The sequence below is a fragment of the Pelophylax lessonae genome, assembly GCF_965119305.1.
Source record: "Pelophylax lessonae genome assembly, chromosome: 8".
Classification (NCBI taxonomy): Eukaryota; Metazoa; Chordata; class Amphibia; order Anura; family Ranidae; genus Pelophylax; species Pelophylax lessonae.
In genome coordinates, this window is record NC_138775.1 from 299,819,492 (window position 1) to 299,963,670 (window position 144,179).

Below are 144,179 nucleotides of genomic sequence, written 5' to 3' on the forward strand. Positions count from 1 at the left end.
ATGTGTGGGAGGGACATCATCTGAGCCTGGCCAATGAAAGCGGCTAGTGGTCAATACCTGGAAGCCGTTACTCCAAAGACGTCAGTGGCCAGCGGGGAGCTCCGGGACGCCGAATCGCTGGACTGAAGGTGAGCATAGTTTTGAATGGTGCTGTTCACACCTGAGCGTACTTTCATTTAAAGCTTGCTGGTCAAAATAGTACATGAGTATCTTCTGGGGCAGAGTTTCACTCCCCCCCCCCCCCCAAAGCCCTGGGTCACACCAGTACGGCTTTGAAATTGCACCACTTCAATGTGATTTCAAAGCAGCAGATCAGCGTGATTTGGATCTCCGATTTCATTGCAGCTGCATTCTGTAGATGGGGAGGGGGGGTGATCATACGTTCTGTAGATGGGGGGGGGGGGGGTGATCATACGGTCTGTAGATGGGGGGGTGATCATACATTCTGTAGGTGTGTGGGGGGGGGGTGATCATACATTCTGTAGATGGGGGGGGGTGATCATACATTCTGTAGGTGTGTGGGGGGGGGGGGGGGTGATCATACATTCTGTAGATGGGGGGGGGGTGATCATACATTCTGTAGATGGGGGGGGGTGATCATACATTCTGTAGATGGGGGGGGTGATTCTGTAGATTGGGGGAGGGTGATCATACATTCTGTAGGTGTGTGGGGGGGGGGGGTGATCATACATTCTGTAGATGGGGGGGTGATTATGCATTCTGTAGATTTGGGGGGGACGGTGATCATACATTCTGTAGATGGGGGGATGGTGATCATACATTCTGTAGATGGGGGGGGGGGGGGTGATCATACATTCTGTAGATGGGGGGGGGGTGATTATACATTCTGTATGTGGGGGGTGATCATACATTCTGTAGATGGGGGGGGGGGCTAATCATACATTCTGTAGATGGGGGGGGGGGGGTGATCATACATTCTGTAGATGGGGGGGGGGGTGATCATACATTCTGTAGATGGGGGGGGGGGGGGTGATCATACATTCTGTAGATGGGGGGGGGTGATTATACATTCTGTATGTGGGGGGTGATCATACATTCTGTAGATGGGGGGGGGGCTAATCATACATTCTGTAGATGGGGGGGGTGATCATACATTCTGTAGATGGGGGGGGGGTGATTATACATTCTGTATGTGGGGGGTGATCATACATTCTGTAGATGGGGGGGGGCTAATCATACATTCTGTAGATGGGGGGGGGGTGATCATACATTCTGTAGGTGGGGGGGGGGGGGCTGATCATACATTCTGTAGATTGGGGGGGGGGAAGTGGTCGTACATTCTGTAGATGGGGGGGGGGGTGATCATACATTCTGTAGATTGGGGGGGAAGTGGTCATACATTCTGTAGATGGGGGGGGGGGGGGGTGATCATACATTCTGTAGATGGGGGGGGGGACGATCATACATTTTGTAGATTGGGGGGGGGGTGGTCATACATTCTGTAGATGGGGGGGGGGACGATCATACATTTTGTAGATTGGGGGGGGGGGTGGTCATACATTCTGTAGATGGGGGGGGGGACGATCATACATTTTGTAGATTGGGGGGGGGTGGTCATACATTCTGTAGATGGGGGGGGTGATCATACATTCTGTAGATGGGGGGGGGACGATCATACATTCTGTAGATGGGGGGGGGAGTGATTATTAATTCTGTAGATGGGGGATCGTTCTTTATCTTCTACATTTCTGGACTTCCCTCCTCTGTGTGTTAATCAGGACCGCTCATACTGCAATACAAGGGGAGGCGTGGTGGAGAAGAGGTACCGCCCAATCCCCGCCCGCTCCCATGATTCCTCTCTCTGTGTTTCTTGTATTTGCATACAGATCGCTAATTTTCTATAGAGATTTAGCGGTCAGATGAAAATAATAATCGATATTCTTATCTTTCCTCGTGTTCTCTGTCCTGCTGTGTATGATGACAGTGATATGAAGGATTATATAATATATAATATAATGGGAGGGGCTCTCCATAAGGTGAACAGGGAGTGTCTCTCGGTGGGGGGTTCTCTTCGCCCTTCTCTTGGTATACTCTGGTTTCTCTTCAGATCGAATAAATCTTTCGCCTTTTACTAAAGATTTCCGTGGAGAGGAACAATTATGAGTTTTCAATAGTTTTTTGAGGCCTGGTCTCTGACCCGGCTACTGAGAATGGTGAATGATAGAAAATGTTGCAAATTGTCTAGCATTGTAGAAAGATGTAACAAGTGTTTTATGTTCTGTTCTGGTCTAGAAGAGGAATGAACTGATACAAAGTATTGAGTCCCATCACTCGTTAGGAGAATCTAATGAAGGTTTCATTAATCATATTCTGTCTAGGTGGATAAGGGGACAGGGGGTGAAGTTTTGTTTTGGGGGGTCTCGGAGATGGGGGAGTGTTTGGAGCTCTGGTCCCAGAGAAGGGGGGGCATGGGATGAGGTTTGGTGTTTTTTGGTGCCCTGATCTTGAAGGAAGGGGACTTGGGGTCCTGATCCTAAAAGAGAAGACATGAGGTAGAGTATGGTGGACTTGGGGTTCTGATCCCACAGAGGGGGGGACATGGGGTGGGTTTGGGTTGTTGTTTGCCAATAAGGGACATTGGGTCAAGTTTGGTGAGTTCAGGGTCCCATTACCAGAAGGATGGTGGATAGGGGGACATGAGGTGGAGTTGTATGTGTTTTGGGGTCCTCCTGATCCCAGAGAAGGGGGACATGGGATGAGGTTTGGTGTGTTTTAGTGCCATGATCTGGAAGAAAGGGGACTTGGGGTCCTGATCCTAAAAGGGGGGACATGGGGTAGAGTATGGTGGACTTGGGGTCCTGATTCCACAGAGGGGGGGACATGGGGTGGGTTTGGGGTGTTGTTTGCCAATAGGGGACATTGGGTCAAGTTTGGTGAGTTCAGGGTCCCATTACCAGAAGGATGGTGGGTAAGAGGACATGAGGTGTAGATTATAGTTTTGGGGGTGTTTAGAGTCCTGATCCCAGAGAAGGGGGACATGGGATGAGATTTGGTGTGTTTTGTTGCCCTGATCTTGAAGGAAGGGGACTTGGGGTCCTGATCCTAAAAGAGAAGACATGAGGTAGAGTATGGTGGACTTGGGGTTCTGATCCCACAGAGGGGGGGACATGGGGTGGGTTTGGGTTGTTGTTTGCCAATAAGGGACATTGGGTCAAGTTTGGTGAGTTCAAGGTCCCATTACCAGAAGGATGGTGGATAGGGGGACATGAGGTGGAGTTGTATGTGTTTTGGGGTCCTGATCCCAGAGAAGGGGGACATGGGATGAGATTTGGTGTGTTTTGGTGCCATGATCTGGAAGAAAGGGGACTTGGGGTCCTGATCCTAAAAGGGGTGACATGGGGTATAGTATGGTGGACTTGGGGTCCTGATTCCACAAAGGGGGGGACATGGGGTGGATTTGGGGTGTTGTTTGCCAATAGAGGACATTGGGTCAAGTTTACTGAATTCAGGGTCCCATTACCAGAAGTATAGTGGATAAGAGGACATGAGGTGTAGATTTTAGTTTCGGGGGTGTTTAGAGTCCTGATCCCAGAGAAGGGGGACATGGGATGAGGTTTGGTGTGTTTTGTTGCCCTGATCTTGAAGGAAGGGGATTTGGGGTCCTGATCCTAAAAGAGAAGACATGAGGTAGAGTATGGTGGACTTGGGGTTCTGATCCCACAGAGGGGGGGACATGGGGTGGGTTTGGGTTGTTGTTTGCCAATAAGGGACATTGGGTCAAGTTTGGTGAGTTCAAGGTCCCATTACCAGAAGGATGGTGGATAGGGGGACATGAGGTGGAGTTGTATGTGTTTTGGGGTCCTGATCCCAGAGAAGGGGGACATGGGATGAGATTTGGTGTGTTTTGGTGCCATGATCTGGAAGAAAGGGGACTTGGGGTCCTGATCCTAAAAGGGGTGACATGGGGTATAGTATGGTGGACTTGGAGTCCTGATTCCACAAAGGGGGGGGACATGGGGTGGATTTGGGGTGTTGTTTGCCAATAGAGGACATTGGGTCAAGTTTACTGAATTCAGGGTCCCATTACCAGAAGTATAGTGGATAAGAGGACATGAGGTGTAGATTTTAGTTTCAGGGGTGTTTAGAGTCCTGATCCCAGAGAAGGGGGACATGGGATGAGGTTTGGTGTGTTTTGTTGCCCTGATCTTGAAGGAAGGGGATTTGGGGTCCTGATCCTAAAAGAGAAGACATGAGGTAGAGTATGGTGGACTTGGGGTTCTGATCCCACAGAGGGGGGGACATGGGGTGGGTTTGGGTTGTTGTTTGCCAATAAGGGACATTGGGTCAAGTTTGGTGAGTTCAAGGTCCCATTACCAGAAGGATGGTGGATAGGGGGACATGAGGTGGAGTTGTATGTGTTTTGGGGTCCTGATCCCAGAGAAGGGGGACATGGGATGAGATTTGGTGTGTTTTGGTGCCCTGATCTGGAAAAAATCAGCAGCCACCTCTTAGCCCTTCACCCCACAACATACCCTGTCTACAGTAATGCAGCCACGAACCCAGGGACAGACTTGGTCCCAGGACAGTGCCCTCAGTTCAGGGACTGTCCCCGGAAACCGGGGACGTCTGGTCACCCTAGTATATAAGGTGACCACATGTCCCGGATTGCCCGGGATAGTTACGCAATTGACAGGTCTGTCCTGGGTTTCGTGCACATTAATTCCGGGACAATACAGTGTGCCGGAATCGCCCCCGCCTGGACCTGGGCCGAACTGATGCCCCCTAAAATAGCCCTTGCATCATTGCTGTCACTCATTGTCAGCCAGTGGCTGCAGGCTCACTGCCCAAACTGGTTCCAAGCCACGGCCCACCTAGCGTCTGGCAACCAGTGACGTCACGAGGAGGAGAGCGAGGCCCCAGATTTAACTTCCTCCTCCGCACCTACTGCTTAGCTCCTCCCACCTCCTCCCTGTATCTTCTCCAGCGGCATGCAGAAGAACCATCGTTAGGCACTGACAGTGAGAGATGATTTTAGGTAAAAAGGCAAAAAAAAATGCTGGTAGAAGAGGAAAGGACAGATGACATGACACCCTCAGAGGGATGGAAGGAGGACACATCCTTAGATATCAGGGAAGAGTTCATGCTGGGACTTGTAGTCCTTTGCTTTTGGGGAATATGACCCCCCCCCCAAAAGTGAAGGACTACAGGTCCCAGCATGAACCCCTCAGAGCTGAAGATGTTTCACCCCCGTCACCCTGTGTGGGAGGAGCCACATCAGTAGCCAGCGACGGAAAGCGGCGTTCACCTTCCCGGGGCTCCAGTGTGTCGGACTGGTGGCAGGCAACAGTGGCCAGTGGCACACTGCATCGGGTGGTAGGCTATAAGTGGCACACTGCATCTGGTGGTAGGCCATGATTGGCACACTGCATCTGGTGGGAGGCTATAAGTGGCACACTGCATCTGGTGGTAGGGTATAAGTGGCACACTGCATCTGGTGGTAGGGTATGAGTGGCGTACTGCATCTGGTGGTAGAGCTCCCGAACCCAGCGCTCTGTGAATTATGCAAATCTGCACCCAGGGCTCTGTGTATTATGCAGTCCTGTGCCCAGTGCTCTGTGTATTATGTAGTTCTGTGCCCAGCACTCTGTGTATAATGCAGTCCTCTGCCCAGCCCTCTGCGTATTATGTAGTCCTGTGCCCAGTGCTCTGTGTATAATGCAGTCCTCTGCCCAGCCCTCTGTGTATTATGCAGTCCTGTGCCCAGAGCTCTGTGTATTATGTAGTCCTGTGCCCAGCGCTTTGTGTTTTATGTAGTCCTGTGCCCAGTGCTCTGTGTATTATGTAGTCCTGTGCTCAGAGCTCTCTGTATTATGTAGTCCTGTGCCCAGTGCTCTGTGTATTATGTAGTCCTGTGCCCAGTGCTCTGTGTATTATGAAGTCCTGTGCCCAGAGCTCTGTGCACTTGATATCCCTCCACCTGTGAGCCGGTACTACGGAGGAAATAGCGGCTCCAATCTCACAGTCTTTACAGCTGAGCTTTGACACTGCCGCCCTCAGCCCTGCCGGGATATCCACTGCATACCACAGAGACCGGCACCACAGAGACCGGCACCACAGAGCCCAGCATACCACAGAGACCGGCACCACAGAGCCCAGCATACCACAGAGCCCGGCACCACAGAGACCGACACCACAGAGCCCAGCATACCACAGAGACCGACACCACAGAGCCCAGCATACCACAGAGACCGGTACCACAGAGCCCAGCATACCACAGAGACCGGCACCACAGAGCCCAGCATACCACAGAGCCCGGCACCACAGAGACCGACACCACAGAGCCCAGCATACCACAGAGACCGACACCACAGAGCCCAGCATACCACAGAGACCGGCACCACAGAGCCCAGCATACCACAGAGACCGACACCACAGAGACCGACACCACAGAGCCCAGCATACCACAGAGACCGACACCACAGAGCCCAGCATACCACAGAGACCGGTACCACAGAGCCCAGCATACCACAGAGACCGGCACCACAGAGACCGGCACCACAGAGCCCAGCATACCACAGAGACCGGCACCACAGAGCCCAGCATACCACAGAGACCGGCACCACAGAGACCGGCACCACAGAGCCCAGCATACCACAGAGCCCGGCACCACAGAGACCGACACCACAGAGCCCAGCATACCACAGAGACCGACACCACAGAGCCCAGCATACCACAGAGATCGGTACCACAGAGCCCAGCATACCACAGAGACCGACACCACAGAGCCCAGCATACCACAGAGACCGGTACCACAGAGCCCAGCATACCACAGAGACCGGCACCACAGAGACCGGCACCACAGAGCCCAGCATACCACAGAGACCGGCACCACAGAGCCCAGCATACCACAGAGACCGGCACCACAGAGACCGGCACCACAGAGCCCAGCATACCACAGAGCCCGGCACCACAGAGACCGGCACCACAGAGCCCAGCATACCACAGAGACCGGCACCACAGAGCCCAGCATACCACAGAGCCCGGCACCACAGAAACCGACACCACAGAGCCCAGCATACCACAGAGACCGACACCACAGAGCCCAGCATACCACAGAGACCGGTACCACAGAGCCCAGCATACCACAGAGCCCAGCACCACAGAGCCCAGCATACCACAGAGACCGGCACCACAGAGACTGGAACCACAGAGACCGGGACCACAGAGCCCAGCACCACAGAGCCCAGCACCACAGAGCCCAGCACCACAGAGACTGGCACCACAGAGCCCAGCACCACAGAGCCCAGCACCACAGAGCCCAGTATCACAGAGACCGACACCACAGAGCCCAGCACCACAGAGCCCAGTATCACAGAGACCGACACCACAGAGCCCAGCACCACAGAGCCCAGCACCACAGAAACCGGAACCACAGAGCCCAGCACCACAGAGCCTGGCACCACAGAGACCGGCACCACAGAGCCCAGCATACCACAGAGCTCAGCACCACAGAGCCTGGCACCACAGAGCCCAGCACCACAGAGCCTGGCACCACAGAGACCGGCACCACAGAGCCCAGCATACCACAGAGCTCAGCACCACAGAGACCGACACAACAGAACCCGGAACCAAAGAGCCCAGCACCACAGAGACCGACACCACAGAGACTGGCACCACAGAGACTGGCACCACAGAGCCCAGCATAGTCTGCAAAATAAGTAGAAAGGTCTGTGCATTAGTGTGTATAAATTGTTGCATTATGTTTTTTAATAGCCAGTTGTGTTGTGTCATAATAATCTGTCATGTCCTTGTGTATACATGTGTGAATAAGGACATGACATTTTCTGGCTGCCTAAGTCATATGTGCTAGGGGTGCAACGATCCCCCGACACATATCTCTAACTATGCCAACATGTGCCGTGTTCCTGACTTCTCCCACCATCACCACTTCAAATCACTGATCATGGTGGTTAGAGTGTTCCTTTAATATCTCTCAGAAGAAGTAATCCTTTGTATACTGATTCCTTTCATTTCATTATCTTCTGGTTTTGTTAAATTGGGAAGGGGGGGATGCGGCGGCCTTTCTTGGGGGGGGGGGGATGCGGCGGCCTTTCTTGGGGTTGGGGTATGCGGCGGCCTTTCTTGGGGGGGGGATGCGGCGGCCTTTCTTGGGGGGGGGGATGCGGCGGTCTTTCTTGGGGGGGGGGATGCGGCGGCCTTTCTTGGGGGGGGGGGGATGCGGCGGCCTTTCTTGGGGGGGGGGGGATGCGGCGGCCTTTCTTGGGGTTGGGGTATGCGGCGGCCTTTCTTGGGGGGGGGATGCGGCGGCCTTTCTTGGGGGGGGGGGATGCGGCGGTCTTTCTTGGGGGGGGGATGCGGCGGCCTTTCTTGGGGGGGGGGTATGCGGCGGCCTTTCTTGGGGGGGGGATGCGGCGGCCTTTCTTGGGGGGGGGGATGCGGCGGCCTTTATTGGGGGGGGGGCGGATTGCGGCGGCCTTTATTGGGGGGGGGGGGGATGCGGCCTTTCTTGGGGGGGGGGATTGCGGCGGCCTTTCTTGGGGGGGAAGCGGCCTTTCTTGGGGGGGGGGGTATGCGGCGGCCTTTCTTGGGGGGGGGATGCGGCGGCCTTTCTTGGGGGGGGGGATGCGGCGGCCTTTATTGGGGGGGGGCGGATTGCGGCGGCCTTTATTGGGGGGGGGGGATGCGGCCTTTCTTGGGGGGGGGGATTGCGGCGGCCTTTCTTGGGGGGGAAGCGGCCTTTCTTGGGGGGGGGGGGATTGCGGCGGTGCGGAGCGCCACCTCCCGGAAATGAGTTTTTGCAGGTTGGGATATCTGCACATTCAGAAGACCCGGAGTCTAACCAGCCATTTTTTTTTTCAAACAACTTTATTGAATTGCAAGTTTTAAGATTTTTGTTTCCTTCAATAAAGACCGAGCAAACTTGATAACAGGAAGTGCCTGAACAAGGAACCTCCATGGCGGGATCACCAGGATTGCTTTAATAAAATCTGATAACTTTTAAAATGACATCACCATGTTCTATGAGATTTTACTGATGAGGTTTGCATAAGTATTGACATCCTGTATATGACTGTATTATATATATATATTTGTATTTTTCATCTGAAGGTGAATTGTGGAAATCCAAGCCTTTTCGCACTGTCTACAGCTGGCGGCCATTTTGTCAAAGACAGATCCCATGTTAATATACGGCGGACTCAGGTAAAATGGCTCCTTATGAAAGATCCATGTATACGAAGAATAATTCGTCCTCTTATGATCAAAGATGGCCGGGGCATGCGCAGTGTGACTTTGGAGCCGTGCGTGCCGTGATGACGTAGGCGGGAGGCGTGCTTTGTTTAAAAAGTGGCGGCGGGTGATCGGGGCCGGTGGTGCGGAGCGTAGATCGCTGTTATCGGTACGGATTGGGGGCTGACAGAAGACGCGGAACGCTTCGTCTTCCTCCTCCTCGGTGTATAGAGAGACGTGCTGTGCGGGCGGATCTCCTCTCTCCCGGTGTACGGCGAGGTGTCAGGCTGAGGATGGAGCAGCTAATAGTGAGCAGGATGGTGACCGGGATGGTCATTAAGATATTGCGGAGTAATGGTGAGTACCGGGCCGGGCTCCGCTACACCTTCACAATTTCAAACACATTCCCCGCCCACTACGCCGGCCGCTGAGGTCTCTGATTGGACGGATGTGTGACAAGAGGAGCCGAGCTCCGAGGTGATTGGCTGTAGGGAGTGTCAATCACTTTGCTGTGTGCAGTACGCCTGTCCTACCGCCAGGGGCGCAGTGTGCAGAGACAATGTGCTGCCAACCGAGTTCTAATTGTAACCTCAAAATAACTCAACACACAGCCATTAATGTCTAAACCGCTGGCAACAAAAGTCAGTACACCCCTAAGTGACAATGTCCAAATTGGGCCCAATTAGCCATTTTCCCTCCCCGGTGTCATGTGACTCATTAGTGTTACAAGGTCTCAGGTGTGAATGGGGAGCAGGTGTGATACATTTGGTGTTATCGCTCTCACTCTCTCATACTGGTCACTGGAAGTTCAACATGGCACCTCATGGCAAAGAACTCTGAGGATCTGAAAAAAAGAATTGTTGCTCTACATAAAGATGGCCTAGGCTATAAGAAGATTGCCAAGACCCTGAAACTGAGCTGCAGCACGGTGGCCAAGACCATACAGCGGTTTAACAGGACAGGTTCCACTCAGAACAGGCCTCACCATGGTTCATCAAAGAAGTTGAGTGCCGTGCTCAGCGTCATATCCAGAGGTTGTCTTTGGGAAATAGACGTATGAGTGCTGCCAGCATTGCTGCAGAGGTTGAAGGGGTGGGGGAGGGGTCAGCCTGTCAGTGCTCAGACCATACGCCGCACACTGCATCAAATTGGTCTGCATGGCTGTCGTCCCAGAAGGAAGCCTCTTCTAAAGATGATGGACAAGAGAGCCCGCAAACAGTTTGCTGAAGACAAGCAGACTAAGGACATGGATTACTGGAACCATCTCCTGTGCTCTGATGAGACCAAGATAAACTTATTTGGTGTCAGATGGTGTCAGGCGTGTGTGGGGGCAACCAGGTGAGGAGTACAAAGACAAGTGTGTCTTCTTACAGTCAAGCATGGTGGTGGGAGTGTCATGGTCTGGGGCTGCATGAGTGCTGCCGGCACTGGGGAGCTACAGATCATTGAGGGAACCATGAATGCCAACATGTACTGTGACATACTGAAGCAGAGCATGATCCCCTCCCTTCAGAGACTGGGGGGCAGGGCAACATAACGACCCCAAACACCTCCAAGATGACCACTGCCTTGCTAAAGAAGCTGAGGGTAAAGGTGATGGACTGGCCAAGCATGTCTCCAGACCTAAACCCTATTGAGCATCTGTGGGGATCCTCAAACAGAAGGAGGAGCGCAAGGTCTCTAACATCCACCAGCTCTGTGATGTCATCATGGAGGAGGGGAAGAGGACTCCAGTGGCAACCTGTGGATATGACGCTTAGCATGTGCACTCAACTTCTTTGAACCATGGCAAGGCCTGTTACACCGCTGTATGGTCTTGGCCACCATGCTGCAGCTTAGTTTCAGGGTCTTGGCCATCTTTTAACATAGGCCAGGGATTTCCAAACTGCGGCCCTCCAGTTGTTGGGGAACTACACGTCCCATGAGGCATTGTAAAACTGTGACATTCCCAGACGTGACTGGGCATGATGGGAATTGTAGCTACTGAACAACTGGAGGGCCGTAGTTTAGAGACCCCTGGCCTAGGCCATCTTTATGTAGAACAATTCTTTTTTCAGATCCTCAGAGTTCTTTGCCATGAGGTGCCATGTTGAACTTCCAGTGACCAGTATGAGAGAGTGAGAGCGATAACACCAAATGTAACACACCTGCTCCCCATTCACACCTGAGACCTTGTAACACTAACGAGTCACATGACACCAGGGGAGGGAAAATGGCTAATTGGGCCCAATTTGGACATTTTCACTTAGGGGTGTACTCACTTTTGTTGGCAGCGGTTTAGACATTAAAGTGGAGTTCCACCCATTTTTGGAACTTTAGATCTATGTAATCCCCTCTAAAACGGCTTTTACCAACGGAAACTTTTTTTTTTTTTTTTTTGCTAGTAAATACCTTAATTTCTTCTTTATTCCTCCTCTCCTCACTTCCGGGTCCAATCAGCGATGACGTCATTCGGCGATTCGCAGTGTCTGCTGGGATGTATTCTATTCCAGAAATCTCGCAGTAGCTGAGCTGTACTGAGCCGTGCCTGCCCCGCCTCCTCTCTTCGAGTTGTATTGTATGAATGCATTAATGCCGTTCTCTGCCCCGCCTCCTCTCTTTGAGTTGTATTGTATGAATACAACTCAATGAGAGGAGGCGGGGCGGAGGCGGGGCAGAGAACGGCCTTAATGCATTCATACAATACAACTCGAAGAGAGGAGGCGGGGCAGGCACGGCTCAGTACAGATACAGCTACTGCGAGATTTCTGGAATGGAATACATCCCAGCAGACACTGCGAATCGCCGAATGACGTCATCGCCGATCGGACCCGGAAGTGAGGAGAGGAGGAATAAAGCAGAAATTAAGGTATTTACTAGCAAAAAAAAAAAAGTTTCCATTGGTAAAAGCCGTTTTAAAGGGGATTACATACATCTAAAGTTCCAAAAATGGGTGCAACTCCACTTTAATGGCTGTGTGGTGGGGGGTGGGGCTCCAGCCGCGTCACTCATTCATTCAGATTTCTGCAAATTAACCACTTCCCACCCAAAAAAAAACAATGTACCTGTATGTCACTGGAAGTGGTTGTAGCGGGTGATGTGCAGCTAGAGGTGTCACCCTGTTAATGTTTTTTAGAGCGGACGATCAGCTTTCAGGCGATTATAAGTGATGCGGCTAATCAGCTGCTTGGCTGATATCACAAGGAGCGCAAGGGGACGTGTCCCCTCCCACTAATATCTTTCACAATAAATTGGGCTAACTTTACTGTGTTTTTTTTATTTATTTATTTTTTCCAGTGAAGTATTTTTTCCCCCCAAAAAATTGAAAGACCGCTGTGCTATAGTGTGACATAAATGACCACTATTTTATTCTCGAGTCTTTGCCCCAAAAAAAAAAGTTTGGGGGTTCTAAAAGCTCTGAACAAACTGTTTTTTACCTTGTAAACAACAAATGTCAGTAATAGGTTTTGGTTCTTAAGTGGTTAAAGTACGAGATCCGGCGGCCTTTGCGGCTGTCTGCTTGTAGATCTCGGTGAACGGCCGCGGTGCTGATTATTTTTTAGTTGCACCCACAATCTGATCCCGGGTACTATGCAGGGCTCCTGCAGGCGGTCTCCCCCGTACAGCAAGATGCTTCCTGGTAATGTGTAACTGCTTGGCTGTACGGGGGAGACCGCCTGCAGGAGCCCTGCATAGTCCCCGGGATCAGATTGTGGGTGCAATGCTTTCCTGGCTCCCTACTAAAAAATGCGGCTTCTTCTTCTTTTTTTTCCCTTTTTTAAAGGGAAACGTAGCCTTTCAAACCCATTTTTATATTTTCACTCTTATTTGTGCCCTTTTGGATGAGAAAAAAAAGAACGGTCCAAATGACAGTTTTTGGAACAATTTTCTGGCTTGTGTATGGACAGCCTATGACTGGTGGAGGAGTCAGGAGGGGTAACCAATCAGGATGAACTCTTTAGAAATTCTTTAACTATTGGCAGTTAGATACATGGGAGTGCCGGAGGTCCTCATGGGAGTGTTTGGGAGGGATTGGTTGGCTATACTTTCCTGGGGATGAGCCGGCCCTAGAGGAGTTGGTGTGATCCGTCTGTCTTCATGATTGGTGTCCATGATGATGGGGGGGGGGGAGAGAGAGACCCCTTGTGTTGGTACCAATTTGTATGTTTTATATATATATATATATATATATATATAATCTCTTGACTGTCACTCTCATTACATCCATTGTGTGTTCCAGGGCTGATCCACAATGCCAGCGTGACCTCCATCAACCCGGACCGGGCCTCCGTCCATGTGGAGTGGAAGGAAGCGGATACAAGTAAGGGGAAGGAGGTGAGTGCTCCCTATATTATAGATGAAGAGGACCTGTCAGGGAGATAAAATGTAATACGAACCTGGGGGGGGGGGGGGGTGTAGAGGGGGCGCCTGGTGGTTCCCTTGGGGCAGTGCAGGCTATGAAGTTGTTATAATGGCTTGAAAAGTCACATGACAAGTTCATCACCTTTATTTTCCTGGGGGTCACCAGAGATCTTCTTCTGCTAGGAGCTCCCATTAACCCCCCCCCCCCCACTCTCTGCTGGGAGTTACCTGAGATTGAATTGCCTGTCATACTCACTGGGATTACCGCAGGGCTTCTATTGGCTGCTTTAACCATACTGGAGTCACAAGCGCACTTCCGCTGCCCAGCTTATACCCTCCTGGGGTCACCAGAGGTCTTCTATAGACCCCCCATGTGGTCACCTGAGAGCTTCTCCTGCCTGCTATACTCTTCTGGGGTGACCAGAGTCCAATGCCTGCTATAACTTGCAGCAGTCATTGGTTTCCATTGCCTGCAAAATCCGGTTGGGGGTCACCTGGGAGTTTCTAGCACCTCTGCTTCCTAATATTCCCTGCTGGGGTCACCAAAGCTGGCATTGCCTGATATACCTTCCTGGGGTCAGCAGGGAGCTTCCATTGTCTGCAATACTCTGCAGGGGGTCACAGGTGAGCTCCTATTGTCTGTAATACTCTGCTGGGGTCCCCAGATGGCTCCGGTTATCTGCAGTATATTTCTGGGGTCAGCAGGGAGCTTCCATTGCCTGCTATGTTCTGCTGGACTCACCTGTGTCTCCATTGCCTGCAACACCTTGCGGGGGGGGGGGGGGGGGGGTCACCAGGGGACTTGCATTGCGTACAACACCTTGCGGGGGGGGGGGGTCACCAGAGGACTTGCATTGTGTACAACCCCTTGCGGGGGGGGGGGGGTCACCAGAGGACTTGCATTGTGTACAACCCCTTGCGGGGGGGGGGGGTCACCAGAGGACTTGCATTGTGTACAACCCCTTGCGGGGGGGGGGGGTCACCAGAGGACTTGCATTGTGTACAACACCTTGCGGGGGGGTCACCAGAGGACTTGCATTGTGTACAACACCTTGCGGGGGGGGTCACCAGAGGACTTGCATTGCGTACAACACCTTGCGGCGGGGTCACCAGAGGACTTGCATTGCGTACAACACCTTGCGGCGGGGTCACCAGAGGACTTGCATTGCGTACAACACCTTGCGGGGGGTCACCAGAGAATGGTCAATTGTCTTTTCTTTATATGCTATATGTCCTGTGTACCTAAATGGCCGCCTGGGGTGCCAAATGGGAGGCTGTGCCCGGCAGGTAAAGGGGATTGACTGTTCACTTTATTCCCCTCCAGAGGGCGCTGTTTCACAGATGTTAAGATGATTGACCTCTCTATTTTAGATCTTACACATTTTTTTTTTTTTTTTCTCCCACCAATCCAGTTTGTTCATACTGATGCTGACTGCACATCTATCCATAAACTGTAAACAGGATTGCAGTCCCCCCCCCCCCCCCCATACACACTTCAGCCTGTTTAGAAGAGATTTTCCTGCTCACCAATCGCCATCTTATTGGACTTTTCCAGTTATGACTTGATTGCGTCTCGTGTCCACTTCACCCCAGGATGTTGGGAAGATTGGGGAGTTGCTGTGGGTGTCAGGGAACATGGGATGGTGTCAGGGAACACGGGGCGTGGGATGGTGTCAGGGAACGCTGGGTGTGGGATGGTGTCAGGGAACGCGGGGCGATGCTTTCCTGAAATAACTGGAGGTAATCCAACACCTTCCCAGCAGCCGTCATCCGATTAGAGATTTACTAAGATTAGCTGCTGGGATGTGAGGATGAACCGGCAGTGCGGGGGCTGTGCACACACCGGGGGTCAGGGGACCTGCTGAGACGGGCCGTCCTGAGGATTTACCTGTAACCAGAGTGACTGGACCCATTGCCCCTCTCCCACTGAGCTGGTGGGGGGGGTTTGTGTTTTTTTTTTTTTTTCGGGATGGGACGAAATATACGGTAAGTACACCTAAAATCTGCAATAAAAGTATCCAAAATGGCCCATCCACCAAAACCTGATATTTCAATGCTTAGTATTTACCCCTCTGCCTCCCCCTCTTCTTTTATCTCTATTGGGAAGTTCTTGAGTCTGTTCACCCACTGTGCCTATTTTGAGGGGTTCTCACCATCCCTGTGCTGAGTTCCCGGGTCTGTACACCCACTGTGCCCATTATGAGGGGTTCCCACCATCCCTGTGCTGAGTTCCTGGGTCTGTACACCCACTGTGCCCATTATGAGGGGTTCCCACCATCCCTGTGCTGAGTTCCCGGGTCTCTACACCCACTGTGCCCATTATGAGGAGTTCTCACCATCCCTGTGCTGAGTTCCCGGGTCTCTACACCCGCTGTGCCCATTATGAGGGGTTCCCACCATCCCTGTGCTGGGTTCCCAGGTCTGTACACCTGCTGTGCCCATTATGAGGGGTTCTCTCCATCCCTGTGCTGAGTTCCCGGGTCTGTACACCCGCTGTGCCCATTATGAGGGGTTCCCACCATCCCTGTGCTGGGTTGCAGAGATTGCCATGAAATATATTCTAATCTCCTATGATCTCGGGGCCACTGAGTGACCTAACCGCAGGGGGCGGGTCCTTCACAGGAAGTGGGGATGACTGATGCTGGGTGTCATACAGACCAGTGCTGGTCCATGAAGCATGGTGGATTGGGGGGGGGGGGGGGGTGATGGGGGGGTGGGGGGTGGTGCTGGTGGGAGGGGTCCAGCCTGAAATGTCCTCCATACGGAATATCTCCAGAGATGGGCTCTGTCTATTGGTCGAAGCTCTGATCTCTCCTCTGATTGCAGATTTTGTTCTCGGATGTTGTGGCGGTGAATCCAGAACTGCTTGAAGCTGCGTATGACCCCCCCAGTAAGGAGAATATGCCACCACAGAGGAACATGGCCGCACAGGTAAGGTGGGGGGGGGGGGGGTTACACCATCAGACTGCAGCTTTGTCCCTGATCACCTCATTGGGCTGTGGATATCCTCCATGCTGCTGAGCTCCTCCTGCAGGAAAACTAACTTAAAAATCGCCCACTTCTAGTCCCCAGGACCTGAAACATGTAAGATGGATAGCTGCTTCTTCAGGTGGCGATGTGTTGTGTGCCTGTCTGGGATTTTCTATAGACAGTAATGCAGTAATAACTTTTCCAAGTCTAGAGAAAATGAAAAGTCCTGGTGAGAGTCGGGCTTAAGTTCGGTTCAAGCTGGAATTCCGCTTTAGTCACTGCACCCCCCCCCCCCCCCCAATCCCTATGGTGGCTAACCTGTGTTAAAGACAGATGTGTATATATTTAACCTATTTTCAGCCTGCTCCGGTCCTGTCATTTTACCCCCCTACAGCAGCTGCAGGGAAGAGGGAGTGCGACAGTAGTTGAGCCGTTGAATCCTATGGGTAATGTCCCCAACCCGGGCATATGATCCAGCTCCCCTGTGTCAACTAGCAGTTGGCAGGGGAGAGGAGAGCGGTTGGGCCGTTGAAGCCTCTGGGTAATGTCCTCATTCCAGTCATATGATCCTGCTCCCCTGTGTCAGCAGCTGCAGGGGAGAGGAAAGAACGCTGACAACTGTTGGGCCATTGAAGCCTATAAGTGATGTCACCACTCCAGTCTTATGATCTGGCTCCCCTGTGTCGCAGCTGCTTCAGGGGAGAGGAGTGGGCACTGACAACGGTTGGGCCATTGAAGTCTGAGTAATGTCTTCGCTCCAGTTATATGATCCAACTCTTCTGTGTCAGGCAGCGACAGCTGCAGGTCAGAGGAAGAAGTGTTGAAAGCGGATTGGCTGTTGAAGCCTTTTGGTGCCGTCACTGTTCCAGGCTCTACCAGCAGCTGCCAGTGCTCTCTCCTCTCCCCTGCAGCTGACTGACACAGGAGATCACATGACCGGCTGGTAAGCCTGGAGCAGTGGTCACCCATGGGCTTCAATGGCTCAACTGTTAGCACTCTCTCTCTTCTCCCCTGCAGCTGCTTTAGGGGATCACATGTCTCTGGTCAGTTCCTGTGCTGGTGACACATCTTTCTTCTGTATTGGTTCCAGTGGTCACCAGGACAAAGTGGGTTGAATCCCCCTAACGGGGACACAGACAGCGATGCAAACCTGAAAAGACCACCTAAACCTTCTCCAAATTTCACATTATCACATCTCCAAAATCGCACAATTTCCAGTGTGACCTTGGAGCGAGTTTCCACTCAATGGATCCGTGTCATCAAAAGTTGAACCAAAGTGCAGAAACCTTTTCAAAGTTACTGCGACTTACAGATATCAAAATACCCCCTTATAGGAAATTGGGAGGGGGGGGGGGTGTCTGATAGCAATATTGTACTCTTTCCTATTATAAGCTGAAATAGGCAGAGAAGCATTGAAAGGAAGAGATAAATGTCCGGTATTGATCCCAGAAATGACAGATAAGAAATGGGAGGAGATGTATTCTTCACATTTGGTTGTATCGCCAATAGATAATAAAATAGGATGACACAATTGTTTATAACGCCCCAAATATCTTCGCCCTATTAGATGATATAAAATGGGTAGAAGGCCAACATCAGAACGTTTGCGATGTCGTCAAGATGAAGCGGATTTCTGCCACTTGGTTTGGTCATGTAGAGAGGCAATGGGAGATTTGGAGTAAAGTCATAAAAAACCAAAAACTATCTGAAAGGAATGAAGACCGGTACCTTGACCCCTGAAGTGTTTGCTGGGGGTGTTCAATGATGATTGGTCAGGATATGGAGAGATCTTTTTGCAAAAACACTTTTTCAGGCTTGAAAGCAAATCCTAAGATGGATGCAAGTTGTAACTCCTATCAGAGAATGGATGAATGCAATTAAAACACTTTTGGACCGGAAGATTTACCCCCTTAAAGCTGAGTTCCACCCTGAAATGAAACATTTTTTTTTTTTTTACCTTAAAAGTAATACCTCCGGGACAGTCAGGGCTGTGCATTTCAGCAATGATAGCCTCTGAACTGTCCCCGGGTTCACCTTTTAGAAGAAATACCTTGAAAATTTCTTGTCCAGAGCTGCCATCTCAGGTGTGGGCAGCTGAAGCCAGAGTGTCGTCTTTCTTGTCCGTCTTTCTTGTCCGTCTTTCTTGTCCGTCTTTCTTGTCCGTCTTTCTTGTCCGTCTTTCTTGTCCGTCTTTCTTGTCCGTCTTTCTTGTCCGTCTTTCTTGTCCGTCTTTCTTGTCCGTCTTTCTTGTCCGTCTTTCTTGTCCGTCTTTCTTGTCCGTCTTTCTTGTCCGTCTTTCTTGTCCGTCTTTCTTGTCCGTCTTTCTTGTCCGTCTTTCTTGTCCGTCTTTCTTGTCCGTCTTTCTTGTCCGTCTTTCTTGTCCGTCTTTCTTGTCCGTCTTTCTTGTCCGTCTTTCTTGTCCGTCTTTCTTGTCCGTCTTTCTTGTCCGTCTTTCTTGTCCGTCTTTCTTGTCCGTCTTTCTTGTCCGTCTTTCTCCCACAATGCACTGCCACTGTACTAATGGGCACTGGTAGGGAAGGAGTTAACCCCGGGGTGATCAAAAAGTTAAATGTGAGCCTAGGGGGTGTTTTCTAACTGGGGGGATGGGCTTGTGAAATCAATAGACCTGTGTTCCTAAATAGGAGCTCTGCATTCATTCCAGAGAGCGGTCTGCTGTGACCCCCGTGAAGAGACCCCCGTCACTTCCGGCGCAGGCGCGGCATCCCTGCGCAGCTTCTGGGCATGCCCAGAAGCTGTTTGGCAGGTAATGACGCGCCTGCACTGGTGTTCCGTGAAAATTCCCTTCCCTCGTCACTTCCTGTGCACGTACGTCATTCAACAGCTGAGCCGCTTCCCGCTGCACATGCTCACAGCTGCGGAGGGTAGGGAATTTTGACGGGGTAGTGTTTTTCACGTTACACCGCATCAGCTGTTGCCGCGCGTACATTAAATCCTCTCCAACACGTCAGACTTCCCCTGATCTCGGCTCCAAAATATAAAAGCAGCAGCAGGTCTATGAAAATATAAATCGGAGCCGAGATCATGCGGGACGCCGCACCTGCTGATGAATGACGGCCGCCCGCAGGGAAATCTCAGGGTTGGAGCGGAGATGATTTAATGTAGTGGCTGCCCATGCACAGTGGGATGCGCGGCAACAGCTGATGTATGACACGGTGTAACGTTAAAAAATACTACCCCATGCAAATTCTCTACCCTCCGCAGCTGAGCGCATGCGCAGTGGGAAGTTGTTCAATGACGTACGTGCACAGGAAGTGATGAGGGTAGGGAATTTTCACGGGGTAGGGTTTAACGTTACACCGGAAGTGACGTGCGTGGCCGGTGCAGGCTCATTGACTCCTGGGATCGATGACGTTCAGCTCCCAGGAGTCATCGCAAGCCGGAAGAGACGGTGCGGGCCGCAGAGAGAGGAAGGTGAGTATATTTTAAAAACGAGGTAAGTGGAAAAAAAAATTTTTAATTATCCAATTCTTTTTCAGGATATTTTCTTCTATTGGAAACTGCAAAGTGAAAAAATAGGGTGGCACTTTAACTGACAATTGCGCGGTCATGCGATGCTGTACCCAAATAAAATTGACTTCCTTTTTGTTTTTTTTGTTTTTTTGTTTTTTTTCCCCACAAATAGAGCTTTCTTGTGGTGGTATATGATCGATGGATATTTTTTACGCTATAAACAGTGTGACAATTCTGAAAACATTATTTCTTTCTGCTATGTAACATTCCCACCCAAAAAATTAAATATCTAAATTTTTTTTATCGTTTTAGGCCAATTTGTATTCTGCTACATATTTTGGTAAAGGAGAAAAAAAAACCCAATAAGCCTATTTTGATTGGTTTGCGCAAAAGTTATCGCGTCTACAAACTAAAGGTGTTTTTTTTTTTTTACTAGTAATGGCGGCGATCTGCGCTTTTTAGTGGGACTGCAACATTGCGGCGGACAGATCTGACCCCCTAACTGACATTACACTTTTGGGGGACCAGTGACATTACTACAGTATCAGTGCTAAAAATATGCACTGTTACTGTACTAATGACACTGGTAGGGGAGGAGTTAATCCAGGGGTGATCAAAGAGTTAAGTGTGAGCCTAGAGGGTGTCTTCTAACTGGGGGGGGGGGGGGGAGTGTGCTTGTGAAATCAATAGACCTGTGTTCCTAAATAGGAGGAACACAGGAGCTCTGCATTGATTCCAGAGAGCGGTCAGCTGTGACCCCCGTGAAGAGAACGGCAAGCGATCGCGGGTGCCCAGCGGCAATTGCCGGCCCCGTGGATTCGTTTCCCTGCTGGCAAGTGGGCATGCGCGCCCCCAGGGTCACTCCTGCGAACCGCCGTACAATTACGGCGATTTGCAGGAACCTACTGATGTATATAGGCGGCGGCTGGTCGGCAAGTGGTTAATCCTATCATAGCATATGAAGGTAAGGGAAACCCACAGAAATATCAGAAAATTTGCAGTAATTGGGGTAGTATGGAAGGGGGGATTGGTGAGAGTATGGAAGGGGGGGATTGGTGAGAGTATGGAAGGGGGGGGATTGGTGAGAGTATGGAAGGGGGGGGGGGATTGGTGAGAGTATGGAAGGGGGGGGATTGGTGAGAGTATGGAAGGGGGGGGGATTGGTGAGAGTATGGAAGGGGGGGGATTGGTGAGAGTATGGAAGGGGGGGGGATTGGTGAGAGTATGGAAGGGGGGGGGATTGGTGAGAGTATGGAAGGGGGGGGGATTGGTGAGAGTATGGAAGGGGGGGGGATTGGTGAGAGTATGGAAGGGGGGGGATTGGTGAGAGTATGGAAGGGGGGGGGATTGGTGAGAGTATGGAAGGGGGGGGATTGGTGAGAGTATGGAAGGGGGGGGATTGGTGAGAGTAGATGAATAGAATGATCAACTTGGAAAGCTGTAAATGTAATTTGTATAATATGTTTTTGATATGCAATAGAGTGGGGGGGGGGAATTGGCTGTAACTTTGTTGCACCGATTTGAACCAGTGCAATTGAATAAAAAAGGGCTGTGAATTGTCATGTGACTTTGATATCTAAAGTGGCATAACAAATCACACAAGTGTGAATGCAGAGATAAAGCGAAATTCCAGGAATATTTTCCTTGTCTGCCTCTTCCCACCCCCTGAAGCTCACATTATGGCATGTTGGTGGCGCTCAGTTTTTGTAGGGGGAGGGGGGGGTGGGGCTGCTATAGAGGGGTGTTTTCATAATACTAATAGAAATGCAAATTAAAAAAAAATATATATTTGTTGGTTTTATTTTTTTGTACAGATTTTAGGGGGTTCTACAAACAAATTGGGATAATTCTTTTTATTTTTTTTCCCACCAGCAAAGTCAAAGACGCAAAACCTCCTCCAGAATCCCCGCACCTCCTAAAGAAGGTGAGATCTGTGGCTCTCATGCCATTTCTGTGTTAATTCTTAGCGTTGGCCGATTGTTTGGGATGCCTCGGATTGATCTTCTGCTTTGGAGCCCAGGGGGATCTAATAGACCTCAGATCTCTCCATAAGGCCCCTTTCACACTTGTATGACCTGAAAGTCACGTGACATTGATGCGACTTGAAGCGATGCCTGTGTAATCCTGAGGTCTATGGACCTCAAGTCGCATCAAAGTTGGACTACTTTGAAGTTGCTGCGACTTGAAGTTGCACAGATATGAAAGGTACTTCTTGGAAATGAATGGGGTACTACGTGCCATGTGACTTTGCAAGTCGCACAAGCGTGAAAGGGTCAGGAGAGGACTGGTCACAGCTCATGCTGGTATGTTTTATCACTTGTGATGGCAATAAGTGATCAAAAAAAACAAACGCACCCACATGGTCCTGTGCACCTATGTAAATGAAGATCGCACCACACGGGGTGGTGGCTTACTTCTGTTGTCACCATGAATTGGGGGGTCAGTGAGGTGGTGGCCTTCGGTTGTCACTATGAATTGGGGGGGTCGAGGTGGTGGCCTTCGGTTGTCACCATGAATTGGGGGGGGGGGTCAGTGAGGTGGTGGCCTTCGGTTGTCACCATGAATTGGGGGGGGGGTCAGTGAGGTGGTGGCCTTTGGTTGTCACTATGAATTGGGGGGGTCGAGGTGGTGGCCTTCTTCGGTTGTCACTATGAATTGGGGGGGGGGGGGGTCAGTGAGGTGGTGGCCTTCTTTCGTTGTCAATATGGATGGGGGGGGGTGTCAGTGTCTGCTCTCTAACCCTAGATGTGATGTAATGAGGGATGTGGAGTCCTCGTGAGTCTGGAAGCATCTCGTCCTGTGAGGTTATAAATAGACTTTTGATTACCTTTCCATACAAGCCGCCTCCGCTGGGTTCTGTCTATTTTCGGGGTGTTTTACGGCTGAAATGTAATCTATTGAGGAAGTGTCACCGCGGGCTGAGTCCAGTCCTGGGGGTCAGATGACTCGTCCTGCTATAGATGTGCTGGGGGAGGGGGGGGGGTCACCCATAGCAAACCATCCTGCTGCTAGCTATTGAAAGCTGAGTCCTGTTTCTACGGAGAACGCCAACATTTCTTGGTTTGTTCCGGCTTCATCCTTCAGTCCAGTACTGCAGACTTGCGGTCCTTCACATCATACTGCTCATCCACTCCCCCTAGTGCATGGAAAACGCATGCGCATTTAATTTGCATTTTTATGTGCATTGCGTTATGCTGCGTTTTATACACATTGACAGCATCTCTCTTCTGTTAAGTGACCGGCCCCCCGAATGCTAACCGTTTATCTTTAGATCCTTTCACACTGAATAAGAATGAAGCATAGAAAATGGATCGGCAGCATCGTGTGATTTATGCAGATTACGTTGGGTTTTTGGCTCATTCTGTTGAGCATTCACAATTTTTTTTTTTTTATTTAATTTTTTTTTTTTTTCCATTTTGGCATGCGCTAATGTGCATTTGTTTTTGCATTTTATTGCACGACATGTGTGTACAACATTGTGGTGTACAACATTATGGTGTGCAGACACATTGAAAGCCATTGTATTCTATGCACCCCTGCAGTGACCTGGTTTGTCCAGAGCAGAAAAATGCATGAGGCCTCAAAGCAGGGGTGTGCAATCCATGCATGTATTAGGCATGCAGCCTGGGGATTGTCTGCAGGGATGCCGTGCAAGCATGGTAGCCGCAGCACCCGCTATGGACAAGCTGGGCCCATTCATGTCTGGAGGGATGCTGTGTTTGCAGTGCCAGGCACATCTGGAGGGATGCTGGGAATGCCCCATTTGCAATGGCATCAGCCACAATAAATGCAGGGACTGCAGCTAGCTCTAAGCAAGTAAATGCCGCATGGCTGAAGATGGCTGCCATGTTTTGTAATAACAGCGGCAGGCACTGACAACAAGCCGGGCCCATTCATGTCTGGAAGGATGCCTGGGGTTGCCCTGTTTGCAATAAATTCAGGGATTTCTAACTAGCGCCAGGCAAGTAAATGCGGCATGGCTGTAGGAGGGATGCTGTGTTTTTCAATAGCAGCGGTGGAGGGATGCCCGGGCTCCTCGGTTTGCAATATCGCTGACAGCAATAAATGTAGGGACTCCCGGCTAGCTCCAGCAAGTAAATGCCACATGGCTGAAAGAGGGATGCCGGGGATGCTGTATTTGTAATGTGACAGCAGACGGTGTTAACAAGCCAGGCACGTCTGGAGAGATGCAGAGGATGCCCAGTTTGCAATGGCACCGGCAGCAGTGAATGCAGGGACTCCAAGCAAGTAAATGCCACATTGGTGGGGAACCCCAATTTCAGTTGCACCCCCCCCCCCTTCCCCAATTCCCCACACAGCACATGGGCAGATCACAAGTTAAAGTTCGGATATCACCTGACTTTTTCTGCTCGCTCCCACCATGCTGGGGGTGAGGGGCAACATCAGAAGTGTCCTGCAAATAATACAGAACACAGATGGGTCAGTGGTGCAGTATTGGGGGGGGGGGGGGGGGGGCAGACAGCCTACTTGCATGGCATCAGCTTGTCCAACATCCTGCTGAAATCTCTTGTGCAGATACAAAGTTCCTCCTGGGTTTGCACTGGAGTAGTAGAACTGTAAAGCACAATCACCGTGTAGGGAAGTAGGAAGCAGAGCCGCATATGGAAGCAAATAAAAAAAAAAACACACAGGTTTTATTGCCAACTATACAAAGGAAGCGATGTTTATTAAAGTCCAGGGCTTCAGGGGTTAACCCAATGACTTGCTTGGAGCGCCCCCAGAGCTGCAGGCGGTAGTAGGTACTGCACCTGACATGGTCATCTCGCCTGTAATGTACGAAGTGAGTGTCGGCAGGGAGATCACATTACATGACAAAGACTTTGCTGCTGAATTGTGAATTTTTCATGACCGACAATGGAGCCTAATCTGCCCTCACTCTTTATATTCCTGAAGTGACAACACCGAACCCTGCCGTAGCAGAGAGCGCCCCTCAGACAGGTAACCGGGGGCCCCTGTGGGCGGCTGCTTCTCCCATTACCCTCTTCACCCCTGCTGCAGCTTATCCAGAGCCCCCCCCCCCCTCCCCCACCCTGTACATGGAACTATGGGCACTGAGCAAGCTCCTCTGTCATCGGGTTATCCGGTCGGTGTTCTCCATGGTGGAGGAAGCCATTGTCTGCTCAGCCCTGTATAGTACACACCGGGAACATGTATGAAAACTGGGAGCACCGGGGTCTCCCCCATAGTCAGTGTTCTCTGACAGCATAGCGGCTCAGTGGGGGTTTCCTCCCAGCGCTGGGGGTCCCTGGATCAGATCCAAACAGGACTCCACCTGCATTACGTTTTATTTATTTTTATATGCATGCAAGACGGAGTGTAAGCTCCTCTGGTACAGAGACTGATGTGACTGTGGGGGGGAGGGGACATTAGAGTGTAAGCTCCTCTGGTACAGAGACTGATGTGACTGTGGGGGAGGGGACATTAGAGTGTAAGCTCCTCTGGTACAGAGACTGATGTGACTGTGCGGGAGGGGACATTAGAGTGTAAGCTCCTCTGGTACAGAGACTGATGTGACTGTGCGGGAGGGGACATTAGAGTGTAAGCTCCTCTGGTACAGAGACTGATTGGCTCAGTGATCTCTGTACAGCACTGCAGTATATATTTTTAAACATTTATATCTCTGACATATACCGCAGTGCTGTACAGAGATCACTGAGCCAATCGCATCAATCTCTGTACCAGAGGAGCTTACACTCTAATGTCCCCTCCCCCACAGTCACATCAGTCTCTGTACCAGAGGAGCTTACACTCTAATGTCCCCTCCCCCACAGTCACATCAGTCTCTGTACCAGAGGAGCTTACACTCTAATGTCCCCTCCCCCCCCACAGTCACATCAGTCTCTGTACCAGAGGAGCTTACATTCTAATGTCCCCTCCCCCACAGTCACATCAGTCTCTGTACCAGAGGAGCTTACATTCTAACGTCCCCTCCCCCACAGTCACATCAGTCTCTGTACCAGAAGAGCTTACACTCTAATGTCCCCTCCCCCACAGTCACATCAGTCTCCTATACCAGAGGAGCTTACACTCTAATGTCCCATCCCCCCACAGTCACACACTATTATATATTTATATAGCTCTGACATATAGTGCAGTGCTGTACAAAGTAAAATGTGTGACTGAGCAATTAGAGTGTAAGCTCCTCTGGTACAGAGACTGATGCGACTGTGGGGGAGGGGACATTGGAGTGTAAGGACACTATAATCCATGCAGGTAATGGACCAGTGCCGGTGAAGTGATTGCTGTGAGTGAATCCTCATTCTGTCCAGTTTTCATACATGGGGCCCCTTTTTTTTTTTTTTTTTTTTTTTTTTTCTTCATAATTGATCTGCTCATGGAGTTCAGTGAGATTCTCCGCTCTATTATTGGCTGCCCCACCATCCATGCCCCCCCCCTTTCTGGTCACCTCTGTACAGGAAATGGGGTTCTGGATAATCAGCAATTCACAGGAAATCATAACAGTTTTCACTTTAAACCTTTTTTAATTTAAAGCAAATTTGATACACAGAGAGCTTTAATCCGGCCAATCAGATCTCGGTGTGCTGTATATTAGTGAAAAGGGGCTTTCTAATTGGTCAAGGCTAACTATTTTCACATTAAAGAAGAACTCTGCACCGGCCCAAAACTAGATTGTATGTGGACTGACCTGTAATGGGCACCTTCTATGAGTAGTCTGCATCCGATTCCTCCTCTCCGGGTCCTGGGATGACACACAGAGCAAAACTGATGCTGCATCATGGGGAGTTTATCATGAAGGATCAGACCAGAGGCGGCATAGGAGGAGGAGGCATAGGAGGAGGAGGGATCAGACCGGAGGAGGAGCACACAAGGAACAAACAATCCTTCCAAAGTGAATAATAAGCGGAGTTCTTCTTTACAGTGAATCTGAGGACAGGAATGGGGAGGTGGCCGGTTTGAAGAACTGTTGATCCTTGGCTCAATATCTGGTCATGTAGGCCCCATACGTATGGGCATTCAGCCCCGGTGCATGGGGCTCTGGAATTTCGATGCCGGTAGACCGTCCAGTCCCACTGCCGGCAGCCTGTAAAAATCTGAGGTGCGGCTGGACAGTGCATCTAGCTTCTCTAAGGTTTCGAGCGATATGCATGGAGTGCTAGAAGTCTGCTTTCTGAGCATCCATCCTTGGGCACAGAACTGTCCTAACCTTGGTACCGCTGGGTGTACTGTCCAGGCGCAGCAGCTCAGAGTATGACCGGCTACTGGCAGTGGGACTGGTTGGTGCACCGGAGTCTCATGCATTGGAGCTGAATGCTCAGTGTGTAGGGGAATGAGTACACCGGACTCTACCGGCTGCATGTTGGCTCCAGGTAATGGGCTCCCTACATAAGAGAAGGCGAGATGAAGGTGACGGCCCTGGAGCCTGAATCTTTTTAAAATCCACTCAGCAGTGACGGCCCTCCTATTCCTGTCCTTGGTTGGCCTTAAGGTGTGTCTCCACTTCTTCTGCATATAAATCTGTCACAATCACTGAAAAGGCTTATGGCTCAGTCACGCTGCACCGGGAGAGGGGCACTGCTGCACCGGGAGAGGGGCACTGCTGCACCGGGAGAGGGCACTGCTGCACCTTAATTCCTAAATAATGTGCTTTCTACATTAAGAATACTAATTATGACTTTAGATGCAGAGCAGCCTCAGCAGCACAACGGCCGGAGCATCCAGAGACCTCTATTGGTGGGGGCAGGAATGACGGCACTGCATGCATTGTGGGTAGATGACTGCCCCCATTTCCCCACAGAGGAAAACTTAAGGATGTAAAAAAAAATATGCGGTTTTATTGGCTTCCAGCGCTTGGAACCTGCAGCAGTTCTGGCCCATGGCATCCATCCCAATTGCCTCGAACAACTGGCCAATGATCCCACATAATCCCTTCCCTGCCATTTTATTATGGTCGCTTGTGTTGTAGAATGTCCATGCTGTCCTATAGCCAATAATAACATGGAGTTCTAAGAACCGCTACATTTATTCATTTTGTCCTTTGATGTGGATGGAGATTGGTGGAGTAAAGCGCCTCCTGTATATTTCTTCCTCTGTGGGGATTTGATGATGACCAGCTTTGTGTGTCCTCTCCCCCCCCCCCCCCCCCCCCCCAACCTGGACCCAAGCCCTTTCCGGAAATCCTTTTGAGCACAAATTTTATGAAAGTCTCAAACACCCACCGGGCTTCTTTTTCTTTTCTCGGTTTAGTAATTGCCCCGACATCTGGCGCTGGCTGTTCTGGTCGCTGTGCGGTTGTTGGCTCTGCAGAGCGCAGGATTATGGGTTGGGCTTGGACTGGACTTTTTTCTTGTAATTTGACACCACCTCTTTTCAGTCCTGCGAGGTCGTTCTATCAGGATGTCCGCCATTCCCGAAACCCGTCAAATCGACCTGGATATGGAAGTGGAGGCCATTCCGGAACCAGCTGTACAGCAGAGTATAAATAATTGTAAGTATCGTTAGTTAAGTGGGGTGTGGGTTTCTTTCTTCAGGTTTGTGCTGGTCGGGGGGGCCTCAGTGGGGTCTGGGCACCCCCAGGTCGGGGGGGGGGGGCCTCAGTGGGGTCTGGGCACCCCCTGGTCGGGGGGTCTCAGTGGGGTCCGGTTGGTTGGTAGTGAATAATGTTGCTTTTATTCTTCCTCAGCTTTGCGGACGAGACCCACAAAATATAGCAGTATCGGAGAGAGCCGGTTATTGCCACGTGTGAATGAAATAGTGGAGGAGTCGGCTTCTGCCATGAAGAGCAACGCAGGTGAGCCATCATGAAGGCTGATTGGCTGTCGCTGAGCAAATCGGCTCTGGTCAATGTGGGATGTGAAGAAAACTCCCATCGGGCTGTAGCTGTTGTAGCTCTCTCGGTGGGGGGGTTGGGCTCATTCAGAAGTCAGCAGGGTTCCCTATACATGTATGCATTGCCTCTGTGTGTTGGGATGGCAGTTAAAATGAATGGCACCACAGTGCATGTTTATACGTCACCCTAACATGGAATGGTTTAAAGTTTCCAGAACTGGGCGCAGATCACGCTGTCATTTGCTGGTATTTAATTGGGTAATGGTCACATGACCTTTTTATTGTTTACTCAGCCAGAAGAAAGTCCAACATAGTGAAAGAGATGGAGAAAATGAAGAATAAAAGGCAAGAACAGCGAGCGCAGAACTCCGAAATGAGGACCATAAGCGAACGCAGGTCTGTTTATGGACTTACATGGAAGGTCCACTTGTTTAACAGTCCTCAACCCCCCCCCCCCCCCCTTCTTTTGGAACAGTTTTCATCTCATTGGGTGCAGAGGATCACCATGCAGTAAGAGCAACAAATGTCCCACCGGAAGATTCCCCCCCATCAGCAATCCACAATTAGAAATGTTTTGGCTTTAGACACTTTCAGATGTATGGTCACCTTTTAGAAACTCTACGAAAAGCCTCCTATGTCCTTCCTGATCCCCTGAATAGTACATACCAGCGCCTCCTCACTTCAAATGTTATGCCTGCTTTCCAATACATATGCAGGGGGGGGTGGGGAGAGAAGAGTCCTATCAGAAGAAACTACTGGCCCATCATTCCCCCCTCTCTCCTACTGTCTGCAAGACTGACGTGATGCTACAAGTGTGCGGTTGCTGCAGCCCGTTCAAAGTGCGCGCATGCGCAGTGTTCTCTAGTTGCTGAGCTTGAGAAGGAGTGCACGCTTTGAACCTGCCGCTAGGGGGCGCACACTTGTGGCGTGTAGTCTGCCCTGCAGATGGCAGCACAGGGTGATTGAGGGGCCAGCAGTTTAGAGAGGCCCCCCCCCCCCCCCCCCAAACCTGGCTGCATGTGTAATGGAAAGCAGGAGCACTTGGTATGTACTATTCTCTATAACACTATTGTACTATACTATTCAGGGGATCTGGAATGCCATGGAGGGTGTTTGTGAAAGGTTGATAAAGGTGAACTTAACAGTTTAAGGTAGGGATGCAGCAATATCTGCCGCTGAAAATCTCAGTTTTGCCGATGGGGGGGATTGTCGGTTCCCAAAAAACAGCTGAGATTGTGATGTGATTTTACATGTTTATGGTGCGTTTTTCATAGGTCATGTGACTCAAACGCAACACTGGTACCTTTTTTTTTTTTTTTTTTTTTTTTTTTTTTTTTTTGGTTTATTTCTGGATATAATAAAGATTGGGGGGAGGAAAAAAGGTGCCGATTTTTTTTTTTAATGGCAGAAATTTCATATTCATTTTAGAGGTTCACCGAATGGAATTTTTGGTAACAAAAAATACAGGATGCAGTTGGCCAAAAACTGAAAATGACAGTCTTTAAAGTGATTCTTGTGTGTTTTTAAGAATAAATTAAAAATATCCCCCCCCCCCCCCCCCCCCCACACCTGCGTTTGGAAGACTGCCATTTTTTTTTTCAAGTCTGCTATAAAAAAAAAAGTATGTGTGTTAAGTAATTTTCTTTCTAAGTAATTTTCTACCAAAAAATACTGATTTTTAACTTTTACAACATGTCAGAAATGGGCTTGGTCCTTTAAGTGGTTAAACTACCCGTTTCAATTTTAAGCTATGTGCATCCTGAAGTTTCGGTCCAGAATTTTTCATTTTGGTGCACCACTAGTTTAAGGTATCTAAAGCTACACTACATTGTGGATGGGAGGGGGTGGAGTAGATTTTCCACCAGTTCCTTTCTTCATTTCCTCTCGCAGGAGGCTCAACATGAAGTCTCATTCCTATGGGATACAAATTTTTTTTCCTAATTTACGAAAAGGGTTTTTGGTATCGGATATACCGTACTTGTACTATTTATCTGGGATTGCACAGTGGGGCTTTTTGTTACGGAATATGTTGCTAAAGTTTGAACTTCAACTCTCCAGCGTTTACCCAACACTGAAATATTGGCTTTAGTTGGAGTGACATGACTTGGGAGATGATGCTCCTACATGCATCTGATATTTGATAGGTGGGTGTGAATGTTTAATGTGTGACGTCTGTATGCAGGATTGTGACACCAGCGCACCCAACTGGGAGTTTGGGAGGATGATCAAGGAATTCCGATCCACCCTGGACTGCCACCGGATCAGCATGACCGACACGGTAAGATGCCAAGACTGTTTTCTGGAGCATTACTTCTCACACTTTATACAAGGCCTTTGTCATACTGTGAGGACTGTTGGCAAGCATTGCACAGGTTTCATATTGCATGTTAAAGAGAACCAGTCATCGGCTTACAGTAAGCACACCCTATCAATCTATGGAAGCTCCTTGTTCTTTAAAGAAACGTTATCTTTGGTTACATTTGAGAGCCCAAAGCTGAGCACCTGCAACTACAGGTGTCCCCAAAGTCTCTCTCTCACACACGCGCACGCGCGCGCACACACACACCACATGGGCCGTGGAGCAGAGCATAAACTAGTCCTCAACACTAAGACTTCCATTTGTCAAAACTCTAAACTGGTTCACTACTGAAGATGTTATAATATGGCAAATAGATGTGCTGGTCATTCCATGCGATCCACCAAAATCTGGTTTGCAGCAGCATTTTTTCCCCTGCCACGCTTATCCCGTGTTACACGCCGAAAAACGATATTGGCACACCCCTAGTTCCTGGTATATCCGGATCCACCTTCACTTCTTGGCCAGCTCCAGATGAGGTGCCACTACATCCCACGCATGCAGAGTTCTAGTTCTGTGATTCATTGCCGTAGTATTGGTGGGACAAAATCTTGAGTTGAAACCTTAGGTGACTAATCTAGGGGCCTGCAGGCGTTGCAGCATACATTGTCCCCACCAGGCCAGAGAGGATAAGTGGGGGTGACTAAGAAATGTATTGGGGGGGGATTTGATGCATTTGGTAGTTCGGTAGGGGGGGGGAACTTGGTAGTGACTTAAGGTTCACTTTAAGTATAACTAAATGCCAAACTTTTTTTTTGGATGCTATAGAAGGGAGGATTAGAGCCCCTATCAGGTTTTTATTGCTGTCTGTTCCCTTGTTTTAAGGAGGTTCACCCTTTCTATTTGTCCTGAATACCATTATCATTGAAACTGAACAAAAATCTCAAATTTTGGTTTGTCCCCAAAAATAGAGGGGGGGGGGGGGGGGGGGAAGAGTGTCCTCCAATGGGGACACTAGTTCTGGTGACCTGGAGGTCCCGAAGAAATAAAGATGGGGCAGAGTTCCAGAAGGACAACCATCACTGCAGGCTTCCACCGAGTTGGAGTTTGCAACAAAAAAAAAAACACCCGAAGGACTCTGACTGTGAGGAGCAAGATTCTCTTGCCTGTTGAAACCAAGATTGAATGGTTTGGCCTTAATTCTAAACATTCATATCTGGAGGAAACCAGGAAACATCTCCTGACCAATACCATCCCAACAGTGAAGCATGGTGGTGGCAGCATCATACGTTGGGGTGTGTTTCAGCAAGGACTGGCAGACTGCTTTTGTTTTGTTTTTTTTGGCTTTCTCTCAACCCTGACCTCAATGAAAACCTATTCAACAGCCTAAGGACCTCAGACTGGGGCCAAAGGGTCACCTTCCAACATGACAACCATTCTAATCACACAACCAAGACCACGCAGGAGTGGCTTAGGGGCAACTCTGAATGTCCTAGATTTAATATTAATGATATTTAATCAACCAGTGTTAATTAAATTGTCATTCAAAGTGTGACAGCTCTGAAAATTGGCCTGGGCAGGAAGGGGGAAAGTGCCCGGTACTGAAGTAGTAAAAGGGGTGGTGAAGGCAGAAGATGCATTTAAGATAAAGCCTTCTGTGTGCAGCAAACGCCCCTCTAATACTTACCTGAGCCTCCTCTCTATCCTGCAATGTCCGCAAGTGCCTCAGCCATCCGGCACTCTCTCTCCTGATTTGGCTTAGACACAGCAGCGGTGCAATTGGCTCCAGCTGCTGTCAATCAAACTCAGCCAATCAGTAGAGAGGAGGCTGGGCTGAATCATCTGCCAAGTGGATGCCTTTCAGATGGAAAGTCATTAGGCCAAAGCTCAAGGAACCCCTAGCAACCTCTAGGGGAACACTTTTCTTTCACAGAACTCTGGCTGATCCAGAGGGGAGGGAGTACATTTGTAGAGGAGTTTTCTTGGTTGGGTTGGTGGTGGAGCTGACTCCATAGTGGCTTTGCTCGGAGATGGGATTGCGGGCAAGATGTATGTATATAGAATGCGCCTCAGTCCATAGGTACCCATCAACCAATGGGGACCTTGGGTGAGTATTTGTGGTAGAAAAAAAAATGGGGGGGACTTTTTACCATACCTGACCATTCAACCAAGTCATTCCTATGACACTTTGACTTCTTGTTCGATTCCCCCACTGGGTGCTGGCCCTCTCAGGAGCCCATCCCGCTCTGTTCTTCCACACCATATTACTCCAGGACCTCTGACTTTGACTTTTCTACCACAAGCTGTACATAAAATGATAGTGGGAGTCTTGTCCGAGGAGGAAGCAATGGTGGATCTGTGATCTGGTGTGTGGAGTGTTTCCTGACGACGTCTCCTTCTTTGCAGGCTGAGGAACATCGTATCTGTGTGTGCGTGCGGAAAAGGCCTCTCAACAAGCAAGGTAAGCTGAATCCCTCTTTAGGAATGGCCGTCTTGCTTTTCAAGATGACTTTGTTGTCTTCTGTTCCTCTGCAGAGATGACCAAGAAGGAGATTGATATCATATCTGTCCCTAGTAAAAGTCTGGTTCTTGTACATGAGCCCAAACTCAAAGTGGACCTCACAAAGTATCTAGAGAACCAGGCCTTCCGCTTTGACTATACTTTCGACGAGACGACCACCAACGACATGGTGTACAGGTACTCATCCAGCCTTGGATTTTTATATTAGATGTATCTCAGACTGACTTGTGCCCCAAAAGAGGGATATTCTTGTACAAATGATAAAATGGGTGCAGCGCTGATCAGTTTCAAAAGAACCCACATCCAAGAAGGGAGAACAAATGAAGTCTTCTGATAGTCTTCAAAACGCCCAATTCCACAGCCTCTTACAATTCGCATTGACCCTCACTACAAAGGTCTATGGAAGCCGTAGATCATTAATCTGTATTGTTAGCACTGGAATCCTGCCAACTTGTCACCACAGTATTCATCTCCATTATAACTCCATGCAAGGAGATCATCATGCGGGAATAAATGGAATAATCCTCAGTGTATACGGTCATAATATTCGTGTTTCTCAACTCAGTCTTCTTCAGGGGGTTCTTTTGAACAATACGATGGAAATGGTAGATTCTGCTCAGAAAACCTAATTGAATTGCAGAGAAATAAATGACTATTCTCTATATGAAAAATATAAATGCATCCAAATTATAGGCTAATCGGAAATCAAAATGTTTCACCAAAAATCCCCAAAAAAACATTGTAAGGGGGGAGGGGCAACGAGCAAAAAATTGGGATTCTTATGCTCCAACCCAAATTCCCTAAGAAATACTGGGAGACTAATGGTCTTATGGGAAGACCAAATACAGCGTTTGCTAATGATTGGTGGATAGCGTTATCTGTACCATCTCTATGGTATGTATGTATGTAGTATCAACCAAGTATTGTGTATCAAATAAATAATTATACATATAAATCATCAAAAACCTTAGTAGGTAATTAAATATGTGCAAAGTGCATATGTGACTGGTGGATAAAAACTATATATATATATATATATATATATATATATATATATATATATATATATATATATATATATATATATATATATATATATATATATATATATATATATATATATATATATATATATATACAGGGCTTGACAAATTTTCCTGAAATCTAGGAGCCAGCTAAAAAAGTTAGGAGCCAGTTTTTTTTTTTTTTTTTTAAACTAACAACCAAGCTTTATTTAATAAAACGGATACTAAATTTACACATAAATACGACTAGAACCCCACTCTCCTCTAGCGCAATTGGATGAAAACAGACTGTCTGTCTCTTTCCATCCGATGCCATCTGATCCGATCCACGGGATGGATAGAAAATAGAACCACCATCCGTCTGCTTTTGGCGGACAGGATCAGATGGCGGCAGATTACTGCTCCATAGAGGAGAATGAAGGGTCCGATCAGGTCTGCCTGAAAAACTGACAGGCGGACCTGATCAGACAGCCCGTGTGAAAGGGGCCTTCGGCTGTGGCATGGCGATGAGAAAAAAAAAAAAAAAAAAAAAAAGATTAATATAAAAATTTTTATATATATATATATATATATATATATATATATATATATATATATATATATATATATATATATATATATATATATATATATATATATATATATATATATATATATATATATATATATATATATATATATATATATAAAAAATTTTTTTATAATAATAATTGGAAAAAATATATATATTTTTTTAATAATTAAAAAAAAAAAGAAAAAAATATTTAGTTTTTACATTAAAAAAATAAATTTAAATTAATAATAAATAACCACACTCCCTGTCAAAGGTAACTAACTGGACAGGGAGATGGTAATGCATTGTGAACAAACAGTGGAAACAGTAATTACAACAGTCATTACTCCCGGCCACCACAAGAGGGTGCCAGTTCCCCATTGGAAGCCTCATCTCAAGTAGGCCGAAAAGCCGGGGCCTCAATTTTCGGACGGCCCGGAAGTCCGTGCACTCCGTGCGCGGAAGTCCATACAAAAATGACAGGACACCCTCTGCAGGGCACCCCCAGGCGCCAGGTCGCTAATTCTAGTCGCAAATGCGACCTGGCGCCCGGGTTTTGTCGAGGCCTGTGTATGTGTGTGTGTATGTGTGTGTATATATATATATATATATATATATATATATATATATATATATATATATATATATATATATATATATATATATATATATATATATATATATATATATATATATATATATATATCAAGATAATAAAAATATAGATATAAATAATAGTCCAGAATAAAAGGTGACTTTAGTGCTCAGGAATTTTGTTAGAGTCCTTAGTGAAGGTGAGTCTTCAAATTCGAAGGTGCAAAGTGCTCAGGCGTGAATGGGCCGTATCATCAATTTCCTCCCAGTGTAAGTAAGTAGATTGGATCACTTACCAGATCTAGTGGGTCCTATATGTCGTATGGCATTAGAACCATTTGTGCTTAGAAAGCCCCCTGGGCTCAGTAGGTTTCCCCCTTTGGTGGTCCTATTGGCTGCTGATGGCTCCTTTAGGCTCCAGGGTAATCGACCAATGTGTGGTATAAAAGGAGAAAGAAATAGTGTAGTATTAGGTATGAAAAAGTTTATTTCCCATAAAACGGGTAAATTTTGCATAGGAAACATCACTGGTGGTGTAGCGGTGTGGGCTGCTGGTCTTCCTCGCAGAGTGGCGGGCTGAGCTATCCCACTAGGAAGCTGTCACTGCATGCCGCCAATCAGAAGTTCCCCCAGAAATAGACTTTTTTTTTTTTTTTTTTGGTTTCTGTTTGCAATTATTAGTGAGGTCACGTTGTCTGATTTCTTAGGACCATGGGGTTGGTTTACTAAAGCCTCAAATCTGGTGCAGCTGTGCATGGTAGCAATCCGCTTCTACCTTCAGCTTGTTCTATTTTGGCTCCTTCAGGTGGTGCGTGCAATGGAGTCGGGTTTTTTTTTTTGCTCAGCGGGGGATCGATCTGCTGATCCCCCTCTGAGCAGGCGGATGATCGCTCTGTGCAGAGACGGAGCTGTCAGAGCCCCGCTCTCCTCTATGGGAGATCAGATGAGAACGGACCACCTGTCCGTTTTTTCATTTGATCCTCCAGACTGATAGAAAATGGGGTTTCCATGCGTCCGGATTTCATGGACAGGATCGGATAGCAGCGGGTGTCGGTAGATATGTCTCCACTGACATCCGCCGCTACATGGAGCGTCCGGTCCGCCTGAAAACGGACAGGCAGACCGGATTGGAAAGCCAGTGTGAAAGGAGCCTAAGCATTGACCATAAAACATGGAAGCTGATTGGCTCCCATGCACAGCTGCACCAGATTTTGCACTCTCCAGTTTTAATAAATCAACCCCAATATATTGATGTCCAAGTAACGGAACTAATATATTCAATACCACATGTCAACTTTATTTGAATATAAATGTAAAAGTGTATGTGGGTTCATATGACCAATTTGCTGTATCTGTTGTGTAGTCACCCCCTTCTCTGGTCACCAGGTTCACAGCCCGGCCTCTGGTCCAAGCCATATTTGAAGGGGGGAAGGCCACGTGTTTTGCATACGGTCAAACAGGAAGTGGTAAAACCCATGTAAGTGAATTTGTAATACACAAAAACTTGGATTAATGTAATATATATATATATAGTGTGTGGTGGGTGTTTATTTTTTTTTTTTTTTCTCCCATATGGAAATTTGAAACTTTCGAGATATAGCTTTGCTAGAATGGAATTCTTGAACAGTGGGGGGTGGGACTAAAGTTGCGTTCAGATGCAAAAACCTAAATTGCTTTTGACTGTCGGGTGTGTGGGGCGTTGGAAAGAGGGGGGGCCGCATGGTGATTGGGTTTTATGGAAGATTTTGCTGTCTAATTATAGTACATACAGACTGTTCACTGATTTGCTTTGCAGACGATGGGTGGCGACTTCCTGGGGAAAAGTCAGAATGTGACAAAAGGAATCTACGCTTTTGCATGTAAGTGTGGGGGTGTTTGGGGTGTTTTTTGCAGCTGCTTTGATTCTTTTCTAATGGATCTGTCTGGGTCACACTTCTGTAGAATGCAGGGGCTACATTTTAGTAATCTGGCCACAAAATATCAGGATACACATTAGAAAAGTACTTATTGCTTAACTTAAGGGCTACCAATGTCTGGGGACTTTTAAAGTCTCTAAACCTCTCTTTAAAATGTAATTGCTATAAATGTCATGGGGGGGGGGGGGGTTCCCCCACCCCACAAGATCCTATAAAGCATTGATCCTTTGATCAGTGGATGCCTGGCTCCTGCAGACTTTCTCCAACTCTGTCCCTACCCAAGTACAGGCTTTCAGTAGAGGGATGGGAGGAAGTGTCAATGGACTTTGAATGTAGTGATAATCTCACTTGTGTTCCATTTGAAGTCTATCTGCTGGGGTGGTAGATGGGACTTGTAGTTCATTCATGTACATATTTCCAGCACACCACAGATGTAATTTTGCACAAAATGTGAAGTGTTTCGTAAGCCACTTGGTACCCCTTCGATAGGCAGCAGAAGATTGCAGGCGTGCTTGACAAAGGGGCACTGCATGGCCTCAAAACTTTGCACCCATCTGTCATGCCGTCAGTTGAATAAAACGATTGGATGTGATTGGGTCTCTGCTATGCTGGAAATATGTACATTAATCTATGATGGTTCCAGCTGGTAATTGCGGCAGCACCCACCTACTTACCCTACTCCAGGTACCTAATACAATGGGGATCTTGTGGTGTGGCTTCCACCCCCCCCCCCCCCAGTGATTGTCATACCTGTGTGGCAGCCACAACTGTGCCGATTTCCAAAGTGACAGCTGCTGCAGAAGAGTTGCACCCCCAGAATATACACGGGGAGGTTACATTGCACCCGAAATACAGATGTGATGTAATATGGTGCAAAAAGTGGAGTTGGTGGTTTTTAAGGTTCTTTTCTCCTAATAATTCTATGAAGGAGATGAATTGGGTGATGCTGTTTGCGGGTGGAAGGGTTTGTTGGCAGGCCTTTTTTTTTTTTTTTTTTTTTTTTTGGCTGCTGAAGATTGTGGGAGTGCCTGAGAAATAAAAATGGAGGCATTGAATTCAAATTCTGTTAGAAGTGGAGAAAACCAGCAGACACAGCTTTGGGCCCCTTTTTGTTCTGATCGGGTCCACCGGTCTTTCTGGTGGATCTGAGCAGAACCTCCAATACCCTCTATGGAGCAGCTGATGTTGCCAGACACGTGTCCACTGACATCCGATCCGCCAAATAACCGACTTATGGGGATCCATTCCTCAACCGAGTGATGAATGGAAATGGATAGGCGGTTTGTTTCCATCTGATCGCCTCATAGAGAACAGTGGACTGTCTGCTCTGCACAGTGAGCAAACACTGACCCGTCATCCACCGGCTCTGCGGGGATCAGGGGAGAGGTCCTCTGCTGAGCAGGCGGATCTGCTTGACAGTCTGCCCCGTGTGAAGGGGGACAAAGTGCAGCTCCTTCCTCGGGGCTATAAAATGTAATGTTTTTCTAATGTATAGCATAAAACTGTCAATGAGAGAGAAATCCCCCCCCCTCCCCCAGTCCTTAATTGATCCAGCGCTGTGCCTGGCCTCAGCAGCTGCTCTCTTCCTGGTCTCAGATTCATAGAGCACTGGGATCCATAAGTTGAAAAGTAGAAGCGCCAGCTACTATGCCAAATATAAATTCTGTCTCTCTATTAGATATGTGCTGAGGTTGTTGTCTCTTGGCAGCCCGTGACGTCTTCCTTCTCCTCTCCCAACCCCGATACCAGGATTTGGATCTGGAAGTGTTTGTGACGTTCTTTGAGATCTATAACGGGAAGGTGAGTCCTCCAATGCATTGGGAACCATGTACATCAGACCTGGGCAAATTGTGGCCCCTGAGCCCCATCTGGCCCTTTGGCTGTCTCTATTAGGCCCTTGATGTCTCCACTGTCAGCATGCCTCTCGATTCCTCCCCCCCCCACTGAGGAAGCTGACTGATCTCCGTATGGAGAGATGCAGGAGCTGAAAGGGAGCCTGATGAGCTGATCGGTACAGCGGGGAGGCTCCGGTCTGGTGGCATTGCCTGGGAGGTGTCACTGCCACCCGGGCCACATTCTTCCTGTGTCAGTGCCTTGACAATGCAAACCCCTGGGAGCCGTACACCTGTACTTCACACCAGGTCAGGATCTGCAGCTATCCCCGCTGTACCCATCTCAGCCTCTTCTTCCAGTCACACAGCTTTGCAGAGGGTATTTGACAGGCAGTGAGGTGTTATTTCGCCTCCTCTCCAGCTGGTTTTAACTCTATAATGCTGCACTGCAAATGCAGTTGTGGTACGGCCCCAATTAATTCAATGGGCGACTATGACAAGTAGTGCTGCTTGGTAAATTCTGCAGCCCAGGTTTTAAAAACAATTCTGCAACTACAAAGCAATGTTGAAAAATAAGGTGCGCAAACATTCTCCAGCAGCAACCGAAACTTTAACCTTGATAAAGTAAATGTGTGATGTGCAATAAATGGGTGCGCTAGATGTGAACAGTGAATGTTAAACCAAAAGGAAAAACACTGTATACACAATACCTAATGTATAAATACACAGGTAATGATATATGGAACACAAAATGAACGTGCTATGAAAAATTATTCACTCCAAATTAAAAAAGGCTGTGATCTTCTTAAAAGTGAAAAAAGGTGAAGAGGATGTGCAGAACACCGAATCCCTCTTAGCACCCACGTGTGAAGGAGAGGTAATGCCCTTACCAACTCAACATAATAAAACACTTGAAGAGATGACACCAGCCAGTGTGATGAATAAGGGGTCCCAACCTTTCATTTTTCCACCCAATGTGTGGTATATAAAAAAAAAACTCTATCAAAGGCAAGTCAGATGGTACGTGATGTATTCTCCAAACTATAAGGCAGACTATCCAGACTAGCAGGCAGCGAGCTTTCATGTAGATCCTGTTGCTGCAGGGAGGTTAATCTTTCCTGTACTCCTCACACTCTTCTCTGCCGCCAGTTCCTGCAGGATTGTCTGCCTGATAGTTTGGAGAATACATCACTTACCATCTGACTTGTGAAAGACTTGCCTTTGGTAAGAGTTTTCATATACCACACCGGGTGGAAAAATGAAAGGTTGGGACCCCTTATTCATCACACTGGCTGGTGTCCTCTCCAAGTGTTTTATTATGTTGAGTTGGTAAGGGCATTACCTCTCTCCTTCACACGTGGGTGCTAAGAGGGATTCGGTGTTCTGCACATCCTCTTCACCTTTTTTTCACTTTTAAGATCGCAGCCTTTTTTTATTTGGACTGAATTTTTCATAGCACGTTCATTTTGTGTTCCATATATCATTACCTGTGTATTTGTATATTAGGTATTACTGTATACAGTTTTTCCTTTTGGTTTAACTAACATTCACTGTTCACATCTAGCGCACCCATTTATTGCACAACTACAAAGCAATGAATCGTGGCTGCAACCTGTGAGCACTTTCTTACAGTTCGGGGAAGCAGTAGAAATGATATTGCACCATTTGATTCTATGGTTATGTACTTGTGGACCATCCCAGGTCCAAAATCCTTTCAAAATGTTTATCTAAAATCCAGCTCCCCTATGTACTAATAATGTACCTCCGTTGCAGAGAAATCTGATTGTACGAATTTGCTTTAGATTTATCAAAATTATGGAATAGGAGGACCCACCTCTGTATCCATTCACTCTGTATCCATTCCCTCTGTATCCATTCACTCAGACCCTTGCACTACATCAAGGGTGTGCAGGCCGCATGTTTCCCTGGGCCATCTGGAAGGACTCTGGGGATGCCGTGCAGACACGGCAGCTGTTGGCTTACATTAACAAGCCAGGAAAATGCAGACACTTGGTGGGATGCTGGGGATGCTGTGCAAACCTAGCTGATGGATACAGGGTGTGTGCACGAATGAGGTCAGCTGGTGATTCGCTTCCTGTGTTTTTTTATTTTATCTCTCATGTCCGAAATCTACAGAAAGTCATGAAGTTTTCTGTGAACAGAGGGCTAAGGTAAAGCATTGCTCTAAATCAGAGGGCTTTTATTTTTCTGCAACAGATATACATAAGTAGTATATTGTTACATGGGGGAGTTGGATTTTAACCACTTAATCCCCAGAGGATTTGGCTGCTCAAACACCAGGGCCTATATTGCGATTCGGCACTGCGTGACTTTTAACGGACAATTGCACGCTGTACCCAAATGGACGTCCTTTTTTTCCCACAAACAGAGCTTTCTTTTGGTGGTATTTGATCACCTGTGCGATATTTTTTTGGAAAATAAAACAAATTTTTCACTTTTTTTTTTATATGAAATTCCCCAAAAAAATGTGTTTGTTTTTTTTTTTTTTTTTTTTTTTAGGCCAATTTTTGTTTTCTGCTACATATTTTTGGTAAAAAAAATCGCAATAAGCATATTTTGATTGGTTTGTGCAAAAGTTATTGCTTTAACTACGGGAAAGATTTGTCATTTTTGTGTTTTTTTTTTTTTTTTTTTTTTTTTTTTTGTCCCCCCGCGGGACTGCGGCAGACAGATCGGACCCTTGACTGACATTTTTGACACTTTTGGGGGGTACCAGTGACATTACTACAGTAATCAGTTAAAAATATTCACTGTTACTGTAAAAATCACACTGGCAGGGAAGGAGCTAACTTGGTAAACGGTGGGTTAAGTGTATCCCTAGGGGTGTGATTCTAACTGTGGGGGGGCGTGGCTTGTGATGTAACCACAGAGACATACGATCCTACATAGCAGGATCATGTAGTCTCTGCTGTTACACCAGGGAGAATGATAGACGGCTTTGTTTACATCAGCCGCCTGCCTTTATCCCTCTCCAGCGGGAGATCGCGAGTGACCGGCGGACATCGGAGCCGCCGGTCACTCACGCGGGGATGCCTGTGAAAGGGTGGGAGCGCGCCTCCGGCGGCGCGCGCGCTCACCCCCCACAGGCGGTTGAGATAGTGATGTACCCCTACGTCACTTTGCCCAGCAGCGTCTGCCTGCCGCAGTATATCTGCGGTGGGCGGTCGTTAAGTGGTTAAGCAAAAAAGGTGAACTTCGGCTTTTTGTTTTTGTTTTTTTGCCCTCCCAACAGTCACAGCCGCTTATGGGGAAAGAATAATTGCAGACCCCCGGTTTTAGATCTGGTTTTAATAATCCCTCCGCTATCTTTGTATTCAGGTATTTGATCTCCTAAACAAAAAGGCGAAGCTCCGTGTGCTGGAGGATGCTAAGCAGGAGGTGCAGGTGGTGGGGTTGATGGAGCGAGAAGTTACGTGTGCAGAAGATGTCTTTAAGATGATTGAGGTTGGCAGTGCCTGTAGGTGAGTGCTGTATTCCCTTACTGGGAGTAATGACCTCTTGGGCCTTGTTCTGTCATACTTCAGCGTATGCCCGTGTGAGGGCTGTGTTTGCACGCTCGGTGACTCACAAGTGTTCTATGCATCCCTGTACAGGCAGCCCCATTCATGTTGGTTGGAACACATTTGCTGCTCCTGATTTGCCATCAATGTGCATGCATTGTCCCCCTAACACACCCTGTCTGCTTTTTGGGCTCTGCACCTGCATGGCTGCCATATTGGAAGCAGCAGCTGTATCTGTGTAGCCGCTTTATGCAATTGACATGAATGGAACTGCTTACATGACATGCACAGAACACCTGTGGGCAAACGCAGCCCTCCATCGGCATTTTCTTTTATTGGCCATACACTGCCATGTCTGTCTTGTCATTGGGCAAGGGACTGGCCTACAGCCATCATTTTATTAATTGGATTTGTTCTCTTCCCCCCCCTTCAGGACTTCCGGTCAGACGTTTGCAAACAGCAGCTCCTCGCGCTCTCATGCTTGCTTGCAGATCATCCTGAGGCGGCGGGGGAAGCTTCACGGCAAGTTTTCATTGGTAGACCTTGCTGGGAATGAGCGAGGTGCCGACACTGCCAGCGCAGACCGCATCACCCGAATGGAGGGGGCTGAGATCAACCGAAGTTTACTTGCCTTAAAGGTAATGATGTGGTTGCTGTGCGGAGGAAGGGCTGGCATGGTTCATTCCACATTGGTAAATTGCTCTGGAATCTGCATAAAGGTTAACTGATCCTGGTCTATAGGCAGGGCTGCCAACGGGGTATCACCAGGCCTAATATAAGGGGCCCGGACAGCAGGGGATTGGTGCAGCAGGAGGATGATTAAATAATGCACTGTCTGTGTCTCCCGCCAGCAGCTGAAAGCCAGGTTCTCCCTCCTCTCCCGCTGGCTTTCAACTGCTGAAGGGAGACACAGCATTGTTCTGTAACTGTCTTCCCATCCCACTGCACCGAAATAATACATTTTCTAAAGTCCTCTCCCAGGGCAGCATCTGAGAGGTCTCCTCCCACCTAAAACAGGAAACCCAACATCCACCATTTTTTAACAGGCCATCGCATATCTCTGTTCTTGTGATTCCTCCAGACTAACAGGAGCTGCAAGCAGTTTTTCTTCTAGGCTCTGTGCTAGTTTCAAGGGCCTCCCCGTCCGAATGCCTGCACAGTCCTTGGGAGGTTAGGCAGCTTCAGGACAGGGGCAACTAGAGGACCCCCCCCCCCCCCCCTCGGGGTTACTCCCTCCTTTTTTGCCTGAAGTTTTGCTCCCACTGGGGGTAAGCACCCCCCCCCCCCCATCGGCAAGCATCAAATCGATGGAACCCTGAGAGTGTCTCACTGAATGCTGCAGGGCCAGGAGGCAGGGGGGCACTTGATATTTTTCCCCCAGGCACTGACTCCTACCTGCTGTGATATGGAGCACATGGTGGACCAAGATGGCAGTGTCTTGCTCGTGGGACGTAGTGACATCCTCATTTCTGACCGGCGCCATCTTGGTAAAGGTACACCACACTTGCAGATACATCCCGATTGGGTGCAGCGAGTGACATCCCTTCCGGTTTCGCCAAGCGGGCGGTTTTTGGAACCTGGAACATGCAACCTTAATCTTACGGAGCCAGACACCTTCTGCAGCAGGGAGGACATAGCACACTATCGGCAGGTATGTGTCTATCCATACTACTGATGGGGAAGTTGGGGGTGGGGCCGGAGCAGGGGCAGGAACGCTTTCAAGGAACATGTGTTGGATGTTTGCTTGAAGCGGACCATGTTGGCTGCTGCACCATCCTGCCCTGTAGAGCCAGGACCTCTCTAAGGTAAGCCAGAGCCTGGTGAGGCCACCTCTGTACTTGCCAAACCACTATGCACATAATGCTAATTAGTGGTAGCAGCAATTTTGTCTGAGACCAGCAGCGTGCATTCCCTCCCTAAGCCTGTGCGTCCTATGAAGGCAAATGGCAACCAGCTGGGCCAACAATCTTTGCCAGTGCATAAGCAAACCTGTGGCAAAAGAATCCCTGGGAGTCCTAAAAGGATTTGTCTCCTCTGTAAAAGTCAGGCACCTTCCTCTCCCTTCAGTCTGGGTGCAATCAGGTCTGTGCTTGATTTCGGTGTGGATCCTGCAACATATAATTGACTGGATCTTGGATAGTCCTCTATGCAAGGGCTGCATAGACTAACCTGTGCCTAATGACTGCTCGTTATCAGAGGCAGGTGGTGTATTTCTGACTGTTCTGGCCACATCTTCAGGCTCAGGATGACAGCAGCTTTAATTTACTACCAGGCCTGACAAGGTTAAGGCTGACTCTGCATGTTCAATTATCTTGTGCAATTTTCCTTTTGGATTTACCAAAGACTGTGTGATGAGGTCAAAACGAAAGATTTTCAATTGTACCCTATTAGGGATTGTATAATGTATGGCCAGCCGAAGACCTCAGGAATTGAGACTTTGGGTGCTTCTCACCTGAGTTAGATATTCAGATTTACTTCAGTGTATTTTTCTCTATGGGTGACTCATTCCAACTAAACATTTGGCCATGGTCAGGGAGGAGTGGCAGCTTTACCTATCATCATAGGTTACTAGTATCCACCACCACTTGGTGCGCTCACCTTCACACTTTTTTAACCTGAAGTCCCCCAGTACTTCCACTGTATAGATATTGTAATGGAACTGCGACCCACAATGTGCTTCAGTCAGAATACCACCTCCCCCAGTCTTGAACATGGATATTGGATATTAAGGCCGCCAATATACAAGTGTAGCCGACAATAGCTTGTATAAGATCTTGAAACTGTTTATTGTATAAGATCTTGAAACGGTTTATTGAACAAACACACACAATATATACCCCACCAGGTCAGGTGCCTGATTACATTATCATATACAGAAATTGAATTTGCATAACTAAGGAACAACCAACACAAACCGTATTCTACTCCCCCCCCCCCCCCCCCTAGCAACAAATACCTGACAGTGATTTAATTAACTTGAGCTAGTTAACTAGCAGACTTGCCAGCATCAAGCTCATGAAGTACAATACACATTTTTAAGTGTAAACCCCATCCCCACAGACAATAGGTGAGTTAATTAACAGTTAACAATGGGACAGACATGCTTAGCAGAAAACACAACACCTCAATACAGACAATAGCAGGAGTCCACCAGTTAAGACAGTTAATTTTCCCATCGCACACCTTCCTGGATATAGGCACATCAGTTGTGGGTGCTGCAGTGATCACCAGCTGGTCACTGGATCTATTACAGATGCATACATATTCGCCAGCACATTGTCATCACATGCCTGACGAAGGGGTCCTGCGTGACTCCGATACGTTGCACCTATTCTAATGTGATCCTTTTGCAATAAAATTTCTTCGGACTGCTGCGCAAGATCCTTGGTGTGCTAGAGAATATATATATGCGCACCTATTTAAGACTTTCCATCTCCTACATTGAAGGACATGGAACAGAGGCCAATGTGATTGGTTCTTTTAATGAACATGTTCAGATCAAACAAACCAGGAATAGTCTTCATATATTTCTTGAGATATTATTCATAAATATTACTGCCTCATAAGTAATACAAACTATATTCTGTGTCCATTAAGTAGACACAGGGTGACTTAAGGCTCGTACACACGAAAAGAAAATCTGTAGGGAAAATTTGTCCGACCTGTTGAATTTTCGGATTGTTAGTATGGAGCTTTTCGACAGCCGACTCCGACTTTTCAGCTGACAAAATCCTGATGTGTAGGCTATAAAAATTTTTGTTGTCCGTAATACAACGTCCGATTTTCGTCTCATTAGTACAGATTTTGAAGGAAAAAAAATCTTAAGAGCAAGACTAAGCATGCTCAGACGAAAGAACACATACAAAGCAATCCAACACATGACATCACTTCTGAAGTAGAATTCTGTCATACGGGAAAATTCGTATGAAAATAACCTCTTCACTTTCCACATCAGACTATCATGCCATAAACGGATGACAGATCGTTCGATAATCTGATCGTGTGTATGGGGCTTTACACAGAGGGACCTAGGGAGCAGAGAGATTTCCCAACCTCTCTAAGGTAAGCTGCGTTCCACTTGTTCTGCCTAGTGTTAGGAATAGGACCTAGCTGCCTGCTGGGACTTCGTTCTTGGCTGTAATGGGGAAAGGTTTTTGTGTTTTTGTTTTTTTGTTTTTTTTTTTGTTATACTAGTTAGTTCCTGAGGACCAAGATCAAGAGGAACTACAAGCAGCTGCATCTGCTGCAACCTCCAGATGGCTGTGGCAGATGGTGGTACAAGCCTATTCCCTGAGGGGTCAGGTTCCTCCTTTCCCAGTGAAGGCTCATTCTACGAGAGTGCGGAGTGCCTCTTGGGCTTTTCCCCATCAGGCTTCGGGGCTACAAGTTTACGAGGCGGCAACTTATTTGTCTGTGCATACGTTCACAGAATTGTACAAGATAGATGGGTTGGCATCCGCGGATGCTTCTTTTGGCCGCAAGGTTTTGCAGGCTGCAGTTTAAAAGAGAATTCTGTTTAGTTTTTCTTTGAGGGTTCAATTTTTTCCGGGTGAGCTCCAGTTGTTCCTGGTTGAGCTCCATGTTACCCGGTTGGCTAAGTTTAGCCATTGGGGACTTGTGTTTTTTTGTTTGTTCGTTGTTTCCCACCCCTCATGATGATACTGCGTTGGGACATCCCTATGAGTCATGAAGATAAGGAGCTGTGTCTGTCGTTGAGCAATAGAGAAAACTGGATTTTTGTAAGCACTTACCCTAAAATCCTTTTCTCTGAAGTTCGACAGACGCAGCACCCACCCCTCTACTCCTGAGGTATGGGGTTTTTTTGTCTTCTAAACTGTTAGATGATAGTGGAGTCTGAGGGGTTATGCCTGCTGGGGCAGCCCCCATAGGCGTGGTTAAGTTTTTTTTTTCCTGCCTAGTGCCTATTCCGAGAAGGAGGAGCATAATCCAATGAGCCATGAAGATGAGGAGCTGCGTCTTGTCGAACTTCACAGAAGGATTTTACGATATGTTCTTACAAAACATCCAGTTTTTCCTGACAGCCTAGTGCCGAACTAGTTTGCTACTTATGTATATGGCTTGGGACATCATGTGAGTGTGTTCATGGCTTGGGACATCGTGTGAGTGTTTATTACTTGTTACAGGTGGAACCTCGTATGTATTTTGTGTATAAACTGTTAGCTGATTATACAAGATCAATGATTTTGGGGAACGAATAGACCTGAGGCCTTTTCTAAATGTTATCATTTTGTGTGTTCCAGGAATGTATCCGTGCGTTAGGACAACACAAGGCTCACACCCCGTTCCGGGAGAGTAAACTGACCCAAATCCTCCGGGATTCCTTCATTGGGGAGAACTCCAGGACTTGCATGGTAATACAGAGCTCTGTGCTACTTCTGTGCATTGTACACTGTTTATACACACATGACATTGGCCATTTACCATTGGGGAGGTTTTGCCCAGTTCTACCAGAACCAGCTACTTAGGTACTGCAGTTTGCCTAAAAGGGTGCATGGCTGACAGGTGGGTAAATGTCCATATAAAGATGGAGGGGTTATGCTGTGCTTTTAACCCAGGGCTCGACAAACCCCAGGTGCGACTGGAATTAGCAGCCTGAGCTACATTGCAGCAGGTGTTTTGTCCCTATGCGGCCTCCGCCTGTGGGTGTGTGGACTAAAGCCCTGTACACACGTACCGATTGTCGGCCATAAATATTCGGCCGACGACCAATCGGCCGATTGTAGGCTTGTTAGTATGATGCTTCCGACAGCCGACAGCGCATTTTCGGCCGAACAGAATCTGTCGTGCAAGCATTAAAATTTTTGTTGGCTAACACCAGAACGGCCGATTGTTTGCCAGTCAGTACATAATTCGGCCGACAATCAGCAGATTTGCAAGACTGGGCATGCTCAGAGAAGAAAAAATACAGGGAAAGTTAACCATCACTTCTGCAGTCGGCGGACAAAATTCGTGTGCAGTCTTTTGCACTTTTCAGCGGACAGGACAGCCCTGGACAAAAGACTGCCAATCGGTCGGCCGACGATCGGTACGTGTGTACGAGGCATAAGATGCCGCACCGGCCGGTAATTGAGCCCATGGCTTTGCGGCCTGCTGAAGCGAGATACTTGCGTTGGGGAACTGGCGCCCTCTTGTGGTGGCTGGGACTGTGCCAAGCAGTCCCTGGTGGTGCTGAGGGTTCTCACTGCCCGCCCATCTTCCTAAGAGAAGAGGTTGAAGGTGTTGTGGGCTTGACCTGGCACCGCCCTGTCCTTACTGGTGAGTGAACGGGGAGTGTGGGGCAGCTGGTTGGAACAGCCTCAGTCCCATTTACACCCCAACAAAGAAGGAAACAGTTAAATTTTTTTTATTAAAGAAAAAAAAAATTTTTCATTGTCATGCCACACAGCGAAGGCCCTTTTCACACGGGCTGTCTGATCCGGTCCCTGTCAGTTTTTCAGGTGGACTTGATCATACCCTTCAGTCTCCTCTATGGAGCGGCAGATATCAGCGCACAAATGTCTGCTGACACCCGCCGCTATCTGATCCTGTCTGCCAAAAACAGATGAATGGTGGTCCTATTTTCCATCCGGCGAAATCAAAGAAAATGGACAGGCAGTCCGTTTCCCCCCCCAACTTCCCCATAGAGGGGGAGCGGGACTGTCGGTGTTCACTGTGCATAGCGGAGGGGACAGGACCGGTCATCAACCTGCTCAGTGGGGATTAGCGGAGAAATCACCGCTGAGCAAGCAGATTCCGCTTAGCAGAGGCGCCCGTGTGATTTGGGGTCTAAGGTGGCACGAGTTACTGAATCTCCTATTGCCCCCTCCTTGCTGCCCTGTCCTTCCCTAGTGAGCCACTGCCCATCACACCATCAAGCCAAGTACACACGGGACGAATGCTGGGCAACTTCGGCTGGTTCAATAAACTGCCCGCCATTCGCCCCGTGTATGGCAGCCGGTCTGATGGAAGCCGACCGTTCGGCATGCTGCGGAGAAAAAAAATGGCTTCTACTTTTTTTTTTTTTTTCAGCACTGTGTTTAACTGACAATTGCGCAGTCATTCAACACTTTACCCAAATAAAATGTGTGGGGTTTTTGTTTTGTTTTTTTTGTTTGTTTTTCAACAAATAGTGCTTTCTTTTGGAATTTGATCACCACTGCATTTTTTTCAAACTTTTTTTTATCTTTTTTTGCGCAATAAACAAAGACCGACCATTTTGAAAAAAACATTTTCTACTTTCTGCTATAAAACATATAAAAAAATTAAAGGATCGATCATTCCCCCCCCCGTCAAAGCTTTGGCATGTAACCAATGTACTTTTAATATGATCGGCTGGTGCCAGAGGACAGAGTGCCGGAGACTTGCAGATTAGCCTACAGGGGGTAGTCGTCTCCTGCAGGTGGAGATGCAAAATTGTGTGTGTGTGTGTGTGTGTGTGTGTATATGTATGTATGTGTGTGTGTATATGTATGTATGTGTGTGTGTATATGTATGTATGTGTGTGTGTATATGTATGTATGTGTGTGTGTATATGTATGTATGTGTGTGTGTATATGTATGTATGTGTGTGTATATGTATGTATGTGTGTGTGTATATGTGTGTATGTGTGTATGTGTGTGTGTGTATGTGTGTGTGTGTATATGTATGTATGTATATGTGTGTGTGTATATATATATATATATATATATATATATATATATATATATATATATATATATATATATATATATATATATATATATATATATATATATATATATATATATATATATATATATATATATATATATATATATATATATATATGTATGTATGTATATATATGATCTTGTGGCAGTAAAAGAGCTATAGTGTGGTCTCAAAATGCACTTGGGCTATTGCACTATTACTCCTGATGAAGCCACTAATAGAGGTGAAACTTGTGAACACCTTAATAGTTCTTCTGATAGGAGCTGTGCAATGATCTCTGATATTGGGAAGCGTTTTTTTTAGTTCTTTTTAAGGAGCAGAAATGCAGAGGACAATGGCAGCTGTTGGAGGAAGGTTTTGGGTAGACTGTTTACTGGTGATGCAATGTAATATAAAAATAGAAGAGAACCTCTTTGTAGCTAGGAAGTTGGTGGCCAGGCAATGGATGAGGGAGAAGCCCCCCCCCCCCCCCCCCGGGCTTCCCACAATGGTTGAAAGAGGTCAATTCCATTTTGCCGTATCGTTGTATTATGTATAAAAATCGGGGCTGCCCCACGAAATACAATAAAATCTGGGACAGATGGATTCAGAATCTGGCTATTTGCACCTAGTGGCTCCACTGTTGCTGCAATGACACGCATACCCTTCTACTTGTACTGCACCGTTCTCGGTACTTCTCCCCCCCTGTGATTGCTATCTACTCGCTTCCCCTCTGTCAGCAATGTATGCAATGTTTTTTTTTACTCATGACTACACTACTGTTTGTAAAATTTTGTCCTTGTTTCACAATAAACTCTTTTTGGAAAAAAAAAATGGAAGAGAAATCCAAAGTATGACAGTGAAGATAAAAGTAATGATAAAGATAACCTTGAAAAGTTAGAAATGTAAGTGCCCTAAAACATGGGTAGAAAATGTGTAATTTTTTATATTTTTGTTGTTGGTAAGGGTGAATAAAAACACCAGTTCATCGAAATCTACCCGAGGGTGTTTGTCAAAACCATTTCCCACATCCCTGTACATTGTGTTCATTCGGATGACCGTTTTACGAAAATGACACTTCCCACTGACACCACAGATTGTGGAAGGGAGTTCCACATCCCTAACGCTCTTGACAGTAAAGAACCCCCTGTGAAATTTAAAGTTAAACCGCTTCTCATCCATTTTCATTCAGTGGCTGCGTTTCCTCTTAGGTGACCTGATAACGAATGGTTTTCTTCCTATGCTAGAATCATCCGTGAGTTACTTGTGTATCACCATCATATCTCTTCTCTATCACCATCATCTCTTCTCCAGGGAGAGTCTAATAAATAGAGGAGAAACCTTTTTTCTTTAGCTTTGGATAGATTGGAGAAGGATTAGAACACCTGTGAGTTTTTTTTTATTGCCGTTTGTGTCCCTGTTGGAGAGATTAACCTTCTTTGTTTTGTCCTAATGAGTCAAAGTAAATGAAAATCCCAAATTTTGGATTATCCCAAAAAAAAGAAGGGGGGGTGGGATTATCTCTGCAGAGATTTACTCACTTCCTGTTTTTGGCTATGGGACAGGAAGTGAAGTTAAATCTCCCCAATGGGACACAGATGGCGAAAAACCTTACTGGGGTATTTATTCCTCCTTTAATCCAAAAACTCCAAAATGATGATAAACAAAATTGCCTATAGTTCTTCTTTAACCACTTGCTGACACCCTGAGCTTCCTTGTGGTGGAACATGTTGGATCCTAAACACAAAGGGGTTCAGTCCTGCTGCCTCCAGTCTATAATCCACTAATGGTTTTGATACAGCCTGCAGTGTACCTACTGAAAGGCCTCTAGAATCGGAGTGTCAAACTCCATTTAATTGCGGCCATATAATCATTATGATTGCCCTCAAATGGCCGGTTGGATCCGTAAGACTAGATGTCCAGAGCACCGCATTCCCCCTCACATCAGATGTCAAGATCTCCCCCACCATCCGAAACAAAGTGTCCTCCACCCTCCCTTACGTGCACACCCTAGTGTTGCTGCCAGAAAGAAACAGGGGGCAGAGCTGGTAGGCAGTGCAGAGTCTGGAGGAGGGCTGTAGTCAGCTGCTGAGACCAGAGGAGGTGCAGACCAGAGGGTGCTGCCGCTGCAGAGGTGCAAGATCTGGAGGAGTTCTGTCCTGCCAACTGCTGAAATGAAGGGGGTGCCACAGCGGCAGAGGGGCAAGGGCCGCATGGAATGGGCTGGCGGGCCTTGTGTTGGGCACATGTGCTCTAGAACTTGCAGCCTAGACTTTGGCCCTCGGAGTCACATACTTCATCTTTTTTTTTTGAAAATTCTTTTTATTTTAAAGAAAACGTAAAATAACTGAGCCGTTGGGCATACCCTGGCTCAGAACAATACAAGGTACAACAAAACAAAATCTTAAGTAAACTGAACAAGGCTGCAACCATAAGCCACATAAGGTCGTGCTTCACCAGTGAAGGACATTGCAAGATGGGGAAAAGTCCGATCTGTGGGGCACCTCAGGTAGACCAGGAGGGCGGTACGGGCCCGCTCTTCCCCCACCCAGAAGGATAAGCGAGTCAACCTACATCGGGGCCGTGAAGTTACAGCGTCTGGGCTCTCACCATCATTGGTAGTTTCCTTCGCCTCTAACCATATATTCCAGACCTTATTACATTTCTGAGGGCAGCCTCTGTTAGTATAGGTCGCCTTGTGTAGAGGAATAACCGAGTTCACCAGAGTCTTCCACAGGGAAAGGGTGGGCGCATCAGGCCTCCGCCATCTGAGAACCACCAGTTTCCTTGCGTAGAACAAGAGGCCCAGTAGAGTGCGTGATGCCCGGAGTCACATACTTAAGCCTTCCATCTCTCGGGCCCTTCCCTCAGTGCTATCCTTGGATTTCACTACAGCCCATGCAGGATTATGGGCCAAATTGCAACCTTGATTGCAGACTGACCAGAGGGGTCATAATTGTGCTACAACACCTCCCCCCCCCCCCCCCCGCCACACCTTCCCCCCCCCCCCCCCCGTCACACCTTCTCCTCCTCTCCCCCCCTGCCACACCTTCTCCTCCTCTCCCCCCCTGCCACACCTTCTCCTCCTCCCCCCCCCCCTGCCACACCTTCTCCTCCTCCCCCCCCCCTGCCACACCTTCTCCTCTCCCCCCCCCCCCCCCCCTGCCACACCTTCTCCTCCTCTCCCCCCCCCCCCCCCCTGCCACACCTTCTCCTCCTCTTCCCCCCCCCCGCCACACCTTCTCCTCCTCTTCCCCCCCCCCCCCTGCCACACCTTCTCCTCCTCCTCTCCTCCTCTCCCCCTGCCACACCTTCTCCTCCTCCTCCTCCCCCTGCCACACCTTCTCCTCCTCCCCCCCCCCCCCCCCCCCCTGCCACACCTTCTCCTCCTCCCCCCCCCCCCCCCCCTGCCACACCTTCCCCTGCAGAATCTTTAGTTGTCCTTTTCTCCAGTGTTAGCAGGTTCTAAATCGGGGGCCTTCAAACTATGGCCCTCCAGTTCAGGAACTACAATTCCCATCATGGCATGTCATGTCTGTGAATGTCAGTTTTACAATGCCTCATGGGATGTGTAGTTCTGCAACAGCTGGAGGGCTGTAGGTTTGCGGATCTCTGATCTAAATCTTCAGCTGTGGAGACTTGAGGGACCGCGAGTCCCTACACGATGCTACAAGATGTCTGTTGCTGTTACTCCCAGAGTTGGTGCTTGTTCACACCAGGTCTGTTATCTGCATTGTTCTGCACATCGCCACAAATGTATGACTAGAACCAGTACACTAGAAATGTACGACTAGAACCAGTACACCACAAATGTTCGACTAGAACCAGTACACCACAAATGTGCGACTGGAACCAGTACACCACAAATGTACGACTGGAGCCAGTACACCAGAAATGTACGACTGGAACCAGTACCCAAGTACCCTTTGCTGGTTTACACCATGCATGTATTGTGCAGAAAAAAAACACTTTCACAGTCATGGTGCAAACTAGACTCTTGTTGCAGCAGTTAACTTTTATTTTAAAACTGATCATCCTGCAGCTTCTACATGTGCTGTCCCCAGACACCCCCCCCCCCCCCCCCCCCGGTCCGTGTCTTCCAACTGGTGTGCCCTCACATCTCCATACAGTCCTTCGAGGAGCAGGGGGGGGTCATCACCCCAGTACCTGTGGGGGGGAATGGTCCTCCCACCCAGAGGAGATCCAGGAACTGCCTCTTGAAGGTGGCAGAATAACTCTCCGCTTTCCTGGTGTCCCTCACTGGGCTGTAAGAAAAGTAGATTTTATGGTAAGTACAAAAATCCCATCTGATATTAACGGTCAGGACAAGGGGTAGGCAGGAGGGGCAGTTGCCCTGGATGCAGTAAAGCAAAAGGGCAGTAAATGGACACGGGGTGGTACTTATTCTTTAACCTGTATAGTGGGGGAAGGGGTGCAGTTCTGGATCCTTGCCCCTAGGCGCTGGACAACCCTGTCCCAGTACTGCTCCTAAAAATTGGGTTTGTAAGAGGCAATTATGAATTTTGTTCTGTAATTGTTATATTTCTTTGTGTATATATAATCTGCAGCGGAGAATAATCGTTCAATGTTTGTGTCGTTACAGATCGCTATGCTGTCCCCGGGATTCAACTCCTGTGAGTACACACTCAACACGCTGAGATACGCAGACAGGTGGGTTCCTGGGGTGGTATCACTTTTCCCCAGTAATATTGCCCTTTCCTCTATCCGGTATTGATTGGTGGTGCCCTTTCCCCTGTCTGGTTGTGTTCGGTGATGGTGCCCTTTCCTCTGTCTGGTATGGATGGGTGATGGTGCCCTTTCCTCTGTCTGGTATGGAAGGGTGATGGTGCCCTTTCCTCTGTCTGGTATGGATTGGTGGTGGTGCCCTTTCCTCTTTCTGGTATGGATTGGTGGTGGTGCCCTTTCCTCTGTCTGGTATGGATTGGTGGTGGTGCCCTTTCATCTGTCTGGATGGGTGATGGTGGTGCCCTTTCCTGTCTGGTATGGATTGGTGATGGTGCCCTTTCCTCTGTCTCTCTGGTCTGGATGGGTGATGGTGCTCTTTCTTCTCTGGTATTGAGTGGCGATGGTGGTGCCCTTTCCTCTGTCAGGGGGGGGGGGTGGTGCCCTTTCCTCTGTCGGGGGGGGTGGTGCCCTTTCCTCTGTCGGGGGGGGGGGGGGTGGTGCCCTTTCCTCTGTCGGGGGGTGGTGGTGCCCTTTCCTCTGTCTGTCGGGGGGTGGTGCCCTTTCCTCTGTCTGGTGGTGCCCTTTCCTCTGTCTGGTGGTGCCCTTTCCTCTGTCTGGTATTGATCGGTAATATTGCACTTTTCCTTTTGTCAGGGTGAAGGAACTGAATCCTCACAACACAGAACCCACAGATAATCCGCAAATGGAGACGGAGTATAGTGACGGCTCTCAGTCCTCCATTGGAGGATTGGATTTCCAGGATGATGTAAGTGATGACCGATCTTGTATTCTGGAATTCAGCTCGTACTGTAGTCGTGTACAGCTTTCCTTTACAAAGATTATGGATAGTGTTAAACCCTTTGACTAATTGCGAGCAGGCAGATCTTCATTGCAGAAGGCATGCAGCTTCTCCTCTGTAATAACACTTGCCTGTCTTCCATTGAATGCACACCGATGCAATAATATCCCTGTCTGCGCTGCAACCAAACTACCCAAAAAAAAATGCGCGAGCGGCTTGGCATGCATTCTCTGCACTCCGCCTGTGCTGGAATGACACTCCTGTGTGCTTGCATGGGATTACATCGTTCCATAACTGGCCAATTAGCAGGCTGATCATCACCCAAATAACTTGGGATAAGATGACCGTGGCCATTAATGGATTTAACTATCACTTCACTGGAATGAAGGATGTGAGTTTCTTTCTTTAATGTCTTCAGAGCTGGTTTAGCCTTTAAATTCTCTATAGCTTCAGTGAGCTGATTGATGGATGTCCCACGTGGTTCAGGCAGCTGGCTCCTGTAGAAATCTTCACTGCAGGGCTGCCCCCTCTACTTCTATCTCTGTGGGGGTTGATGGTTTTGTCTATGAAGTTCCAGAGAGGGTTCCGCCCCCTCATCCTCCATTGAGAAATATTATTGCTTTCACTACCTGGAACGCCATCCTGCTACCGGAGACCCAAAGCCATTAACCAGACGTTCAGAGCTGGGAAGAGGATGGGGCATCCCTACAGTGAAGATCTCTACAGGATCCGGCTGCCTGCACCACGTGGAGCCTTCACTATTGGATCACAAAGTATAACATTTTAAACTGTATATGGGATTTAAGACTAATGGCACTTTTCTACTGCGAGTACCGGCCCGGCTCTGTTTGCTTTTCCACTGCGTGGTACGAGTCGGCACCCTTCAGCACTGTATAGGCTCTACTCGGCCTGGTTTGCTTTTGCACTAAAGTAGTAAGTGGGTGGGATTACGATTCTCTGACCAATCAGTGGCTAGTAGTGACAAGGCTGCATGGAAGGATTGTGGGATATGGTATAGGTACGGAACGATTGGAACCCCAACCGAGGTGGTACTGTTTAAGGGAGCCGTATCATGCAGTGGAAAAGCCCTATAACGATCTTAAAGTGGAGCTCCAGCTCCCCCCACCCCAAAAAAAATAAGTCGGCAGCTACAAATACTGTAGCTGCTGTTACTATTATGGCACCTACCTGTCCAGGGATCCTGCAGTGTCCTCACCCAAGCCGGTTCTTGAATCTGCTGTCAGGTGCTGGTGCCACCATCTTGGATAAGGGAAACCGGCAGTGAAGCCCTGCGCCTTCACAGCCGGTTTTCTACTGCACATGCGTGAACCGCGCTTTCTCAGTGGGCCAGTTTTTGCGAGGACCGAACTTCCAGGTGAGTCTGCTGCTGTGAACTCGGCAGGGAGTGGGGAGCGGGTACATGTCAAAACCAAGTACCGGCTCTCCCACCACCCCACAAGGTGCCAAATGTGGCACCGGAGGGGGGAGAGAAGGCAGACTAGCAAAGCTTCGCCTTTTGGGTGGAGCTCTGCTTTAAAGTGATACTGAAGGTTCATGTTTTTCTTTTTTTGACCTTTTTGATCAGTGTCCCCAATAGCATGCGGCTTGCTATGGGGTCACTGGTGTGTGCTTGCAGCTGAGCCCATTCTAAGTCATAGACACAGAGCCGTGGCTCAATCCTACCCCTGCTCTTTCCATTGGCTCACTGGCTGTGATTGACAGCCTTGAAGGTCAATGGTTCTCGCTGCTCTCAGCCAATGAGAGAGAAACCTGAGACAGCTGAGGCTCCTTTGCACATTGCTGGATCGAGAGGGGGCTCAGGTGAGTTTTGGGGGAGGGGGGGCTGCACACAGGATTTTTACCTTCATGCATAAATGCACTTTCAGCCTTTACAACCACTTTAATGGGGAATGAAGGGGGTCACTGATCCAGCAATACTTGTTGTTTGGGGGGGTGTCAGTATCTACTCCTGTGAACACAAGGGTGCACCCCCCTTCCAAACTCTGAACTCACAGGACAATGCTGAGATGCCGAGATCTTTGAGATGCCGTTCTCATCAGCCTTAAAGACTTTTAAATCCACGAGAAGACTTTGATTCCAAGCAATTGTCCCTGAGCCATAACAAGCATGGAGCAAATCAGTCTAAAAGTCCAAGACGGCCAAGCAGCTAGCATTTTCCAGATGGGGCCAATGTTGGTAGCCCCTGCATATATCGGGGGCCTTTTGATTTGGATCTCAACCTTCATGATTGGTTAATGGGCTCCAGACACACATTTCTCCTGAGCGGTATTGGGGATCCGGTCCTCATCCAGGAGTTGGTGGTTCTGATTTGGTTTTCTGTCCCTTTAGCTGTCTCTGAAGGATGAAGAACTCACCTCTCAAATGAACAGCTTCCAGGAAGCCATGAGCCGGATGGGAGAGTTGGAGGAGAAAGCTGTGGAGGAGCTCCGGGAGTTGGTGCAGGTAAGATCCGAGCTGAAATGGGACACCATGAAGGCAAAATAATTTAAGCCTTTTGCTATAAGTGCCCCTAGTGGATAAACGGTTACACTGCAAGAGTTAAAACCTCTGAGGCTCAACTTATCTTGTTATAAGTATTTGATCCCCTTAGTAGTTGGTGGAGAAACCCTTGTTGGACGTTTCTTGTAGTTGGCCCCCAGGTTTTCACACATCTCAGGAGGGATTTTGGTCCACTCTTCTTTACAGATCTTCTCTAAATCCTTAAGGTTGCTTGGCAACTCAAAGTTTTCAGCTCCCTCCATAAATTTTCTATAGGAATAAGATCTGTAGACTGGCTAGGCCACTCCATGACCTTGATGTGCTGAGCCACTCCTTTGTTGCCTTGGCGGAATGTTTTGGGTCATTGTCATGCTGGAAGACCCATCCATGACCCATCTTCAGTGTTCTGGCTGAGGGAAGAAAGTTCTCATCCAAGATTTTACAATACATGGCCCCCCCCATTGGCCCCTCAATGCAGCAAAGTTGGCCTGTACCTTTAGCAGAGAAACTGCCCCAAAGCATCATGTTTCCACCTCCATGCCTGACTGTAGGGACGGTGTTCTAAAGGTACAGGCCGAAAATTTGCCACATTGAGGGGCCAATGGGCGGGGCCATGTATTGTAAAATCTTGGATGAGAACCTTCTTCCCTCAGCCAGAACAGAACACTGAAGATGGGTCATGGATGGGTCTTCCAGCATGACAATAACCCAAAACATATCGCCAAGGTAACAAAGGAGCAGCTCAAGAAGAAGCACATAAAGGTTATGGCGTGGCCTAGCCAATCTCCAGATCTTATAGAAAATTTTATGCAGGGAGCTGCAATGAGTTTCCAAGCGACAGCCAAGAAACTTTTAAAGTGATTGTAAAGTCTTGTTTAAAAAAAAAAGTTATTCTTGCCTGTTCTGTGCAGTTGGATTTGCACAGAGCAGCGCAGATCCTCTTCTTGGTTTCTTCTTCTGTGACCCTGACCCCACCCTCCTGTTGAGTGCCCCCACAGCAAGCAGCTTCATTCAGAAACAGAGCTGCGACCCTTGCCCCGTGTTGGGTTATGGGGGGGGGGGGGGGGGTATTTTTGGGTACAGCTATGGGATGTGGCTCACTGTGGTTCATGTTCTCTCCTTGCAGAAAGCTCCGGAATGGACCAACCTGCTAGAGGTGACAGAGCAGCCGGACTATGACATGGAGAGCTTTGTGATGCAGGCGGAATATCTCATCCAGGAGACCTCCAAGGCCCTCATCTCAATGGGCGGTAAGTGTGACTGCGGTCTCCCTGATTGGCAAAGTTCATCAATAGTGAGCGTATGGTGTGACCATCACCTTGAAGCTTTCTGTCCTCTCAGCATTCTTCTATCACCAGGACCTGATGACGGACTGTCACCATTTGATAGTGTGGTATACAGATTACTCAGGATCCATAACCATGTGAAGGATTGTCCCCACTTGTCATTACCCCCCCCCCCCCCAAAATCAGACACTAACCGTAGCTGAGACTACCTGGGATCAGGTGTGCAGAGACTCCTAAAGTACATGTAAACCCGATCGCTAAAACCAATCATAAGGTTTAACGTGTCAGATATTGCAGCTTACTGATCATTGGATATAGAAATGCACCGAAAAGGAAATTTTGGTACCGAAAATGCACGATGCACTTGGCTGAAGCTGAAAATAACCGTATGTGTAATATATATATATATTGTACGTGTGTGTATATTTCACAAATGTAAGTACACCCCTCACATTTCTGTAAATATTTTTTCTATCTTTTCATGTGACAACACTGAAGAAATGAGACTTTGCTACAATGTAAAGTAGTGAGTGTACAGCTTGTATAACAGTGTAAATTTACTGTCCCCTGAAAATGACTCAACACACAGCCATTAATGTCTGAACCGCTGGCAACAAAAGTCAGTACACCCCTAAGTGACAATCTCCAAATTGGGCCCAATTAGCCATTTTCCCTCCCCGGTGTCATGTGACTCGTTAGTGTTACAAGGTCTCAGGTGTGAATGGGGGGCAGGTGTGTTACATTTGGTGTTATCGCTCTCACTCTCATACTGGTCACTGGAAGTTCAACATGGCACCTCATGGCAAAGAACTCTTGAGGATCTGAAAAAAAGTTGTTGCTCTACATAAAGATGGCCTAGGCTATAAGAAGATTGCCAAGACCCTGAAACTGAGCTGCAGCACGGTGTATTTATTTACCTAAATGTGAGGGGTGTACTTTTGTGTATGTGTGGGGGTATAGGTGTGTGTTTTGTTCAACTTAAAGCGGAGTTCCACCCTGGGAAAGTTTTTTTTTTTTTTTTTTTTTTTTTTTTTTTTTTTTTTTTTATACCCCCGGGACAGTCAGGATTAGTGCATTCCACAATGGATAGCCTCTGATCTGTCCCGGGTTGCACTTACCGTTTAGAAGAAATACTTACCTTGAAAATGTATTGTCCAGCGCTGCCATCTCAGGTGTGGGCAGCTTGAAGCCAGCGCGATCCTCTTCTGTCTTCGGTCCCACGATGCACTGCGCCGGCCCCGCTGTCACTTCCGATGCCACAGCGTCATCTCTGTGCAGCTTCTGGGCATGCCCAGAAGCTGTTTAGCAGGGAATGTGGCGTCGCACCGGAACTGACGTCGGGGCCGGTGCAGGCGCATTGATTCCTGGGAGCGATGATGTTCAGCTCCCAGGAATCATTGCAAGCCAGGAAGTGACAAATCACCGTAGCCGCCGAGGGCAGGAAGAGGAAGTAAGGTGAGTATATTTTCTTCTAAACAAGGTAAGTTAAAAAAAAAAAAATTGCGATTATCCATTTGTTTTTCAGGTGACCCGGAGCAAGAAGATGGAGGTAAGTATAAATTTAGGGTGGAACTCCGCTTTAATTTCATGAACATGAATTATCGGCACCTTCTTAGCGCAACAAAAGCTCAAGAAAAATGTATCCCTTTAAATTGTATGTATGTCTTCACACTGGTCCATTGTGGTGGTAAAAATCCTGCTTGCTGCATTTTGTCAGTTAAAAGAAAATGCACCTCCCCATTAAAATTGTAGCAAGAACGCATCAATAATGCACCTCTGTTACATTTTCCCTGAACGTCTTTCAGGACAGCACCTGAGATGCCTCCTCTCACTTGCCAACAGGAAACCCCACTTCCACCAAACTTTAAAAGAAGGCTTCCCTCCGCAGCGTATCAGTTTGTTTCCTCTGGGGAGAGTCGGAAGCTCTTAGGTTCGGTTCTGAGACCTGGCTTCCTCTGCTCCACCATACCGGTTTTTCTTTGAGTCGGTTCCTCCCATACCGAGCACACAGCTTATTGGATGGTCTCCCTCTTCCGTGCTCGGGGAGAGCCTGTTCTGCTCATGGACACCGCTCCTAGGTGACGGCAGGGACTGGCGGACATTTATTTTTTTCTTTTCCTGGTCCCGCCCGCCAGTCTAGTTGCGCAGGTGCCCCCGCCATTTTTTCCGTTGCTGAGTGGAGACTCGCTCGTGGAGAAGGCGCGCAGCGTCCCTTCCACCTGAAAAAGCACAGGGGGGGGGGGGGGGGAGCGGATCTGGTGCATAGTTCCGGTCTGGTGCAGCGGCGCTATTGGAGTCAAGAACCGGCATTCCTTAGCCACATGTGGACACTGCAACACCAGTATGGACACACGGTTGTGGCAGCAAGTGGGACAGGCACCAGTAAGGCCCAGGTAAGGGGTGGATTGGTCATCTTGCCCTAATTACTGTGGGGTCTTTTTTTTTTTTTTTTTTTTTTTTTTTTCCCTCATTAGGGCAGGCTAAGAGCTCTGACCTGGTGGTTAAAAATAAATGCCCTTCATGCAAAACACTTACCTGAGGGTTGGATGAAAACGCTGTCAGACATGTATTGACTCCCTGGTTAGAGGGAGCTTCTACTGCATGCAGCGACCTATAACCGCGCCTGTTAACCGCCGGCTCCCACCGGGTAAGCTTGGTTATCTATGACCTTTCTGCGCTGCAATGGCACCTTGCACATGCGCAGTAGGAAATCTGCTGTGAAGTCTTTACTGCTGGTTTCTCATACAATGCCGCCACCCGAAGCTGATTGACGAATCGACTAGTGCTGACATCACAGGATCCCTGGACAGTTAGGTGTCCCATTAAAAGTAAGCAGATACAGAATTCGGAGCTGCTGACTTTTTTTTTTTTCCAGACTGGAGCTCCTTAACAAGCCGCCCTCATAACAATGACGGCAGGCAAAGCTTTATTATTTCAGGACAAAATTAAGCCTAAGTGAGACAGGTTTCACCCCAAAAGGGCTTCATCAGAGTTCTCCAATCAGCCCTTTTGGGAGAAACAGGTTGGAGTGAAGCTGATGTCATTGGAGTGCATCCTTCTACTGTAGTGGTCTTCAAACTTTGGCCTGGGGGCCAGATGCGGCCCTTTGTTGACAGTGGGGAGAGTGCCCCAAGGGCCGGATAAAAGCAAGCAGTGAGGCATGGTTCTGGACACCAGCCAGGGGGCGCTATTCCCTCCCCCCTGACACCTGATGGCCTTAGCCCGGCCCCCCTAAAAGTCTGAAGGACAGTAAATTGGCCCTTTGTTTAGAAAGTTTGGAGACCCCCAATACTGGAATCGTGAATGCCAAGGACCAGGCAGGATAGGCAGGTCATTTATATGGATGCACATGAAACTGATACCTTCTTGTTGATCATGCGTTGTTGGATTTTGTATTGTCCCGGAGACTCGCTTTAATTGGGCTTTTTTTTCTCCTTTCAGAGTGTGTGTCGTCTCTGCGCACGGCCATGACGCTGGAGGAACAGGCCAGCCAGCAGATCTCCAAGAAGAGGCGGCCTCTGAAATGACGGCTCCCCGTGTACAGCGCCCCCTGTACTTTACACACTGCGTTTATTATAAATAGTTTGTCTTTTTTAATGTGTTTTTGTCCCTTTTCAGACTTGTTGTGCTGTAGAGCTAATATCTGTATTAAAGTTTTTATTTTTATCCTGAGAGGACGAGCTGAGGGTTACCAGATTATAGGACCCCCCACTTATTTAATGTCCAGTTGTATTTCTTAAAGGACCGCTCCACCTAGAACTCTATTTCTGGGCTGAATCACCTGCTGGCATCTTTCTCATAGATCCCTATTGGTAATCTGTCATTGCTTCCTGTTAGGCCATAGTTGAGCGGTCACTTTAAGGTCTGTATCCTACACTATGGGGGAATCTATCGGGGGAAGGTGACACCACCCTTCGGGTTCAAAGTGAAGTGAGAATTCCTGGTAATATATTTCAGGTATAATTATGTGCTTTTGTAGAAAGCCAGCATTGGGTTTAACTTGCCAGCAGTTTGGAAATTTGGGGTAAACTTGGCCTTTTTGAATTGGGTGGAGTTGACCTTTTAAGTGGGGTGTCAGGGGCTATTGTGGTGAATATGTACACTGTTGCTGTAACCTCCTTTTTCAAAAAGCCTCAAAATGGAGGAACAGATGAAGGTCTTGTCCATAAAAATTTCAAAGTGGTTGCCCTTTTTGTATTTCTGGCCAACAATGGGAAGATCGGTGAAGATTGTGGTTGGGTGGCTCCTCCTCCTCCCAGGTTAAAGTGCCCGAGGCTCTCAGTATCGGCTCTCCCTCACCTGACCACCAGAGGGAGCACAACAAGCGCTGTGCCACCCCCAGAGACGCCATGCCTGGTGCTCCCATTCTGGAGGCGCTTAATGTACAGTTTTAAAGTTCTTGTTTGATATGTTTCTATAAAGACAGAAAAGTGACTGAAAGCGGTCCGTTTTATTAATATTAAAAAATAAACAGCCTTGATTATTACCGGCCGTGTCCTCCTTACTACATGTGTGCTGCCTTGATTTTTACCGGCCGTGTCCTCCTTACTTCATGTGTGCTGCCTTGATTATTACCGGCCGTGTCCTCCTTTCTTCATGTGTGCTGCCTTGATTATTACCAGCCGTGTCCTCCTTACTACATGTGTGCTGCCTTGATTATTACCGGCCGTGTCCTCCTTACTACATGTGTGCTGCCTTGATTATTACCAGCCGTGTCCTCCTTACTTCATGTGTGCTGCCTTGATTATTACCAGCCGTGTCCTCCTTACTTCATGTGTGCTGCCTTGATTATTACCGGCCGTGTCCTCCTTACTACATGTGTGCTGCCTTGATTATTACCGGCCGTGTCCTCCTTACTACATGTGTGCTGCCTTGATTATTACCGGCCGTGTCCTCCTTACTACATGTGTGCTGCCTTGATTATTACCAGCCGTGTCCTCCTTACTTCATGTGTGCTGCCTTGATTATTACCAGCCGTGTCCTCCTTACTTCATGTGTGCTGCCTTGATTATTACCGGCCGTGTCCTCCTTACTTCATGTGTGCTGCCTTGATTATTACCGGCCGTGTCCTCCTTACTACATGTGTGCTGCCTTGATTATTACCGGCCGTGTCCTCCTTTCTTCATGTGTGCTGCCTTGATTTTTACCGGCCGTGTCCTCCTTACTTCATGTGTGCTGCCTTGATTATTACAGGCAGTGTCCGCCTTACTTCATGTGCTGCTTCTCTATATTGTGTGCATGTTACTTTTCACATAATTCAGATCTAAAGAGACTTGCATCTGTGCCCCCCCCCCCCCCCCCTCATGTTGTCTTTTGTGCCCCCCCCCCCCTCCCCCTCTGTGGTCTTCTGTGCCTCCTCAGCCAGACTACCAATGTGGTAAAGGTTTTGTGGGCATACAGAACCACCATTTCCATCAATGAGGGAACATAGACAAGACGGTGATAGGCTGGGGATTCTGTAATCGCAAATTCAGTACCCTCAGCAGAATTGGCTGAAATGCTCTACCTGTGACACCGTAACCAACTACAAACTTAGAGTAAAGGCCCGCACACACGTAGCGCTTGTCGGCCGTAAATATTCGGCCACCATCCGATCGGCCGATTGTCGGCTTGTTAGTATGATGCTTCTGACAACCGACCGACTTTTCGGCCGAACAGAATCTGGTGTGCATGCTATAAAATTTTTGTTGGCCAACACCAGAACGGCCGATTGTTCCTCAGTCAGTACAGAATTCGGCCGACAAACAGCAGATGAGCAAGACTGGGCATGCTCAGAGAAGAAAAAACACACGGAAAGTTAACCATCACATGACATCACTTCTGCAGTCGGCTGTTGGCTGACAAAATTTGTGTGCAGTCTTTAGCACTTTTCAACCGACGGGACCGCTCCGGACAAAAGACGGCCGATCGTTCGGCCGACAATCGGTGCGTGTGTACGGGGCTTTAGAAGTCAGAAGAGTAGGGCATGTGGAGGACGGGGGGGGGGGGGGGGGGGGCGCAAGTGTCCTCGAGCAAACTTGCCTCGCTACCCTTGTCGTCGAACAAAAGGAGGGGGGGGGGAGTTTGCCCAAGGGCAGGGGTAGCTGGGCAGGGGGTAAGTTTGCCTGAGGGCAAGGGTAGTGTGAGTGGGGCAAGTTTAACTTAGGGAAAAGTGGGCGGGGGGGTGCAAGTCTGACAGGGGTGGGTAGCTTCTCAATAACCGAGCAGATGGCCTAAACTAGGAGGGTGGTTAGTCCCCCCCCCCCCCCCCCCCCCAATGAGTAGCTTCTGTAAACATGGTGTTCCGGGTTATAGAAGCTAATGGTGCACAGGGAGACCTCAATTTTCCAGGATAGTTTACATTGCACCATATTTGTAAAGAATGGTGGATCATTGGGTTCATATATTGTGAATAATAGGGGGGTGGGGGATGTCTCCACTGAGTTTGGGCTCATTTACGCTACTTGCTTCAACTTTAACACATTAAAGCACCTACTGCTTCAACATGCTTTTCTGATGTTTTGGCAGGTCTTGTACCTGCAATACCTCCAAAGCTGAATAAAAGCTTCAACTGCTATAAGCAAGAGTTCTCATAGACTTCTATGGAGGCTTTAAAGCACCAAGAAGGTTACATGGGGGATAATGTTAAAAGCGAACGCAACTCCCTATGTATTTAGTGGTTTGCCTGCAGTTCAGCTTTAAGCAGTGATGCAGCGCACGGTCATCGCTGACAGGACTTCCATCTTTGGCTGAATTCGCACTAAACACGCACATGACTTTTTTTTTTTTTTTTATCCGCAGCAGAATCTGATCGCATAGTGGTTCACACTTGTGCGATCCGATTATGTGCAAACTAGCAGATCGCACTGCGATATGCGATCTTAACTAGGGGTGTCATTAACTTTTAATTGACACCCCCCTGCATTATTGCATATGGCAGTGTGAACTGCCAGGGGAGCGGATGCGATGCGGGATCACACTGCATATTCGCAGCGTTCCCGCATCCCACAAATATGAACCGGGACAAAAGGACATTCGTTTTTTTGTTCACAATGAATGTACATGCAGATTCACTGGATGAATGGCTATGCAATTTTTTTTTAAATTAGACCCCGGAGTGATTTTATTGCATTTATGTTTAGAGATTCCCCTCATTTACTGTCCTGGTGTTAACTTTGTCACCAGAACAGTAAGTGATGAAAAATCTCCCCTTACAAGGGGTCTGTGCGTATCCAACACTTGGAGGTCTATTTTTAAAACATTTGTTGGCTGAATGTCAGAATCATTCATGCAAGCTGGCCAAAATGTCCCTGTATTCTTTCCAATAGATTAATTCCTCTATTGTCAGCACCATCTAGTGGCCAAAATGTAGTAAATTATATTGAACCACTAGATGGTGATTATGATATAGGAATTCATCTGTTTAAAATATGGGGGAAATCAAGCCAGCTGGCACAAAACTCTTAGGAGTTAGTTCCTGACATTTGGCCAACATTGATGTAAACTGACCGAAATGTCCACTGTATTCTTTCTAATATGTTAATTCTTAAATTGTCAGCTCCATCTGGTGGCCAAATTGCAGTATAGCTTTCTAAAATGCCTCCATTAGAAAAATATACCACATTTTGGCCACTAGATGGAGTTGATGATATAGGAATTAAAGTGATATAAAATCTTGTGGGATTAAAAACACCAACCATGTCACCTTTGCCTCCTCTGTTGCAGTGGATTTGCACAGAGCAGCTCGGATCCTCCTCCTCCTCCTCTTGGGTCCTTGGCCCCTGCATCCTCAAATCATCACTGACTGTGGAAATCTCACGCTTGATCTCATGCAATTTGGATTTTGTGCCTCTCCACTCCTCCAGACTCTGGGACCTTCATTTCCAAATGAAATGCAACATTTTCCACAGTCGGTGATAATTTTGGGGAGCCGTGTCATGTGCTGGTGTTGGCCCACTGTTATCAAGTCCAAAGTCAGTGCAGTCCTCTAGCAGGAAATTCTAGAGCTCTTTATGCTTCCAGCAGGACTTGACACCGCCCACACTGCCAAAACTACCAATACCTAGTCACATGATCATGGGATCACTGTGCTTGATTGGCCAGCAAACTGGCCTGACCTAAACCCCATAGAGAATCTGTGGGGGATTGTCAGGAGGAAGATGAGACACCAGACCCAACAATGCCGAGAAGCTGAAGGCCGCTATCAAAGCAACCTGGGCTTCCATAACACCTCAGCAGTGCCACAGGCTGATCGCCTCCATGCCACGCCACATTGATGCAGTAATTCATGCAAAAGGAGCCCCGACCAAGTATTGAGTGCATCCTATACTGTACATGGACAGACTTCTCCTCCTATACTGTACATGGACAGACTTCTCCCCCTATACTGTACATGGACAGACTTCTCCCCGTATACTGTACATGGACAGACTTCTCCTCCTATACTGTACATGGACAGACTTCTCCCCCTATACTGTACATGGACAGACTTCTCCCCCTATACTGTACATGGACAGACTTCTCATCCTATACTGTACATGGACAGACTTCTCCCCCTATACTGTACATGGACAGACTTCTCATCCTATACTGTACATGGACAGACTTCTCCCCCTATACTGTACATGGACAGACTTCTCCTCCTATACTGTACATGGACAGACTTCTCCCCTATACTGTACATGGACAGACTTCTCCCCCTATACTGTACATGGACAGACTTCTCCTCCTATACTGTACATGGACAGACTTCTCCCCCTATACTGTACATGGACAGACTTCTCCTCCTATACTGTACATGGACAGACTTCTATACCGTACATGGACAGACTTCTCCTCCTATACCGTACATGGACAGACTTCTATACTGTACATGGACAGACTTCTCCCCCTATACTGTACATGGACAGACTTCTCATCCTATACTGTACATGGACAGACTTCTCCTCCTATACTGTACATGGACAGACTTCTCCCCCTATACTGTACATGGACAGACTTCTCCTCCTATACTGTACATGGACAGACTTCTATACCGTACATGGACAGACTTCTATACTGTACATGGACAGACTTCTCCCCCTATACTGTACATGGACAGACTTCTCATCCTATACTGTACATGGACAGACTTCTCCCCCTATACTGTACATGGACAGACTTCTCCTCCTATACTGTACATGGACAGACTTCTCCTCCTATACTGTACATGGACAGACTTCTCCTCCTATACTGTACATGGACAGACTTCTATACCGTACATGGACAGACTTCTCCTCCTATACCGTACATGGACAGACTTCTCCCCCTATACTGTACATGGACAGACTTCTCATCCTATACTGTACATGGACAGACTTCTCCCCCTATACTGTACATGGACAGACTTCTCCCCCTATACTGTACATGGACAGACTTCTCCCCCTATACTGTACATGGACAGACTTCTCCTCCTATACTGTACATGGACAGACTTCTCCTCCTATACTGTACATGGACAGACTTCTCCTATACTGTACATGGACAGACTTCTATACTGTACATGGACAGACTTCCCAACCTATACTGTACATGGACAGACTTCTCCCCCTATACTGTACATGGACAGACTTCTCCCCCTATACTGTACATGGACAGACTTCTCATCCTATACTGTACATGGACAGACTTCTCCTATACTGTACATGGACAGACTTCTCCTCCTATACTGTACATGGACAGACTTCTCATCCTATACTGTACATGGACAGACTTCTCCCCCTATACTGTACATGGACAGACTTCTCCCCCTATACTGTACATGGACAGACTTCTCCCCCTATACTGTACATGGACAGACTTCTCCTCCTATACTGTACATGGACAGACTTCTCCTCCTATACTGTACATGGACAGACTTCTCCTATACTGTACATGGACAGACTTCTATACTGTACATGGACAGACTTCCCAACCTATACTGTACATGGACAGACTTCTCCCCCTATACTGTACATGGACAGACTTCTCCCCCTATACTGTACATGGACAGACTTCTCATCCTATACTGTACATGGACAGACTTCTCCTATACTGTACATGGACAGACTTCTCCCCCTATACTGTACATGGACAGACTTCTCATCCTATACTGTACATGGACAGACTTCTCATCCTATACTGTACATGGACAGACTTCTCCTATACTGTACATGGACAGACTTCTCCCCCTATACTGTACATGGACAGACTTCTCATCCTATACTGTACATGGACAGACTTCTCATCCTATACTGTACATGGACAGACTTCTCCCCCTATACTGTACATGGACAGACTTCTCCCCCTATACTGTACATGGACAGACTTCTCCTCCTATACTGTACATGGACAGACTTCTCATCCTATACTGTACATGGACAGACTTCTCCTATACTGTACATGGACAGACTTCTCCCCCTATACTGTACATGGACAGACTTTTCACTAAGGCAACATTTCTGTATTAAAAATCCTTATTTGTATTGGTCTTATGTAATATTCTAATTTTCTGAGATACTGAATTTTGGGGTGTCACTCGCTGGAAGCCATAATCATCAAAATTAGGAGAAAGAAATGGGTGAGATATATCACTCTGTGTGTGACATCTATAGAAATATAGGTCACCTTTCTGAATTTAATTTATGAAATAAATTAACCTTTTGATGATCTAATTTTATGAGATTTTCCTGTAAAGACTTAATAGAAATAAGTGCAGCACTTAAGAAATAAAAATACAACATCTGAAATGAATCTTATGTGAAAAGATAATAGTAATAGATATAATGCTAAAGGAAAACACTGCGAAACATAAAGTAAAGCAGTCTGTAATAAAACAGTCCAAAATAAAAGCACTCAAGTGAGAGGGAAAGTTCCTCTTCTTAATATACAGCACCTCGCAAAAGTAAGTACACCCCTCACATTTTTGTAAATATTTTATTCTTTCTTTTCATGTGACAACACTGAAGAAATGACACTTTGCTACAATGTAAAGTAGTGAGTGTACAGCTTGTATAACAGTGTAAATTTACTGTCCCCTCAAAATAATTCAACACACAGCCATTAATATCTAAACCGCTGGCAACAAAAGTGAGTACACCCCTAAGTGACAATGTCCAAATTGGGCCCAAAGTGTGAATATTTTGTGTGGCCACCATTATTTTCCAGCACTGCCTTAACCCTCTTGGGCATGGAGTTCACCAGAGCTTCACAGGTTGTTACTGGAGTCCTCTTCCCCTCCCCCATGATGACATCACAGAGCTGGTGGATGTTAGAGACCTTGCGCTCCTCCACCTTCTGTTTGAGGATCCCCACAGATGCTCAATAGGGTTTAGGTCTGGAGACATGCTTGGCCAGTCCATCACCTTTACCCTCAGCTTCTTTATCAAGGCAGTGGTCATCTTGGAGGTGTTTGGGGTCGTTATGTTGGAATACTGCCCTGCCCCCCAGTCTCTGAAGGGAGGGGATCATGCTCTGCTTCAGTATGTCACAGTACATGTTGGCATTCATGGTTCCCTCAATGATCTGTAGCTCCTCAGTGCCGGCAGCACTCATGCAGCCCCAGACCATGACACTCCCACCACCATGCCTGACTGTAGGAAGACACACTTGTCTTTGTACTCCTCACCTGGTTGCCCCCACACACACCTGACACCATCTGACACCAAATAAGTTTATCTTGGTCTCATCAGAGCACAGGAGATGGTTCCAGTAATCCATGTCCTTAGTCTGCTTGTCTTCAGCAAACTGTTTGTGGGCTTTCTTGTCCATCATCTTTAGAAGAGGCTTCCTTCTGGGATGACAGCCATGCAGACCAATTTGATGCAGTGTGCGGCGTATGGTCTGAGCACTGACAGGCTGACCCCCTAACCCTTCAACCTCTGCAGAAATGCTGGCAGCACTCATACCTCTATTTCCCAAAGACAACCTCTGGATATGACGCTGAGCACGGCACTCAACTTCTTTGGTGGACCATGGTGAGACCTGTTCTGAGTGGAACCTGTCCTGTTAAACCGCTGTATGGTCTTGGCCACCGTGCTGCAGCTGAGTTTCAGGGTCTTGGCAATCTTTTTATAGCCTAGGCCATCTTTATGTATATTAAAAAAAGAATAGCGCACACATGCAAAAGAAATTACTACCAAATTTGAAGACAATCCATAAATAAAAATGGGGATTTGGTCCCACCATATGGCCATATAGTGCTCAAGCCCACCACTACGTCAAAGTACCCCACGTCAAAGTACCCCCCCCCCCCCAGCATGGATGGTGTAAACTGTGTCTGAGCAGAGGCCGGTTCCATGCTCCACTGGAGACTCTCCTCCCCTGGGCAGCCCCAACCGAGCTGTCCCAGCTCCTCCAACTGCCCCGTGCTGGCCAGCTCGGGAACCCAGATTCAGCCAGTAAGCAGAGAGTATCTGGAGCAGGGCAGTCAGCCCGCTACAGGCAAAACGATGTATGCCGCTCGTCCATGAGCCTCTAGGGGGCGAGCACGCACTGCCAGAGGCGCACTCCCGCCCCCGCTCGTTCTCTGACATCCCCGTGCGAGTGACCGGTGGCTCCGATGTCACCGTGTACATCACAAGCCATGCCCCCCCACAGTTAGAATCACGCCCCTAGGGATACATTTAACCCACTGGTCCTCAATAAAGTTAACCCCTTCCCTGCCAGTGTAATTTTAACAGTAACAGTGCATATTTTTAGCACTGATTACTTTAGAAATGTCACTGGTACCCCCAAAAGTGTCAAAAATGTCAGTTAGGGGTCCGATCTGTCCGCCACAATGTCGCAGTCCCGCTAAAAATCGCAGATCACCGCTATTATTAGTAAAAAATGAAAACAATAAAAATGACATAAATCTTTCCTGTAGTTAGTAAACGCAATAACTTTTGCCCAAACCAATCAAAATACGCTTATTGCGATTTTTTTTAACCAAACATATGTAGCAGAAAACAAATTGGCCTAAAATATTCAAAAATTTTGATTTTTACATTTTTTTTTTTAAAAATGTGAAAAATATTGTTATTTTTTCAAAATTGTCGCTATTTTTTTGTTTATAGCGCAAAAAGTAAAAATCACACAGGTGATCAAATACCACCAAAAGAAAGCTCTGTTTATGGGAAAAAAAGGACGTCAATTTAGTTTGGGTACAGCGTCGCACGACCTTGCAATTGTCCGTTAAAATCACGCAGCGCCGAATCGCAAAATAGGCCCTGGTCTTTGAGCAGCCAAATCCTCCGGGGCTTAAGTGGTTAACTTGGAATGGGGGTCAGGAGGAGGACAGGAAGAGGGAGAGTGGGAGGGGCCGAGTTGCTGCACCATGGGCCTCTGGTTTGTACTTGCCCCCTGGGCTGAAAGTTGCCAGTCTGCCCCTGGTGATACTGTTATTAATAATTATAGCATTAAGGTTTCATACTGTGTGGAGCTGTTATTTCTTTTATGCACATGGTTGGTGTTGTTGCATCGTGAGTACATTTTGAACTCTAGGAGGGCTATCTGATTAGAGAGATGTTTGATGGGGTACCATTCGGGGTGATGACCCTTGGAGGAGAGATGACCCCATATTGATTGGATGCCCTTATTTACATCAAGTGAGTTGGACTCCATAACTCAGGTATAGGGGGTCCACTTTCTCTGGTAAGTGCGGTTTTTGGTCCCTACCTTGGTAATGGGTAACACTGATGGGAACCTTTCTCCGAAGATTGTCTCATTACTATCTACAGTATCTAACAAAAGTAAGTACACCCTCACATTTTTGTAAATATTTTATTCAATCTTTTCATGTTGGTGTTGTTGCATCGTGAGCCAATTTTGAACACTAGAAGGGCTATCAGATTAGAGAGATGTTTGATGGGGTACCATTCGGGGTGATGACCCTTCCAGGAGAGATGACCCTTGGAGGAGAGATGACCCCATATTGATTGGATGCCTTTATATACATCAAGTGAGTTTGACTCCATACCTCAGGTATAGAGACTCCACTTTCTCTGGTAAGCGCAGTTTGCTCCCTACCTTGGTGATGGGTAACAACGATGGGAACCTTTCTCCGAAGATGATCTCACGACTATCTATATGAAGAAGAGGAACTTTCCCTCTCCTCACCGGGGTGTTCTTATTTTGGACTGTTTTATTACAGACTGCTTTACTTTTTTATGTTTCGCAGTGTTTTCCTTTAGCATTATATATATTACTATTATCTTTTCACATAAGATTCATTTCAGATGTTGTATTTTTATTTCTAATTTATTTTAGGCACTGCACTTATTTCTTGATAAATATCATAATCACTCTTTGCTGTCTGTATAGAATAGTTTTGTTTCTTATTAAGCATTCATTATAATTTTTTATGCATACATAGAATTTACCTGCTGATCCTGCCAGTTCCCACAACAAAATCTCTAGATCCTGGATTCAAGCCGACAAAGCTGTGTTGCTGCAAAGTGGGCGACACTTCCTGTTAGCGTTGTCGGTGCCCCGCCCCTTACTAGATGATGTATGTAGATTGGACGCTTCCTTCTTGCACAAGCATGCTCATTTGTGGGAAAGCGCCAACATTGCATGAGCAAACATGTCCTGAACAGCTCCTCCCCTAGCACCTCCTTCTAGCTCCTCCCCCAGCACCTCCCTCTAGCTCCTCCCTCAGCACCTCACTCTAGCTCCTCCTTCAGCACCTCACTCTAGCTCCTCCCTCAGCACCTCCCTCTAGCTCCTCACTCAGCTCCTCCCTCTAGCTCCTCACTCAGCACCTCCCTCTAGCTCCTCCCTCAGCACCTCCCTCCAGCTCCTCCCTATTTGCCTTACGCTAAGATGCCCTTGAAATTTGACGCACATCAGCTCCACCCACTCACTGCACAGCATTGGAGAACGCAGAGGATTTGTGGTCACATGACTGCGACAAAATGACCTAAAAGAAAATATTTATTTTGCACTTTTTGCTATTTGCACCACTGGAACCGGCTTAATAAAGCTATTAGTTATGAATGGAGTATGGAATGATTAGACCCCTGTCTGGTTTTACTGCCATCTGTGTTCCCATTAGGGAGATTCACCCTCTCTATCTGTCCTGTTTACTATTATCACCAAGAGTAAAAGAAAATCCAAAACCTTGGGTTGTCACCAGAACAGGAAAAGAGGGGAAATCTATTGGGGACACTAGTTTAGGGATTCCTTCACTTTGGAGGGATTTCCCCCTCACTTCCTGTTGTGGCTATAGGACAGGAAGTGAGGGGATGTCTCCCCAATGGGGACACCTGACGGGGGTTACAGCCCTCCCTTACTCCATTCAAAATGAAAAAAGAAAGTTTTGCCTTCAGTTCACTTTAAGTCACATCGGCCATGTTTGGGGACACGAGAAAGTTCCAAATAAAGGTTCTTCCTGTGATGATGAATAGAAATACTGACCCCTCCATCACCAATAAGGGGGATCAGCGGGTGAGGGGCATAGGGGACTGCAGGAGACCAGAGATCTGCTCTTCCTGAAGTGTCCGGGGATTTCTCGGCTTTGGAGCGCTCCGCGGGGGAGGAGTTTACTGTCTTCTGTACAACTATAAAAGCGATAGGTTGACATTCATCAAAACATTCTCTGCAGGTGAGTCCTCAGGTCTGTGTGTGATAAATGGCAGTGATTGCTTCTCCACAGGGGAATGTTCGGTGAAAGTTACATTCATTGCGGTATAAATCTTCCCGCTTACGTGACGCGGCTGGTGTGACCGGACTGGTGCTGGAATATTTTATATTATTAAAGACCACGCCTCCAGCTGATGGCTGGCAATAGGAGATGTTTTTACGTTTTTTTGGCAGTTTTTGGAGATAAATGTTGGGGAGCTGCTGGACATCGGAGACAATCGTCATCGATCATCAGTGGGAGGAGAAAAGAGCTAATTCAGTTCAACCCAGAGCAGCCAATCAGGAGGCACCATGGTCTGGTCTGATCCCCACGAGTTCACTCTGATTGGTTGCTGAGGCTCTCTGCATGTGTAGGAGCTCCTCCCTGTTAGAGAATGATCAACAACTGCACAGAATATCCCTCTAAAGGCCGACTCCACCCAGAAAAATGATTTGGGGCCCCGTGTTCAACTGACACCTTCAGAGAACCGTTTCCAGGGATGTTCTCCATCTGTCCACCTGGGGGAGGGTCAGAGCTCAACTTCAGCCCAAGGAAAAGTTAGAGCGTGGCTTCTGCACAAGGGAAATGTCAGAGCCCAACTCCACCCCAGCAAAAGTCAGAGCATGACTCTGTCCCAGGGAAAAGTCAGAGAGTGACTCCGCCCCAGTGAAAAGTCAGAACATGACTCTGCCCCAGGGAAAAGTCAGAGAATGACTCCATCCCAGGGAAAAGTCAGAGCATGACTCCGCCCCACGGAAAAGACTAAACATGACTCCGCCCCACGAAAAAGACGGCGCATGACTCTGCCCCAGTGAAAAGTCAGAGCATGGCTCCCTGAGAGAAGATTCAAAGAATTACTTTTCCCCAGGGAAAAGTCAGAGCATGACTCCGCCCCAGAGAAAGGATGATGTGATGGGATTGTAGTGCGGAGGGGATGAGGATGATGGGATTGTAGTGTGGAGGGGATGAGGATGATGGGATTGTAGTGTGGAGGGGATGAGGATGATGAGATTGTAGTGTGGGGGGATGAGGATGATGGGATTGTAGTGTGGAGGGGATGAGGATGATGAGATTGTAGTGTGGGGGGATGTGGATGATGGGATTGTAGTGTGGGGGGATGAGGATGATGGGATTGTAGTGCAGAGGGGATGAGGATGATGGGATTGTAGTGCGGAGGGGATGAGGATGATGGGAATGTAGTGTGGAGGGGATGAGGATGATGGGAATGTAGTGTGGAGGGGATGAGGATGATGAGATTGTAGTGTGGGGGGATGAGGATGATGGGATTGTAGTGTGGAGGGGATGAGGATGATGGGATTGTAGTGTGGAGGGGATGAGGATGATGGGATTGTAGTGTGGGGGGATGAGGATGATGGGATTGTAGTGTGGAGGGGATGAGGATGATGAGATTGTAGTGTGGGGGGATGAGGATGATGGGATTGTAGTGTGGAGGGGATGAGGATGATGAGATTGTAGTGTGGGGGGATGTGGATGATGGGATTGTAGTGTGGAGGGGATGAGGATGATGAGATTGTAGTGTGGGGGGATGTGGATGATGGGATTGTAGTGTGGGGGGATGAGGATGATGGGATTGTAGTATGTGGGGGGATGAGGATGATGGGATTGTAGTGCGGAGGGGATGAGGATGATGGGATTGTAGTGTGGAGGGGATGAGGATGATGAGATTGTAGTGTGGGGGGATGTGGATGATGGGATTGTAGTGTGGAGGGGATGAGGATGATGGGATTGTAGTGTGGGGGGATGTGGATGATGGGATTGTAGTGTGGGGGGATGAGGATGATGGGATTGTAGTATGTGGGGGGATGAGGATGATGGGATTGTAGTGCGGAGGGGATGAGGATGATGGGATTGTAGTGTGGAGGGGATGAGGATGATGAGATTGTAGTGTGGGGGGATGTGGATGATGGGATTGTAGTGTGGAGGGGATGAGGATGATGGGATTGTAGTGTGGAGGGGATGAGGATGATGGGATTGTAGTGTGGAGGGGATGAGGATGATGGGATTGTAGTGCGGTGGGGATGAGGATGATGGGATTGTAGTGCGGAGGGGATGAGGATGATGGGATTGTAGTGCAGAGGGGATGAGGATGATGGGATTGTAGTGTGGAGGGGATGAGGATGATGGGATTGTAGTGTGGAGGGGATGAAGATGGTGGGATTGTAGTGTGGAGGGGATGAGGGTGATGAGATTGTAGTGTGGAGGGGATGATGGGATTGTAGTGCGGAGGGGATGAGGATGATGGGATTGTAGTGGGGGGGGATGATGATGATGGGAATGTAGTGTGGAGGGGATGAGGATGATGGGATTGTAGTGGGGGGGGATGAGGATGATGGGAATGTAGTGTGGAGGGGATGAGGATGATGGGATTGTAGTGCGGAGGGGATGAGGATGATGGGATTGTAGTGTGGAGGGGATGAGGATGATGGGATTGTAGTGTGGAGGGGATGAGGGTGATGAGATTGTAGTGTGGAGGGGATGATGGGATTGTAGTGTGGAGGGGATGAGGATGATGGGATTGTAGTGCGGAGGGGATGAGGATGATGGGATTGTAGTGTGGAGGGGATGAGGATGATGGGATTGTAGTGTGGAGGGGATGAGGATGATGGGATTGTAGTGCGGAGGGGATGAGGATGATGGGATTGTAGTGTGGAGGGGATGAGGATGATGGGATTGTAGTGGGGGGATGAGGATGATGGGATTGTAGTATGTGGGGGGGTGACGGTGGTAATGATAATTAGGGGAAGATGAAGGTGTTAATGATATGTTGATAATGAGGCGTTCTATAAATGAACTTTGTTGCCATAGTGACCCTCGATCAGTCTCGGTGTCGCCGGGAAGTGACGTCACAACGTCTTCGTCTCGCGAGTTCTCCCCGGGAACAAACTCTCCCGAGATCCTCTGCGACTTCCTCTTTCCAGCCAGCGCCTGAGACATGGGTACGTCTGTCCGTCCTCTCCGGGATCCGCCGCCATCCGCACCGGGGAGACTCCGCTCCGCCTGGACCGGTCCCGGGGGGTGATAATGGGGGGATGGGGCACCGACAGGAGGGGAAATCTCCGGGAGGGGGGAGCGGGGGGGATCCGACCGCCATCATGGAGGATAGAGCCGGGCTGAGCACCGGGGAGGAGGCCGCACCGAGCCTGAGGGCCACACAGAGCCCGGGAGGGGCCACACAGAGCCCCCCGGAGTACCCGAGACCCCCCGAGTGTCCCTGTGCCGGGCTGACCTCTCCCCGGACTCTGCGGGATGATTTCCCCCTCCCCCTACTCTATGGGGCCCCCACATGTCAGCTCACCGCTATCACCCCAATAATTGGGAACTCCAGACTCTCCCTCCCCCTAGTGTCCAATACTAACCCCCCCAATAACATCCCCTACATACCTTCCATACACCCCATGTGTCAAAATACCCCCCCCCCCCCATAGTGTGCACACCATGCATGTCAGGTCACCGCTATCACCCCAATAATTGGGAACCCCTGAATAGTGTGCAATACTACCCTCCCCCCCCCATACCTTCTATACACCCCATGTGCCAAAACCCCCCCCCCCCCATAGTGCGCACACCTGCTGAACATCCCCCCCACATGTCAGGTCACAGCTACTACCCCTATAAAGGTGCCCCCCCCCCATAGTGTACAGAGATGCTCACTATACACCCCATGTGCCAAAATTCTCACCGATATCCCCCCCCCCCCATAGTGTGCAGAGCTGCCCAACATATCCCTATGGGGCCCCCCCCCCCCCCCATGTCTGCTGACAGCTATCACTAATCTGTAATTGTGATTTCCAGACACCCCCCCAAGTGTCCCAACACCCCCCCCCCCATAGTGTTCAGAGTTTCTCAACATATTCCTAAATCGGGCCCCTTATGTCTGATGGCTTCCTGATACCCCTCCCCCCCCCTCCCCAAATATATTATCAGAACGACTATACAGTGTGTACACCCCGATAGTATACAGAACCCCCCTCCCCCGTCTGATATGTAATGAAGAGGTATGAGGCCATATAGATTATCCTTTTAATGGAGGGATTGGGGGGGGGGTGTAGAATACAATTCATAGATCATGTGGGGGGGGGGGTGTATAGGAGAGATATGGGGGTCATGTATGCAGTGTAGAGGAATATACGGGGAGTACGCTATATATTATGTGTATGATGGAGCAATGTATATGGGGGGGGGGTCTTAGTGTAATGCATATGTATGGGGGAGGGGGGGTCTTCTCTAGGTTATGTATGTATATATGACTATATAGATGTATGTGGGGGGGGGAGGGGTCTTGCCTATGTAATGTATATGGAGAGATTGTATGGGGGAGAGGGGGGGTCTTCTATATGTTTATGGGGAGATTTCTAAAGGCATGTATGGGGGGGGGGGTTGTATAAATATCTGCAGATGGAAAACTCCAATTAGCTCTTGGAGATGTCATTCGTCTAGGGCAGGGAAATGCAAACTGTGGCCCTCCCATTGTTGCAGAACTACAAGTCCCATGAGGCATAGCGAGACTGACAGCCAGAGGATGATGGGACTTGTGGTTTTACAACAGCTGGAGGGACACAGTTTGCATATCTGTGGTCTAGGGGTTCACATACTTTTTCCACCTGCACTGTGAATGTTTCCATGGTGTGTTCAATAAAAACATGGCGGCCACATTTCATTCTCTGTTAGTGTAAGGAGACTGTGATTGGCTATAGATGATCAGATGACATTTTATCACCAATTTGTGCAGAGATCCTTATCATTCAAGGTTCACATACTTTTTCTTGCAGCTGTATATCATATATTATATAGGAATGTTTTCTTTATATGTACAGGGGGGGGGGTTTGTTCTGTTGGGGGGGTGAACTATATGCAGAGGTATATCATATATTATATAGGAATATATTCTTTATTGGGGGGGTGGATTTGTTCTATATTGGGGGGGGGGGAGTGCGATGATGAGACTTCATGCTGCTTTTCCTGAAGCTGTTGTGTGGAGAACTCCTTGGAGAACTGAGCACTCCCATCCCCCTCCCCTGGGAATTGTTTACCCCCCCCCCTTTTCCCCACTATGCGACTCACCCTCATCACCTGTTTGTCCCCCCTCCCCCTCAGGTATCTCAAGGGATAACTGGCACAAGGCGCCGTAAGACCGGAGGTAAAAGAAGCCGTACCACAAGAAGAGGAAGTATGAGCTGGGCCGCCCCGCCGCCAACACCAAGGTACGAGCCGCATGGACTGCAATGGGGGGGATGGGTAACGGATTATTGTAGAACCTGTCCTGGTGTTCCTGGCACAGCCGAGGCTTCACCTCCCCGGGTGATGAATGTTTTGTCCTCCGCTGTGACGGAACCTTTATTATGCGGCGCCCCCGGCAGCACACATGATGAAGTTCGGACCTTAGGCCGGCAGATTGGACCGTATTGGTCATCTCACTTCTGCCGGCCAGTGATAGGCTTGTCATAGTTACACTGATGTGACGCCATCTTTGGAGCGCCCCCCTCCCCCCCCCCTTATATTTTAGGAGATTTGTTTATAACATTGTTTTTCCCTTGCAGATCGGCCCGCGCCGTATTCACACCGTGAGAGTCCGGGGAGGGAATAAGAAGTACAGAGCTCTGAGATTGGATGCCGGAAACTTCTCCTGGGATCTGAGTGTAAGTGAAATGTCCGCCCCCCCCCCCCCCGTCATGGGGGCAATGATGGCGTCTGCCTGTTCTGTACTGCCTGGCGATTTTGTCCGGAATTTCAGCCAATCACAGAGACCTGAAAACCTTTCCTGCAGACGTCTCCCTGTATGGGGAAAGTTCACTCTGTACAGCCGGGGGTCTCCAAACCTTCTACATAAAGGGCTAGATTATGGTCGTTCAGACTTTAGGGGGGGGGAGGTGCAGGCAGTGGGGGTTAGAAAATGTTTTGGGGGTCACTGGGAGTGAGGAGTGCTCTGTCTTAAATATTGCACCAAAAGGGGGGGGGGGGTAATGCCTGAAGTGCAGGATAAAGGCATGCAAAGGGCTGCAGTTTGGAGACCATGGCTATACAGTAATGTGACATTAGAGGACAAGAGCTGCTGATTGGCTGCCTAAACATTGAAAACCCCCCCCCCCCCCCCCCCCAAGGATCTGACTGACTGTGGGTCCATGTGACTAAAGCCATGATGCTGTAGGGATGTCATGTGACTCTTTACCTTTTCCTGAGATGGGGGGTAATTGTTACAATTACAGATCTGTGGGGGCGAAGGAAAATGGAGCAGTCTGGGGGGTGAGAGGAGGTAGGAAATGGAGTAGTCTGGGGGGAGGATAGGGCAGGAAATTGAGTTATCTTGAGGTGGGTAAGGGGTAGCAAAAGGAGCAAGCAATCTTGCTGGGGGTGGGAAAATGGAGCAGTCTTGGGGGCAGGGGGCTAGGAAATGGAGCAATCTAGGGGGGGGGGGGTAGGAAATTGAGTAGTCTGGGGGGTAGGAAATGAAGCATTCTGGGAGGCAGGGCAGAGGAAATGAAGCTATCTGGGGGGGGGGGGGTAGGAAATGGAGCAATCTTGGGGGGGGGGGGGTCAGCAGATGGTGTAGTCTGGGGGGAGTAGGAAATGGAGCAGTCTCTGGGGGGGGAGGGCAGGAAATGGAGCAAGCAATCTTGGGGGGGTGGGGGGTCGGGGTACAAAATTGAGCAGTCTGAGGTGTTCAGGAAATGGGAGCAAGCAGTCTTTAGGGGGGGGGGGGGTTGTCAATGGAGCAGTCTGGGGGGGGGGTCTATGCAGGGGGTAGGAAATGGGGCAGTCATAGACTCTCAATAGTGCAAAATGGGGGAGATTTCCTACAATCTCTGCACACAATCTGCTGCAGCTGTGCGAGGGAGCCAATCAGCTTCTTACTTCAGCTTGTTCTTGTAAGTAAGTGTTGACCATAAAACCTGAAAGCCTGATTGCTGCCCTGCACAGTGCACCAGATTCTGTGTGCTCCACTTTTAGTAAATCTCCCCCATGTATTAGAAATCTATGAGCTCAGCGCGTGTGATGATAACTTTGTCCCCTATGTGGGGATTCGGTCATTCTGACCTCTGACCCCTCACCGTGTCGGGATTTGTCATAGTTACTCTGATTGCGCTTTATATACAGCAGACAACTCTATAGGAGCTCCGCTCAGTGCTGGGTTTGCCATGTAAGTGTTTGTTGTGCAGCAGCAGTGAGATCTGAGAGTACAGCATGGAGAGTGGAGGGTTAAAGCCTAAATTCAGGTTTTGTGCCACTTTCAGTTTGTCCGGGCCAAGCTGACCCAAATGATTTCCTGTACTACTAATGTTGGTGCTGTGTAACCTGCAGCATCGGATATAGAAAGTATCCAATTCTCCTGTATTGTCTTCCCTCACATTGTACAGTGCTGCACACTGTTGGCGCCATATAAATCCTGTATAATATATAAATCCTGTATAATATATAAATCCTGTATAATATATAAATCCTGTATAATATATAAATCCTGTATAATATATAAATCCTGTATAATATATAAATCCTGTATAATATATAAATCCTGTATAATATATAAATCCTGTATAATAATAATAATATACAGCACTGTGTTCTGGCAGAGATCGGCCGGACTCGGTTTTGTTCTGGTAGCAGATGGGAAGTCCTTAATCTGGCAGGGTTTTGGTGGAGTTCTGTCACCCCCATCTATTGACGCATGTATAGTTTTTTTTTTTTTTTTTTTTTTTAATTTTGGTAGTTTCTGACACTTGTACTCCCCCTCCCCCCACGCAGGCTGCACCCGCAAGACCAGAATCATCGATGTTGTCTACAACGCATCGAACAACGAGCTGGTCAGAACCAAGACTCTGGTGAAGAACTGCATCCTCCTGATCGACAGCACCCCTACAGACAGTGGTATGAGGCGCACTACGCCACCCCGCTCGGCCGCAAGAAGGGAGCCAAACTGGTAAGTGTGGGGGTGGGGTGGCTGGACTGGTCGGGGGGGGGGCAGCTTTACATTCCTGCCGGACTCCCTTCCTGATCTTCCAGTGATGATAACTTCTGTCCAGTTCTGCTACTGAGTGTAAGTGGTGAGACTTTGTATCTGAGGAAGATCGGTGAGTCTGTGTTGGGGTCATCGATTGGTTCTCAGTTTTCAGTCCTCTTTCCTTGGCTGCCGCCACTTCTATATAAATGGAAGGGGGGGGGGGGGATTTACTAAAACTGGAGAGTGAAGAATCTGGCGCAGCTCTGCATGGCAGCCTTGACGGCTTGTAGCTTCAGCTTCTTCAATGAAGCGTTGACAAAACCTGCAAGCTGATTGGCTGCCATGCAGAGCTGCATCAGATCCTGAGTGATCCAGTTTTAGTAAATCTCCACCAAAGTTTTCTTTGGTAATAAAGCGAAATACAGCCGCCATCACTTCTATAAAATGACTTCCACACTCTTTTTATCCATCAATTATTATGTAAGATGACATCTTCACTTTGTGGGCCCCCCGTATTGTGGGGGTGGGGGGGGGTTACTAAAATTGGAGCACTCAGAATCTGGTGTTGCTGTGCTTGGAAACCAATCGGCTTGCAGGTTTTGGCCCCTATTTACACCTCTGTGACTGGTCATGTGATGTGACTGGTCATGTGGTGTGACTGGTCATGTGGTGTGACTGGTCATGTGGTGTGACTGGTCATGTGGTGTGACTGGTCATGTGGTGTGACTGGTCATGTGGTGTGACTGGTCATGTGGTGTGACTGGTCATGTGGTGTGACTGGTCATGTGGTGTGACTGGTCATGTGGTGTGACTGGTCATGTGGTGTGACTGGTCATGTGGTGTGACTGGTCATGTGGTGTGACTGGTCATGTGGTGTGACTGGTCATGATTGCTTGACAAGTTGCACCCTATTGTCGGCAATGGAACTGGTAAAATCGGTTTGACTCCGACTTTGTGGTTCCATACCGATTTTGGGGGGGGGGGGAGTTTCCTGCATGATTTTTTGCAGTTTGGGTAGACATTTGTGTATGAAGTCGCTAAGTTGCGCTGACCTGCCGCTTTGAAATCGTGTAACTTCGTCTCATATTAGCGATTGACCGATATATTTTTTTTTTTTCACCGCAGATACTGATATTTTGGTCATCGGATATCGGTATCTGCTGATATTTTCCTCCTCCTCTGCATTTAAAAGCATTCAAAACGCCAAGTTTGGCTGTTTTGAATGCTTTAAGTTTTTGAATTCGGCGCCACCAGTACCCGGAAGTGGTCATGACATCACTTTTTCACTTTCTGGTACTCGGCGGCGCCAAATTCAAAGAAATGGAGACCTGGTCAGACGGAGGCGGTGCAGATGGAGACCCGGTCAGAAAGCGGCGGTGAAGGTAGGATGTCTGGGTCTCCGGTGGGACGGGAGACCTGTGGGGGGGGGGGGGGTGACGTCCCCTTCCGCTCCTTGGAATGACAGCCGAGTGGCTTCTCAGCTGCATCGGTTGTCATTCCAATCAGCCGACTGTCAGCTATGGACGCCGGTACCGGGGTGATGCCTCTAGCTGCAGCCATCATTCCAGTACAGCACTTTCCCAAAATATCGGTAAATCAAAAGGTCGCTTCCGATATATCGGGGAAAGTGCATATCAGCCACCGATATATCTGCTTTGCCGATAATCGGTCGATCTCCACTCATGATTTCAAAGTCGGATTCAATGTGATTGACGGCTTATTGTCAAATCAGAATCGAGTGGAACTTAGAAGTGATTGGTTTCTATACAGAGGTGCAGAAATCTGGTGCACCTCTGTATATCAGCTTTAGTAAAGTAACCCCGCCCCCACCCAAGTGGGTCTTCAGTTTGACCCACACAGATGTATGGAGTCCTCGTGTTCAGAACCTTTTTTGTATTGGCTTATTCTTTTATCGGGTTATCACATGTAGGCGTGGTCTAGGATATTGGCTGGTTCCTATTGGTCAGATATGTGGCGTGATCCGAGTTGTATCTTCTGATCAGTGATGATCTATTTGGGTGAAGACGGGTTCAGCATTCTGGATGACGGTACAGTTCTGTCTCCACTCTGGACCCTCCTCCCCTCCCCCCATTGTCCATTCATGGCCTCTGATTGGATTTGGTTAGAAGACGTCACACCAGAGTGGTCGGTACAGCCGGCCATTCACATCACAAGTGGCTCCATTCCCCCACTAAATCACATGGACAGATCTGCAGGGCCGGCTACTCGGGATACCCGGACTGGGGCTGCATTAGACGATGCCGTTCCGGTTCATCTGAGATCCGGGCCGCCCGGCTTCCCTCACACGAGTCACTTAAAACTTCGGCTTTTTTGTGCTGGTCGGGGGTGGGAGGTTGCGTATGGTAAATGGAAGAAACGGGGCTTTTCTGATGCTTGGCAACCCCACTCAGCATAGAGAAAAATTCATAAATCTGTAAAATTCATTCTTATCAAAAAAAGTTTACAAAACAAAACGAGTCGAATTCATCCTTTTTTTTTTTTTTTGTATTTTTTACGTTGCAGTATTTTGTCACACCGTATTAGTGCAGAGGTCTTTCAAATGCAGTTTTTTTTTGGGGGGGGGGAAATACTGCTCAAAGAATTTAAAAAAAAAAAAAACCTACACTGGAGCGAGCTGTGTATTGGGGGAGGAGCTCACACTGGAGCGCTCTGGGTATTGGGGGAGGAGCTCAGTGGTGTGTGCTGTCCATTGCTGGGTATTCGGGGAGGAGCTCACACTGGAGTGGGGGGGGCTCACACTGAAACGCCCTGTTTGGGGGAGAAGTTCACACTGGAGCACTCTGGGTATTGGGGGAGGAGCTCACACTGGAGCACTCTGGGTATTGGGGGAGGAGCTCAGTGGTGTGTGCTGTCCATTGCTGGGTATTCGGGGAGGAGCTCACACTGGAGTGGGGGGGGAGCTCACACTGAAACGCCCTGTTTGCGGGTTTGGGGGAGGAGCTCACACTGGAGCACTCTGGGTATTGGGGGAGGAGCTCACACTGGAGCGCTCTGGGTATTGGGGGAGGAGCTCACACTGGAGCGCTCTGGGTATTGGGGGAGGAGCTCAGTGGTGCGTGCTGTCCATTGCTGGGTATTCAGGGAGGAGCTCACACGAGTGGGGGGGGGGGAGCTCACACTGAAACGCCCTGTTTGCGGGTTTGGGGGAGAAGTTCACACTGGAGCGCGCTGTCCATTCCCGGGTATTGGGGGGAGGAGCTCTGAATATAGAAGTGACATCTTGGGGTGAAACGCGTCATTTCTTGGATTTTTGGCTGCAGAGAAGAGTAGAAAGGGTTGTCGGGTTTGTTTAGTAAAACACTGACAGCAGTAAAGTGACTGATTCTGTGTTAACCCCCCCCCCCCCCACACCCAAGAGCAAAACTTATTGATGTCCGAAGGCCAATAGCTGTGAGAGGCGGGGCTATCAACTGTATGGATCAGGAGGAGAGGGAAGAGATGACAATGGACGTTGAGACAAAAAATGAAGGCGGTGCTCATGATAGCGGTCATATAAAGGGTTATATTGTGGAGATGGAAGTTTGCTGGGACCTCATTTTGTTTCAACACAAGAGGGGGGGGGGGCTTGCTTTGGGGGAGGGGCACTGGAGTTCGGCTTTAAATATGGCCAAAGTGCTGCAATAAACCCGGACCCGCCTCTAGCTGATTGTCTTCCTATTGGCTGTCTGAGGGTGACCTGTTACTAGTTTGTAAATGCTGTAGGTGACGGGCACTGCCCATGGTAAATGCTGTGCTGCTGTTCTAACACCCCCTCCCCTCCCCCCTTCTCATCCAGACTCCTGAGGAAGAAGAAATCCTCAACAAGAAAAGATCCAAGAAAACCCAGAAAAAATACGACGATCGCAAAAAGACGGCAAAGATCAGCCCTCTGCTGGAGGAACAATTCCAACAGGGAAAACTGCTGGGTGAGTATCCGCTGCAGGGTGTGATGTGAGCCAGATGGGGGGGGGGGGGGCACCCACCCAGGGTGCAGTGTGTGCCAGGCTTGGGGGAGCCCCTGGGTGAGCCTGGCAGGGGGCGCCCGGGCACAATGAGTTGGTCAGACCACCCAGCGCGGTCACTTCAGTCATCACACGCCAGATGAAGTCAGGCTTGCAGTGGGAGTGGCTGGGTTGATTGGAGGGGGGAGGGGTATTTTTTTTTTTTTTGGTGGCATTAATGGAGGCCAGCAGGTATTGGGTGGAGAGTTAGGCCTTGGCAATGGGTGTTGCCATTGTATTATGCAGGATATGGGACCGTGACACTGAATGTAGTGCTGTCACCTTACTGATGCATTGCAGACATGGAACACGGGGGTGCGCAGATCCTTGGTACTGGTATTGCTCGGGTCTGTGGCGCGGCGGTTGGGGGGCCGCCTCGGGTCTGTGGTGCGGCGGTTGGGGTGGCCGCCTCGGGTCTGTGGCGCGGCGGTTGGGGGCCGTCTTGGGTCTGTGGCGCGGCGGTTGGGGGCCGTCTTGGGTGTCTTGTTGTTGTTATGAATATTCAGTGATTCTTTGCGGGGTCTCTAATGGTGCGTTCTGCTTGCAGCGTGCATCGCCTCTAGGCCGGGGCAGTGTGGCCGAGCGGACGGATACATCCTGGAAGGCAAAGAGTTGGAGTTCTACCTGAGGAAGATCAAAGCCAAGAAGGGCAAATAAACTCCCCCCACCCCCGGCATCTAATAAACAGAACTTTATTAAACACACCGTCTGTCTGCTCTTTTTTCTAAGGTGACACTATAGTGAGTATGGGGGGGGGGGTAAGCTTTGTGATTTGGGGTCAGGGATTGGCCGTTGTGGGGGGTGGCTGCATTGGGGTGTCCTCTTTATAGGGGCCATTGTGGGGGGTGGCTGCAGTGGGGTGTCCTCTTTATAGGGGCCATTGTGGGGGGTGGCTGCAGTGGGGTGTCCTCTTTATAGGGGCCGTTGTGGGGTGTCCTCTTTATGGGGGTTGTTGTGGTGGGGGCGGCTGCTGTGGGGTGTCCTCCTTATGGGGGTCATTGTGGTGGGGTGGCTGCAGTGGGGTGTCCTCTTTATGGGGGGCCATTTTGGTTTTTTTTTGGGGGGGTGGCTGCAAGTGGGTGGTTCTAATTTTTTTGGAGGGGGGGTGTTTGCTATCTGCACTGTCAAGTGTCTCCTTAGTCTTCCTGTGACTCTGGGGTCTCATTCCAGTGCCAGAATAATCCCCTTCTTGCAGAAAGGCCGGACTCTGCTGTGGGCCGACTCTTCCGATAGCTGGGGACACCTCCTAATAATGGCCGAATGCCTCGACTTCATCTTCACCCCAGTGCAGCATTTCCCTGTTCTGCCCCCAACCCCTTCCTGCCAATGGGAGCCGCCCCTTTAAGAGGTAATAATGGAGGCTTTACAATGAGATGCTTAAAGTAGAATTCCGGGGTGATACTAACGAAGCTTAAAACTGCTCTTAACCCCCCCCTCTTTCTTTTTTTATACACATACCGCTGTGTAGAGGAAAGATGCACATACGTGTTCTCAGAGCGCTGCGGTCACATGACCTCCCCATCACCCGCTACAGGGGATAGGAGAGCGATCCAACAATGGCTGCAGAGCCTGCGCAGTGAAATCCCTCATAGGGGTAATTATAGTCCATCTGTGGTTGGCTGTCCCTCCTCGCCACTGCTAGCTGAGAGCCAATCAAACGATTGGACTGATCGGCATAAAAACAGTTAAGAATATGAATCTTCTGTCGGGGAGTTGGATTAGAACGGGGGAGGGGGCTATTATTGCCCCGGAGTTCTACTTTAAAGTGATAAACACGTCATGCCTTTTCTGTAATGGATTTCAGTCACCCCGCTTATGGGCGGCACTGATGTGTGCTCAGCCCCTCCCCCTGCTCTTTCCTTATTAGTTCCCTGGCTCTGATTGACAGCAATGGGAGCCAAGGCTCTTGTACACATCATTGGATCAAGTGAGGGCTCAGGTGAGTATTGGGGGGGGGGGGCTGCTGCACACAAGGTGTTTATCATTGCATTTGGTTCCATCAGTTTCCAGCAGGTGAATGATGAAGCGATTGTTGGTCTCAGGAGATCACAATCTAATGACAGCGGAGTCCCCGCCATAACAATGACATTTCTGTAAAACTTTTACAAAGATTCTCAAATAAAATAAAAGTGAAAAAATAAAATCCAGTGTCTGTCATCACTTTCCTCTGCTTACACACGGGTTTATTCTTCACCATTGGAGGATTGCAGCAGGTTTATGGTCGGAGCGACTGGAAGGGTCCTTTCCACATTGCTGTGCTTTACAGGGTGGCAAAAACTATTCCCCCAATAAATCCTATGCAGCCGTTCACACTGCGGGGCGCTTTGAAGTTCTGCATCTTTGTTTCAGATTTTCAAAAGTGGCTTTCATTATAAGCCAATGGGGGACGCAGCCAAAGCTCCGCAGCGCTCCATGCACACTAGTGTTTTTTTTTTTTTGTTAAAAAAAAATGCTTGAGAAACAGTGGTTACAGCTTTTTATTTTATTTTGTAGCAGTGTTTTAGGAGCGTTAGCATTTTTCACTTTTTTTTTTTTTTTTTGTTTAACGACTAATGTGGCAGTCTGGCTCTCCTGCACAAACGACGTAGGGCTACGTCGCTTGCCTAGGGGGCGAGTGCGCGCCGCCGGAGGCGTGCTCCCGCCCCCGCTCGTTCCCTGACATCCCCGCGTGAGTGATGGCGGCTCCGATGTCCGCCGGTCACTCGCGATCTCCAGCTGGAGTGGGAGAAATGCAGGCGGCTGATTTAAACAAAGCCGCCTGTCATTCTCCCTGGTGTAAGAACAGAGACTGTATGATCCTGCTATGTAGGATCGTATGTCTCTGGTTACATCACAAGCCACGCCCCTTTAGTTAGAATCCCGCCCCTGGGGATACATTTAACCCACTGATCACTAATAAAGTTAACCCCTTCCCTGCCAGTGTCTTTACAGTGACTGCATATTTATAGCACTGATTACTGTAGTAATGTCACTGGTACCCCCAAAAGTGTCAGTCAGGGGTCCGATCTGTCCGCCGCAATGTTGCAGCACCGCTAAAAATTGCAGATCGCCGCCATTACTTTTTAAAAAAAAAAAAAACAATAAAAATGACATCTTTCCCTTTGTTAGATAACGATAAATGCGATAACTTTTGCGCAAACCAATCAAAATACGCTGCTTGCAATTTTTTTTTTTTTTTTTTTTTTACCAAAAATATATAGCAGAATACAAATTGGCCTAAAATGTTAAATTTAGATTTTTTTTTGGGGGGGGGGGGGGGGAATTTCATATAAAAAATGTGAAATATATTATTTTTTCAGAGTTGTCGCTCTTTTTTTGTTAATAGCGCAAAAAGTAAAAATCAAATACCACCAAAAGAAAGCTCTGTTTGTGCGGAAAAAAAAGATGTCAAATTAGTTTAGGTACAGCGTCACACGACCGCGCAATTGTCCGTTAAAGTCACGCAGTGCCGAATCACAAAATAGGCCCTGGTCAGGAAGGGGGTAAAATCTTCCGGGGCTTAAGTGGTTAACAAGAACTGCAAAAATCCTAGTAGGAGCGTTTCTGTAAAAACACCCCAAGAATCTCTACAAAAAAACACTTTTTTTTTTTTTCTGCCCTTAGCCCAGTGTTATTATTATACGGGATTTATATAGCGCCAACAGTTTGCGCAGCGCTTAACAAAATGAAGTGTTTCTCAACTCCGGGTCCTCAGGGCCCACTAACAGCACAGATTTTAAGTATTACCTTGGGGAGATGCAGACTAGAGTACTGCAATCACTGAGCAGCAAATGATATCACCTGGGATGTGTTTCAGTTATCTTGCAAACCTGGCCTGTTAGTGGGCCCTGAGGCCCGGAGGTGATGAGCATTTCGCTGAAGCTCAAAAAATGGTGATAGCCTAAAGTAGTGTTCAAGGACATTTATTCTGCTTTTAGGAGCAGAAAAAAAAGTAGCGTGCATGGAGCCTTAATCAGCACCGGACCGCCCGCTGCAGATATACTGCGGCAGGCAGCCGCCCCCCCCCCCCCCCCGTGCGAACGGATGTAGGGGTTGTGCCTGGGGAGAGGGCTGTTACCCGCGATCGCTCCCCGCTGAGAGAGAACAGTCGGCTGTTAACACAGCTCACCGTTCTTCTCTGAAATGATCAGAGAGCGCCTTCTATATAGGATCACAGGTCTCTATCATTTCACAAGCCACGCCCCCATACAGTTAGTAAACACTCCCCTAGGCTTACCTTTAACCCCTTTCATCACCCCCAGTGTTAACCCCTTCCCTGCCAGTGTCAATACAGTGACAGTGCATATTTTTAGCACTGATTACTGTAGTAATGTCACTGGTCCTCCCAAAAATGTCAGTCAGGGTCCGATCTGTCCGCCACAATGTCGCAGTTCCGCTAAAAATTGCAGATCGCTGCCATTACTAGTGGAAAAAAAAAATGACAAATCCTTCCCCTAGTTTGTAGACACGATAAATTTTGCGCAAACCAATCAATATACACTTACTGGATTTTTTTTTTTTTTTTTTAACAAAAATTTGTAGCGGAATACAAATTGGCCTAAAAGGATGAAAAAGTTTTAATTGTATAATTTTTTTTTTTATTGGCAATGTTGTATAGCAGAAAGTGAAAAATATTTTACCAGAATTCTCTATTTTTTTTTTAATAGTGCAAAAAATAAAAATCGCACAGGTGATCAAATACCACCAAAAGAAATCTCTATTTGTGGGGAAAAAAAGGACATCAATTTTATTTGGGTACATCGTCGCACGACCGCCCAATTGTCAGTTAAAGTAAAGCAGTGCCGAATTACAAAATATGTCCTGGTCATTAAGAGGGGGGGGGGGGGGGGAATCCTTCCGGTCCAGAACTGCACAAAAGCAAATCCTTTAAAAAGTCCCATTCAGCTCCAGTTTGTAAACATTGAATAGAAATCCTAAGACCCCATTCACACTAGCGCGACTTGTCAGGTGATTTGGTCGCGGTGGGTCGCTTGCCATTGATTAGCACAGGACCCGTTCTAATAGAAGAGACACAAGTCGCTCCGACTTAGAAAAAGGGTCCTGTACTACTTTGGGGCGACCTGGAGGCGACTTGCATTGACTTCAATGATAAGAAGTCTGTGCAAGTCGCGCCGAGGTTGCGGTGCATGCTGTGCACCGCGACTTCACAGGTCGCCCCACCATGTCGTGTCGCCCCTGTCTGAACGGGGTGTTATGGTAGTGCATATTGCCACATAAACGAGCTGCTAGCAGGCTTTAGAACTCCTTAAAGCGGTTGTAAACCCAGGAAAAAAAAAAACAAACCCTGCAAGACAAAGGCATAATGAGCTAGTATGCATCGCATACTAGCTCATTATGAATTACCTTAGAACGAAGCCCCGTCATGGACCCCCGGACACCGCTGCGGGGGCTGACATGATCCCACGGCGTCTCTTCCGGGTTCGGCGGCTCGGGGGCGCTGTGATTGGCCGGAGCTGCGATGACGTCACTCCCGCGCGGGAGCGATTTTCCGGCAAGGGAAGCTGAAGGTCCGCCGGACCTTCAGACCGCATGCGCTGCTCGCGTGAGCGGCTGTATGCACTGCAAATATCTCCTAAACCGTGCCGGTTTAGGAGATATTAATTGTACCTACAGGTAATCCTTATTATAGGCTTACCTGTAGTTAAAAGTGAAAAAAAATGGTGATACTACCACTTTAAAGGTTATTGGAAGCCTGCTAGCAGCTCGTTTAGCACCTGCCAACCCACGGCAGCACATTTCCTGCCGCTGCTCGGCTCGTACAGACACAAATTGCGTACCTGTATGTCGTGGCTTTTTTTTTTTTTTTCCTCTTCCAGATGCGCATGCTGCCATTCATTGGAGCACAAGCCGCCTCTCAACAGATTCTGACCGTTGATTAATGACCGGCACTCATTGCTCTGCTCAGAGAATGTCGGAGGGGCACTCTTAGTAAAACAGCACACAGTAAACATTGTAATGGCTTATGCACACCTCTCAGAGAAGCGGCTCCTGAGCTCTCAGCGGGGGATCGATCCACTGATCCCCCGCTGAGCAGGAGAATGACAGCTGTTCTCCATGCTGTGTGCGAAGACCGAGCTGTCAGTTCCCCATCTCTATGGGGGAATCGGATGGGACGGACCGTCTGTCTGTTCTCATCCGTTCCACTGGACGGATGGAAAATGGGGATTCCATCCGTCCAAATTTGACGGATCGGATGTCGGCAGACATGTCTCCGACTCTCCGCTGACATCTGCTGCCCCATAGAGATGCATGGGGAGGACCATTTATATCCGCCTGAAAAACTGACAGGGACCGGATCTGAATGGTCCGCCTGTGTGAAAGGGGCATAAGTGTGAGATAGAGCATAAAAAAATCCCAAAGACAAAACAAATAAATGAGGGGGGGGGGGGGGGGTATTAAAAAAAAAAAAAAATACTTAGCCTGGGTTCACACTGATGCAAATTGGATGAGAGTTTCTCATGACAGGCGATTGGATTGTGATAATTTTGAAAAAAAAAAAAAAAAAAACAATATTTTTCACATTCTGCTATGACATTCCCAAAAAAAATATAAAAATCTAATTTTTTTTTACATTTTAGGCCAATTTGTTTGCTACATATTTTTGGCAAAAAAAATTGCAATAAGTGTAATTTGATTCGTTTGCGCAAAAGTTATTTATCATTTTTTTATTTTTATTTTTTTTAATAGTAATGGCGGTGATCAGCGACTATTTTGGGGGACTGCGACATTGCAGCGGACAGATCGGACCCCTAACTGATGTTTTTGACACTTTTAGGGGGACCAGTGACATTACTACAGTAATCAGTGCTATAAATATGCACTGTCACTGTACTAATAACACTGGCAGGGAAGGGGTTAACCCTGTGGGTGATCAAGGGGTTAAATGTGAGTCTAGGGGAGTGATTCTAACTGTGGGGGGCAGGGCTTGTGAAATGATCATAGAGACCTGTGATCCTATATCGAAGGATCACATGGGCTCTGATCATTCCAGAGAGAACGGTTGGCTGTGTTTACATCTGACCGTTCTCTCTCGGCGGGGATCACGGGTGTTGGACGGCAACCGGAACCGCCTGCCCTGTGCATGCATGCTCGCCCCTTAGCTTCCCGCGCACGACCGACATCGGTTTGCGCAGGAGAGCAACCCTGCCGCAGTAAAAAGGCGGTGGATGGTCGGGAAGTGGTTAATAGTATAAATAAAAATATCCGTATACAGTGGGTATGGAAAGTATTCAGACCCCCTTAAATTTTTCACTCTTTGTTATATTGCAGCCATTTGCTAAAATCATTTAAGTTGATTCTTCTTCCTCATGAATGTACACATAGCACCCCATACTGACAGAAAAACACAGAATTGTTGACATTGTTGCAGATTTATTAAAAAAGAAAAACTGAAATATCACATGGTCCTAAGTATTCAGACCCTTTGCTCAGTATTTAGTAGAAGCCCCCTTTTGATCTAATACAGCCAGGAGTCTTTTTGGGAAAGATGCAACAAGTCTTTCACACCTGGATTTGGGGATCCTCTGCCATTCCTCCTTGCAGATCCTCTCCAGTTCTGTCAGGTTGGATGGTAAACGTTGGTGGACAGCCATTTTTAGGTCTCTCCAGAGATTCTCAATTGGGTTTAAGTCAGGGCTCTGGCTGGGCCATTCAAGAACAGTCACGGAGTTGTTGTGAAGCCACTCCTTCGTTATTTTAGCTGTGTGCTTAGGGTCATTGTCTTGTTGGAAGGTAAACCTTTGGCCCAGTCTGAGGTCCAGAGCACTCTGGAGAAGGTTTTTGTCCAGGATATCCCTGTACTTGGCCGCATTCATCTTTCCCTCGATTGCAACCAGTCGTCCTGTCCCTGCAGCTGAAAAACACCCCCACAGCATGATGCTGCCACCACCATGCTTCACTGTTGGGACTGTATTGGACAGGTGATGAGCAGTGCCTGGTTTTCTCCACACATACAGCTTAGAATTAAGGCCAAAAAGTTCTATTTTGGTCTCATCAGACCAGAGAATCTTATTTCTCACCATCTTGGAGTCCTTCAGGTGTTTTTTAGCAAACTCCATGCGGGCTTTCATGTGTCTTACACTGAGGAGAGGCTTCCGTCGGGCCACTCTGCGATAAAGCCCCGACTGGTGGAGGGCTGCAGTGATGGTTGACTTTCTACAACTTTCTCCCATCTCCTGACTGCATCTCTGGAGCTCAGCCACAGTGATCTTTGGGTTCTTCTTTACCTCTCTCACCAAGGCTCTTCTCCCCCGATAGCTCAGTTTGGCCGGACGGCCAGCTCTAGGAAGGGTTCTGGTCGTCCCAAACGTCTTCCATTTGAGGATTATGGAGGCCACTGTGCTCTTAGGAACCTTAAGTGCAGCAGAAATCTTTTTGTAACCTTGGCCAGATCTGTGCCTTGCCACAATTCTGTCTCTGAGCTCTTCAGGCAGTTCCTTTGACCTCATGATTCTCATTTGCTCTGACATGCATTGTGACCTGGAAGGTCTTATATAGACAGGTGTGTGGCTTTCCTAATCAAGTCCAATCAGTATAATCAAACACAGCTGGACTCAAATGAAGGTGTAGAACCATCTCAAGGATGATCAGAAGAAATGGAAAGCACCTGAGTTAAATATATGAGTGTCACAGCAAAGGGTCTGAATACTTAGGACCATGTGATATTTCAGTTTTTCTTTTTTAATAAATCTGCAACAATGTCAACAATTCTGTGTTTTTCTGTCAGTATGGGGTGCTATGTGTACATTCATGAGGAAGAAGAATGAACTTAAATGATTTTAGCAAATGGCTGCAATATAACAAAGAGTGAAAAATTTAAGGGGGTCTGAATACTTTTCGTACCCACTGTATATCCCATAATGTGGAGACTCTATAACTGTCACACAAACCAATCTATATACACTTATTGGGATTTTGTTTTACCAGACATGTAGCAGAGCACATTTTGGCCTAAATCAATGAAGATATTTTTTTTTTTTTAAATTGGAAATGTTTTATAGTAAAATTAGATTTTTTTATATATGGTCTTTTTTTAGTTTATACTGAAAAAAAAAAAAAAAGATATAAATTTAATTTGGGTACAGCGGCGCATGACTGTACAATTGTCAGTTAAAGTAACAGTGCTGAATGGCAACAGAATGGCCTGGGTCATGAAGGGGGGGGGTAAATCTTCCGGCGGTCCAGCTGCTAATGTGTTAATCGGCACCTGCATTAGGATTTGTGTTCAACATTTTCAAACTGGAGCTGAATGGTACTTATAAAAGCTTCAACAAAGCTCGCTGTTTGTGCACGGCTCATATCAGGCTGATGTCTGTGTGACACCGACCTAAAGTGGGTGTAATCCTCAAACATGAAATCTGAAAAAAGGATATCCCTCTATAGTGTGTACTTGTCTTTGTCCAGAGCACTAAGTGTAATTTCTGTCTGCTGCCTCCTTCCTCTGCCATCTGCATGAGTCTCCTCCCCCTTCCTTCCCCTGCTATCTGCATGAGTCTCCTCCCCCTGCTATCTGCATGAGTCTCCTCCTCCCCCTGCTATCTGCATGAGTCTCCTCCCCCTGCTATCTGCATGAGTCTCCTCCTCCCCCTGCTATCTGTATGAGTCTCCTCCCCCTGCTATCTGCATGAGTCTCCTCCCCCTGCTATCTGCATGAGTCTCCTCCCCCTGCTATCTGCATGAGTCTCCTTCCCCTGCTATCTGCATTAGTCTCCTCCCCCTGCTATCTGTATGAGTCTCCTCCCCCTGCTATCTGTATGAGTCTCCTCCCCCTGCTATCTGCATGAGTCTCCTCCCCCTGCTATCTGTATGAGTCTCCTCCCCCTCCATCCTCTGCTATCTGCATTAGTCTCCTCCCCCTCCTTCCTCTGCTATCAGCATGAGTCTCCTCCCCCTCCTTCCTCTGCTATCAGCATGAGTCTCCTCCCCCCTTCCTCTGCTATCTGCATGAGTCTCCTCCCCCTCCTTCCTTTGCTATCTGCATGAGTCTCCTCCCCCTCCTTCCTTTGCTATCTGCATGAGTCTCCTCCCCCCTCCATCCTCTGCTATCTACATGAGTCTCCTCCCCCCTTCCTCTGCTATCTGCATGAGTCTCCTCCCCCCTCCATCCTCTGCTATCTACATGAGTCTCCTCCCCCTCCTTCCTCTACTATCTGTATGAGTCTCCTCCCCCCTCCTCTGCTATCTGCATGAGACGGCTTATGGTAGAGAAATGAACATTCAATTCAAGGGGCAGCAGCTCTGATGGAAATTCCTGCAGTCAGCGTGCCAATCGCACGCTCCCTCAAAACTTCCCACATCTGTGGCATTGTGCTGTGTGATAAAACTGCACATTTTAGAGCGGTCTTTTATTGTGGGCAGCCTAAGGCACACCTGTGCAATAATCATGCCGTCCAATCAGCATCTTGATATGCCACACCTGTGAGGTGGATGGATTTTCTTGGCAAAGGAGAAGTGATCACTAACACAGATTTGTGAAGAATATTGGAGAGAAATCGGCCTTTTGTGTACATAGAAAAGTCTTCGATCTTTGAGTTCAGCTCATGAAAAATGGGGGCAAAAACAAAAGTGTTGGGTTTATAATTTTTTTCAGTGTAGATCAGAAAGACAAACCCATGAAGGGGTCTTTGGGTCACACCTGTGGGGTCATCACTACCCCAGAACTGTACGGTATCCTGTGACAAGCTCCATGTGTTGCACATTATGCGGAGGAGGAGGAGCTCCAACACCTGGATCCAATGAGTGTCCCAAGCAACATTACTGATTGGCCCCTCGTCTTCTGATCGGGGGGGGGGGGGGGGGGTTCTTGCTGCACCACCTCCAGGGCACAGATCCAGAAGTCCAGTAATCTCCCTGTATAGAGGGGTCATCCATCACCAGACACCAGAAAAAGGATTGCTGGGAGTGGGAGGGGTTTATTTGGGAGTCCTCGCAGCTCTCTCTGCCAGTATCCAATCACCTGAAGGCGTATAAGCCGCCATCTAGGACTAAGCCTGGGTCCTCTACAATAATGAAAACTCTGCACTTTACATTTTTTATTGTTATTTGAGGATCATTAAACAAAATAAATACCAAACAAAAATAGCAATTTTTAAAACTGTCAACACTGGGTACATGATTGTGTGTACTATCTCTTTAATTCAGGACAAAGATAGTGCCAGCGATTAACTCTCCCCACCCCCGTACACTCTGCACTGTGGGAGGAAATGTGTGGCTGGTTGCTATGGGTAACAACACGCGTGTGCAGTTATAGTAATGTGAGCGATAAAACGTTTTCTCACCTTTCCCAGTTTATCTTCCTGGAGGTGATTAAAGCTGAACTCCGGGTGCAAAACTTTATTCAAAATATATTCCTCAAACACTACAATGAATATAAATCCTCATTGTGTGCATGAAATGCCTTCGCAGCATTGTCACAGTGCTGTGCCCAGTGGGCTCCACCCACTACAGAAGGGGGCGGCGACCAGACCGGTCACTCTGGGCAAGGAGAAAGCAGAAGTGTGGGAGGGGCCCACAAGGCTCCACCTACTTCATAAACTAAAGGAGGGGCAGAGAGAAGACCAGTCCACCCCCCCCCCTGCACAAGGAGAAAGCAGAGCTGTAGGAGGGGCCCAGCAGGCTCCACAAACTACAGGAGGGGCGGAAACTAGACTGGTCTCCCTGCAGAAGGCGAAAGCAGAAGTGTGGGAGGGGCCCAGGAGACTCCACCCACTACATAAAATAAAGGTGGGGCAGAGACAAGACCAGTCTTCTCATAAGGAGAGAGAGAGTACAGCTGTGGGAGGGACCCAGAAGGCTCCACCCACTACAGGAGGGGCTGAGACAAGACCAGTCACCTTGCACAAAGAGAGAGAGCAGAGCTGTGGGAGGGGCCTGGCAGACTCCACCCTCTACAGAAAACTACAGGAGGGGGGCGGAGTTGACCTGTCCCCCTGCACAAGGAGAGAGAACATAGCTGTGGGAGGGGCCAGGCAGGCTCCACCTACAGAAGGGGATGGTTACAAGATCAATCACCCAGCACAAAGAGAAAGCAGAGCTGTGGGAGGGGCCCAACAAGTGCCACCCTCTACAGAAAACTAGGGGGGGGAGGGGCGGAGACAGGACCAGTCCCCCTGCACAAGGAGAGGGGCAGAGCTGTGGGAGGGGTCCAACCGGCTCCATCCACTACAGGAGGAGGCGGAGACAAGACCAGTCATCCTGCACAAGGAGAGAGCAACTAGAGCTGTGGGTGAGACACAGAAGGCTCCACCCACAACAGAAAACTACAGGAGGGGGCGGAGACAAGACCAGTCACCCCGCACAGGAAGAAAGGGCAGCAGTGGGCGGTCTTTATTACAGGAAGTCTCACCCTGGATTAATGCACAGATCTGGAAGAAGATTCCGGAGGAAGTCACATGACCGATGGATTTATTGTCCCGGAGTTCAGATTAAACATTCAGAGTCGGTAGAATTGTTCTTTGTCGGAGGAATTGCATTGAGTCATGTGACTGCGATTCTCCTACTCTGACGCCCATCTGGCCGATGCACCGCCTTGTGCTCCGCCCACTCTCAGATGTTCCGTTTCCGATCACGGTGGAATGTTTGGCACCTTTGCCCTCACCCTGCGGAATGCTGGCGCAGAGTTGGCACTGCTGGGTGGTCTATGAGCCGGGGGAGGGGCCGGAACATACAGAGTGTCAGGTGGCTTGACTCCATGTGTAGACTGGCTGCTATCTGCAGGGACACAGTTTATGGTGGACAGGCCGGTACTCCGACCAGCGGCGTACACCTGGGACAGGCGCTCCAGGCTGCCAGGTGCATTAGCAGGTTTATGGGGATGATGTGAGCCCAGTTCTTGTCCAGCAGAGGGAACCCTTCCTGGACCCCTTGGTGGGGGTGGGGTGGAGCAGATGGCTTCCTGCGTCCTCCTCGCTGCCATCTTCAGTTTCAGGTGTGGAGGGCACGGCGTCAGCTTGTACCGGTGTAATTCGGAAGATTCCGGTGTCTGCGGAGGATCCCCCAACAAGTCTCTCCTTACAGACCTAAGGAACACGGAAAGCACAAAATTAGGGGACATCATTAGATAGACATCATTAGGTGACACATCACATCATTAGGGGACATCATTAGGTGACATCATTAGGAGGACATCATTAGGTGACATCATTAGGTGACATCATTAGGGGACATCATTAGGTGACATCATTAGGAGGACATCATTAGGGGACATCATTGGGGGACATCATTAGATAGACATCATTAGGTGACACATCACATCATTAGGTGACATCATTAGGAGGACATCATTAGGTGACATCATTAGGGGACATCATTAGGTGACATCATTAGGAGGACATCATTAGGGGACATCATTGGGGGACATCATTAGGTGACATCATTGGGGGGACATCATTAGGCGACATCATTAGGGGGGACATCATTGGGGGGGACATCATTAGGGGACATCATGTGACATCATTAGATAGACATTAGGGGACATCACTGGGTGGACATCATTATTGGACATCATTTAGGGGACATCACCTGGCCGGGATTCCTCCTCCTGTCACCTGGCTGGGACCCCCCCTCCCCTCACTTGGCTGGGCCCCCCCCCCTCCCTTCACCTGGCTGGGACCCCCCCTCCTCTCACCTGGCCGGGATTCCTCCTCCTGTCACCTGGCTGGGACCCCCCCTCCCCTCACCTTGCTGGGTCCCCCCCTCCTCTCACCTGGCTGGGGACCCCCCCTCCTCTCACCTGGCTGGGGTCGTGCTCCTGGCAGACGCCATCTTGGTTGATTGTACAGGTGACACCACCTGCGGATCGGTCTGTAGATCTCTCTCGATGATCCGTCTCTCCTCCTTCAGCTCTATAAAGAGAGAAAAAGTGAGGAACATTTCACCGTGGGATAGAGGCCAGGCGATTGGTGGCATTTCTGTGACACATCCACCTACCTGTCAGAGAAGGTTCCGGGGGCGGAGTCTGGATCTCCTCGGCATACAGATAATCTTCTTCCAGGAGTTCCTGTATAGAGAACAGGAGGAGACGTCAGATCCCGAGAGATACACCCCATCACAGGGGGCTGAACAAATAACTGATCTGGTTACCCCTAGCAACCACACCGGCTCTCTGTCTAGAGCATTATGGGAGAACAGAATAAAGAATCTGATTGGACGTTATGGAGAAGAAGAAAAGTTCATTCTTCACCCTTGTCTTCCCCGAACACATCGAATGTAAAAAGGTTCCCAATTATTAGAGACTTTCCCTGCCGACACGTTCCGGGACATTTATAGCTGCAGCAGATAGTCCCGTCACTCCCCGAGCTCAGGGACACTAATAGGGGGGTACAGGGAGCCCCCCATACCCAGCCTGGGCTCCCTGCTGACCCAAAGGGGCCACCTCAGTGCAGCATCATAGGGGACCCATCATTTCTAATCACCACCCAGGGATCAGAGGAGAACAAGATGCTCTGTGCCCCTCCATAAGCCACTGATTGGATGATGAGGGGTCTGGGGACGAAAGTCTATGTGTGCGTTTCTGCCCAATCAGTACAGGAGCTTCTCTTCTCCTAAAAAGCTGGGGCCCCAAATGACACCAAGGAACCCCATATCTGGATTGACTCCTCTTTCCCTTACATCAGGGGTCCTCATCACAGTGCTCCCGTACATCAGGGGTCCCCATCACAGTGCTCCCCAACATCAGGAGTCCCCATCACAGTGCTCCCCTACATCAGGTGTCCCCATCACAGTGCTCCCCTACATCAGGGGTCCCCATCACAGTGCTCCCCTACATCAGATGTCCCCATCACAGTGCTCCCCTACATCAGGTGTCCCCATCACAGTGCTTCCCCTACATCAGGTGCCCCCATCACAGTGCTCCCCCTACATCAGGTGCCCCCATCACAGTGCTCCCCCTACATCAGGTGCCCCCATCACAGTGCTCCCCCTACATCAGGTGCCCCCATCACAATGTCCCCTTACATCAGGTGCCCCCATCACAGTGCTCCCCCTACATCAGGTGCCCCCATCACAATGTCCCCTTACATCAGGTGTTCCCATCACAGTGCTCCCCTACTTTAGGTGTCCCCATCACAGTGTCCCCATACATCAGGTGTCCCCATCACAGTGTCCCCATACATCAGGTGTCCCCATCACAGTGTCCCCATACATCAGGTGTTCCCATCACAGTGGCGTCCACATGGAACCCCCTCCTTAATACCTGACTGTTTTTTGGAGTGTTACCTGCCCTATGTTTGCTATATACTGCTTATAGGAGGAATAAACCCTCCCCCTTTCTGACATTTGACAGACTTTGAAGTGCTACCTGCCTCATGCTCTCTACATGCTGCTTACAGAGCCTATAATACATAGGACCTTTAAGATATCCTATTGTTGGGATGCTCCTAATTGGTATGGCTGTATACCATCTGCATAGACATATTAAGCAGCCAGTCAGGCCTTGAATATGGAGACTGAGATATATATACATGCTTTAATAGTGAAACTTCAAATCACTGCTGTCAATCGGGGCAACTATATAGAAATTATATCTACTGTTACTGTGGACACTTTCTTGCGTTCCGCTTTGCCTGCCACTGCCTGAGTCGCATTGGAAATATCGGACTGTCCTGGTCTCTCTGGCCCTGAGGAAGCCTCATGCGAAACGCGTCGGCTTGCTGGGGACCCTCTTTTGACCGTGCTCCACCTGAGACCCCAACGTCATCTTCTTATACAGGCTATTAGCTCTCCTTTGTTGGGAAGTATTTCAAATTTGCGACTTCATGTATTCATTTTAATTATGTTTGATATGGGCAATTATGCTCATGCACTGTTTTTAACTTGTACAATAAAATTATCTTTTTAGTTTTATTTGTGTTGTGGTTGTGATCCTTCTCCTCCCATCGGCCTGTAAAGCCCCATCTTTTTTCTATTTTTGCATATTCCCATCACAGTGCTCCCCTACTTCAGGTGTCCCCATCACAGTGCTCCCCTACATCAGGTGTCCCCATCACAGTGCTCCCCTACATCAGGTGTCCCCATCACAGTGTCCCCCTACATCAGGTGTCCCCATCACAGTGCTCCCCTACATCAGGTGTCCCCATCACAGTGCTCCCCTACATCAGGTGTCCCCATCACAGTGTCCCCCTACATCAAGTGTCCCCATCACAGTGCTCCCCTACATCAGGTGTCCCCATCACAGTGTCCCCCTACATCAGGTGTCCCCATCACAGTGCTCCCCCTACATCAGGTGTCCCCATCACAGTGCTCCCCTACATCAGGTGTCCCCATCACAGTGTCCCCCTACATCAGGTGTCCCCATCACAGTGCTCCCCTACATCAGGTGTCCCCATCACAGTGTCCCCATCACAGTGCTCCCCTACATCAGGTGTCCCCATCACAGTGTCCCCCTACATCAGGTGTCCCCATCACAGTGCTCCCCTACATCAGGTGTTCCCATCACAGTGTCCCCCTACATCAGGTGTCCCCATCACAGTGCCCCCTTACATACAGTGTCCACCTACATCAGGTGTCCCCATCACAGTGCTCCCCTACATCAGGTGTCCCCATCACAGTGCTCCTCTACATCATGTGTCCCCATCACAGTGTCCCCCTACATCAGGTGTCCCCATCACACTGCTCCCCTACATCAGGTGTCCCCATCACAGTGCTCCCCTACTTCAGGTGTCCCCATCACAGTGCTCCCCTACATCAGGTGTCCCCATCACAGTGCTCCCCTACATCAGGTGTCCCCATCACAGTGCTCCCCTACATCAGGTGTCCCCATCACAATGTCCCCCTACATCAGGTGTCCCCATCACAGTGCTCCCCTACATCAAGTGTCCCCATCACAGTGCTCCCCTACATCAGGTGTCCCCATCACAGTGCTCCCCTACATCAGGTGTCCCCATCACAGTGCTCCCCTACATCAGGTGTCCCCATCACAGTGTCCCCCTACATCAGGTGTTCCCATCACAGTGTCCCCCTACATCAGGTGTCCCCATCACAGTGCTCCCCTACATCAGGTGTCCCCATCACAGTGCTCCCCTACATCAGGTGTCCCCATCACAGTGTCCCCCTACATCAGGTGTCCCCATCACAGTGCTCCCCTACATCAGGTGTCCCTATCACAGTACTCCCCTACATCAGGGGTTCCCCATCACAGTGCTCCCCTACATCAGGTGTCCCCTATCACAGTACTCCCCTACATCAGGTGTCCCCATCACAGTGCTCCCCTACATCAGGTGTCCCCATCACAGTGCTCCCCTACTTCAGGTGTCCCCATCACAGTGCTCCCCTACTTCAGGTGTCCCTATCACAGTGCTCCCCTACATCAGGTGTCCCCATCACAGTGCCCACCTACATCAGGTGTCCCCATCACAGTGCCCACCTACATCAGGTGTCCCCATCACAGTGCTCCCCTACATCAAGTGTCCCCATCACAGTGCTCCCCTACATCAGGTGTCCCCATCACAGTGCTCCCCATACATCAGGTGTCCCCATCACAGTGCTCCCCTACATCAGGTGTCACCATCACAGTGTCCCCCTACATCAGGTGTCCCCATCACAGTGCTCCCCTACATCAGGTGTTCCCATCACAGTGCTCCCCTACATCAAGTGTCCCCATCACAGTGTCCCCCTACATCAGGTGTCCCCATCACAGTGCTCCCCTACATCAGGTGTCCCCATCACAGTGCTCCCCTACATCAGGTGTCCCCATCACAGTGCTCCCCTACTTCAGGTGTCCCTATCACAGTGCTCCCCTACATCAGGTGTCCCCATCACAGTGTCCCCCTACATCAGGTGTCCCCATCACAGTGCTCCCCTACATCAGGTGTCCCCATCACAGTGTCCCCCTACATCAGGTGTCCCCATCACAGTGCTCCCCTACTTCAGGTGTCCCCATCACAGTGCTCCCCTACTTCAGGTGTCCCTATCACAGTGCTCCCCTACTTCAGGTGTCCCCATCACAGTGTCCCCCTACATCGAGTGTCCCCATCACAGTGTCCCCCTACATCAGGTGTCCCCATCACAGTGCTCCCCTACATCAGGTGTCCCCATCACAGTGTCCCCCTACATCAGGTGTCCCCATCACAGTGCTCCCCTACATCAGGTGTCCCCATCACAGTGCTCCCCTACATCAAGTGTCCCCATCACAGTGCTCCCCTACATCAGGTGTCCCCATCACACTGCTCCCCTACATCAGGTGTCCCCATCACAGTGCTCCTCTACATCATGTGTCCCCATCACAGTGTCCCCCTATATCAGGTGTCCCCATCACACTGCTCCCCTACATCAGGTGTCCCCATCACAGTGCTCCCCTACTTCAGGTGTCCCCATCACAGTGCTCCCCTACATCAGGTGTCCCCATCACAGTGCTCCCCCACATCAGGTGTCCCCATCACAATGCCCACCTACATCAGGTGTCCCCATCACAGTGCTCCCCCACATCAGGTGTCCCCATCACAATGCCCACCTACATCAGGTGTCCCCATCACAGTGCTCCCCTACATCAGGTGTCCCCATCACAATGCCCACCTACATCAGGTGTCCCCATCACAGTGCTTCCCTACATCAGGTGTCCCCATCACAGTGCTCCCCTACATCAGGTGTCCCCATCACAGTGCTCCCCTACATCAGGTGTCCCCATCCATCAGGTGTCCCCCTACATCAGGTGTCCCCATCACAGTGCCCCCTTACATACAGTGTCCACCTACATCAGGTGTTCCCATCACAGTGCTCCCTACATCAAGTGTCCCCATCACAGTGCTCCCCTACATCAGGTGTCCCCATCACAGTGTCCCCCTACATCAGGTGTCCCCATCACAGTGCTCCCCTACATCAGGTGTCCCTATCACAGTACTCCCCTACATCAGGTGTCCCCATCACAGTGCTCCCCTACTTCAGGTGTCCCCATCACAGTGCTCCCCTACATCAGGTGTCCCCATCACAGTGCCCACCTACATCAGGTGTCCCCATCACAGTGCTCCACTACATCAAGTGTCCCCATCACAGTGCTCCCCTACATCAGGTGTCCCCATCACAGTGCTCCCCTACATCAGGTGTCCCCATCACAGTGTCCCCCTACATCAGGTGCCCCCTTAAACGTGCTCCCCTACATCAGGTGTCCCCATCACAGTGTCCCCCTACATCAGGTGTCCCCATCACAGTGCCCACCTACATCAGGTGTCCCCATCACAGTGCTCCCCTACATCAAGTGTCCCCATCACAGTGCTCCCCTACATCAGGTGTCCCCATCACAGTGCTCCTCTACATCAGGTGTCCCCATCACAGTGCCCACCTACATCAGGTGTCCCCATCACAGTGCTCCCCTACATCAGGTGTCCTCATCACAGTGCTCCCTACATCAGGTGTCCCCATCACAGTGCCCACCTACATCAGGTGTCCCCATCACAGTGCTCCCCTACATCAAGTGTCCCCATCACAGTGCTCCCCTACATCAGGTGTCCCCATCACAGTGTCCCCCTACATCAGATGTCCCCATCAACGTACTCCCCTACATCAGGTGTCCCCATCACAGTGCTCCCCTACATCAGGTGTCCCCATCACAGTGCTCCCCTACATCAGGTGTCCCCATCACAGTGCCCACCTACATCAGGTGTCCTCATCACAGTGCTCCCCCTACATCAGGTGTCCTCATCACAGTGCTCCCCCTACATCAGGTGTCCTCATCACAGTGCTCCCCTACATCAGGTGTCCCCATCACAGTGCCCACCTACATCAGGTGTCCCCATCACAATGCCCACCTACATCAGGTGTCCCCATCACAGTGCTCCCCTACATCAGGTGTCCCCATCACAATGCCCACCTACATCAGGTGTCCCCATCACAGTGCTTCCCTACATCAGGTGTCCCCATCACAGTGCTCCCCTACATCAGGTGTCCCCATCACAGTGCTCCCCTACATCAGGTGTCCCCATCACAGTGTCCCCCTACATCAGGTGTCCCCATCACAATGTCCCCCTACATCAGGTGTCCCCATCACAATGTCCCCCTACATCAGGTGTCCCCATCACAGTGCTCCCCTACACCAGGTCGCTCATCAAGGCATATTTGCATAACTCCTCCCACTGCTTTCATTAGGAATGAGGACTCTTAAGAGGAGTACTGGGGCGGGTGCTGTGATGTTTTCAGAAAGCTATGTACCGCCCCCTGCCGGTCCCTCCCACCAGCAATGATCTGCCTGCATTGCATAGAGAAGCACAGAGACGCGGTGATGACATCATTGGGTATAAAATAAGGAATGGAATGAAAATGGAAAGATTTTATAAAAGTGGAGTAAATCCGAATTATGAATCTGTGCTGACAGGGAAATATATAAAAGGTCTTAGCGGGAGATACTGCGAATATCTTCTAAACCTGCGCTGTGTCGGAGATATTCCCTGCGGCTGCAGCCAGTGCAGACGATTCACTAAAGGCAAATAGACGCTGCACTCTGCAGTTGCACTCATTTCCCCGGAGATCAGAGAATGAGTTGAAGCTTCACTTTGTAAAGAACACCCAATCAGGTGCAAGGAAAATAAAAACCAGCCCACGCATGCACATGATTTACTAAACTTCCCCTCACTTACTAAGATCCGGGGAAATGAGTGCACATTGCAGAGCGAACAGTCTGTTTACCTTCAGTAAATCCCCGCCCCCGTGATCCCGCCAGCGCATGCGCAGTATCTGTACATCCAGGGATCACTGAGTGCGCCATCAATGCACAGCGCTGTGTCATGATTCTGTGTGTATGTGTGGGAGTGATGTCACTGCAGCCCGGCCAATCAAACAGCCAGACAGCGTGAACCTGGAAGGAAAACCAGGAGAAGATGAAAGCGCCGGCAGCGGTGACAATACGCCACTGGAGGGCGCCATTCAAAAGGCAAATCTGTCATGTGCTAGTACAGGGGTTGGCAACTTCCTGGCCCGCCGCCACTAAATGTCCGGCCTGTCAGTGCATGTGATGAATTCACAGCCCACGGATATTTTACCCACTCCGCACCCACGCTATAACCAAAAGACGGCAACATGTTCATCCTCCCGGAAACACGCCCCCCGTACGCGCATCAGGGAAATTCTGTGATGGCCGTGTCCCTTGGACAGCCAATCACGGATCATGGTGAATGGCCAATCACTGCGACTGTTTACCATGTGATCGTCTCATCCAATGAAAGATAATTTCAAATGTAAACATATGTGATCATCTCTCATTGACGGCTCTCCTTCCCCACAGAGAGACCGCGCGAGGGAGAGCGATAACACAAGTGTTTTATCCATGCCAAATCAGTGCTCACAATGTCATCACTTTCCCAGTGTCATCAGTGCAATCAGTGTCCACAGTGTCATCACTTTCCAGTGTCATCAGTGCTCACAGTGTCATCAGTGCCCACAGTGCAATCACTGTCCACAGTGCTAACAGTGTCATCTGTGCTCACAGTGTCATCAGTGCCCTTAGTGCCCACAGTATCATCAGTGCCCACAGTGCAATCACTGTCCACAGTGCTAACAGTGTCATCAGTGCTCACAGTGTCATCAGTGCTCACAGTGCAACCAGTGTCCACAGTGCCATCAGTGCTCACAGTGTCATCAGTGCTCACAGTGCAACCAGTGTCCACAGTGCCATCAGTGCTCACAGTGTCATCAGTGCTCACAGTGCAACCAGTGTCCACAGTGCCATCAGTGCCCACAGTGTCATCACTGTCCACAGTGCCAAAAGTGGCCAGTGTCATCAGTGCTCACAGTGCCATCAGTGCTCACAGTGCCATCACTGTCCACAGTGCCATCACTGTCCACAGTGCCATCAGTGCCCACAGTGCCATCAGTTCTCACAGTGCAATCAGTGCCCACAGTGCCATCAGTGCCCACAGTGCCATCAGTTCTCACAGTGCCATCAGTGCCCACAGTGCCATCACTGTCCACAGTGCATTTAGTGCTCACAGTGCCCACAGGCCCCTCAAGTAGAGAAAGGTTGCTGACCCCTGTGCTAGTATGTGATACACCCCCGTAAATTATGGCGTGAGCCTGCAGGGGGACCAAAAAGTGGAGGACGTTATCACGCTGATGATGGGGGAGGGGGACCACAGAGGACAGAATACAAAATGTCTCTACAAGTGTGATGTAAGACTATGGCTAGGAAAGGGTTAAAGGGGGCGAGTAAAGGAATGACCCCAAATCTATGGAACATTTCTCTACAATGAATAAAGAACTGTGAAGTCCAGGGACATTTCAGGGACAATTCTGCTCATCTCAGAACACTCTCCTGTCATCTGCTTCCTCCTCTGATTGGTCATCCCGGAGATGCGGGGGGGGGGGGGGTATTTACTTAAACTGGAGAGTTCAAAATCTGGTGCAGCTGTACATGGGAGCCAATCAGCTTCTAGCTTCAGTTTGCTCAATTAAGCTTTGGCAATAAAAGCTGGAAGGTGATTGGCTCCCATGCAGAGCTGAACCAGATTTTACACTCTCCAGTTTTAGTAAATCATCCGATATCAGAGGTGGTGAAGAATAGGTTGTTCTGTGAAACAACCAGCAGAGGGCGACATGACTGCACAGATCGGACTCCATATCCATAGAATGATACACTATATCACCAAAAGTATTGGGACCCCTCTCTATATACACTATATCACCAAAAGTATTGGGACCCCTCTCTATATACACTATATTACCAAAAGTATTGGGACCCCCTCTCTATATACACTATATTACCAAAAGTATTGGGACCCCTCTCTATATACACTATATTACCAAAAGTATTGGGACGCCTCTCAATATACACTATATCACCAAAAGTATTGGGACGCCTCTCTATATACACTATATTACCAAAAGTATTGGGACGCCTCTCTATATACAGTATATTACTAAAAGTATTGGGACGCCTCTCTATATACACTATATTACCAAAAGTATTGGGACCCCTCTCTATATACACTATATTACCAAAAGTATTGGGACCCCTCTCTATATACACTATATTACCAAAAGTATTGGGACGCCTCTCAATATACACTATATTACCAAAAGTATTGGGACGCCTCTCAATATACACTATATTACCAAAAGTATTGGGACCCCTCTCTATATACACTATATTACCAAAAGTATTGGGACGCCTCTCTATATACAGTATATTACTAAAAGTATTGGGACGCCTCTCTATATACACTATATTACCAAAAGTATTGGGACGCCTCTCAATATACACTATATCACCAAAAGTATTGGGACGCCTCTCTATATACACTATATTACCAAAAGTATTGGGACGCCTCTCAATATACACTATATTACCAAAAGTATTGGGACGCCTCTCTATATACACTATATTACCAAAAGTATTGGGACGCCTCTCAATATACACTATATCACCAAAAGTATTGGGACGCCTCTCTATATACACTATATTACCAAAAGTATTGGGACACCTCTCTATATACACTATATCACCAAAAGTATTGGGACGCCTCTCTATATACACTATATTACCAAAAGTATTGGGACACCTCTCTATATACACTATATTACCAAAAGTATTGGGACGCCTGCCTTTACACACACATGAACTTTAATTACCTCCCAGTCTTAGTCCGTAGGGTTTAATGTTGAGTTGGCTCCACCCTTTGCAGCTATAACAGCTTCAACTCTTCTGGGAAGGCCGTCCACAAGGTTTAGGAGTGTCTATGGGAATGTTTCACCATTCTTCCAGAAGCGCATTTGTGAGGTCAGGCACTGATGTTGGACAAGAAGGCCTGGCTCGCAATCTAATTCATCCCAAAGGTGTTCTATCAAGTTGAGGTCAGGACTCTGTGCAGGCCAATCAAGTTCCTCCACCCCAAACTTGCTCATCCATGTCTTTATGGACCTTGCTTTGTGCACTGGTCCAATCATTTGGTGAAGGGGGGATTATGGTGTGGGGGTGTTTTTCAGGGGTTGGGTTTGGCCCCTTAGTTCCAGTGAAGGAAACTCTTAAGGCGTCAGCATACCAAGACATTTTGGACAATTTTATGCTCCCAACTTTGTGAGAGGAGTTTGGGGATGGCCCCTTCCTGTTCCAACATGACTGCGCACCAGCACACAAAGCAAGGTCCAGAAAGACATGGATGAGCGAGTCCTGACCTCAACCCGATAGAACATCTTTGGGATGAATTAGAGAGGAGACTGTGAGCCAGGCCTTCTCATCCAACATCAGTGCCTGACCTCACAAATGCGATTCTGGAAGAATGGTGAAACATTTCCATAGACACTCTCCTAAACCTTGTGGACAGACTTCCCAGAAGAGTTGAAGCTGTTATAGCTGCAAAGGGTGGGCCAATTTATCCCTACGGACTAAGACTGGGATGCCATTAAAGTTCCTGTGTGTGTAAAGGCCGGCGTCCCAATACTTTTGGTAATATAATGTATATAGAGAGGCGTCCCAATACTTTTGGTAACATAGTGTATTTAGAGAGGCGTCCCAATACTTTTGGTAATATAGAGTATATAGAGAGGGGTCCCAATACTTTTGGTAATATAATGTATATAGAGAGACGTCCCAATACTTTTGGTAATATAATATATATAGAGAGGCGTCCCAATACTTTTGGTAATATAGTGTATATAGGGAGGCGTCCCAATACTTTTGACAATATAATGTATCTTAGGTCACCCCACCCCATCCTATTTCAAGTTATAGGTGGGAGGTGCAAAATCCACAGGAAATGACTGATTTTACCCGAATGTCGAGAATATTACTAATCATCTGTTGTTACATTTCTTCTCTGACATGTTACTGTATTCTGTAACAAACCTGTTCCCATATTGTCTACATTACACTAATGTCCCCTCCCCCATAGTCACACACTATTATTATTATACATTTATATACCTCTGACATATACTGCAGTGCTGTACAGAGATCACTGAGCCAATCACATCAGTCTCTGTACCAGAGGAGCTTACACTCTAATGTCCCCTCCCCCACAGTCACATTAGTCCCTGTACCAGAGGAGCTTACACTCTAATGTCCCCTCCCCCACAGTCACATTAGTCTCTGTACCAGAGGAGCTTACACTCTAATGTCCCCTCCCCCACAGTCACGTCAGTCTCTGTACCAGAGGAGCTTACACTCTAATGTCCCCTCCCCCACAGTCACGTCAGTCTCTGTACCAGAGGAGCTTACACTCTAATATCCCCTCCCCCACAGTCACACACTATTATTATTATTATACATGTATATAGCTCTGACATATACCGCAGTGCTGTACAGAAATCACTGAGCCAGTCACATCAGTCTCTGTACCAGAGGAGCTTACACTCTAATGTCCCCACCCCCCACAGTCACATCAGTCTCTGTACCAGAGGAGCTTACACTCTAATGTCCCCTCCCCCACAGTCATATCAGTCTCTGTACCAGAGGAGCTTACACTCTAATGTCCCCCCACAGTAACATCCGTCTCTGTACCAGAGGAGCCAGTGAAAAGTCTAAGGGTCAGACATGGTAAACTCCCGGCTTACGTTGCTCCGTGCCTGAAGATGCTTCGGCAGTGGCGAGTGACGGCGGAGGAAATTAAGTCTCTTCCTAGGAAGGCCCTGGATAGAAGGGTTGTTGAATTTGCCTTTAGCGAGCCACTGGCCTTGAGGGATTGTCCAGGCCCTGTTATGAGGGAGGGTCTGCGTTTGATTAATCTGGAGAGAATCCCTTTGAAGTTTTGGGATTTGGCCTGGCTCTCGTTCCATGGCAGACTCTATGTGAAGGGCAACTTGAAGCGTCGCTCTGCGGAGAACCGTGGTTGTCCAAGAGTGGAGTGTGGAGGTGTGGAGGAGACGATGGACCATTTCTTGCTTCAGTGACCCTTCAATATAGAAGTCTATAAGGGGGTGGGTGGGGCTCTGGGTATCCCTTTCCTTTCTTGATTGAGTTATGCGGAGTGGTCGTACGGGTCTTTTGAGACGCATCAGGATTTTGATTTTGAGACACTTTTTTTATTTAGCTTAGTAGTCCGTTACTTCACGTGGAATGCACGGTGTCAGGCTTCCACTCGGAAAAAAGTCTTTCCTATCGAGGTGGTGGTGCACAACATTCTGGGTGAGGTTGGGAAGATTCGGGGTCTTGAGGAGGACAGGTGACGCACGGGAGCCTAGACAATGGCGTGGAGGAATGTCAGGTCCCCGCAGCTGCTGTCTGTCAGTCTCTGGGTGTGCGGCTTTTCTTTCTCTCCTTTCAGACCCCCGAGATTTTTATAAAATCTGATTTTTGAAAAAGGGCTGCCTGCATGGGATAAATTTGTAATCATTTCTTAGCCTGAGGGGGTGTTTAGGTGGAGGTTAGGGCTTTGTTGTGCATAGTAATATTAATGACATATATCTTTGTTTATATATTTGGTTCTATTTATGTTTTCTGGCAAAAAAGCTAGTTTGTTTTTTTATGCTGAAGTAAGGCTCCGTTCACATCTAGGCGTTTTGGGGCGTTTTTGGGGAGTTTTTCTGCTCTAGGATCAGCTCCCAAAACGCCCAACAAGACAAATCCTATTCATTTCAATGGCTCCTGTTCACATCTGAGCGTTTTGACGCTGTAAGCAAAACGCCCAACGCTCAAAAAAGTACACGAGCTTCTTTTTGGGCAGATTACAGGCGTTTTCCATTGGTTTCTATTCAATCTAAAAACGCCTGCACAAAAAACGCCTGTAAAAACGCCTGTAAATCGCGGTAAAAATCGCGGTAAAAATCGCGGTAAAAAACGCTACGCTCAGGTGTGAATGTAGCCTAAGCTACTTTTTGTTTGTTTATATCATTAATTTATTCTGTATATATGTAAATATGTTTTCATTATGTTGTATGTTTGTAAGATTTTAAATAAATAAAAATGTACACTCTAATGTTTGGCTGTGTGGCTGATATTCATCTGACGAAGAGGGAGTGGAGGTGCGGCCCCTCCTCCTGTTCTCTTGCCGCCGAGCCATACACTGGAGTTGCGGTACTTTTTTATGGCATGGTAACCTGTTGGCTGATTATTAAGGTAGAAATGGGGAGACATCTCCAAGGGGGGAGGGGGGGGCAGGACCTGCGACTGATCAACATCTATGGGCCCCAGACAAAGTGGGACAGGAAATCCCTCTTCATGAAGATCAAGCCTTTTCTTTTTACAGCACAGCAATTTGTCTTCAGTGGTGATTTCAACACAGTCACTAGGACTAAGGACAGGAAAGGTACCAGAACCAGGCTGAACTGTGACAGCTTTTTTTTTTATGGGTAGGTGTGTACCGCGCTCAGGAAAAATTAAATAAATATTTATTTATTAACTAAATTAGTGGTGAACTTAAATGCAGCTGTTCAAAATGGTAGTGACCAAATCTGTTAAAGTGCAGTGCAAATACAGCGCAAAGATAAGTGAAATAACTAATAACAATATTTTGAATTTTCTAGAATGCAGCTGTTCATAAATAGTGGTACCCAAAATTCATAAATATGAGAAAAATATATCACAGCGCAAACAATAATGTATGATAGTAAAGTGATTACGTTCTACTTAAAAGACTCATAAAGTGCACCGTGCAATTGTGTGCAAAAATTGGGGTGTAGAAACCATATAAACATATACTATATAAATATAGTTAAAATATATAAATATAAAGTGCCAGTCCAGATGTAATAGTTGTTTAAGATCTCAGTAGATGATAAGATGTACACAGTCCCAAAAGATGTCTCACAAAGGTGCTGGAGTGCCAGGAAGAAAGTGCACAAAACATGCAATCTTTTGTGGTGCAGTGAGCCAGTGCCGGACCTCCCCCTTTGGGTGTTCACTTACCGGACGATGGTGACCCCTATGCTGTATAGCAATAGAGATCGACAAGGCTTATGTCCTAGTAAGGAACCGGCTATTACAACTCCTCCAAGGCGAATGTATCTCCACAGATGTAAATGCCCCGATACATGTATTGGAGAAAAGGATGCTCATATAGTGTAAATCCGATAAAAGGTTTTTTATTGTGCAAAATAATGAAAATACACTCACATTTCGTTGCTTAGTAAAAGGCATATAGGTTAAAAATCTCGTCCTTCCTGGTAGCAGGTGCCGCTAGAACGCCCCGTGGTTTCGGCGTGCGTTCCACCGCACCGGAAGTGACGTATCGCTAAGCTTTTTTTTTTAACTCAAATAGCTAGAGAGGCCGGTCTGGTTGATGTGCACATTCACTGCTGCCCAGACGACAAGGGATTCACTTTCGCAATCGATTCCTTCTTTAGGAGGCTGGAGAGTGGACCGTTTGCAGGGTGCCTTTGAGCAATCCTGGTGAGCGGTTGTGGCCTATGCTGATGACGTTTCTGTTTTTATCTCCAGGACAGAGGAGGTGGAGGAGGTGGTTTTGGTGATGGAGCAGTTTGCTGAGGCATCTGGCTCAAAGATCAATCAGGATAAGAGTGAAGTTTTCTGGATGGGAGAGGAAGGCGATAGCTTTGAACCTCCTGGACATCCTCCCAGAGCCCCGGCAGGAATTTAAAGTTTCAGGCATCAAATTTGGTCCCAGCGATTACAGCCTTGCAAATTGGTAAAGCAGGCTACAAGATGCTGATGCCAAGGTTGCCAGCTGGAAGGAATGGAAACTCTCTTACAGGGAAAGCATTGACCTGAATAAAACTTATCTGATCCCGGCATTTCTGTATGTCAGCTTTGTTTTGCCAGTGTCTCCCTATGCAAAGATCTACACCTGTTTCTTCCACCTGTTATGTCATTAAGAGGTCTGTAATCTATCTTCCCAGGCAGATGGATGACCTAGCTATGGTCAACCCGGTGGTATTTTTTTCTCTGATGTTTTTGAAACATAATTTTGGCAACATGCTGGCAGAGAAACCGCCTGGGAGGGGTTGGTATTTTTCAGTCCTGGTTTAGGTATTTTCTGCGAAGCTGGGAGAATGGTGGGCCAGTGTAAAGTCTGAGGATCCAACCTGGTAAGCTCCCCACTTACGTTGCTCCGTGCCTGAAAATGCTTCCGCAGTGGCGAGTGACGGCAGAGGAAGCATTTTGGCTCTGAGGAAGAGGGTCCTCCCTCGAAACGCGTAAGCCACATCACGCTATCACGCTATCCAGCAGCAGAGAAGTGTCCTGGAAGCGAGCGGTGCCCATTTCCTATATGCTTGTTCATATGCTACGTTTGTGAGTATATTGTACGCCACCCTTCTTTGATTTTAATAAACTTTTAAGTGGTAATGCACAAGGTCGGTGCGCACTTCTCTTGTTGTTTTCTTGTAGTGCCTTTTGGATACCCTTGGTCCTGAGGGGGGCAGCAAGACCACTTCTTTTGTGTCATAAAACCGCCTAGAAGATTCACCTTCCCGCATACCACTTGAGCGCAGGAGAGATATTGTTGTTTTTTGGAAGTTAAGTCTCTTCCTGGGAAGGCCCTTGAGAGGGTTGTTAAATCTTCCTTTAGCGATTTTAGCCCAAGCCCTGTTATGAGGGAGGGTCTGCGTTTGATTAATCTCATGAGAATCCCTTTAAAGTTTCAGGATTTGGCCTGGCTCTCGTTCCATGGCAGACTCTATGAGAAGGGCAACTTGAAGCATCGCTCTGCGGAGAACTGTGGTTGTCAAGAGTGGAATGTGGTGGTGTGGAGGAGAAGATGGACCATTTCTTGCTTCAGTGCCCCTTCAGTATACAAGTCTTTAAGCAGGTGGGTGAGGCTCTGTGTATCCCTTTCCTTTACCGCTTGAGTTATGCAGAGTGGTCGTACGGGTCTTTTGAGACGCATCGTGATTTTGAAACACTTTTTCTAGTTAGCTTAGTAGTCTGTTACTTCACGTGGAATGCACGGTGTCAGGTTTCCTTCCTGTTGGGGTGGTGGTGCACAACATTCTGGGTGAGGTTTGGAAGATTCGGGGTCTTAAGAAGGACAGGTGGCGGCCGGGAGCCTGGACAAAGGAGGAATGTCAGGTCCCCGTAGCTGCTGTCTGTCAGAAAGAAAAGCCGCACACCCAGAGACTATTCACATCCTCTAGAGAGTTAAAAAGATCAGATTTTTGTAAAAAGGGTGCATGCATGGGATAAATGTGTAATGGTTCCTTAGCTTGAGGGTGTGTTAGGTGGGGGTTAGGGCTTTGTAGTGCATTATAATAATAATAATAATAATAACATATATCTTGGTTTGAATATTTAGTTCGGTTTATGGTTTTTTTTTTCTGGCAAAAAAGCCAGTTTATGTTTTATGCTGCAGTAAGCTCTTATTGTGTTTGTTTACATATCATTTATTTATTCTGTATATATGTAAATATGTTTTTATTATGTTGTTCCTTTGTAAGATTTTTAATAAACAAAAATTTACACTCTAATGTCCCCTCCCCCACAGTCGCTCAGCCCCTCCTCCCATTAAACACATACAGGTGAGTGATGGGTCCCAGGGTCACTTACCTGCAGGTTGGTGATCTCTCTCTTCAGGGACTGACACTCCTCCTCCAGCAGGGATCTGGGAAGAAGAAGCTCAGAGTCACTCACATGTGGAATTATTCTGTAAACAGATTTTTAGCTCCTCTGATTGGCCCAATCACAGAGGACATTCATTGTACAATCTGCACATATCATGGTGAGCGGCGGCGGTCATCCATATGGCGAGCACTCAGAACGCAGCACTCACATCAAACACACCAAATTCCCCTTTTTATGAGTTTTCTGGAAATAGATTCTGTGCAGTTTACAGTCCCGGAGATATCAGTAAATGTTTCCTTATTCCAGGCCGGACACACGCCATGCTGATAGGAAGAGGCAGGAGAGCATCATTGTCCTGTACACACCGGCACACAGACCGCACAGGCACACGGACCGCACCAGCACATGGACCGCACCGGCATACCGACTGCATCATCACACGGACTGCACCGGCACACAGACCGCGCCGGCACACAGACCGCACCGTCACACAAACCGCATCAGCACACGGACCACACTGGCACGCGGACCGCACCGTCACACAGACGGCACCATCACACAGACCACACCGGCACACGGACCGCACCAGCACACGAGCCGAACCGACACACAGACTGCAACGACATACGGAACGCATCGACACGCGGACCGCACTGGCACACAGACCACACTGACACACGCACCTTGCCGGTACACAGACCACGCCGACTTAAGGGTCGCACTGACATATGGACCACACTGACACACGGATCTCACCGGTACAAGGACGGCAACGACACACAGACTGCACCGACACACAGACTGCACCGACACACAGACCGCACCAAAACATGCCGCATCAACACATGGACTGCACCGTCAGTCAACACACAGCCATTAATGTCTAAACCGCTGGCAACAAAAATGAGTACACCCCTAAGTGACAATGTCCAAATTGGGCCCAAAGTGTCAATATTTTGTGTGGCCGCCATTATTTTCCAGCACTGCCTTAACCCTCTTGGGCATGGAGTTCACCAGAGATTCACAGGTTGTCACTGGAGTCCTCTTCCCCTCCTCCATGATGACATCACAGAGCTGGTGGATGTTAGAGACCTTCCCCTCCTCCACCTTCTGTTTGAGGATCCCCACAGATGCTCAATAGGGTTTAGGTCTGGAGACATGCTTGGCCAGTCCATCACCTTTACCCTCAGCTTCTTTAGTAAGGCAGTGGTTGTCTTGGAGGTGTTTGGGGTCGTTATGTTGGAATACTGCCCTGCCCCCCAGTCTCTGAAGGGAGGGGATCATGCTCTGCTTCAGTATGTCACAGTACATGTTGGCATTCATGGTTCCCTCAATGAACTGTAGCTCCCCAGTGCCACCATGCCTGACTGTAGGAAGACACACTTGTCTTTGTACTCCTCACCTGGTTGCCCCCACACACGCCTGACACCATCTGACACCAAATAAGTTTATCTTGGTCTCATCAGAGCACAGGAGATGGTTCCAGTAATCCATGTCCTTAGTCTGCTTGTCTTCAGCAAACTGTTTGTGGGCTTTCTTGTCCATCATCTTTAGAAGAGGCTTCCTTCTGGGATGACAGCCATGCAGACCAATTTGATGCAGTGTGCGGCGTATGGTCTGAGCACTGACAGGCTGACCCCTCCCCCACCCCTTCAACCTCTGCAGCAATGCTGGCAGCACTCATACGTCTATTTCCCAAAGACAACCTCTGGATATGACGCTGAGCACGGCACTCGGCTTCTTTGGTCATCCATGGTGAGGCCTGTTCTGAGTGGAACCTGTCCTGTTATACCGCTGTATGGTCTTGGCCACCGTGCTGCAGCTCAGTTTCAGGGTCTTGGCAATCTTCTTATAGCCTAGGCCATCTTTATGTAGAGCAACAATTATTTTTTTCAGATCCTCAGAGAGTTCTTTGCCATGAGGTGCCATGTTGAACTTCCAGTGACCAGTATGAGAGAGTGAGAGCGATAACACCAAATTTAACACTAATAAGTCACATGACACCGGGGAGGGAAAATGGCTAATTGGGCCCAATTTGGACATTGTCACTTAGGGGTGTACTCACTTTTGTGAGATACTGTAACTATAAACACAATGTATTACAATGTATCATTTCCTTCTTTTACATCAAAGGAATGAACTTTTGTGTGTGAGGTCAGTTTAACCACTTAAGGACCGGGCCTTTTTCTGACACTTGTTTACAAGTTAAAATCAGTAATTTTTGCTAGAAAATTACTTCGAACCCCCCAACATTATATATATTTTGTTTGAGTAATCAAGGAGATCCCACCATAGAAGGTCATCTATTCTAAGCCTCAAAATACCAACCTAATCGCTCTCTTCGTTCCTCTCACAACCTCCTGCTCTCTAGCTCCCTCATCACCTCCTCCCACACTCACCTCCAGGACTTCTCCAGAGCCTCTCCAATCCTATGGAACTCCTTACCCTTATCTGTCCGATTATCTCCTACTCTATTAGCTTTTAGACGATCTCTGAAAACCCTCCTCTTCAAAGAAGCCTATCCTACCCACACCTAACAAATATACCTCCATTTTCCCCATCAGCCCATCCCCCAGGGTTATTGCCTTTTGTTTCACTTGACCCTCCCTTCTAGATTGTAAGCTCAGGGCCCTCTAATTCCTCCTGTATTGAATTGTATTGTAACTGTATTGTCTTCCCTCACATTGTAAAGCGCTGCGCAAACTGTTGGCGCTATATAAATCCTGTATAATAATAATAATATTCCCCTCCCCCGATATAAGGGGTTAAACTTCTTTAGACGATGCTGAGAAGGCAGAAAAACATTGGCTGAACCCGGTGAATCTGGCAGGTCTCCCCGCGCTCCTCTCTCCGGCGCAGCGCTTCCGATTCTTGGAAAGCCGCAGCTCTCTGGCTCGGCGTTTTGTTGGACAAAGCAGAAACAGATGCGGCCAGCAGTGAAATCCCAGCGGGCCGGAGCCGAGCGCCGTTTTCACCGGATCAGCACTTTTCCCTAACAAAACGCAAACAAAAGAACAAAACACATCCAGGCTGGAGGCCCCCGGGGCCACTTCCTACTACTGAGGGGGGCGGGGGGCCCCAGACGGCGACGCTTACTGAACGCAGCCAGATGTCCTGACAATGAATTCCATGAAACATAAACTGGAAGAGGAAAGCGATGATCCATGACCGCATTCCGCACTTCTGTCCTGCAGCACCGGGGTCCTCCGCTCACATCCTGGCCAGGACATGATCTGCATGGAGTTTGCATGTCCTCTCTATGATTGTGTGGACATGCTGGTGGGATAAATGGCCTCTAGTAGGTGAGGTAGGGCCAGTGCTGTATTTTGGCCTAGGCCTACAAGGCCCAGGCCTAGGGCGGCACTTTGCAGGGGGGCATCAAAAAAGCCACCCCCCCCCCTTCCACCTGAGACTCTATTGGCCACTGGTTGCTACAGCCGCCTCTCTCACCCCCTCTCTATCTCGCTCTCTCTTTTACTCACCCCCTCTCACCCACCCCCCTATTGCTCTCTCTCTGCCCCCCTCTCTCTCACCCCCCCCTCTCTCTCTCATCCCCCTCTCCCATCCCCCACTCTCTCTCTCATCCCCCCTCTCTCTCTCATTCCCCTCTCTCACTCATCCCCCCTCTCATCCCCCCTCTCATCCCCCTCTCTCATTCCCCCCCTCTCTCTCATCCCCCTCTCATCCCCCCCCCCTTTCACTATCTCATCCCCCCTTTCTCTCACCCCCCCCCCTCATCCCCCCTCTCTCTCTCCCTCCATCCCTCACCCACCCCCTCTCTCTCTCCCACCCTCTCTCACCCCCCTCTCATTAGATCTCAGGGGTTCATGCTGGGACTTGTAGTCCTTCAGTTTTGGAGGGAGTCATATCCGTTAAAAAAGGAGTTGGGCAAATTTACATGGGGGGGGGGCACACAATTTTAGTCTTGCCTAGGGCAACAAAAAACCAAAATACACCACTGGGTAGGGCCCTTAGATTGTAAGCTCCTTGGGGCAGGGGCTAATGTGATGCCTGGAGTTTGCATGTTCTCCCTGTGCCTGTGAGGGTTTCCTCCAGGTACTCCGGTTTCCTCCAACACTCCATAGACATGCTGGTAGGTTAATTGGCTCCTCTCTATATTGGCCCTAGAATGTGAGTTAGGGACCTTAGATTGTAAGCTCCTTGAGGCCGGGGACTGATGTGAATGTGCAATGTATATGTAAAGTGCTGTGTAAATGGACGGCACTATATAAGTACCTGAAATAAATAAAATGATAAAAATCGAATAATAATGAGAGAACTTTGTCCCGGTTTCATCTCACTCTCTCCTGTGGAAGATCTCCGCCATGGATGACGTCTGTGCAGATCCCTCCACTGGCTGTTTATCCCATTACATGCCGAATGTAAAGGGGTGGGGCTGTGACTTGGATCGGGGAACGCGCCGACACATTCCGCCAAAAACACAAACCGACGGCTCCGGATTTTACTGTGTTTTGGCCGGAGATGTAATTATAACAATAATAGATTTCCCAAAAATAAAACCCTGAACTCCGAACTCTCCGCCCAAATAATGAATAGATTCCAATTTATGTCACGCCTAAAAATCGCGTACGCTCGTGGAATGGCGACAAACCGCGGTACTTAACCATGTGAGGACCGGAAGGCCATTCTTAAGCCTCGTACCGATTGTCGGCCGTAAATATTCGGCCGACGACCGATCGGCCGATTGTAGGCTTGTTAGTATGATGCTTCCGACAGTCGACAGCGCATTTTCGGCCGAACAGAATCTGTCGTGCAAGCATTAAAATTTTTGTTGGCCGTCACCAGAACGGCCGATTGTTCGCCAGTCAGTACAGATTTCGGCCGACAGACAGCAGATTAGCAAGACTGGGCATGCTCAGAAAAGAAAAAAGACAGGGAAAGTTAACCATCACATGACATCACTTCTGCAGTCGGCTGTTGTTGGCCGACAAAATTTGTGTGCAGTCTTTTGCAGTTTTCAACAGACACGACAGCCCTGGACAAAAGATGGCCGATCGTTCTGCCAACGATCGGTACGTGTGTACGAGGCTTTACTGTGTACATGTATGTCGCTTTGTGTAGCAGTTAGTGTGGGCGCGTGTGCACCACTGGAAGTACGCGCGGATTGTCTACAGGGGGAGCCAATCAGCGGGTCCAGCAGCCACGATGTCCACCAGGCACCCGCGACCACTCCCCATGGAGACAGAACGGCGGTTTGCCGATGTAAACACAGCAGAGCGCTGTTCTGTCAGCGATCCTCTTATTTAGGAACACAGATCTCTGTATTCATCCAGTGAGCCCATCCCCCTCACAGTTAGAAAGCACCCCTAGGGATACATTTAACCCTTTGATCGCCCATGGTGTTAACCCCTTCCCTGCCAATGTCATTAGTACAGCATATTTTTAGCACTGATTACTGTAGGAATGTCACTGGTCCCCCCAAAAATGTCAGTTAGGGGTCCGATCTGTCCGCCGCAATGTCGCAGTCCCACTAAGAATCGCAGATCGCCGCCATTACTAGTAGAAAAAAAAATAAATAAAATCTTTCACCTAGTTTGTAAACGTGATAACTTTTGCGCAAACCAATCAATATACACTTATTGGGATTTTTTTACCAATAATATGTAGAATACAAATTGGCCTAAAATGATAAAAAATTAGATTTCTTACATTTCTTTTTTATTGAAAATGTTTTATAGCAGAAAGTAAGAAATGCTTTTTTTTATCAAAACTGTCGCTCTTTTTTCATTCATTCAGCACAAAAAGGTGATAAAATACCACCAAAAGAAATCTCTGTGGGGAAAAAAGAACATCAATTGTATTTGGGTACAGCGTTGCACGACGGCGCAATTGTCAGTTAATGTAATGCAGTGCCGAACTGCAAAAAAATGGCCTGGTCATAAAGGGTCGGGCGTAAACCTTCCGGGGCTGCAGAGGTTAAAAAATGTGGCTCATTACAGTTCATTTGTGATTTAGGGAGGAGGGGGGCACTTACTTTGTCCCCCAGGGCCAGGCAGGTTTGGACAACGTTTCCCCTTAATAAATGAAATCATCATTTCACCGCGTCCCGCCCGCTGTATTGTAGAATGACGGTTGGGCGGGGCCACTCATGTTCTGGGACGTCCTATGAAGTCCAATCATTCTTGGTGTGAATTTGCGCCTGCGGGTGAACGCAGCACAGCAATCGGTGTCCCTGGGATACAACCTATCACTGATCAGGGTAAGGAGCCAATGACGTAGGCTCTTTACCATGAGATCAGCTGTGTCCAATCGCAACTGATCACATGTAATGAAATGCCGGTTACCGGCATTCCACTCCTCATGCGCTGTCAGTGTGTGAGGAAAGTAAAGCAATAACCGGCTCTCCTGTCACAGGGACAATTACACTGATCATCAGTGCAGCCCCATCAGTGCTCATCAATGCCACCTTATCAGTGCCGCCTCATCAGTCCCTCTTCATCAGTGCAGCTTATCTATGCCCATCAGTGCAGCTTATCTATGCCCATCAGTGCAGCCCCATCAGTGCTCATCAATGCCACCTTATCAGTGCAGCCCCATCAGTGCTCATCAATGCCACCTTATCAGTGCCGCCTCATCAGTCCCTCTTCATCAGTGCAGCTTATCTATGCCCATCAGTGCAGCTTATCTATGCCCATCAGTGCAGCCCCATCAGTGCTCATCAATGCCACCTTATCAGTGCAGCCCCATCAGTGCTCATCAATGCCACCTTATCAGTGCCGCCTCATCAGTCCCTCTTCATCAGTGCAGCTTATCTATGCCCATCAGTGCAGCTTATTAGTGCCCATCAGTGCAGCCCCATCAGTGCTCATCAATGCCACCTTATCAGTGCAGCCCCATCAGTGCTCATCAATGCCACCTTATCAGTGCCGCCTCATCAGTCCCTCTTCATCAGTGCAGCTTATCTATGCCCATCAGTGCAGCTTATCTATGCCCATCAGTGCAGCTTATTAGTGCCCATCAGTGCAGCCCCATCAGTGCTCATCAATGCCACCTTATCAGTGCTGCCTCATCAGTCCCTCTTCATCAGTACAGCTTATCTATGCCCATCAGTGCAGCTTATTAGTGCCCATCAGTGCAGCCTCACCAGTGCCAGTTGTAACCGCCCATCTCTGACTTGTACCTATCGGTGATCGGATGATAAGACTTACCTGTAGCTACTGTAGACATTTCCTTTACTTGCAGCGTTTAGGAGACATTTACTGTATCGTGCGCTGATGACGTCACCTGCGCATGCGCTCTGAAGGAACGGCCGGCGGTGTAGTGTCTTCAGAGCCCTGTGCTGTGATTGGTGGCTCCCATGTAAGTGACGTCACACGGCTCTGGCCAGTAGCACAGCCGGAGTCGGGAGACCCGGACGGAAGAGGGGTGAAGATGGATGCGGCCTCCAGCGGGGACGACGAGGGCTTTGTTTGGAGGAAAGTGTCACATCATGTGCTAGTATGCGATGTATACTAGCACATTATGCCTTTACTTTCCAGGTAAGAAAAAAAAGGAAACTACAGACTTTATTTCTTCTTTTTATCCCACCAAAAGAAAGTTCTATCTGCCTCAGAATTGATATAAATTTCATATGGATACAATGTTGCATGAGAGCGCAAAGTGCGACAGCGCTGAAATCTGAAAAATGGGCAGGGGGGAGGGGGGAAGGGGGGTAAAAGTGCATTTTGTGTTTCCTCGGGTTATCTTTGTGGAATGGTAACATTTGTTTGATAATTCAAATCAATAAAGTGTGCAAAAAAAAATCATGAAGGGGGCAAATACTTTTTCACAGCACTGTACAGAGAGGGTCCAAGCTGCAACAATGTAACAATATAATGATGTAACGATGTAACGATGTAACGATGTAACGATGTAACCATATCCAGATGGGGAGTTCTCCTTTAGATGGGTAAGAAACAAACAATGAAGCCAAACCCAACATCTGATCCGATACAGAAAGGAGGTCAAAGAAGAAATCTGCCCCCTCCCCCCCTCGCTGCCGCGTCTGCCGACAGCTCGGTCTGTGACAGGAAGTGGAAGGATAGAAGATCTCCTGGCAGGATCACCAGGTGATCCAATGATGTCACACAGAGGATTCCTGACCGATAACATCATAAACATCATCTAAAGATCGAGCGAATATCCAAAAACAGCGACTGCCCCTCCCCCGAGCGCAGCCTTTGCAGAGCGGGGTTCATAATTATAGGATGGGAGAGGCGGAGGAGGACCAGCTATACTTTACAGCTAACCACAACCCCCCCCCCCCCCCCCATCCTGGCAGTGCTTCCGGGGGTGCGGCAGCACGTTCGTAAGAAGGAACCGGGAGCGACTCTGCGACTCCACAGATCTACACCGTATATTAAAGGGGCGCTGAATATTACAACTGAAAGTCAATCTGCTTATATTTCCCCCTCCCCCCTCCCCATCAACACTCCTTATTATAGTCCCAGTGACATCATCACTGGGTATCTGTGTCTCTCTATGCAATGCAGGCAGATCATGGCAAACAGAGTTCCGTACATATTCACCGCTATTAGTGGAGCTTTCCACATCCTTCTCCTTTTATCTATGAAAGCAATCCCATAGAGAATAACACATAGGAGGGACATTCCTCCACCCTGTCCTAGCTGAGATAACCCAGAGGAGGGACATTTCTCCACCCTGTCCTATCAGAGATAACCCAGAGGAGGGACATTCCTCCACCCTGTCCTATCAGAGATAACACAGATAAGGGACACTCCTCCACCCTGTCTTATCAGAGATGACTCAGAGGAGGGACATTCCTCCACCCTGTCCTATCAGAGATGACCCAGAGCAGGGACATTCCTCCACCCTGTCCTTGCAAAGATGACAGAGAGGAGGGACACTCCTCCACCCTGTCCTGGCTGAGATGACTGAGAGGAGGGACACTTCTCCACCCTGTCCTATCAGAGATAACCCAGAGGAGGGACACTCCTCCACCCTGTCCTAGCTGGGATGACAGAGAAGAGGGACATTCCTCCACCCTGTCCTATCAGAGATGACTCAGAGGAAGGGTACTCCTCCACCCCTTCCTAGAGATGACCCAGTGGAGCGACGTTCCTCCACCATGTCCTAGCAGAGATGACCAAGAGGAGGGACACTCCTCCACCCTGTCCTATCAGAGATGACCCAGATAAGGGACACACACGCCTCCACCCTGTCCTAGCTGAGATGACTGAGAGGAGGGACACTCCTCTACCCTGTCCTATCAGAGATAACCCAGAGCAGGGACATTCCCCCACCCTGTCCTATCAGAGATAACCCAGAGCAGGGACATTCCCCCACTCTGTCCTATCAGAGATAACCCAGAGGAGGGACACTCCTCCACCCTGTCCTATCAGAGATGACCCAGATAAGGGACACACACGCCTCCACCCTGTCCTAGCTGAGATGACTGAGAGGAGGGACATTCCCCCACCCTGTCCTATCAGAGATAACCCAGAGCAGGGACATTCCCCCACCCTGTCCTATCAGAGATAACCCAGAGCAGGGACATTCCCCCACTCTGTCCTATCAGAGATAACCCAGAGGAGGGACATTCCTCCAGCCTGTCCTTTTAGATATGACTCAGAGGAAGGGTACTCCTCCACCCCTTCCTAGAGCTGACCCAGAGGAGGGATACCTCCTCCACCCCTTCCTAGAGATGACCCAGAGGAGGGACATTCCTCCACCCTGTACTACCAGAAATGACCCAGAGGAGGGATACCTCCTCCACCCTGTCCTATCAGAGATGACCCAGAGGAAGGATACTCCTCTACCCTGTCCTATCAGAGATGACCAAGAGGAGGGGCACTCCTCCACCCTGTCCCAGCAGAGATAACCCAGAGTAGGGACACTCCTCCACCTTTGTCCTATTAGAGATGACCCAGAGGAGGGACACTCCTCCACACTGTCCTAGCAAAGATGACTGAGAGGAGGGACACTCCTCCACCCTGTCCTATCAGAGCTAACCCAGAGGAGGGACATCCCTCCACCTTGTCCTATCAGAGATGACTCAGAGGAAGGGTACTTCTCCACCCTTTCCTAGAGATGACCAAGAGGAGGGACATTCCTCCACCCTGTTCTAGCAGAGATGATTCAGAGGAGGGACATTCCTCCATCCTGTCCTAGCTGGGATGACAGAGAAGCGGGACATTCCTCCACCCTGTCCTATCAGAGATAGGACAGAGGAAGGGTACTCCTCCACCCCTTCCTAAAGATGACCCAGAGGAACGACATTCCTCCACCCTGTCCTAGCAGAGATGACCCAGAGGAAGGATACTCCTCTACCCTGTCCTAATCAAAGATGACCCAGACCAGGGACACTCCTCCACCCTGTCCTAATAGAGATCACCCAGAGGAGGGACAATCCTCCACCCTGTCCTATCAGAGATGACCAAAAGGAGGAATACTCCTCCACTCTGTCCTATCAGAGATGACTCAGAGGAGGGACATTCCCCACCCTGTCCTAGTAGAGATGACCCAAAGGGTGGATATTTCTCCACCCTGTACTAGCAAAGATGACAGAGAGGGTGGAAATTCCTCCACCCTGTCCTATCAGAGATGACCAAAAGGAGGGATACTACTCCACTCTGTCCTAGCAGAAATGACCCAGAGGAGGGATATTCCTCCACCCTGTCCTATCAGAGATGACTTCGAGCATCATGGCATCAGAGAGCTGGAGAATTGTGTGTATAAGGCATGTAAAATTCAGGTTAGTTGTCCATGAGGCGACCACTGATTTATAACACTGAGATTGAAGAGGAAGTCCAGTTTCTGCTGCGGGAGGGTGGAGGAATGTACCTCTTCTGAGGAACCAGAACATTTTTTTGAATGAACAATGATCAAAATAGGAAAAAAGTACATTCTTTTGTTTTTAATTTTTTTGTCTTTGGATTGCATAAAATAATAAAGAAACACAAATATTTTTGTAACAAAGTATCACCAAAAGAAAGATTTGTTTGTCTTATAAAAAAAATCAATGCATTACTTTGCTGTCATTATTGCTGAATAAACCGTCCCAAAACAGAAATGTAAAGATTACTTTGCTCTATAGGGGGTTGCACTCGCCACCTGCTGGCTGCAAATTGTAAATATGTTATATTTCTTATTTACCAGAATAAAAAGATAAAAATATTATTTATTTATTGCTAAACATAAAAACGAAAAACAAACTGCTATACAATTGTCCTTAAAGTCCTGAAAAACCTTTCTCAGTTCAGTTCCAGGATTTCTTCAATTATGAGATAAAAGTTCTCCCCATCAGCCAAGTCCGCACATAAAAAAAAAACTAGAATCATTCTTTCTTGTTGTGTCACCCAGAAAATCCCATCCACATGCCTGGACCCAGAAATGTCCTGATGCATCACCCCGGGAGGAGGGGGGGGGGGGTGGCGTAGTTCAGAAGTCAGGTCTCCATATGAAGGTCAGTCAGCGGCCTGATCTCTACACATGGAGTAAATCAGATGCAGGCGTTTGGCTGATTTGCTTTGTAGTCTGTTGTAGAATTAGCAGTGACACAACTTTCTAGCAGTAGCTCAGGCTGGGCCTCCCTGACAACAGACCCCAAATTATTACTCCCCCTTTTTCTAGAATTGATAGAAAGAGACCCCCACTTAGTCATTTCCACCCTTCCTCCAGGTCTAGTGTAAGGAGATTTTACCTTGATCCCCTCATCCCTTCCACTCTTAGTGGAGAGAGACCCCTGGCTTGGTCCTCGCCATCTCTCCAGGTCCAGTGTAAGAAGACTTCATCTTGGTCCCATCATCCCTTCTACAATTGGTGAAGAGGGAGCCCTGGTTAGTCACCTCACCTCTCTGTGTCTAATGTAAGGAGACTTCATCTTTGTTCCCAGTCCTCCAGACTTAGTGGAGACAGGAAGACACCTGCTTGGTTATTTTCCCGAGTCCTCCAAGTCTAATGTAAGTTGACTTTATCTTGGTCCCATCATCGCTTCCAGATCTGGTGGGGGGAGATCCCTGCTTGGTCTCCATCTCTCCAGGTCCAGTGTAAGAAGACTTCATCTTGGTCCCCCAAACTTTCCAGACATGGTGGATAAAGACCACTGCTTGGTCATCCCCATCTCTCCACATCTAGAGTATAGAGATTTCATCTTTCTCCTCCAAAACTTTCCAGATCTTGTGAAGACAGACCCCTGCTAGGCCATTTTCCTCCATTATCTCAGCCAAGCGTAAAAAGATTTTATCTTGGTCCCCCTCATCCCTTCCACTCTTGGTGGAGAGAGACCCCTGGCTTGGTCCTCGCCATCTCTCCAGGTCCAGTGTAAGGAAACTTTATCTTGGTCCCATCATCGCTTCCAGATCTGGTGGGGGGAGATCCCTGCTTGGTCACTCTCCATCTCTCCAGGTCCAGTGTAAGAAGACTTCATCTTGGTCCCCCAAATTTTCCAGACATGGTGGATAAAGACCACTGCTTGGTCATCCCCATCTCTCCACATCTAGAGTATAGAGATTTCATCTTGCTCCTCCAAAACTTTCCAGATCTTGTGAAGACAGACCCCTTCATTTTCCTCCATTCTCTCAGCCAAGTGTAAAGAGACTTCATCTTGGTCACCTCATCCCTTCTACAATTGGTGGAGAGGGACCCTTGGTTGGTCACCCCCACCTCTCCTGGTCGAATGTAAGGAGACAATCTTTGTCCACAAACCTTACTGACCTGCTTGGTCATTTTCTCCCATCCTCCCGGTCTAGTGTAAGCAGACTTTATCTTGGTCCCCTCATAACCTCCCGATCTGGTGGGGGGGGGGGGGGCTTGTTTGGTCACCCTTTATCTCTCCAGGTCTAGTGTAAGGAGACTTAACCTTGATCCCCAAACTTTCCAGACCTGGTGGAGAGAGACCACTGCTTGGCCATTTTCCCTCGTTCTCCCAGTTCAGTGTAAGGAGTCTTTGTCTTGGTTCTCTCGTCCCTTTTAAACCTGGTGGAAACATTTACTTGCCCATCCTCCATCTCTTGATATTTGGTTTAAGGAGACTTTATCTTGGTCCCCTCTACCTTCCTTTGGACTTCCCTCGACAGTATAAGGAAACCCTAAAGTAGATGTACACCCTCATTAACATGACATTTAATTTGCTTATTGCACGATCTGTCATAAACCATGCATTGCCTACAACGCATTTCTCAGGGCGGCTTCCTGATGGTGACAACAGCAAAACCTGTCTGTGTAATATGTTCTGAAACGGGGACATTTGTAGTTTCCAGGAAGCTGTATGACAGGGTGACAACGCAGGAGCACAATTGAGAAATGGGGCAGAGTGGAAGTGCCTAAACAGAGATCTTCATGGCAGGATCACCAAAGATACATTTTTTAATCACTTGCCAACCGCCTGCCGCATATATACTGTGGTAGGCTAACTTGGCTGTGCAAATTGCTGTACCTGTACTGCGATTCCCGGGAGCAAAACTGAGTGCACCCCCATTGGCCAGCGAAGTAGCTGATTAAGGCGCCGGCGGCCGCGATTCCCGCCGGGCTCCCAGGATCTCTTCCCATGGAGAGGGAATGGCAGCCTCGTGTTGTAAACACAGCAGACCGTTGTTCTCTCAGGAATCAATACAGAGCGCCTCCTATTTAGGATCACAGGTCTCTGTATTGATATGACAACCCATCCCCCTCACAGTTAGAAAACAACCCCTAGGCATACATTTAACCCTTTGACCATCCCTGGGTTAACCCCTATCCTGCCAGTGTCTGCACTCCCAAATCACAGGAGAAGTCGCATAAGTGTGAATATAGGATCACAGGTCTCTATGGTCATTTCACAAGCCACGCCCCCCATACGGTTAGAATCACCCCCTAGGCACACATTTAACCCTTTGATTCCCCCTGGTGTTAACCCCTCCCCTGCCAGTGTCATTAGTACAGTGACAGTGCATATTTTTAGCACTGATTACTGTATTAATGTCAATGGTCCCCCCAAAAAATATCAGTTAGGGGTCCGATCTGTCTGCCGTAATGTCGCAATCCCACTAAAAATCGCAGATCGCCGCCATTACTAGTAAAAATAAATAAATAAAAATGACATAAATCTTTTACCTAGTTTGTAGACGCGATAACTTTTGCACAAACCAATCAAAATACACTATTGGGATTTTTTTATCAAAAATATGTAGCAGAATACAAATTGGCCTAAAATGTTGTAAAATTTGATTTTTTTTTATTGGGAATGTTATATAGAAGAAAGTGATTGTTTTTTTTTTTTTTTTGATTTTTTTTTTCAGAATTGTCGCTCTTTTTTTTTTTTTATAGAGCAAAAAATAAAAATCGCAGAGGTGATCAAATACCCCCAAAAGAAAGCGCTATTTGTGGGAAAAAAAAGGACATCAATTTTTTTTGGGTACAGCGTCGCACGACTGCACGATTGTCCGTTAAAATAACGCAGTGCCGAATCGCAAAAAATGGCCTGGTCATTAAGGGGGAAAATCTTTCCGGTCCAGAAGTGGTTAAAAGCTGAAGATTTAAAAGTATTTAAAATGACTCTTGAAATGACATGACCATGGTAAAGGAGGTGTAAATGCAGAAGGTGCATTCTATGCATTAAGATAAAAAACCTTCTCTGTGCAGCAGCCGCCCCCCCCCCCCCACCTCCCTCAGCCACCCTAATACTTACCTGAGCCCCTTCTCTATCCAGCGATGTCGCACCAGAGACTCGGCTGTCTGGGAATCCCCTTTCCATTGGCTAAGACAGCGGTGCGCTGCCATTGGCTCTGGCTGCTGTCAAAGTCAGTGAGCCAATGAGAAGAGAAAGGGGGTGGGGCCGGGCCGCGGCTCTGTGTCTGAATGGACAAAGCGAGCTGCAGCTTGGCTCAGGTACCCCAATAGAAAGCTGCAAGCTGTGGGGGCACTCAACAGGAGGGAGGGGCCCAAAAAGAGGAGGATCCGGGCCGCTCTGTGCAAAACCATTACAGAGCAGGTAAGTATAACATGCTTGTTATTTTTAACGAAAAAAAAACAAAAAAACGAGACTTTAGTATCACTTTAGGGATTATATAAGATTTTAGTGATTGTGTTCACATCTACTTCACCATCTTCTCAAGTACAAAAGAGTCATCTACAATCAGGAATTAAACCTAAAGCATGTATTTTACTCTGTACAATAAAGAATACTCTTCCAAAATTGGGGGGGGGGGGGGGGGGTCCCAGCCCAGAACTTACTGAAGGTGATGTACGACCTCATCAATGTCAGAAATCTTCAGTTTGTCTTTAAGTTCCTCCAGGTCGTCCTCAATGCTGGAGCCGAAGGAGAGAGAGGAGAGGGGCCTGTGGAGGAAGGAGAGTTGGATCACCTATCCATTATCATCATCATCATCCTCATCATCATCATCATCATCATCATCCTCATCATCCTCATCATCATCATCATCCTCATCATCATCATCCTCATCAATCAGGAAATAAGAGTACACAAAGAATTTATATCACTATTGCACTGCAGGGTAGATCCAGATAGGACATAGAGTGCACTGTGAAAGTAATCACCCCCCCCCCCCTCCTTGGTGTTTTTCCTGTTTTGCTGCATTACAACCTGGAGTTACAATGGATTTTTAGGGTTTTGTGCCATGTGATGTACACATCCTGCCAATGCCCTTAAGACCCCATTCACACTACCGCGACTTGCGGTCCATTCTGTGCTACGGGAACCGTTCTAATAGGAGCGACTCAAGTCGCTCTGACTTAGAAAAAGGTTCCTGTACTACTTCGGGGCGTCATCTGTGCGACTTGCATAGACATTCATTATATGAAGTCCGTGCAAGTCACGCCGAAGACGTGGTGCACGCAACTTCACAGTTCGCCCCCGAAGCCGTGCCGCGTCAGTGTGAACTGGCACTTAAAGGGGCAATTTTTTTGTTTTTATTGTGACACAAACAGCAATTAAAACAAAACAAAACAAACAACAACAAAAAAAAAAAAAAAACAGGAATCTGGAGTATGCAGTTGAGTATTGTTGTAAGCATTCAGCACCCCTCTTCCCCCAAAACTCAACACTGTTTTGGGCTGCCAACCTCCAGAAGTGAAATTTACTGACATGACACAAAAAATTTACTGGCAGAGCCACATTTTTACTGGTGGTTCAAAAAGTTAGCCAAAATGACTGTTTTCAGTGCAAATATCAATATTTAAGCTACAAACATATAGCGAGTGCGATTAGCAATGTGTTTAATCTATAACAAGAGGCAAAAATATATTTCTCTATTTACATGAAAGTCAGGTTAATATAAACCAGCACAGAGTTCTCCCTTACATCAGAGTCTGCAGAACTCCCCCTTGCATAAGTCTGCAGAGCTCCCCCCTGCATCAGAGTCTGCAGAGCTCCCCCTTACGTCAAAGTCTGCAGGGTTCTCCTTAAAAGTGCCCTTTACAAGGGAGAACTCTGCAGACTCTGATGTAAGGGGAACTCTGTGGACTCTGATTTTGGGGAAATGCTGCAGACTCTAATTTAAGGGGGAACTCTGTGGACTCTGATGTAAGGGTGGACTCTGGTGTAAGGGGGAACTCTGATTTAAGGGGTCTCTGGTGACCAGAGTCCACAGAGCTCCCCTTAACATCACAGTGCAAGGGGGAACTCAGCAGGACCTTAATGTACAGGGTCAGTAAATGTCCGTTACGAACAGGGATTGCCTGTAAAAAAAAAAAAAATGACGGGCCTGCAGCCATATTTTTTACGGGCAGCCGCTGTCCGTAACAGACATTTACGGGCAGTTTGTAAACTGGCCAATTTAAAAAAACTGGACAGTTGGCAACCCTGATACTGTACTGTGTAGAGCCAGCATTTGTTGCAGTTACGTCTGTAAGAAATCTTCAAGCCATGCCACAGATTCTCAACTGGATTGAGGTCTGGCTTTCGACTGGGCCATTCCTAGACATTTAAATGTTTTTCTATAAACCACTCCAGTGTTGCTGTATCTGTATGTTTAGGATAAATGTCCTGCTGGAAGGTGGACCTCCATTCCAGTCTCTGGTAGACTGAAATGGGTTTTCTTTAAGAATTTCCCTTATTTCGTGCCATCAATCTTTCCTTTTAATCCCAACCAGTTTTCTACACCCTGCAGATAAAAGGCTTTCCCACAGGATGATGCTGCCACCACCATGCTTCACTATGGTGATGGTATTCTTAGGGTGATGGTAAGTGTTGGGTTTGTGCTCCACATGATGGCCAACATCTGACCAGAGAACCTTCTTCCACGTATTTGGAGAGTCTGCCACATACTGTGGGGTGAATTGCCAATGTGTGTTCCTATTTTTTTTAAACAATAGCTGATTTCTGGCCACTCGTATATAACGGCCTGCTCTTTACTGTGGACAGTTATAGTGGTCCTATGGACAGATATAGGACCACTTTAACATACTTCCAGAATGCCAGACAAGTAGGGTAGTTCTAGTACTAAGGCCTGAAAAAAAAAATGGCGGTAGTGTTTATGACCTTGTGGGTTATACTGCATACCTCCCCTATTCCCCCGGCCAAAGTGCCGGGCATTGTAGACCAGCATGTTTTCTAGTGGCACTCACGACTCCTCTCAGTACTCACCGCCCATCTCCAGCTCGGCTTGCACTCATTGGTCGGCCCCATCGGCTCTCTCTGGACTGGGCTCTGCTCTCCGGCTTTCCGGGCCCCATCACATATGTCACCACTTTGGGGTTGTACTTGGAAAGGGCCTGGTCCTCGTCACTGCAATATAATGACACTTGATGAGTTATTAAATGGCCAACGCAGACGTCTTTCCTTCCAGTCACCTCCATAAATGAAAAAAGGTACAAAAATCATCAATCATTTTGTTTGGGCACCAAGGTGTTGGCACTGTCGGATTTCGGCATAGGGACTGTGAGGATTCACAATGGAATATTGGCACTGCCAAACAGGAAGTAACTAATAGGTGTTTGTTTAAGGATAAATATAGGGCCCTGATGCCCAACCTGCGACCCAGGGGCTGCATTTAGCCCTTTGGAATTTTCTGGGGCCCTCAGGGCCCTTGAAGACAGTAGTCTGTGTTTCCCAATTGCCCAATCTGCAGCGTGTGCCCAGTCTCCAACATCTCTGTGGTCAGAACATAGCATGTTCACAGTCTGACCATTTCTTGTAACAGGGCCATAGTCTCTGACCATCTCCTGCAGCATGTCCGCATCTTGGCCATTTCTTGAAGCAAGGCTATAGTCTCATACCATTTCTTACAGCATGTCCACACCCTGACCATCTCTTGAAGCAAGGACATAGTCTCCGACCATCGCCAGCAGCATATCCGTACCCTGGCTATCTCTTGAAGCAAGGCTATACTCTCATACTATCTCTTACAGCATGTCCGCTCCCTGACCATCTCTTGTAAAAAGGCCATAGTCTCTGACCATCTCCTGCAGCATATCCGTACCTTGACCATCTCTTGTAAGAAGGCCATAGTCTCTGACCATCTCTAGCAGCATATCCGTACCTTGACCATCTCTTGTAGCAAGGCTCATAGTCTCTGACCATCTCCTGCAGCATGTCTGCACACTGGCCATCTCTTCTAGCAAGGCCATAGTCTCTGACCATCTCTAGCAGCATATCCGTACCTTGACCATCTCTTGTAGCAAGGCTCATAGTCTCTGACCATCTCCTGCAGCATATCCGTACCTTGATCATCTCTTGTAGCAAGGCTCATAGTCTCTGACCATCTCCAGCAGCATATCCGCACCCTGACCATTTCTGACATCTTTTTGTTGTATTATATTCAGTAAATATTATGTGCGGCCCTTTGATGATGCCAGCGATTGCACATGACCCCCCCTAGATTAAGAAATTTGACTACAACTGGTAAGGGGAAAGCAATGAAGGCTAGATTGAAGGCTGCCAGACTGTTGACCCATACCAGCATGACCTTCATCCTCCTATCTGCCAATTGTTGCCCGGTATTTCCTTCAATTACTGCCACTATTTATTGCCAAACTCAACCCACCGATTTAACCATTTCCCAAAAAAGTTACAGTCAAGGCGTGCCATGAATGATAACTGACAGTTGCTTATTCTCTTAATCAAACTGTTAAGCCATCAAATGGAGGTGTCATAACTAATCACATGTGCAGCACCATGGCAACTGCAGATCAAATTGGGGCTACGTGTCAGAGAAATGGAGTATGTGCCCGAAGACCTTGTGAATGCGTATGAAACGGTCACTGACCAAGGCATAGGATCAAGGCAGAGTACGCATTAACTTGTGCATGTACACCTTCGGATGCAAGTTGGAAATAACTTTGGCCCTAGTGGCTGATTTAAAGCATGGCGGAATTGCCACGGAGGCCATTGCTGAGTGGTTATCAGCTTCTTTGACCTGTGACCAGCCCCTGTGCTCACATCTGTGCTCTGACCCGGCTACCACTTGACTCTGCTTAATCTCGACACTCTGTTGCTGACCCCGGCTTGTAACCTGACCTGGTCTTCAGTCTGCTGATTTGGTGCCTTCTCTGCTCATCTGATACTGACCTTGGCCTGGCCCCGGCTCTGCTGCGGTTTCCTAATTCTGCAATTCTGCTGCTCATGTGTGGCCGACCCCTGCAGGCCTGACTACACTTCAAGATCATGCATCTGCAAGCTTCTGGATTGCCAGTCCTGTAGTCACTGCATCTCTTGCATTACCCAGAGAGTCTTCTGCCCAGGATCTTCTACAGACCCCCCCTGCCAATCTGTGCCCTGGTATACCCTCACATCAACTCCAGGGGAAACGGGACAGTGGGTGTAAGTGAAGCGCTATCATCAACTACCAAGTATGTGACACAAAGATGGCAGCTTCCTAGGCTGTAAAATATAGGAAGGTATACCCTGCATTCACACCTGAGCACAACAATTTTGAGAGTTTTTTCAGTCCTTTTTAGGCTTTTTGTTCAGCAATTTTATAGCATTTTTGAGCTTTTTATTAGCCAATGGAGATAAATATCATCTGTTTCATCATCTGTTGCTATGTTTCTCAGCTTTTTGTTTTTTATTTATTCATTTTTTCAAACTTTTTTTTTTTGTAAGGGGTTAGGGATTAAAGGTTATGGTTAGGGGTTAATTTATTTATTTTATTTACTTATTATTATTTATTTACTGTAGTTAGGTTAGGGGTTAGGGTAGGATTAGGGGTTATATTAGGGTGAGGCTTAGGGTTATTATTAGAGTTAGGAGTTGGAGTAAGGGTTATTTTATTTATTTATTTTGATTATTATTATTTATTTATGTATTTTATTTCTTATTTACCGTATTTATCGGCGTATAACACGCACTTTTTCTCCCTAAATATCGGTGCAAATAGTGGGTGCGGGTTATATGCTGACATTTTCATTTGGCTGCCTAGGAGGGGAAGGACGGGGGATGAGCGCAGTCAGATTACATAGAACGAGGATCTCCTGTTTACTCGGCGGCCTCTGTAATACGAAGTCCCGTCTTCTGGACTGGCATTGGACCAGTGTTCTGTCTATTATTGGAGCCGGGAGGCAGGACTTCCGATTAAAGAGGCTGCTGAGTAAACGGGAGATCCTCGCTCTGTGTAATCTGACGTGAGGCTGCAGATGGGCACTGATCTGACTGCATTTATGAGGCTGCAGATGGGCACTGATCTGACTGCATTTATGAGGCTGCAGATGGGCACTGATCTGACTGCATTTATGAGGCTGCAGATGGGCACTGATCTGACTGCATTTATGAGGCTGCAGATGGGCACTGATCTGGCTGTATTTTATGAGGCTGCAGATGGGCAAAGATCTGACTGCATTTATGAGGCTGCAGATGGGCACTGATCTGACTGCATTTATGAGGCTGCAGATGGGCACTGATCTGGCTGCATTTATGAGGCTGCAGATGGGCACTGATCTGACTGCATTTATGAGGCTGCAGATGGGCACTGATCTGGCTGTATTTTATGAGGCTGCAGATGGGCAAAGATCTGACTGCATTTATGAGGCTGCAGATGGGCACTGATCTGACTGCATTTATGAGGCTGCAGATGGGCACTGATCTGGCTGCATTTATGAGGCTGCAGATGGGCACTGATCTGACTGCATTTATGAGGCTGCAGATGGGCACTGATCTGGCTGCATTTATGAGGTTGCAGATGGGCACTGACCTGACTGCATTTATGAGGCTGCAGATGGGCACTGATCTGGTTGCATTTATGAGCTTGCAGATGGGCACTGATCTGGCTGCATTTATGAGGTTGCAGATGGGCACTGATCTGGCTGCATTTATGAGGCTGCAGATGGGCACTGATCAGGCTACATTTTATGAGGCTGCAGATGGGCACTGATCAGGCTACATTTTATGAGGCTGCAGATGGGCACTGACCTGACTGCATTTATGAGGCTGCAGATGGGCACTGATCTGGCTGCATTTATGAGGTTGCAGATGGGCACTGACCTGACTGCATTTATGAGGCTGCAGATGGGCACTGACCTGACTGCATTTATGAGGCTGCAGATGGGCACTGATCTGGCTGCATTTATGAGGTTGCAGATGGGCACTGACCTGACTGCATTGATGAGGCTGCAGATGGGCACTGATCTGGCTGCATTGATGAGGCTGCAGATGGGCATGGATCTGGCTGCATTGATAAGGCTGCAGATGGGCACTGATCTGACTGCATTTATGAGGCTGCAGATGGGCACTGATCTGACTGCATTTATGAGGCTGCAGATGGGCACTGATCAGGCTACATTTTATGAGGCTGCAGATGGGCATGGATCTGGCTGCATTTATGAGGCTGCAGATGGGCACTGATAGGGACGCATTGATAGGCACTGACCCTTATTTTGCTTCAAAGTTCTTTATTTAAAATGTAATTTTTTTTTCCTGAAAGTTCCCTCTTAAAATCAGGTTGTGTGTTATACACCGATAAATACGGTAATTATTGCATTTAAGCAGAAAAACGTTCAGAAACGCGTGACAAATTGCACTAAAAAACTCAAAAACGTTCAAATCAAGTGTATCCATGCATCTCCGGGGAACGAAAAATGCTTAAAAACACACCAATCTGCCCGATTCGAGCTCCAAAGAAAAGCTCCAGAACTTTGTTGGGTTTCAGGTGACTTGTAGTGGAGATGTGAACCGTCCCCATAGAGCAGTGGTGGTGAACCTTGACACCCCAGATGTTTTGGAACTAAAATTCCCATGAAGCACTCTGCAGTGTAGTTAAGTATCATGGGAAATGTAGTTCCAAAACATCTGGGGTGCCAAGGTTCGCCATCACTGCCATAGAGAATGATTGATTTTTTTCTCCTCCAGCGTTTTGAAGCTTCGAGGTGCAGAACCCTGAGGTGTGAAGGGGGCCCCAGTTTTGCCCCGATGAAGGGGGGAGTTCTATACCCCTGAACTGTGTTGGCTTTTTTATCTTGTCAAATACAATAAAGACCTACTGGCCTCCAACTAGTAGTGAGGGCCCCGGAGGTCATTTTCCACACAAGTATAAGGGCAGGGTATGAACATTCCTTCACATTTGTTTTCAGCGCTGAAAGCCACAAGCCGAAATAAACAACAACAATAAACCCACACTATTAAAGTCACATTCGCACAGTTTTGGTGTTCTGTGCTGGCGGCCATATTGGGACCAGAACCCAGGGCCACAGCCTAGGGACAGACAGCGGGGTTCCTCCTCTTTCTGGATCACTTACCACCTGAAAGAGGATAAAGAGATTAGACGTCAGTGAAGGCGATCCGAGGAATCAGCCCGCATAAGACACTTAACAAGCGCTAATCTAATTACAGCGACATCATGGAGGTCCGGTGTCTGCTGCCCCCTGTGGAGAAGACACGGAACGTCCTCAATTTACACCCCTTATTTTTGGAACCCCCCCTCAGGACACAACCTGAACCCATGGATGAAAGGCCCACTTTCTAGCCATAAGGCCCGGCAGACCCCTCTCTTCCTGATCAGCCAAAGCTAACCAACACGAATTGGCTTGAGCTGTCCTAAAGAAGGACCCCAACAGGGCAGGGGAGGAAGGAACGTAAGGGCCACACACCCTCCCCCAAAACTTCAGGGTAGGCCAAGGACCAGACCCAAACCCTCCATTCAACTGAAAAAACTACACGTGGAACTACACTTCATCTGAGCACCACAACCTGAACATGCTATTTAATTCACTTTTATTATTCAAAGCAAACTCCTCCATCCATCCATCCATCCATCCATCCTTGTCTCTATGCTTTATCTTGCTGAGAAATCACTTTGAACCCCCTTTGCATTTCTAGCTGTGGCCATCTTAAGTAAAGGCAGATGATTTATGTAGCATTTACTTCCTGGAATCCATCTGCCCTTAGCTCAGGCTTGCAGGCAGAAGGGTGTGCTTAGCTGAGAAAGCCCCTCCCCACATGAAAACTCCTGGGATGTATGACATCATTGTGGCCTAGGCCAGAAAACAGGAAGATACTGAAGAAATGTAAAAAAACGTTTCTCTTAGGATAGGATTATACTCCCTTGCTGTGCGGTTGGCTTTGCGCAGAGCGGCCCCGATCCTCCTCTTCTTGGGTCCCCTGCCATGCTTCTGGCACCTGCCTTGTGCCCCCCAGAACAAACAGCTTGCTATGGGCGCACCCAAGCTGTCTCGCTCCCGAGACCCTGCTCTGTGTGTCCATTCACACACACACACAGCCGCTGCGTGGCCCCACCCCCTCTCTCACCTCATTGGCTTACTGGCTGACAGCAGCGGGAGCTAAGGAACAATGAGGTGTGAGAGTCCCCGTGGAGCCACGGCTCTTGTGCACATCGCTGGATCTCGATTGCACTAAGGTAAGCATTAGTGGGACTTGGGGTTGGGGGGAGGGGAGAGGGCTGCACACAGACAGTATTTCACCCTAATGCATAGACTGCACCCTGAGACTTTAGAACCATTTTCATGCTGATTGAGAGAGTTTAGTTCTGCTTTAAGTGTTGTGGCCAAAGTGCTGTTTCACACAGTGGGGTCCCAAAGCCAAAATGTTACTCCTGACCATGACCTTCGATGAGAAAAACCTAACCCCTAAACCCTAACCCTTAACCTAACCCCCCCTATCCAAACCCTAAATCTTAACCCCTAACCCTAATCTAACCCTTAACCCAACCAAAACCTAACCCTTAACCCTAACCTAACCCTAACCTCTAACCTAACCCTTGACCCCTAACCTAACGATTAACCCGTAACCTAACCCTTACCCCTAACCCTTAAACCTAACCTCTAACCTAACCCTTGACACCTAACCTAACCCTTAACCCCTAATCTAACCCTAAAACTTAACCCCTAACCCTAGTAAAAGCAACACACATTACACATAGTTAGGCACACAGTTAACCAATTAATAGCCCCTAGATGTTAATCTCTTCCCAGCCAGTGTCATTAATACAGTGATGGTGTATATTACTAGCACTGATCACTGTATTCGTGTCACTGGTGATGTCAGTTAGTCAGTTCCCACCCAGTATCAGTTAGTGTCAGATTGTCCGCCTCAATATCACAGTCCCATTATAAGTTGGAGGACTCTGGAGGAATAGTGGGCTTAGGCAGACTGTATCTGCATAGGTAACACCCACATTTGATGCTGAGCCTCCACAATTGGAAGAATTGAAATCCGATGAATGAAAGGGGTGGGCCAGAGAGAGTCAGGCTGGGAAAGAAAGGGCTAGAATAGGTTAAACACATGTGGGCTAGATGATGCTGGATGTCCTCCAGACTCCAAGTGGGGCTCTATTTGACTTGCTGCAGCTTCTAATGCACATTGTGAAAAGCTCACAGTGTGCGGTAAAATCAGAGGAAGCCGTTTTAGTCCAGGGGAGGAGCTGCTACAATTGTGCAAGACTGAAGGGGAGGGGCCAGAGGAAGGATTTGGTAATTTAGGTGAAAGGTGCAGGGATATGTAGGGATCATCTGACAAATCTGAAAGCAGAACACTGGACTCTGATTGGCTGTTTTGGATGATCAATCTTTGATGGATGCACTGAGTCAGAATGGGTTTCGGTGTCTCTGCTCATTAAACACCCAGGAAAGTACCGCCATTATTTACCCACCCCCCACCCCCCTACCCCCCCAGACTCAGGAATGTGCTGCCATTGTTCATTCCCAGCTTTCTCTCTCCAGCGGAGACAAACAACCCGAATCCCCAGATGGACGCAGTTTTCTGTCTTATTGTGAATTCACAGAAGAGACAAAAGTGTTTCACAATCAGACGTTTCATCAGAGCCGGCCTCAATATTTTGAACTGGGATGACCTTCACCAGCAGAAGATACAGAGGAGCCACAGCAACCAATCAACAACCACCCATCACTGTCCTGATCAGTGAAAGATGGATTCTGATTGGTTGGTTAGAATTACTGGATGGCGCAAGACCTCACGTTGGTCTAAATCAGCTTTTCTCAAATGTTTTACCCCAGAGGAAGCCCAGAAGTAATTCTCAAATCTCAGAGCACCCCTACTCAGATTATTCATCAGGGGTCAATGATAAGAATGTCCCTTACATTGGTGGTCAGTCGAAAGAATGCCCCTTACATTGGTGGTCAGTGAGAAGAATGTCCCTTACATTGATGGTCACACTGGTCAGTGGGAAGAATGTCCCTTACATTGGTGGTCAGTGGGAAGAATGTCCCTTAGATTGGTGGTCAATGAGAAGAATGTCCCTTACATTGGTGGCCAGTGGGAAGCATGCTCCTTACATTGGTGGTCACACTGGTCAGTGGGAAGAATGTCCCTTACATTGGTGGTCAGTCGGAAGAATGTCCCTGGCATTGGATCAGGCGAAGGCTTTTGATCGAGTCAATCATGAGTACCTGTATTTGCTACTTGGTAGATACGGCCTGCAGGGGAGGTTTATTGATTGGCTGAAAACATTATATAAAGGGGCTGAGAGCTTCCCACTTGTTAATGGTTGGGTTGGACGGCCTTTTGAGGTTGGCTCTGGTGTGCGCCAGGGGGTGTCCTTTGAGCCCCCTGCTATATGTATTCGCAATCGACCCCTTCATAAGAAGGTTAGAGGGTGGATCGTTGTGTGGGTTGCCTTTGGGCATTGCTGGTGTGCCACCTTTGAAGGTCGTGGCCTATGCCAATGATGTATCTCTGGGATTGAGGAGGCGCAGTAGGTGGTCTCTGTGATAGAGCAGTACATGGAGGCTTCTGGCTCTAAAATCAATCATGAAAAGAGTGAAGTTTTCTGGATGGGTGAGGAGGGTGAAAGCTTCGAACTTCCGGATGCCTTCCCAGAGCCCCAGCAGGAAATTAAAGTGTTGGGCATCAAATTTGGTCCTGGTGACTATGGTCATCGAAATTGGGAAAGCAGGTTGTTG

The 144,179-nt window shown here is 48.2% G+C and overlaps 3 protein-coding genes across 3 annotated transcripts in view; 2 read left to right on the forward strand and 1 right to left on the reverse strand.

Annotated features, from left to right (window-relative positions):
* Positions 1-9,304: 9,304 nt before the first annotated feature.
* On the forward strand, positions 9,305-63,737 carry KIF2C (kinesin family member 2C). Its single transcript, XM_082266476.1, has 22 exons — positions 9,305-9,567; positions 13,430-13,524; positions 16,378-16,482; positions 21,865-21,916; positions 24,907-24,951; positions 28,346-28,459; positions 28,655-28,762; positions 29,094-29,200; positions 30,983-31,078; positions 33,503-33,557; positions 33,632-33,794; positions 37,176-37,266; positions 37,585-37,648; positions 39,414-39,505; positions 42,877-43,019; positions 43,492-43,696; positions 48,320-48,430; positions 55,331-55,398; positions 56,068-56,179; positions 58,562-58,675; positions 59,838-59,961; positions 63,439-63,737. Exons 1-22 carry the CDS (start codon positions 9,504-9,506, stop codon positions 63,522-63,524), a joined length of 2,214 nt encoding a protein of 737 aa, XP_082122602.1. The 5' UTR covers positions 9,305-9,503; the 3' UTR covers positions 63,525-63,737.
* Positions 63,738-73,657: 9,920 nt separating this feature from the next.
* On the forward strand, positions 73,658-88,254 carry RPS8 (ribosomal protein S8; the record flags this gene model as incomplete). The annotated part of the gene is given in 9 exon segments (XM_082266384.1): positions 73,658-73,724; positions 80,711-80,736; positions 80,738-80,756; positions 80,759-80,817; positions 81,154-81,256; positions 83,354-83,458; positions 83,461-83,528; positions 87,346-87,475; positions 88,098-88,254. Coding segments are annotated over 9 exon segments (687 nt in total). The 3' UTR covers positions 88,208-88,254.
* Positions 88,255-100,028: 11,774 nt separating this feature from the next.
* Positions 100,029-144,179, reverse strand: part of CCDC24 (coiled-coil domain containing 24) — an 83,627-nt gene continuing 39,476 nt past the window's right edge. The window contains exons 4-9 of the mRNA XM_082265026.1: positions 135,460-135,600; positions 133,089-133,193; positions 117,903-117,957; positions 101,477-101,546; positions 101,280-101,391; positions 100,029-100,566 (exon numbers count right to left, since the gene is read on the reverse strand). Coding sequence (XP_082121152.1) covers positions 100,113-100,566; positions 101,280-101,391; positions 101,477-101,546; positions 117,903-117,957; positions 133,089-133,193; positions 135,460-135,600 — 937 coding nt within the window. The 3' untranslated portion in view covers positions 100,029-100,112. The remainder of the gene's footprint in view (positions 100,567-101,279; positions 101,392-101,476; positions 101,547-117,902; positions 117,958-133,088; positions 133,194-135,459; positions 135,601-144,179) is intronic.

Excerpts from the sequence above, each read along its gene's own strand:
- KIF2C (XM_082266476.1), top strand. The coding sequence starts at position 9,504 with ATGGAGCAGCTAATAGTGAGCAGGATGGTGACCGGGATGGTCATTAAG. Across the intron at positions 31,079-33,502 it reads GGATCAGCATGACCGACACG|GCTGAGGAACATCGTATCTG; the intron begins GTAAGATGCCAA and ends CCTTCTTTGCAG. Across the intron at positions 37,267-37,584 it reads CAGGAAGTGGTAAAACCCAT|ACGATGGGTGGCGACTTCCT; the intron begins GTAAGTGAATTT and ends TTTGCTTTGCAG.